The 120,081-nt window shown below is 53.6% G+C and overlaps 5 protein-coding genes and 2 non-coding genes across 20 annotated transcripts; 6 read left to right on the top strand and 1 right to left on the bottom strand.

Moving 5' to 3' along the window:
• Positions 1–731: 731 nt before the first annotated feature.
• On the top strand, positions 732–13,836 carry STAC2 (SH3 and cysteine rich domain 2). Its single transcript, XM_058560843.1, has 12 exons — positions 732–905; positions 1,095–1,212; positions 7,648–7,954; positions 8,328–8,425; positions 8,601–8,691; positions 9,735–9,847; positions 9,938–10,001; positions 10,095–10,156; positions 10,625–10,722; positions 11,108–11,159; positions 11,520–11,657; positions 12,235–13,836. The coding sequence occupies exons 2-12, from the start codon at positions 1,123–1,125 to the stop codon at positions 12,337–12,339; spliced, it is 1,218 nt and encodes a 405-aa protein (XP_058416826.1). The 5' UTR covers positions 732–905; positions 1,095–1,122; the 3' UTR covers positions 12,340–13,836.
• Positions 13,837–18,807: 4,971 nt separating this feature from the next.
• RPL19 (ribosomal protein L19) lies at positions 18,808–23,259 on the bottom strand. The gene is made up of 6 exons (XM_058560842.1): positions 23,159–23,259; positions 22,228–22,334; positions 20,653–20,775; positions 19,880–20,000; positions 19,378–19,488; positions 18,808–19,019 (listed from the first exon to the last, which is right to left on the bottom strand). The coding sequence occupies exons 2-6, from the start codon at positions 22,331–22,333 to the stop codon at positions 18,896–18,898; spliced, it is 585 nt and encodes a 194-aa protein (XP_058416825.1). The 5' UTR covers position 22,334; positions 23,159–23,259; the 3' UTR covers positions 18,808–18,895.
• A 2,552-nt stretch (positions 23,260–25,811) lies between these two features.
• Positions 25,812–45,452, top strand: CACNB1 (calcium voltage-gated channel auxiliary subunit beta 1). Of its 6 annotated transcripts, none has more exons than XM_058560827.1 (14): positions 25,813–26,044; positions 28,478–28,564; positions 31,831–31,950; positions 32,705–32,827; positions 33,411–33,547; positions 33,788–33,864; positions 34,270–34,424; positions 35,530–35,610; positions 36,047–36,105; positions 36,292–36,401; positions 36,561–36,712; positions 40,056–40,151; positions 40,578–40,763; positions 42,516–45,451. In XM_058560827.1, exons 1-14 carry the CDS (start codon positions 25,961–25,963, stop codon positions 42,978–42,980), a joined length of 1,932 nt encoding a protein of 643 aa, XP_058416810.1. In that variant the 5' UTR covers positions 25,813–25,960; the 3' UTR covers positions 42,981–45,451. The 6 variants fall into 6 exon arrangements, with proteins under 6 accessions (XP_058416811.1, XP_058416810.1, XP_058416816.1 ...); XM_058560829.1 differs by lacking the exon at positions 34,270–34,424 and adding an exon at positions 35,248–35,267 and having other exon boundaries at positions 25,814–26,044; positions 42,516–45,450; XM_058560828.1 differs by lacking the exon at positions 32,705–32,827 and having other exon boundaries at positions 25,812–26,044; positions 42,516–45,452.
• Positions 45,453–45,476: 24 nt separating this feature from the next.
• ARL5C (ADP ribosylation factor like GTPase 5C) lies at positions 45,477–56,129 on the top strand. Of its 8 annotated transcripts, none has more exons than XM_058560838.1 (6): positions 45,477–49,502; positions 50,077–50,137; positions 51,319–51,466; positions 52,194–52,277; positions 52,804–52,955; positions 54,578–56,129. In XM_058560838.1, exons 1-6 carry the CDS (start codon positions 49,457–49,459, stop codon positions 54,624–54,626), a joined length of 540 nt encoding a protein of 179 aa, XP_058416821.1. In that variant the 5' UTR covers positions 45,477–49,456; the 3' UTR covers positions 54,627–56,129. The 8 variants fall into 8 exon arrangements, with proteins under 8 accessions (XP_058416821.1, XP_058416818.1, XP_058416819.1 ...); XM_058560835.1 differs by having other exon boundaries at positions 52,804–53,108; XM_058560836.1 differs by having other exon boundaries at positions 52,804–53,101; positions 54,578–54,641.
• TRNAC-GCA (transfer RNA cysteine (anticodon GCA)) lies at positions 56,032–56,103 on the top strand. Its single transcript has one exon. It is a non-coding gene; the product is annotated as a tRNA-Cys (tRNA).
• Positions 56,130–56,808: 679 nt separating the features above from the next.
• Positions 56,809–56,880, top strand: TRNAC-GCA (transfer RNA cysteine (anticodon GCA)). Its single transcript has one exon. It is a non-coding gene; the product is annotated as a tRNA-Cys (tRNA).
• Positions 56,881–58,892: 2,012 nt separating this feature from the next.
• Positions 58,893–119,548, top strand: PLXDC1 (plexin domain containing 1). 2 transcript variants are annotated; one of them, XM_058560825.1, is made up of 14 exons: positions 58,893–59,118; positions 67,127–67,293; positions 86,302–86,445; positions 86,715–86,784; positions 87,404–87,526; positions 88,161–88,279; positions 89,190–89,289; positions 99,764–99,859; positions 104,322–104,403; positions 107,739–107,799; positions 108,780–108,915; positions 113,580–113,615; positions 115,766–115,926; positions 117,182–119,548. In XM_058560825.1, exons 1-14 carry the CDS (start codon positions 59,043–59,045, stop codon positions 117,299–117,301), a joined length of 1,491 nt encoding a protein of 496 aa, XP_058416808.1. In that variant the 5' UTR covers positions 58,893–59,042; the 3' UTR covers positions 117,302–119,548. The 2 variants fall into 2 exon arrangements, with proteins under 2 accessions (XP_058416808.1, XP_058416809.1); XM_058560826.1 differs by lacking the exon at positions 86,302–86,445.
• Positions 119,549–120,081: the final 533 nt, after the last annotated feature.

Here is a 120,081-nt window from a genome sequence, read left to right as displayed (position 1 = left end):
ACTCCATTTGTGGTAGGATCTTTAGGGGGGAGGCATGTCTTGAGGTGGTTTGGGGACTTCAGGTGTGGGGATTGAGGCTCTTTCTCTGCTGAAGTCCAGACACCAAGACTGGAAAGGAATACAGTTGTCCCACTTTCCGTCCACAAAGTAGGGTTTGTCAGGCCTGGTCTTTGACACATGATAAGTTGTCCTTTCTCTCCTTAAGGAAACCCCTACCTCATAGTCCAGGGGTGTGTATATCTGGAGAGAGCCTCTCCAGGGCAGAGAGACATCCAGTTAACGGGGCACAAGTGTCCCCATTCTTCCTCCACTTCGCTTTCAGGAAGTCCTAACTTTGATTTCATTCTCAGCTATCCTTCTGCAGATCCAACCTATTTCTATTTCCCCCGACCCCATCCACACTCAAATACGATCTCCGGAGCGTTCCTTCAACCTTGTCACGCCCCCCACTCCCCCTCTTCCGAGGTTTTTCCGTGTAAAACTGTCCCCTCCACTTCTTTACCCTCCAAGCCCCTCCCCATCTTGTCGAGCCCCCACAGGCTCCGCCCAGCTCGCCCTCCTGGCCACGGCAGCAGCCAATAACTGAGAACCTGATTTGCATAGCGGCGCCGTGGGGGAGCAGCGGAGGCAAGGGGGAGGGACCAGGCGACCTCCTAAATCAAAGTTGGGAGGCGAGAACTGGGCGGAGGGCCCGCGGGTGCCGGGTTGGGCCCGGCGGGGGGAGGGGCAGGGGGATGGGGGGCGGGCGCAGAGGACCGCGGAGCCGGCCGGACACGGACAGCTCCGTCGCTCCCTCCCTCGGCTCATCCCTGCGTCCCCACTTCCCTCCTCCCCTCGCTCTGAGCAGCATCCTCTGCACACCCTCGGTCCTCACTCCCGCGTTCGTCCGGCTCCCGCGGCTCCGTGTAATTGCCTCCTCTCACCGGCCAACCCCGGAACTTTCTCCACCCGGGCCCAGGAGTCGGGGGTGGCTTCGCCAGGGCGGGTTTCAACTAGGGTTCATTGGGGGGCAATCTCTGGAGAAGGGCTTCAAGGTCCCAGAGAGACGCCCACCACCCGCAACCTGCCCCCATCGGGCCTGCCGTCGGGCCTAGGCACCCTCTCGCCCCTTCTACCCCAACCATGACCGAAATGAGCGAGAAGGAGAACGAACCGGATGACGCGGCCACCCACACACCCCCGGGGACCGGCTCTGCCCTCCAGGAAACCAAGGTAACTCGGGAGTCACAAGGCCTGGGCCCCTTGCCCGGTGCGCCCCTGGCCCCCGCGCCCTCTTCCAGACGCGGTCGCCACTGTGGGCTCAGGTGCCCTGGGTCACGGTAGCGGGGCCCCTGTGATCCCTAAGGCTCCGCGTGGCCACTTGGGGGGAGTGGGTTCGCGACGAGGGGCCACAAGGAGCCCCCATCACACAAGCACGACACGCCCTTGCGCGCGTGATGAGCGGACGCGCTACCGTGACCCTCCAGGGAGGTGGGAACTGGTCTTTGTTGGAGGGAATCGGCGCAGCGAAGGCGGAGGGAGTGTGTAGCGGTGTGTAGCGGGTTTGGGACGGTGTACGCGCTGTGTGTGCGTGCGAGGCGCACCCCTCCCGTGTCCGCCAGGTCTCTGTCTGTAGCTCAGTCTGTCCCTCTCCCTTTGCCTGTGTCTCTCTGAAAATGTCTCTACAACCTGTTTGTCTCTGTCTTGGTGTCTCTCTCTGTGCGTCTCTCCCGGGTTCTCTCGGCGTCTCTATGTGTTTATCGGAGTCTCTCTGGACGTCTCTCTCTGACCCGCCGCAGTCCTGCGTTTCCCCGCTCCCAACCGGGCTATGCTCGGGGACGTGAGGCCGCGGCCCAGGGGTACGCAGCTCCGAGTCCGCGCTGGGGGCTGCGGCAGCGCGGCCCATCGCGGGCGGGGACCGGGGGACTGTTGCGGCTCTAGAGCAGAGATAGGCAGCCCCACCCCCCACCCCGGGAGCGGGACGGGGGGGGGGGTTGAAGCAAAAAGAGAAGTCATCATAATTAACGAATGTCATAATTAACCCTAATTATGTATGATTGTTACTCCTGCGGGAGTCACAATGAATAAATTATTCCCCAGTGAAGTCAGGCAGAGCCCAGACTCCTGGCGCTGAAGGGGGTGGGGGGAGAACGCCGCTCACATTCAACGCCTCCCCCCATCTCTAATCTGTCCGCTCCCTCCCCAAGTTCCAGGTTTTCGCTACTGACCCGCAAGAAGTTCTGCGGGAGCAACCTGAGCGGGCTGGGGATGAGGAGAGAAGCGGCTGTGTCAAGGGTGCTCCCTGTCCCCTCCCCAGACTTCAGGCTGAGACCTCATTCCCTGTCCCTTCCACCAGGAGTTTTGTTCTCACTCTGCTCCTGTCCTCCAGATGAGGAGGGGGACAGGGAAAACCAGAAATGGGTGGGGTCTTTGGCTCCCCCTGGTATCACTTGCTCATCTACAGCTCTTTCCATGTCCATCTTCCTCCTCATTCTGTCTTGACCATCCCCCAAGATATGAGGTTAATTCAAGGTCAAGGTCATCAATGGGGAGATAAGTAGGACCAGGGTGGGGTCTGGCTGAGACACTCCAGCTACCTCCCCATCCCTAAACCAGAGGGACCCAGCGGGTCTCCATGTACAGGTCTCCAGATCCGCACTTGACCTTCTCCTGGCCCCTTCAGAGAACGAGCCCCTGGGGTCTCAGACAACAGAGTCAACTCCCCCTCAGAGAGCCAAGTCTCTACTGGGAAAGAGTTGTTGGGATGGGAGGTTATTGCTTGGCAGTCGTGACAGCTTCTTTCAAGCAGAGGGTCCCAAGAGCTGAGCCCCATCCTAATTTCCAATGCCCCTAACCTTCTCAGTTGCTCTCTAGTTGCCCTAGACAGACATACACAATCCCCCTGCTTGCTTCCCAGAGGCTTGGGGGCATCCCAGGCCCTGCTCTGCTTCCCACGCCAAGGCCTGACCTCTCTGCCCCCTCCTTAAGAGCTCTCTGAAAGCAGGCAGGAGCTGGGCAGTGCTGCCTTAGCAATCAGCAGGCTGCAAGCTCAGCTGCGTGGGGAGGGCGCGGTCAGAGCCTGGCAGTTCTGTACCTCTCTCCCCCCAGCCCAAGGGCCCTGCAGTGCCATTACCTCTGGGTCTGAGCCCTGGAGATCCAAGGAGCAGGGGAGGAGGGGGATGCACACCTGACCTGGCCCCTCTGTGCCAGGCCAGTTGGAGCCCTGCCCCTTTGCCGCCCTCCCCCCAGCCTTGTGAAGGACTCAGTAATAACAATACAGGCCGACCTGGGGTCTGGGAGGGTGGTACTCGGGATGGCAGAGGAGGGGAGAGAGAGAATTCAGGGCCCTTGCCAGCCTCCTTTCATGCCCCCACCTCAACCTGTTCCCAAAGAAGTCTCTGTCTCCAGACTGTAGGGGTGAGGGAGAGGGAAGGAAGTGGGTTGGTTGCTGCCCACCCAGCTCAGTTTGAGGCAGGTACAACAGAGGGGGCTGGTGCCCATCAGGCAATGAAGCCAATATTCTAGGCTTATTCATCAGCGTTTGGGGCCCCGTGCGCATTTCTTGCCTGCCCATGTCCAGCCTCCTGCCCACCTTAAGGTTAGGGCTCACGCCTATAACCAAGCTACTCAGCGACCCTGCTAGTGTCGACATCGCCTTCTCTGCGTCCCCATCCCATCCTACCACATAGGGCCTGCCACCACCTGCTTTGGTGCCATCCTTGGGAAGACCCTGCCCTGCCAGCTCTGCCATCTGAGCTTGTGCCAGGTCTGCCACCACCCACCACCTGCTGCCTAGTGCCCTTTCCGGAGCTGGTGGGAAGTGAGGAGATGCTGTGGGGAACTGAGCAAAGAAGGGACTGTCCAGGAGAGATGGGGGGAGGCAGGCAGGCCAGGTCATGCCTCTGGGAGGGGATTCAGAAGAACAGGCCTGGTGGTCCAGGCTCTAAGCCAGACAAGCTCCTGGTGCATTGAAAGTGAATAGGATCCAGCTGGGCCAGCCTGCCAGGGTACATGGCAACTTCTCCTCATGCTAGGAAATGAGTCCTGGGACAGTGAGGGCACCAACAAATGGCTGGTGGGGATATGGGGAAAGATCCTCTCTGGGAACTAGGAATTCCAGGAGTGGGAATACCTGGCTAGGCTGAGCCAAAATGAGGTTTGGGTAGCTAAGCCAGATGTTGGAGGGGGCAGGCTTCAAGCCATTTGGCAGAGGTGCCCCCATCCTGCCCTCCAGCCACAGCCCTTGACATCTGCCAGCCACCCCAGGTGGCATGTTGTTCCTTCCTGCTTCTCTGCTCTCCTGGGATCTGGGGCCCACGCTGAGCCAGGAAGTTGGTGGGCAGAGTCGGGGCTGCCCTGGTGCTGGGGAACATTCTGTTCCAGAGGCCTCTGGTAGCCTGCAGAGGTGGCTCTTGGCACTGAGGCCGGGCGGGACCAGGAAACGGCACAGGCTGGAGAGTAGGGAGGCTTGAAATCTCATTCTGAGGATTACTATGGAAATAATGGCCTTGGGAGGGGGGGAACATGATTGATGTCTTCAAATATTTAAAGGACTGATGTGTAGAAGAGGGAGTAACCCATTCTGGAGCCAAGAGAGGAAAAAGAGCCGATAGGCAAAGATTGCAGGGAGGCAGGTTTCAGCTCTATATAGGGAAGCACTTTCCAGTGACTGCAGCTGCCCAAAGATGGAATGACTGTCCCAAGAGAGGGTGTGCTTCCTTCGCAAGAGGTGACCAATAGAGTCAGACAACCATTCAGAGGGGATGTGGCCAGGGCAGTGCAAGGTGAGAGGGCGGGCAGGGATTGCTCTAGGTGGCCAGGCTTTCAAGTTCCTTCTAACCCTAAACTTCCTGATTGACCTGGTGGACAAGCCCATGGCACAACTGAGGGGCAGAAGCGAAGGCCAAGGCAGGGCCCAGAGCAGCAGGATGCTTCTGGTCACTTGGGCTCAACAGCCAGAGCCACTGGTTTGAGTCCTGGTTCTGCCACTTACCAGCTGAGGACTCCTGATGAGTAAGTGATTTAACCCATGAGCCTCAGTCCCTCCTCTGACAAGTGAGGCAATAATTGTCACCACCTCGGAGGGTAGTGCCAGGATTAATGAGATGCCCCATATAAAGTGCCAACTCAATTCCAGTGCTCTGACAATGACAGCCCCTCATTATATCTATAAGTTTATGGTTTTGCTTTTTGGACCAGAACCTTGTATTGCTTAGAGAACATCTAGTCCTGACTCATTCCTCTTGGATATGGGGAAACAGAGGCTCAGAGGGAGGACGTGAAGTGACTTGCCTTTAGGCAGCAGGCTTAGTTTTGCCCCCTACCCCCAGCGCATCCTCCCAGAGAACTCATGTGCTCTGTGCCCACAGCCCCTGGGCAGAACGGTAGGTGGTTCATCTGCTCCTCTGAGCCTATCAGAGCCCCCAGAGCCACAATCAGCCCACAGAACACATTTGTGTTCTAATTAATTGTGCCTCTGGCCCTCCACCTCTGCCCCAACACCCAGGCATCTGGGGCCTGGGACCTGGGGCCTTGTTTCTCACAGACACACAAAGCAGCCCACAGTGCTACCCAGGAAGCTAGATTTGGAAGGAGCTGGGCAATTCAGCATGCCAGACACCCCAGGGCTCTGGCCTCTCAGCTGGCACACTGGGGCCTGCCTTGTTCCCAATTTCACTTCCATCTCTGTTTCCCACTCTGTCTTTCCGCCTACTGGCCTCCCCAGGGCTGGAGGGGCCAATATTTTCATCCCCTTGGCACAGTTGCCAGGCTGGCAGCCATGGCACACAGGCTTCCCAGTGTGCCAGCTGGGGACCCTGGCCAAGTCTCCCTGCCTGAAGCCAGGCCTCTGGCTCCCTTTTTCTATTGCTGGTGGAAAGGAGTGGGCAGGGGTAAGGGAGATCTCAACAGGAGGGGAGTGGGGCAAGGATCTGGGTAGAGAGGTTTCCAGACTTTACTCTGGGCAGACTCAAGAAGGGTACATTCGGATGAGCAGTGGAAATAACTCTGGCCTCACTGCAAAATCCACCTGCACCCAAGAACTTGGGATCCCTTTAGGATTCCAGCCCTTGCTCATCATTTATTCAACAAACATTGACTGAGCGCCTGTTATGTGTTGAGGCCCTGTGTGGAGATTTGAAGCAACTGTCTCTGCCCTCAAGGGGCTCACAGACTCGAAGGGAGTGAGAAGTAAATGGCAACATAAACTGATTGGAGCTAAAATGGAAGTAGGTACTGGGTATAGCGGGCCCCAGAGGACGGAGTGGTTCCTCTAAGTGGAATTCCTGCAGAGACAGCTCCTGAAGGAGGACGAGGCATTGGAAACCCTGAAGGATAAAGAGGGTATTAATTGGATGAGGCAGAGAAGAGGACAATTACATCAAAAGCTCAGAGGCACACAACACGGACGAGTTCAAGTCGTCATGTCTGGGCTGCAGGCCGAAGGCATGAGTTGGAAGGGCAGGTTTGGCCAAGTTGCAGAGTCTCATGGCTGGGGCAAGGGCCGTGGCTGGGTCCTGAGGAGCTATGAAAGGTTTTTAGTAGAATCAAGGATCACCTCCCCGGCAGCTGTATGGAGAGCATGTGGGGATGTTCGAGGCAGAAGCAAAGGTCTGTGGCCCTGAACCAAACTGAGGGTGCTGGGTCCTGAACAAGGGCAGGGCTGTGGAGGTGATTGTATGGGATGGGCTGGGGAGGTGTTTTGGAGGGAAAATCAGCCCTCCAATGGACCCATCCTGAGGGTCCAGGATGACCACTCCCCCATTCCCAGCCTGTTCAAGAACACAGGTGGAGGGGCCGGCCCAGTGGCATAGCGGTTAAGTGCGTGCGCTCTGCTTTGGCGGCCCAGAGTTCGCAGGTTTGGATCCCCGGCATGCACTGATGCACCGCTTGTCGCCATGCTGTGGCAGCGTCCCATATAAAGTAGAAGAAGATGGGCACGGATGTTAGCCCAGGGCCAGTCTTCCTCAGCAAACAAGAGGAGGACTGGCATTGGATGTTAGCTCAGGGCTAATCTTCCTCACCAAAAAAAAAAAAAAAAAAGAACACAGGTGGAAAACTGGGGACCTGGTGTGTTTTGTTTGGCCCCCAGAGTATTATTTTTTTTAACTCGAGTAAATGGTACAGCTATACAATGAAATCAGTATAGCCATAAAAAAGAATGATGAAACTCTTTATGTATTGGTATAGAATGATTTCCAAGATTTACTGTTAAGTGAAAAATCAAGGCATAGGAAAAATAATATACCATTTCTGCAAAGAAAAAGGGAAATAAAATCTCTTGAATTTGTTTCTATCCAATTTCATATAAAAGTCTAGATTTCTTTTGAAAAATTGGAAAACCTGGCAACAGTGGGCTGGCCATATGGGCTAGCCTCCATTGGCTAGAGGAAACCAGCAGCTGCTCCCTGGATGTCCAGTTTGCCACAGTCCCCACCACTCCTAATTATATGCCTACCCAGCCAGAACTCCTTTACTCATGGAGGTTACCTGCCTGGCTCCATAGACATCTGGAATTGTGACCTACCTTCTGGAACTTGGCAGCCTCTCTCTTAGTACTACATCTCACCTCTGGCCCTCAGCCTTCAGGCTGCCGCTGACCGAGGAGATGTCCTGGAGGGGAGCCAGCCCCCTCTCGGCTTCTACTCACAGGCCCTCTTCCTCTCTCAGCTCCAGCGGTTCAAGCGCTCCTTTTCCCTCAAGACCATCCTGCGAAGTAAGAGTGTGGAGAACTTCCTCCTCCGCTCGGGCTCTGAGCTCAAGTGCCCCACCGAGGTGCTGCTGACGCCCCCAACCCCGCTGCCCCCCCCTTCCCCACCATCGGCACCCACAGACAGGGACCTATCCACCCCAGCCCCCTCCCCCTGCCCAATCCCACGCCCGCTGGTGCCACTCAAACCAGTGAGGCTGCACAGCTTCCAGGAACACGTCTTCAAGCGAGCCAGCCCCTGTGAGCTGTGCCACCAGCTCATTGTGGGTAGGTGCCTGAGACCCTGAGGTGGCAAGGGGAGGGGCCAATGTGGGTGTGGGGGGTGGGCCCAGGGAACTGCCTGACAGTGGGCTCTGGCTATTCAGGGCCCCCAATCCTAACTGTGCCCCTCACCCTGGGTGGACAAATGAGCACCCTTGGCTGGGTGGGTGCCTAGTGTTGCTGTGTTTACTAACAACTCAGGCTTCAGTGCCAGTTCACACCCTGACTGTATGAGGGGTAGGCGCTGGGCTCCAAGGTTGGCATGAGGATGCCCAGCCCCCTGCCCTATCCCCATGCCCTAACCTGCCTCCTCTGCTCCTTGCTCATGAGTGTATCCCCTCTTGACCAACCCCTCTTGCCGAACCCAAATTCTTCCCAGGAAACTCCAAGCAGGGCTTGCGGTGTAAGACATGCAAAGGCAGCGTCCACCTCTGGTGCTCCGAGGAGATCTCCCACCAGCAATGCCCAGGCAAGACGGTGAGTGGGGACCATGTGGAGACGGCTGGCTGAGTGCTCCCAGGACTGGCATGTGGGGGAATGAGTGCCCCTCAAGGCTGGTTCCTGCTGTGGGCTGGTCCTTAGCCTTGGGCAAGGCAAGCTCTCGGTGGGCTGTGACATCCCCGTGCCCTCTCTCTGCCCCCTCTTGCCACAGTCCTCCTCCTTCCGCCGAAACTTCAGCTCCCCGCTCCTGGTGCATGAGCCGCCACCAGCCTGTGTCACAAGCAGACAGTCCCCACCCACGGGTGAGTGTCCCCCGGTTGCCCCTGATCCCACTGTGGTGCCATGAGAAACCCACGCATTCCTCAGATGGGCACCAGAGTCACATGGCACTGCCAGTTCTTGGCACTGACTGCTACCTGGATGCTCTTGTCCCAAATGTCGGGTTCATCCATTCATTAATCCTTCAACAGACACTTTATACTGAACACCTACTAAGTGCCAGGCACGGTGCTAGACACGAGGACACAGCATTGAAGAAGGTGGAGTTCATGGTCTAGGCAGGGAGTTATCCATCTAGAAATGGATAATCACACAAACATCACTTAGTCACCATTTGGATGAATGCCTGAAGCGAGAAGGATAGGAAATAAAGAGAGGATAAAGCAGGCACTGTCCTCATTCAGAGACACGAAGGATGGGGAGTTACTCCCCCAAGGATCTGGGGAAGACTGGTGTGGGCAGAGGGTGGCCTGAGGCAGGAAGGGGCACAGAGTCAAAGAAAGGACGATGTGGCTGGGGCCGAGGGGGTGAGAGCGAGAGGGTGTAACGAGACCACAGGGGCAGAGCCTTGGGGCCCATTTTAGGATTGTTCTTTTGACTTTATTCTAAGGGCACCTTTTGTGTGTTTACAAGAGTATTCTGGCTGCTCTGTGGATTGGAGGGGCTGGTGCGGAAGCAGGGAGACCAGTTGCGAGGCCGGGACAGTTGCCAAGAGAGAGTTTGGTCACTTGGACCAGGCTGGTAGCAGTGGAGATGGAGAGAAGTGGGCAGATTCTAGAAATGTTTGGGAGGTAGGACTAGGTGATGGAGTGAATATGGACAGTGAGGAGAGCAAAGGGTCAAGGCTGCTCCAGGTTTCTGCATGGGCACCATGGGAGGACGTGGAGCTCTCACTGGGAAGAGGAAGACTTCAGAGAGGCAGGTGGGGGAGGTGGGGAGTTCAGCCTAGGTCATGCTGAGCTGGGGAGCCGGGGGGGTGGAGGGAGCCAGGGCCAGAGATGTGGGGCTTCAGGGCAGAGCAAGGCTGGCAGCTGGCTGCCCGGCCTTGAGGATGGCTCCTCGGCAGGGGCCAGCGGGAAGGTAGACCCCGTCTACGAGACCCTGCGCTATGGCACCTCCTTGGCACTGATGAACCGCTCCAGCTTCAGCAGCACCTCTGAGTCCCCCACGCGGAGCCTGGTATGGTGGGCACCAAAGGAGAGCCTTGGGGGCAGGGGTCTCTGAGGGTGAGGGTCCAGGTGCTGAGCCGTCCCCCCCCTCTGTCCCCAGAGTGAGCTGACCGAGGATGGGGAAGGCAGCATCCGCAGCTCAGAAGAGGGCCCTGGTGACAGTGGTGAGTGGGGGTGGGGACCAAAGGGCAGGAATGGAGCACAATGCAAGCAGCTCCCTGCTGCCTCACACCCTGGCCCCACCCTGGCATCTCTAGTGTTCACAGCCCCGGCCGAGAGCGAAGGGTCAGGAGCAGAGGAGAAGAGCCCTGGACAGCAGGTGAGATGATGCTGGCACTGAGTCCCTGCAGGCCAGGTGGGAAGGGGATGTCGCTTCTCCTTGTCCCTGGTCCATAAGTGGGTGAGAGCATGGTGAGTGGAGGTATCACCACCCCATCATTTATCCTCAGTCTACGGGGACAGGCAATGCCAGGGGGAGTAGGCATGGGGGGGAAGTCCCCTCCCACCACTGACCTAATGCCTATTTTGCCCACTCCTGCTCCCTCAAGGGTGGGCAGTTCTAGGGTACAGCAGGCAAAGGAGTATCCCCCTTCTGCATCTCTGGTCCGGTGCCCCCAGGGGTGTGTGAGCACAGCAGGTAGGAGAGTCTGACCTCTCCCTGTCACTGACCCCGGAGCACTGTGTCCCACCTCCTAGCCCCCCACAGTAGGCAAGGTCAGGGCAAGTGGATAGTAGTGGAATGAGGAGGATGTCGCCCTCCCATCACTGACCCAGAGCTTTTCCACAGCCCCCCAAACCCCCCCTGCGGAAAGATGTGGGGCCCATGTACTCTTACGTCGCGCTCTACAAGTTTCTGCCCCAGGAAAACAATGACCTGGCTCTACAGTAAGTCCTCTTTGTGGCCCAGCCCCCCTGGGAAGCTGCCTGGCTCCAACCTCAGGACTCTGTGCTCCCAGAGCTCGGAACATGAGTGTGAGGGGGAACTTCAGGAACCTTCTCCTCGCGTGCTTGAGGCTGCTGAGCCCAGAGAGAAGCCGGAGCCCAGAGTCCAAGAGTGATAGGTGCTGATGTCATGTCTCCTGCCCCCTGCCCGGGCTCTGTGCTGGAGAGAGTCTACCATACCTGTGGTCACACAGTATCATCTGAGGGCATCAAGACTCCTCCCTCAGCTGAGGGGGGCATGCAGGAGGTCTGGGGGCCCAGGACTGCTGTGACGCAGAGAGGGCAGGTCCCTCCTGGCCCACGTGCTACCCCAGCTCTCTCCTCCTAGGCCTGGAGACCGGATCATGCTGGTGGATGACTCTAACGAGGACTGGTGGAAGGTGACTTGACAGGGTGGGGAGCAGAGGGACCCTGGTAGGCACCTCAGCAGACCCCCCTCTCAAGGGGTACTGCCCCACCTTCTCTACAGGCCCCAAAGATCTCCCCTTCTCCAGCCAGTGGCTTGGCCAAGCCTAAGACCAACCCTTGGGCCTTGCTCTCAGTTTGACCCTCCCTGCCTCAACCTTGTCCCTTTGCCCACCTCATGCCCTTCCCAGGCCAGAAGCCATCTGACCGGGGGCTTGAACAAAGAGAGCCCAGGGTCTGGAGGACGATGGCATTGGCTCTGAGTGGGCACTGGGTCTAGAGAAAGCGGTGGGGGTGGGGGTGGCACTGGTGCTCATTGCCGACCTCGTCCCCAGGGCAAGACTGGTGACCGGGTCGGCTTCTTCCCAGCCAATTTTGTGCAGCGGGTGAGGCCAGGCGAGAATGTTTGGCGCTGCTGCCAACCATTCTCCGGGAACAAGGAACAGGGCTACATGAGCCTCAAGGAGAATCAGGTGAGTGCCTGGGCCCTGCCCTGGCTGGAGAGGTGGGCATGGGAGAGAGGCAGCAGGGGCACTGGCTGGGCGAGTGCCCTGGAGGAGGATGCTTGCAGCCTGGCAGCAGGAGGGAAGGCAGATTAGAAGCGGTGCGACTGCAGGACCCTCCTGTCATCCCCTGCTGGGGACCTGGGGCTGGCGGCCAACATAGGCAGGGGGCTAGCGGCAGCTTGGAGGGGAGGAGTCTAGATTAGGAGTCTAGAGGCTTGAGTTCGAATGCTGGCTCTGCCTCTGGCTTGTTGTGTAAACTCGGGCAAGTCCTTTTCCCTCTGTACCTGCTCTGTGAAATGGGAGTGGGGCCGGGCAAGACCAGCTGATCCCAAAGGTCAGCCTCAAAGTGCTGCTAAGTATCTGCTGATGTCCTGGTCTTGCTGCTGTGCCCTGATCTGCTCCTATCACCCCAGCTGAGGGCTCCATCCACATCTAATGCTGGTCCCATCATCCCCTGGGGTGGGCCCCCTGGGAACCATCAGCAGGACTTGGGGCCAGGGCTGCGGGCCGTGCCAGGCCTCAGCTCCATGTCTTTCTCCCTCAGATCTGTGTGGGCATGGGAAGGAGCAAGGATGCTGACGGCTTCATCCGCGTCAGCAGCGGCAAGAAGCGGGGCCTGGTGCCAGCCTATGCCCTGACTGAGATCTGAGAGGAGGCAAGAGGACCCAGATGCCACCCCTGCCCATGCCTGGCCCTCGCGTCTGGCCCCGGAGGGGGAGAAGGCATCTGCCTACATTTTTCCTCCCTCCGCCTCTCTCCTAGGGGCCACTCACCATGGCTTGGGAGCCTTCTGCTGTGAGGAAGGTTTTATTTCTTGGGTGGGGTGCCCTGAGGGGGTTGCTCCTCTGGGACTTGGGGGTGGAGGAGGAGGAGAAAGTGAGGGAGAGTGGGGAAGTTCCAGGTAGGTCCACCCAGTGCCAGGCACCCCCAGTCCCATTGCCATGCTGAGTCCAGCCCTGGGGGGTGTTCCTAGGGAACTTCCCTGCTGCTTCTTCCAGAGAGCCTTTCCGTGCCCACACCACCTTTGCATGCCTGACACCTCCCCTCTGCTTAGGTCTATGTGTGTGACCATGCGGCTGCTTCTTTGGAAGTGCGGCCTTGGGAAGGTCCTTCCTGGGTCCCTCAGCCCTTCTGCCCTGGGCTGGGAGGGGTCTCAGGGCTGCAGGAGGGTCCTGAGTCCACCTCTTGGTCTCACCACCTCTGTCACTCCATCAATTCTCAGGAAAGTTCTGCAGGAATCTCTCCCATTACTTGAAACCTGGGCGGACAGAGGGGGGAAGGGCTGAGGTCTGGGGAGGGTGTGGCAAATCAGACTGTCCCCTCAGGTAGAACAGTCACCCCAGAGCAGCCTCACCTTACCCTTGTCCACTGGAAAAGGACACCCAAGAACAGCGCGAACACAGACACCTGTCTGAGAACAAAAAACTGACTCATGCTTGGTTCAAAACAACCCCCATTTCCCTGTCAGGACTCTAAAAGCCCCCAATGACAGGACCACCAGCCAGGGGAGACTGTGCTTCTCAGTTCCTGTCCAGGCCTCCCAGGCTCCCCCAGGAGCCCACCCTCAGGACTGACCTCACAATGGCCCTTCCTCACCCCTCTCACCAGGCTCTGTGGGGGACAGGGCTGCTGTTTCGGGGATCCATTTTCTGGCTGTACCTGCTCCCTTATCTTGGACACAGAGCCCTGGGAGGAAGAGGGAGTGGGAGACAGACAAAGGTGGAACATCCTGTTTGGCCACCAGGAAAGGAAGGGGGTAGACACCCTGGGGGTGGGGTGGGTGCACATAAAGAGGACCCCCCTCCCTTGCAGGTTGCTTTTCTCTGGTGCCAACCTCCCTCTTCCCCCAAGCTCAGAGCCTCCTCTTGTGCCCTTGATCATGCCAGCCAATGCCACCCCCCATCCTGGGCACAGTCACACCTTCCCATGCAAGGGGAGGGACACATCCTCCTCCCCACTGGCCCCTGCCCCACTTCTCCCCCGGCAGAGGGGGGGCTCAAGCCACACTGCCCTGTTTGCTGCCATGAGGCCCCCCCAGCAATGTCCCAGGGGCGGGCCCAATGCCCACTGTACATGAGGCTGCATGACGGGTCTGCTGGAGCACTGCCCAGCCCCCAGACCCCTAATTAAATGTTTCTTGTCCCAACCTCTCTGCTCTGTGTATCTGCTTGGGGTAGAGGAAGGAAAGGGGCGAGGAGTCTGGTGGGGGCTGAAGGTACTGAGAGGGGACAAGCTTGAGGCGGAAGAATCTGTTGATCTCTGAGAGGAGGGGTGTGGGGCTCACATTGCAGTGGTCCCCAAGCCTCCTCACTCACTTCCATCCAAGCAGCCTGAGACCAGGGGGATTTGGGAGGTGTTGGAGAGAAAGGCTGGGGAGAGCCGAACGGGAGAATGACGTGGAAAGGACCTGAGGAAGGAGGGTGGGAAGAGGTTTGGGGGCCGCACGAGGGGGAGAGGGTGGGACTGCGGTCACTTTCTGGGCCGACACCCATCTGAGTCGCGCAGGGGGCGGGCACCACCTCGGGACCACACACACGTTAGGACCCTTCCGCCCAACCAGCCGTGCTCGGGACTGGGGGGGCTCAGTACCCACCCGAGATCAGCCTCGCCCCCGCAGCCCCCCAAGCCCGAGGCAGAAACGCTGGCGGCGGGGACAGTCGCGGACAGTGGGGCCCTGAGATGACTCAATCACGCCCATCATCAGGAGCCTGGCACGAAGGGGGCCGGCGGCAGCACCCCTCCCGCCGCGGTGCCTGCCGCCCACCTGCCGGCAGAGCAGCCTCTTCCCCTCGCCCGCCCGGCCGCGTCACCGCCACAGCAGCCACGTCCTGAGCTATTTATAGGCAGAAGGGAGCGCGGAGGGAGGGAGAGGCGGGCTGCGGGGGTGCCAGGGTACCGCCGGTGCTGCCTGCATGCAGAGGGGGCGAGGGGGCCAGGCCTGACCCTCCTGATACGCAACCGTCCGGTTCCGGCTTCCAGCCTCCCACCCCGGAAGCAAAGTAGGCCAGGTGGGACCAGACCCTGAGCTTTCTTCGAGCTCCTTCACCCAGGGAAGGCCCTAGAGCTTGGGGGGCAGGGGGGCGGGGAGCAGGAGGAGGATGCCTCTCCCCTTCCTAGGGCCCCGATGGTGGGAGTGAAAAAAGCCATCACAAACCCAGTCCAAAGGTTTAAAGAGAGGGGAACTTGCATAAATAGGCACCTACTGTGCCCCAGGAACCATGCCAGGAACTGAATTGGTTTAATCCTCTCAATGACCCAGTGAGGAAAGTGGTGCTATCCGCTTTTCACAGATGAAGAAACTGAGGCAGAGATGTTAGGTGGCTTACCCAAGGTCATACAGATTATCCAGGCCAACCTTGCCCCTTTTATACATGGGGAAACTGAGGCCCAGAGTGAGCTAATAATCTGCCCACAGTCACCCAGCAAATTAGTGGTCCAGCCAGTCTCAGAAATCATGTCTCTTGGCTCCCAGTTTAGCTCTTTCCCCACCCTACCCTGGGTCCCTAGTGCCTTAAACCAACAAGATGGAAACAGAAACACCCTGAGATGCTGCGTGGGGTCTCCAGGGATCAAGACCCCACCCCGTTGGAGACAGTGAGAGCCTTGCAGCCAAGCTTTCTATAGACTCCACTTGTGTCTGCCACCAGCTGGCCTGGACCTCCGCCTCCTCCCCAGCCCATTTGCCGCACTGCTGAGCACAGCAGCTTTTTCTGGTGGCTGAACCACTGACAGCATGCTCACAGCCTGGGGGCTGGGAACAGCTGGTGCCCCCACTGTAGCCTCTGTCCTCCTCTGTGCCCACTCTGGGGACGGCTGGGCCAGCAACACCACTGGCCTGGGGCAGAGGATGCCCAGGAAGCCACTGGTGGTGCCAACCCACCATTTGGCTCTGTTGTCTGACCCACATGTGCCCTCTATCTGCCCCACCTCCGCCTGAGCTTAACCTGTCATGTACTGTGTGAGGGTAAAAGTCACCCAGGCTTAGGGGACATGCAAAAAGAGGAGGAGTCTGGGAGCCAGTGACAGGAGGCCTAAAAGGGCAGAGAGATGGACGCCGGGGGAGGGAGGGGAAGACACAGCAGAGTGATCCCTCTGTGCAACCCCACCTATCTTGCTAGTGCCACTCTCTTTGGCCCCTTCAGCCTTCTTCACCCTCCATCCTTAACCCCCTCCTCCCAGTGCTTGGGGCAAGCTGGGGGCATGAGGTGTACTTCCAGCCACAGCCCTCCCTGTGCTTTGTCTGAGCCAGCCTAGGCGGTCCCTCTCTCAGCCTCAGAGAGAGCACTGGGAAGGAGGCCAAGGACCCTGTAGCCCTCTCCAGCTCACAGCCTCGCAGCAGTAGCTGAGCTCAGTACCTCCACTGCAGCCCACTGAGTCACACCCTCCCACGTATGGAGAAATCAAAGGCGGGTGCTAGTGGTCATGCAACGCTGGGATTCTGGGGAGTCATTGGTCCCTCCTGGCCTCGGTTTCCTCCTCCAGAAAATGAAGAGTTGGACTTGCTCAGGGATTCTTTACCTGGGGGCCATGAACCTCTTTAAAGGGTATGCAGCATTACATGATGGGACCAGTTGAATGCTCTTGAAAAAATGGACACATCTTTTAATCAGAATTTCATAAGGCTCCAGGACCCGGAGGAGATCCAGCAGTTACTTTAGGGGATCTGCCTGCTAAAGGGGCCTCACAAGCACTGCCCTGGGAAGGAGTTGGAGGCCCATGGTGGAAAGAGGTAACCTCCAGGCCTGGGGTGAGCTTTAGAAAGAAGTGACTAAGCCCAAGGCTTCCCAAGAGATAGGGCCCTACAACCCCATACCCTTTCCCTCCTTACTCCAAAAAAAAAAAAAAAAAAAAAAAAGTGAGGCGGTTTCCTACACCTGCAGTGACCTGTGAGAGAACAGCACCATCTCCTGGTCCAGGGTGGAAACTGGTTTCTGCGCTGCAGGCTCAGGACCCTGGTTGAGGGTGCCATGCTCGGGTTACCTTATTCTCCTTCCTGTCGTCCCTCTACTGCCGAGAGGGGCTGGAGGTGGGTGGCTTTCGATGCCCTTCCTCCTCTGGTCCAGATCTGGGAAGGAGGTGTCCCATGCTCCAAGCTGGGAGCTTGGCCAAGGCCCTTCCCCTTCTAGGCCACAGAATCTCCACTTGGGACGACAAAGGATTGGAGCAGGAGCTAAAGGATAAAGTGCACACAGCCTGCTGCAGTGGCAGCAGGGACCCCCAGTCAGTGTCCTCTTACCCCAGGCTCTGGTGCACACGGGTGCTGGTGGAGCCCCTCTGGGCGTTTCTCCATGAGTCCGGGCTTCCCTGCCTTGGGCTACCCCTCTCCTCGACCCTGTCTAGAACTGGACGAGGACACTAGAGGCCTAGCCAGAGAGGGGTCTGCTGCCCCCAAGACCACTTTAGCCTTGCCTTTCCCAGGCGGGTGCACATGGGAACATCTGCCTAGCACATTCCCTAAAGGCCCCCAATTGGCCTACGCATTGCTCACCCCAAAACAAGAGTTCCTCAGGAGAGGAGTGGAGGGCAGGCAGGTAACCAGGACGGGCACGCCAGTGCTACCCAAGCCCAGCACTAAAGGCAGCGGCCCCTTCTGTCCAAGTTTCCTCCCCAACCGAGACCCCTCACCCTCTTGTATTAAGCTAGCTGACAACCCCTTCCACCTGGATATCTCAAACCGCCATCCACTCAGTACATCCAAAACTCAGCTCTTCTAGGTTCCTTCTCCTGATCACCAAAGGCATCTCCTGCCCAGTCCTCCCAAGCTCAAGGCCTAAGGACCAAGCCACACCTTTTCCTCAGCCCCCACAATCAATGTCTACAAAGTCCTGACTAGTTTACTTCCTAAACATCTTGAATCCATTTTCCCACCCCCAACGCTCAACATTAGTTCAGGTCATGTGAACCCAACTCGTCACTTCACCCGTTTTCTCATCTGCAAAATGGAGAAGGTAATAACCCTACTTTACAATGTCGTGAAGACTACAGAATCAATATGTCAATGCAAAGTGCCCAACAGTACTTGGCTCACAGAACAGATACTTTAGTGACAAATTTATTGGTGGTTGTTACTACTAGTCAAGTGGCAAAATAAAACCTACTTCCCATTTGTAAAAAGGGATAGGAATTCACTAAGCAACTCACACTGGCTATGACAGGGTTTTGTATGTTACGTGCCTTTATTCCAATGTCTGCTGAGAAAAGCCTTTTCCTTTGTGCCCTACATGATGGGTATAAGCCCCCAAAACCTCTGATAGGACAGAAAATAAAAAAGGTTTAGAAATTGGGGTGCTCAAAACAGCTTCAGTTACACCACAATAAAGCTGTTTCAAGACAGCTCAGGGCCGGCCTGGTGGCGCAGCACTTAAGTGCTCACACTCCACTTCGGCAGCCTGGGGTTTGCAGGTTGGGATCCCCGGCGCGCACCCACGCACTGCTTGTCAAGCCATGCTTTGGCAGCGTCCCATATAGAGGAAGATGGGCACAGATGTTAGCCCAGGACCAATCTTCCTCAGCAAAAAAGAGGATTGGCATCTGATGTTAGCTCAGGGCTGATCTTCCTCACAGAAAAAAAAAAAAAAAAGAAAAAAAAAGACACTTCAGTTAGTAATCAGCAGTTGAAGTCCAGGTGTCATAGCTTCTGGACTGGTTGGTAGTAGTTGCGACCCCCGCTGTCTCGGAATTCTAGAGCAGTCTATTCAACCTTGGAAGTCAGTGCAGTTGAGAAGTGTAAACATACTATTTTCTGTCGCTTTTTAAACAAAGTGACAACTTGTCACAACCATTGGTTCCCAACCAACATATGAGACCACTTCTGAGGTACCACTCATGCTCTGCTGTACAAGGGCAGTTTTGAAGCACAGTATTTTAGAGGCTTGGGTATAAGCCCTTCCCTCCCTCTCTTCAAAATAGGCCCCATACTCCACTAAAACAAGGTAAAAAACTTCTCTCCCATGGATAGAGGGGGCATGAGCCTCACCAGAGGCCAGGAGCCAAGGGAGAAATGAAACAGGGACCCAGGAGAGGGCCTGCATCCCAGTCCGCAGAGTGTGGTCAGTTCTGGCCCTTTAAATAGTGAAGACCCATCAAGCAGCCAGAAACTTTGGAAGAAGCAGATAGGTAGGCAGATAAAGGCTCGTTTGATTTTATTGAATGATTGATCTATGGCATTGCCGAGGCCACTATATACAGACAAGAGAGGGGAAGCTTTATTTCTTGGTCTCTTCCTCCTTGGATAGAGTCTTGATGATTTCCTCCTTCTTGGCCTGGAGCCGCTCTTCACGGCGCTTGCGTGCTTCCTTGGTCTTAGACCTGCGGGCCTCAGCCTGGTCACTGAGTAATGGAAGAGAAAAGACGAGTCAGTTTGAGAATAGATGAGCTGCTGGGCAGAGAGAAGCACAGGCCCAGACCTCTCCCTTTGAGCCTAGACAGCTGGAGGAATGAGTTGCTGGGGCCACCAAGAGCTCCTACAACTAACCCAGTTTCTACCCCAACAGTGACGGGAGGTGGTGCGTGGGTGTGTACCAGACAGAGAAGCATATACCTCTAACACAACAGCTGAATTCTGGACAGACTGCATGCAAGTCAAGATTAGGAATTAGCACATTTTACATGTCTCAGAAGAACCCTTAAAATAAAGGTCAAAGAACCTGCCTCCATGACACAGAGGCCAATTCCTGAAAAAACTTACGCCAGAAGCTTCTTGCGAGCCTTGTCTGCCTTCAGCTTGTGGATGTGTTCCATGAGAATCCGCTTGTTTTTGAACACGTTACCCTTCACTTTCAGATACAGGCTGTGATACCTGAAGGGTACGAGGAGCAGAGGTTCTGTTCAGCAATGGGATCAGAGGTTGGGATCAGAGGTTGGCCTGTGATGTGCTCCTCTACAAGGTCCCTAAGCGAGTAGGGCTCCTTTCCTCTCTCCTATTGCTGCAGGGACTACTTTCCCCCAAACCAAGACTTTTTGTGCAGTTTCTAGACCGAAGAACTCGCCTAGCAGATAAATTCAATTCTTAGCCTATCCTGAGGGTGTATGGGGGATAAAAAACAGGAGAGACTGGAAGAACTTTCTTAGAAAGGCCTAAGATACACGGCTCCCTCCCCAAGGCCAATGAGACAGAGCTTGTGTCTGTGCAAAGCACAAGTCATCAAAGCGACAAATGGGTCTTGAGGAGCCCAGAAGGGTGTGCTTACATGTGCCGGTCAATCTTCTTAGATTCACGGTATCTTCTAAGCAGCCTGCGCAGAATTCTCATCCTCCTCATCCAGGTTACCTTCTCAGGCATTCGAGCATTGGCAGTACCCTTTCGCTTACCTGTGGGGAAGATGAGTTAGGCCCACTGAAGTGCATCCAGGACTCAAGTCAGTTACTAGAGCCAGTTGACTGGTCACAATGATAGCCATCAATTTCTAAAACACTTTATAAGTCACTGAGTCATGTGCCAAATGCTTTATCTCATTTTAAGAAACATTATTTCCATTTTACACATGATGATCCCAAGTACTTAATATCTTTCATTTACTCAATTTTTAAGGAAGCACAAACAAGGCAATTATCCCCCATTCAGTCCACACAGAATGTGGAGGTGACAGGGTATGTACCTACGCAGTATGGTAAGCTGGAAAGGGCTTTAAAGGTGGTGTGACCTTCATCTCCCGAAATTATCCTGACCCTAGACAGTGGTTTTAGGATTTACTGAACAACATATTCCCAAGTTGCCAGCAGAATCCTTGGCATACTGTAGGTGCTCAATAAATGGGACCTCTTTCTACTGAGACCTTCTACTCCAACTCTAGTGTCAACTTTCTGATTTATTCAGAGAGAAAACACATCAAATACCTACAGAGTAAGAAAAGGGCTCAAGATGAGACAGAATGGGAAGAAAAAGATCTTGAATATTATCTCAGTCTAGACTTAAACATCTATTATTTCTTAAGTCTTAGAGAAAGGGGAAGAAAACACTTACCTATGCCCATATGCCTGCCCTTCCTGCGGGCCAAGGTATTTTTCCGGCATCGAGCCCGGGAATGGACAGTCACAGGCTTCCGGATGATCAGGCCATCTTTGATCAGCTTCCGGATCTGCTGACCTGGGAAACCATAATGCACGTGGTCAGTCAGCTGGGGCCTAGCCCCAAGAACGCTAGTCACAACCCAGAGTCCAAACAGGACAGGCCAGAGACATTGCTCACATCCCTGGCCCAGTGGCCTCAAAAGTGGTGGATATACTGAAACTTATATTTATTTTTTTGTAAACATTTCTACCCTTTTAGATGTTTTATAGCATACTATAAATATATATATTTGGAGATCTGTGATTAAAATAGTGTACAGATGCAGCCTAGTCCTTCAGATTCTATCTTTCTCACCTATTAGCTACAGGCCTATAACAAGATTAGGATTTTTTTTTTTTTTAGATTTTTTCAAGATTTTATTTTCATAGAGCAGTTTTAGGTTCACAGCAATATTAAGAGGAAGGTACAGAGATTTCCCATATATCTCCTGCCCCAACACATGCAAAACTTCCTTCATTATCAACATGCCCCACTACTGTGGTACATTTGTTACAACTGATGAACCTACACTGACACATCACAAAGATTAGGATTTTTGAGCACATTACAATGCCTCAAACCCAAACAGGTCAAGAACTTCTGTGATACTGAAAAAGATTCTTTGCCTGACCAAACTTTCGTCAATCTCCCAAACCTTCTGCTAGGCCCATCTGTGCACTTTCTTGTAAATTCTAGTTTTAGTAAGAACCCTGCTAAGTCACTTTAAGCAGAACCCCCTACCCTTGATGTCAGATCAGGTTTGTCATCACCCACCATTCCCCTGGTCATGTTTGATCACCCTGGCCTGTCATCAGCAAGAAACCTGATAGGTCAGGTTTCTTTTTAGGAATTTTCCATCTACTGACCCCCACACCATGCTCCTTGGCTATAAACTCCTACTTGCCCTTGCTATATTTGGATTTGAGCCCCACTTCTCACTGTAAAATCCCATTGCAGTGGTCCTTGTACCTATCGTAATGGTCCTGAATAAAGCCTGTCTTACCATCTTTAACACGTCACTGAGTACTTTTTTTCTGTAACAATATCATATGGAAGTAATGTGGGTACATTGATGCTATCTGCAGGACTGACATCTGTTTAACTGCCTTGAATAATTATATGCCAACAGGCCTCTACTCAAGTCTGAGGTCCCAAGTCTTTCAAATTCACCACTTCATTTCCTTGGTCATCTCTATACCCCAGTCCCTGTACTGTCTCTTCATAAATCTTTCACATAGCTATAAAACAGAATATCCACTCTAACAATTAATATAACATCAAGAGGTTCCATTAATTTCCATCCTGTCATTCTGGCAAACGACAGGAAGAGAACATCTGGCACCTCTCAACTTCTGTGACTCCTCCACTGTACAAGACCCCCAGACTATGAGCCTTCCTACGTTGAAGAGTCAACACAATTGTGTCATCTTTCATCTCATGATGAGGAAGGGGTAGGGTAAAGAAGGAACACAGATCCTAAGAACTCACGGGAGTTGGCATTGGCGATTTCATTGGTCTCATTGGGGTCCAACCAGACCTTCTTTTTGCCACAGCGGAGGACGCTGGAGGCAAGTCTCTTCTGAAGCCTGAGCATACTGTGATAAACAAAAAACACCATCAGGCCCTGGAAGTCATTCCTGGGCAAGAATGAGCATCCCCAACAAGACCTGCCCTCCAAAGTCTTCTCAAGTTGCGAAACATAACACATTGGAAAGTGGATGTGAATATGCACTTGATATTAACGGCAAACACGTCTCCCCTCACTAAGACTTTTGCCACCAGCACCACATCCTCACATTGAGAATCTTTCCTATATCAAGATCTTTGTTAAAGCCTTGGGCTGTGCGTTCCTGTAGGGGGCAACTGCCCACCCTGGGACGAAAACAAAATCCCAGCTATGCCTTAACCTCTCTGTGCCTCAGTTTTCTCCTCTGGAAAATGAGGCTAACGCATAAAATCGGGATGAACTGGGGGCTTAGGCCTTTTCTGGTATCCAGCTCTAAAAACAAGTGTTTAACACGAAGAATCCGAGGCCAGTGGGCCTGATTTGCTAGTCTAGTCTACTCATTTGCTACCTAGGCTCATTTTCCTTGTCTTATCACAGTAATAAACTACGTTCGGCTAGCCTCAGAATCTCCTTATGAGCGGTCTCCGGGGTGGAAGGCGTCAAAGTGCTAGGGGTCGCCTCACTCTCGGCAGTGGGAGGCCTGTCCTACGTCACACGGAAGCAGAGATCGCTTCGGATCCAGGTGAGCCCAGCAAGTAAAGGGGCCACCGCCTAGGCCCGGCCGCTGCCTCTCCTCTGCCCGCGAGGATCGCCCCCGGCCCGCGCGGGGCCCGCCTTCCCCCCGCCCGGAGTTCTCGGGACGCTCCCCACCCCCACCCTCTCGAGGCCGGGGCCTGGTGTGCTCCGGCCTACCCCAAGCTCCGACACCGGTCGCGTTAGCGCTGCCACCACCTCATCTCTCCCACCCGGAGACGCGGCACCGAGCCCGGCTGTCCTCCGGCAGCCCGGATCAAACAAGATCGGAGACCCGCATGCCCTCACCTCATGGCTGCCGCCGCAGCTCCAAAAGGAAAGAACTCCGTCTCGCCAAGCTCCTCCCATTATCTGTGAGGGGGAGAGCCCATCCCCCACTCCGCTTTCGCCCGTATTCCCCTTTGGTCCTTTCATCTTCCACCACCCCAAACTTACTTATATCCTCTGTAAAGACCCGGGATAATAGAAGCCTAATATCGAGAATAGGCTTTAAACTTAAAAACATAGAAAATATACCCCTTCGGTAAGACAAAGTGGTATAGTCCAACTTCCTACTAGGCACGCGTAGTAAGGGTACCCGATCACGTGGGTGGTGGCAGCCGGAAGTCAGGGTGGATTGCGCAGGCGAGATGAGGAGGTCTTGCTAGAGTGGCCTACTTCAAGCTGGCGTCCTGGATGCTTAGAAGGAAAGTTTTATTAGCGGGAAAAAAATGAGTGAATGAAGCAAGAGAGTATAATGAGGGCAGGTATCAGACAAAAGCAACCTTTTATTCACTCTCCCAGTAGATTGGGAGTCTCTGGAGTGCAGAACAGATCACTGAAGACATGTTTTTTGCACCACTATGATGCTTAATTAGTGCCTCAGTTTCCTCCTCTGTAAAGTGTACCTAATCCTAATTCCGTCGTCCAGTTGTGAAAATCACGTGAGTTAATGTATGCAACTTGCTAAGGAATGCATTAGGACAAGCTCCTCGATGGCGGGAACCAGTCTTTTTGGCTCACAGGGAGCTTTGCCCATAGTAAGCACTTGAAAAATAGTGTATTGGTTGAGTGAATGAATAGTTGTGAAAGTTAAAAGAAGAAATAAATAAATTCGAATAATGGGACCACTCATCATTCTTTCTTCCTGCTCTGGAGCACGCAATGCAAAAACCCAAGGAGAATATTCTGGGGTCCAAGAAACCCAGATCTGAGTTCTGGCTTCAACTCCTTGCTTGGCTCCAGCAGATCATCCCATGTCTATCATGTGAACTTTCCTGGCTGTTAAATAGAGCTGAGAAGGTCAAAAAGAGAGGAAGGGAAGCAAAATTTATGCCACTTCAGCACAACAACACAATTAGGGTCATTCTCATTTTATAGGTGAGTGAGGTAGCAGAAATTGAAAATCCAAATCTTTCTGACCGCAAAACCCATGCCTTCTCTGTCATGCCAGGTTCTCTTGTGTCCAAGGGGCAGATGGGAACCCCGCTCAGGGTTGGATCTGTTCAGGGAACAATGCTAATGTGCTTCATCCTCACTCTCCCTCAAAGTGATATGATCAGTTAGGCTGGCCATCTACTTGTTGCAGAACCCAGGGTGAGGAGGAGGAGTCAGTGTATTCCACAGTCTCTCTTCCAGCTGAACACACCAGGCTGGCCTTATTTTAGGGTCACTGAACCTGGTCAACTTCTCCATTCTACTTCTCTCTGTGAAGCAGGGAAAGAGGTAGAGCCGGGAGGTAAGAGGTCCTGTCTTGACTGACCCCTGCACAGCACCTTACAGCATCTCCAAACACCCCAGCAATCCATCATTTAATTTCATTCTCCCTCATCCTCCTAATAATCTCAGGTGACAAAGACACCACAGAACCTGCAACCCGATTTCACAGGAGAGGTGTAGTGATTTGTCCAGGGCCACATGACCAGAAAGACCATTTGCCAAATTGGCACCGAGGTCTCTTGCCAGAATCCCCTACTCCTTTTCTCTCCAGAGATCATGGTGTATGGGGTCCAGGCCTTGGATATTTGTCCCCAAATCAAGGATAAATGGGGAGCAATTCTAGGACAAAGGTCATTAGATCTGATTGTAACCAGTCTGTCCTCAGCTCTGCATTTCTTCCTCCTCTTTCCTCTCTCTTCCAAGGAACAGAGACCTCACCCAGCCCCACTCCTAGCCTTTTGGAAGGGCCTGGGGGTGTCCAGCGGCTAGGACAGAAGGACTCCCGGGTCCCTGGGATTTCTTGGTGCTGTCTCTGTTGGGACTCCCTTTGGACACCCTCCCCACCCCAGCCTCAGCCTCAGCCTGGCCCGCACCACCATGTTGGAGGCGGAGGGGCCTTCCTGTTTGGTTCAAGGCGGCCTGGACCCACACTGGGGAGAAAGGAGTTAAAGCCGGGTCCCAGGATCACCGGGACCGGGAAGTTCCGGTGACCCAAGCTGGAGTGGAATGGGGAGACCGGCTAGAAAGAGCGGTTTGGGAGCGAAGTGGGGGAGGTGCCAGCCATGCTAATCCGCGCCTCACCCCCATCAGCGCTTGGCAACCACTGGTAAACCGCACCCCTCTTTCCCAGCCCCAAGGCCGGTTTCTACTTCGCCCCCAGAGTGGGCCGCCCTCACCCTAGGCGAGTCGGAGGTCAGCGCTCGGCCCCCTCTAGAGCCAGGAAAGGCGTGCCTCCCTCCGGCTGCCCTCCCATTGTCTGTGCAGAGCTAGCGAAGGGGCTGCGAGGGGCGGGACCGGGGCGGGCGGAGGGAGGGAGGGAGGGGCGGGGGGAGATGCTGAGCCTTCAGGGGAGGAGGAGGCGGCGGCCGCAGAGGAGAGAGCGGGAGGAGGGAGAGAAGGCAGGAAGAGGGCAACCGAAGGCCTGGCCAGGTGGCTGGACCGGGTGCTGGCTGCGCTGCGCGGCTCTCGGTTCCGACGGCCTCTCTCATGCGCTGAGGGCGCCCGGCTGGGCCGGGCCGGCGGCCGGAGGGGAGGCTCCTCTCCATGGTCCAGAAGACCAGCATGTCCCGGGGCCCTTACCCACCGTCCCAGGAGATCCCCATGGAGGTCTTCGACCCCAGCCCACAGGTGAGGCGTGGTGGCCGGGCCTGAGGGGAGGGGACCGCTCCCGCGTTGCTTGTGGGATCGGCTCGGGCGCCAGGGACGAAGGGGTTCTATGCCCGGCGCGAAGGGGAGAGGGGCGCCTGCGCGCCCCCATCCCTGCCGGTTAATGATTGATGGGCGCTTGGCCCGGAGTTGGGCTGCGGTTTTGCGGAGCGGGAAGGGGGCGGTCTGGCTGCCTGTCACCCTCGCCTCCTCGTCTCCCCCGCGTCAGGGTCCCTGCTGTTCGGGTACTGGCTCCAGTGCGTTGAGAGTGGGGGTGTTGGTGGGGGGATCCGGAGGTTGAGGGAGGCTAGAGAGCGAGCTCCGGCAAGGGGGACGACGCAGAGCACGCTCAGGGGCGCCGGGCGGGGGTGGGTGGGGCGGGGGTGGCACTGGGAGATGGCCAAGGCGATGGTCAGAGGGCGGTGCCAGCAGGCCTTTGGAGCCGCAGACACTGGCCCTCGAGGGTGGGGAAGGGGCCAGCCCCGGCCAGGTCCCCATCCCAGCCACCTCAGCTCCACCCCTGTATTGGACCAGCTCCCCTCCCCCAACACCCACGTTATCTCTCCCTCCCCACCCCACCCCCCAGCCCCGGAAAACGCCTCCAAAGTTTGGAAAGTTGGATGGATGCCAACTCAGTGTCCTGGAGAGGAAGCAGCTGTGTTACCTGGGGGAGGGGTCTGCTACCCTACCCCACTCACACTTTTCCTGTGCCCCTGGTTTACCCCCAGGAAGGGGCATTCTTGGATGTGGTTGGTGCCCATGGAGTGACCGGCGGGGGGCTGGGGTCGTGCCAGGGGATTTCTCTGGGATATTATGTCCTTTTCCAATCTGACAACACCCAAGGCTAGGATAGCATTAACTCTTTTCTTGCTGTGGCCAGCCTGGAGCAACTGTAACCACCATGATAATGTGGTTGATGGGCATGTAGCGGGGGGTCAGATCAGACCTAAAAATACCTCCTTTCTCCACCCCAGGCCCCTTGGAGCCTGGGAGGCAGCTGACTGGGGCCTTCGTTTCAGCTGTCCCTTGTCCCTCTGGGTGCCACTCCCTTTTCCTAGCCTGGGGTGGTGGTGGTGTGAAAGAGAGTCTGGGGCTCACTGAGAGATCCTCTTAAGTTCATAGGGATCGTCAATCCTAGAGGTTAGGTATATGTCTAGCTTGAGAGAAGGGAATGGGAGGGAGGATTCTCGAAGGCTTTCCAGGTGCCCTTCACTCCCATCTCTCCATCCTCCTTCTTGTACTCAGGCCCAAGGAACCAGAGCCCCTAGACTGTCGCGGCTTATCTAGCTTCTTTGGCAAAGAAACTCTAGGATGGAGGCTGGGGGCAGGGGCTTGGAGGGCCTGAATCCTCAGTTATTCCCCCCCTACTCTGGACTGGTCTAGGGCCAACATGTGTATGTGAGTTGAGGAGGGCAAAGAAGCAGCCCCCTTTACAGGAGGCCTGGAAATACTTGAATGCGTGGCTGCTTGAGAGGTCAGGCAGTGTCCACTCCACCCCAAGCCAGGAGCCCGGCCAGTGAGACTGAGCCAGCCTACCTTGGGGACCTGTGGGGGCTGTGTCCTAGGCTTGTCTTGGGGCAGGCCCAAGGGTAGCCTGGTGGGTATCATGGGGAACAGGGTATGGGCAGTGGCAGCTGGGGGTTAGAGAGTGGAAGCTTGATCCCTCTTGCCCCCTTGGGGAGAGGTGTGACCACTGTGATGGTGAGGAGGGGGCTGAGAAAAAGTCCTGCCAGGGCGGAGGTGGGGACAGCTAAATCTGCCCCCATGGCACTGAGCCGGAGTTGGGGTTGGGTGTGTACTTTACAAATACACTTCTACACCCCCCACCACTCCCCGGAAATCTAGTTTTGGGTCTCCAAGAGCTGAGAGCTGCCACTCCCCTCCCCATTCTGCGAAAAACGAAAACCCAAGGCAAAGAGTTGGACACAGGGAGAAGCCAAGCTGGGCCCGCTTGGCGATTCCTCTTCTCTGGGGCCACTCAGCCCCACTCTGCTCCGGCTGAGGGGGAGAGGGAAGGGGGACTTGCCCCAGCTCTCTCTGCCTGCCTGTCCCCCCAGCACTGCAGGCAGCTTCTCCCTTCCCCCGAGGCCTCTGCAGCCTGCCCAGCATCTTAATTAGCTTTGCTGCCTAATGAGCCTCCAGCTTGTCAGCGCCTCCCCCTTCCCAGCCTCTCTGATTTGGTTTGGGGGTTTCTGTGTGCTCTTCCCGGGGCTCTCCTGCACTGTCCCCCACCCCATGGCTGTCGTCTGGGCCCTCCCTCCCCCTTGGGCTGTACCATCTTGGGAAGAAGATGGGGGGGCTGTTCCCATCAGGGAATGATCTTCCCCAGGTTTGGCTCTAGCTCTGGGCCCGATGGGATGAGGGTTGGGAAAGGTCCTTTCTGATTCCACTCTTATCCCTTCCTGGCTTCTCCAGGGCAAATACAGCAAGAGGAAAGGGCGATTCAAAAGGTCGGATGGGAGCACCTCCTCAGATACAACATCCAACAGCTTTGTCCGCCAGGTAATGGGGAGGCTGGGCTGAGAGGAGGGAGGTGACTGGTTGGTGGAGACCAGCTTTGGTGAGCTGCATCTGAGGCTTTCTCCAGGCACCCTCCCCCATGTCATTTGTCACCTACCTGGAACCACCCCGTCACCCTGACACCCCATGACCTCTCCTGCATATACTTTCAGCTGCACCCACTCCCTCAGCCCCCGCCTAGCCCCTCCCCCAGCCCCAGGCAACAGCCCTTGCTGCCTGCCTGCGTCATCTCATTCAGGGACAGCCTGGCCTGCCTCCTTCTAGCTTGGTTCGGGCTGTCACCCACTCCCCCTGCCGGCTGTCTGCTTCCATGTCCTCCCCCAGAGTCTGTGACAGCGTGGGGTAGAGGCAGGTCCTAAGAAATGAGGAGCCAGGACATTTGGGTCCCTGGAATTCTGGTTAGGTATGGGTCAGGAAAATGCCCTCCTCACATCCAGATATGACTGTTCTTTATTTTATTTTTATTTTATTTTACTTATTTATTTATTTTCCCCCAAAGCCCCAGTAGATAGTTGTATGTCATAGCTGCACATCCTTCTAGTTGCTGTGTGTGGGACGCGGCCTCAGCATGGCCGGAGAAGCGGTGCGTCTGTGCGTGCCTAGAATCCGAACCCGGGCCGCCAGCAGCGGAGCGCGCGCACTTAACCGCTAAGCCACCAGGCCGGCCCTATGACTGTTCTTTAATATGCAGAGAGAAAGTGTGTTGAGGGAGGTGGGGTAGAGGCAGGAGGGAGTTGGTTTTAGATAGAGAGGACTTTATCCCAGAACCCTTGACTAAGGGGGGGGGGCAGTCACTGAATAGCTTTCTGGGGTCTTCTGTGCTCAGTCAGGAAGATGCCATTCTCATCTCTGTTCTAACTCTCAACCCCAGGCTACCTCAGGCTCAGGGAGAGGCAGCTAGAGAGGTATGTGGTTGCTATGACTACCGAGCATCTCAACAAAGCCTGGTACCCAAAAAGGGGGAGAGGGGCTTGGGAACAGACAAGGAAAAGGAGTACGTTGAAGAGGAAATGGGCAGGGCATATGAGGGCAGAGGACACTAGGGAGGTCAGCTCCCTTTGGGCCAGGAGAGAGGATGGTGCCAGGCTGGTCCACTACAGATTGGAGTGAGGCCCTTGTTTTTGATTCTTCTGTCTCCACAACACTTGGCACATGTCAGCCCAAGCCTGACTTGAGAGGGTCAGGAAAGGGGGCCTTCATCCCAGCGTCTCCTGAGTACACAAAGAGACAGAAAGTACTTTCTTCAGTCTCTCCCTCATCCCTCCTGCTGCAAGACTGGGCCAGGACTGGGCTAGGAAGAATGACGCTGTGCTCAGTGTAACCCCTCTTGACAGAAAAGGGCCTTGGTTCTTTCAGTGTTTGCCAAGCCAGAGGGTCAGACCCCAGCCTCCAATCCCTCCTCCTCTCAGCTCCCCAGCTCTGACCCCCAGTAGGTGGCGGGGAGTGGGGGGGCAGTCCTTGCCACATCTCTGAGCTAAATATACCCTAGCAGTTTGCACATGTAGCAACTCTGCTTGTAACCTGAGCCCCCTGGGGGAACGGGCAGTTTGGGCCACCCCCTAGGCCAGCAGGGCCAGGCACTGAGGGCGCCAGGATGGAGGCGCCCAGCCGGACCCTCGCAGTGGTGAGCTGGGGATGGGGCGGGGGTGGGTGAGTGGGTGGGAGCAGCCCCTCAAGAAAGCTGGTGGGGGCAGCTCTTCACTCCAGCCTCTCTCCTTGCCTTCTCACTGTTTCTCTGCCTCTCGCCATTTCTGCTATGTCTGTGTGCATGCGTGTGTGTGTGCATGTGTGGGTTGGGGTCAGTAAGTGCCTCTCTTATCACTCTGTCTCTGGGTCTCATTCTCTGGCTCTCTGGGCATCTATCCCCCTGGCTCTGAGTGCTCCCGGCAGGAAGAGAGGGGTACATTAGCTGGTTTTCACTCTCCTTCCTTTGGATCTCTTTTCCAGCCTCTATTAGAGACCCCACCCTCCACCTGCCACCTCCAACCTTTCCCTTCACGAGTCTCCCATTTTCATGATTTGGGGAAGGGGATGGACAACTGTGCTAGCTAATGACCCTCTGAGGAAGGTGGAACTTTGTCTTTGCTCTTTCCCAGGTCCCCCCCATACTAAGTCCTGGCCAAGTGACCCTTTCATGCCCTCAGGAAAGAACCTCTACGTCTCTGCAGTCCTGCTCTTTCCTGTATTACCTCCCGCCCCTTGTAGAAACACCACCGATGCACAGTCACACAAATCCACACCTCCTGGCTCCTGCCCTCATGTGCCACACACCTTCAAGGATACAGACAGCTAGGGCCTCCCGTATGCGCTCATGTGTACCTGTGTGCATTTAGTCATGCACATCCAGCACTTACCATAGAACACACCCTCCTAAACACATTCGAAGTTGCACATCCAAGCACACCCATGAAAAAGCATGTTCATTCTCACTCTGGGTCTGGACAGGCTATGTGTGTCTTACACATGTGCCTGCATCCCTGAAGGAGTTCCTTGTGCTCTGGGATGGTCAGTGTGGTCAAGGCCAGCTTCCTGGCACACCCAGACTTCTGAGCCTGCCTTGACCCTGGCAGCCGGCAGCCCTAGTATTGGGAAAAGGCCTGCCCCATGTTCTGCTCTTAGCTTGCCTCTTCTGCCTGTACCACCCCAGGAATCTTGGGTTCTCTTTTGTATCTTATGAGCCTGAGGGTTGGGCTCCCCTGATTCTGGCAGGGGAGGTGGGATTCTGTCTTCTCTCATCCATGAGCAAAAGATAGCAAAATTTTTGGTGGCTGCATCATGCCAAGCAGGCTGCCTACTGCCAACGGTGCAGAGATCTCAGGCCTAAGCTGGTGGCTACAATGGGAGCTGGGAGGACTCACCGGGCCTCTGCTGAGTCTATCTCAGCCCGTGCTGGGGGCAGGGGAGGGAAGGAGGAGCCGGGAGTGGAGACTCGTCCCCTGGCACTCCTCCCCTGCACCATGCCCCTATCAGGTTCCCACCCCTCCCTGGGCCCCAAGCAGCTGTCCTTGGACCTGCCTTAACCCCCTGCTTGCTGCTGTCACCCTTCCTAGGGCCACACTCTTCCCTGGGTCCTGCAAACCTCAGTCTCTGGCTCCTCCCATCCAATACCACCTTCTCCTGGCCCTTGTGGCATCATGTTGGGCTGCCTGGGGCTTGAGACATCTATGATGTGTGGCGTGTCCATACCTTCTGAGGCCCAGGAGCTGGGGAGGCAGCGTTGGCCCTGAGCTGGCCCTGTTTGTTTTCAGGGCTCAGCAGAGTCCTACACCAGCCGTCCGTCGGACTCTGATGTGTCTCTGGAGGAGGACCGGGAAGCCTTAAGGAAGGAGGCAGAGCGCCAGGCATTAGCCCAGCTCGAGAAAGCCAAGGTGAGAGAGACGAGAGGGACTGTGCTGGCATTATTTCCCCCACCCCCAGGCCTTAGAGACATCCTGGCCAGACCCAGGGTCAGGTCTTGGCCCAGCCACTTCCCAGCTGGTGTACCCCTGGGCCGCCATGTACCTCCTTTCACTTGTAAAATCTGGGCCCTAATACCTGCCTCTTTATGCAGTATAATAAGTGCCTAATACTGTTTGCACACATAATAGGAGCTTGAGAAGTGCTAAAAATTTTCATTTCTTTCTGGAATCAAACTTCCTGGGCTGACTATTATTAGTTTTGGGATCCTAGGCAAGTCACTTAACCTTTCTGAACTTTAGTATCCTCATTCATTAAAATGAAGATAATCATAGTACTTAATGCCATAGGGTTTTGGTGGTGAATAAATAAATGAGATAATGCATGTGAGACATGTAACATAGTACCTGGCACACTAAACAGTAGCTGCTATCGTTATTATTACTATTATTATTATTATTACCATTATTATTATTATCACCATTATTATTATTATCATTCCCCAATGCCTGCCTCCACCTTGAGAGGACTGAGTTCTATTTTTTGCTTTTGCTTTTTTTATTGTGAAGTTTAACATACATACAAAAAACTACATAAGCCGTTCAATGTATGTTTTTATGAATAATTTACAAAACAAACCTCCACGTAATCACCCCCCCAGTCAGGAAGTTGTACATTACATTGTGGTTTCACCTGGCTGTCACCCTGCCCGTGCGCCTCCTCTAGACCAAGCCGGTGGCATTTGCCGTGCGGACAAATGTCGGCTACAACCCGACTCCAGGGGATGAGGTGCCTGTGCAGGGAGTGGCCATCACCTTCGAGCCGAAGGACTTCCTGCACATCAAAGAGGTGGGGAGAGCACTTGGCATCTGGAGGGAGGGCAGGGTGCTGGGTGCTAGGAGAGGGGCAGCCAGAGCTCTAGTGGGAAAAGACTTCTGAGCCAAGCAGAGCTGGGCTGAATCTGCTGTGTGACCTCAGACAAATCTCTCCACCTCTCTGAGCTTCTGATTTTTCATTGGTAGAATGGAGTGGTAATGCCTAAGTCACAAGGTTGTTGGGAGGGTTCGTGATGAGGCCTGTAAGTGGAAGGGCAATGTGCCAGGCACATTGTAGGTCACATGTAAGAGTCAGCATTTACTCCTCTCCTCGTCTTTCCAGGGTAGGGCAGGCGCATGGCGGGAGGAAGGACTCTCAGAACAGGGATGTGCTGAGGGCGGGGTGGTCCATGGCCCAAGAGGATGCTGGTCTTGGAGTTGTCCTGAGAATTGGGGGCTGTACTCAGAGGCTGGAGCCAGGGGCTGGGCTCTTTGCGTCTGTCACCCCCTGGGCAGGGTGGGCAAGTCTCGGGGTTGTTTCCTCTGGAGAGTGGCTGTTGGCTTGCACCTCTAATCTCCTTCTGGGTCTCTCCCACCCCACCTGCCGTTGTTTGCAGAAATACAATAATGACTGGTGGATCGGGCGGCTGGTGAAGGAAGGCTGTGAGGTTGGGTTCATCCCGAGCCCTGTCAAACTGGACAGCCTGCGCCTGCTGCAGGAACAGAAGCTACGCCAGAACCGCCTCAGCTCCAGGTGTCTGGCTGGGGGCAGGGCACTCCCAACCCTGGGACAGGCCATCCAGCCAGGACTAGGCCTCAAGGGTGACCCATTGCCCTGAGGGTACAGAGCTGCCTGTGGCATCACCAGTGGGGCTGGAGAATCTCTGTGGGGTGGGGGGTGGGGGTCGCGGGGCAGCATGTGAGAGAACAAGATTCCCCCACCCTCATACCCACCCCTTTGTTCACGGCTCCCTTTGCTTCTCTGCCCACACAGCAAATCGGGTGACAACTCCAGCTCCAGTCTGGGAGACGTGGTGACTGGCACCCGCCGCCCCACGCCCCCTGCCAGTGGTAAGAGCTGCTGCCACCCCAGGGAGTTGGGGGAGCTCCTGGGTGGGGTGGTCTCCCCACTGTCTGTCCCCTCCTTTCCCTGCAGTCAAAGGCACCCCAATCCTGAGTCGTCCAAACACATCCAGTGGTCCCCTCTCCATGAAGAGTAGGGTACCCCACAAGCTGGGCCTGTCAGCGCCCATCCTCTCATGTCTCTCCTCTCCCATTTCTTTGGTAGCTCCATCTCTCTGCCTGACTCCCCCACCCCCGCCCCCATTCATTTCTCCCAGCCCTGTTCCATTCACCTCTTCTTCTTTCTTTTTTCCCCATCCCATCCCTGCGTTCTGTACTTGTGTCTCCATGTCCATCTCACTCCTTCTCCCCACCTCGCCTCCCTCCTCCCTCTCTCCTGACTCTCCGGTCCAGGTAATGAAATGACTAACTTAGCGTTTGAACTAGACCCCCTAGAGTTAGAGGATGAGGAGGCAGAGCTTGGTGAGCACAGTGGCTCTGCCAAGACTAGTGTTAGCAGTGTCACCACCTCGCCACCCCATGGCAAACGCATCCCCTTCTTCAAGAAGGTAATTCTTGCTGGGTTCTTGAAAGAGGGGAGGGGGTCAGGGCCCAGCTCTTCAGAGTGGGAGAGGGCCTGGAATGGACTCAGATGTGGTGTCAGCCTGTGGGGATTCTGTGGGGATCAGTGCTTCCTGCTGAGGAGAAAGGGGATAGAAGGTGCCGAGAACGGGCACGTGCGTCTCCACCTACAAGCGCACCTGGCCCCAGGAAGGGATGGTTCTTGCAATCGAAACACCCCTTCTGCCCCACCCCCTCCCACTCCACCCGGAAGCAAGGTCAGGTTGTAATGAAGCTGACCTTTCCCCTCACTACCAGTGGGATAGTCCATGTTTGCCCACCCCCTGCATGTGAAGGAGAGAGTGGGATGGTGACCCTTCCTTGTCCTTTTCGGACTCTATGGGGCTAGGGTAGGCACATGGGGGTCTACTGGCTGCAGAGCAGGACAGTTAAGGGGACCCTTAAAATGGGCAAGTTGGCCTGCACTGGGAGTAGGAGATGGGCACCACATTAGAGGCTGTCACTCTTCTCAGCTCTTTTCTAAAACCCAGAAAGGGAGTAGGGTCTGTCTGCATATTCCCAAGTCCACTGGACTGACTTGTCAGCCTACTCCCAGCCCTGATCCAGGGCCATCTCTGGCTCCCCCTTGGCATGGGGTCCCGTCCCTTCTCTCTGGCTCTGTCTGTCACTAACACGCATGCCCTGTTATCTCTCCTCGTCTGCCGCTCTCCCTCCCTCTCTTGTCCTGGCTCCTTCCTTGCCCTCTGCCCCTGCCTGGGTACCCTCCCCTCTCTCCTCCCCCTCCCCTCTCTTGGCCATCTCTGGACCCAGCCAAACAGAAGCAGAAGTCGGTGAGTATCACAGCTTTCTGTGTCTCCCTCCCCAACCCCGGGATGAGCTAGGGGGACCTTCTAACACCCATTCCCAATCTGTCCCCCCATTTCCCCCACCCTTCCTTGTTCTCCCTGACCGTCCACCCCTATCCCCACTCCGATCCCCACATCTGGGCTCTGGGACCAGGGGAGGAAAGGATGCATGGGGTATCCTGGAGGCTGGGGGAGAGGAGCTAATGCCATCTCCACTCTGGGGTTTCCCCTCCCTGCTTCCCCCCAGACAGAGCATGTGCCCCCCTATGACGTGGTACCTTCCATGAGGCCCATCATCCTGGTGGGACCGTCGCTCAAGGGCTATGAGGTAGGAGCCCCTAGAGGGAGTGGACACAGAGGGGCCCAGACCTTCAGAGAGACACCACAGAAAGGTCTTCAGACCCCAGAGAGATCCCCCAGCAGGGTCCTCCCGGGGTGTCCTCCCCAGAGGGCTACAGACCTTCAGAGAAACCCCCCAGAGGGGCCCAACCCACAGGGAGACTCATTCAGAAGGATCCATTTTCCCCAAAGCACCCCTAAGAAAAGTCCTCCTAGAGAAACCACCTAGAAGGACTTTTAGAATCAGAGACCCCGTTGGAGGCCCCTCAGATTCAGAAGGAGCCCCACCCCCTACCCACATAGGGGCCCATTCATCTGAGGAATTTAAGAGGAAAATGGAATGTGAGGGTACAAATAGCCAGTGGCCCACCCTTCTTGAATGGTTTTAAATGCCTGACTTCTCACCCCCCAACCCCCAACCTCAGGTTACAGACATGATGCAGAAAGCTTTATTTGACTTCTTGAAGCATCGGTTTGATGGCAGGTAAGACCCTGGAAGCTGGCTCCCCACTTCCACCGTGGTCCTCTGCTGCTGGGGATGGGCAGGATGGCCTGAATGACAATCCTGGGACTCCTAGACTGAGGGATAAGAGGCAGGCCTGGAGCCTGGGGAGTGGGCAGGGCATTCCAGCCCACTGTGACCCCTGGCTCCCCTTACCCCATCCCCCAGGATCTCCATCACTCGTGTGACAGCGGACATTTCCCTGGCTAAGCGCTCAGTCCTCAACAACCCCAGCAAACACATTATCATCGAGCGCTCCAACACACGCTCCAGCCTGGGTGAGCCTACCCCTCAACCCCCCAGCCCTCAACCCCTCACCCCGGGCCAGATGTGGGAGGGGAGAGAGGTGGGGGGGCATCTCCAAAAGTGTTCTATCCACCACTGCCTCCCGGGGACCCCCTTCCATTCCCCCTTCCCCATGACTCCATGTCCCCCAGCTGAGGTTCAGAGCGAGATAGAGCGAATCTTCGAGCTGGCCCGGACCCTTCAGTTGGTCGCTCTGGACGCTGACACCATCAACCACCCAGCCCAGCTCTCCAAGACCTCACTGGCCCCCATCATCGTTTACATCAAGATCACCTCTCCCAAGGTGGGTGCAGCAGGGATAGGAGCACTGCCTGTATTTAAATCCCAGCCACTGCTCACTAATTGTGTGACATAATCTCCCCGAGCCTTAGCTTCCTTCTCTGTAAAACTCCATCATAGGGATATTGTGAAGATTCAACCTGATGTGAATACTTAGCACTTAGCGTAGGGTCTGGTGGAATGTACCTCATCAGGTATTAGCTATTATAAATATTATTATTAGGGTCATGCAGGCCAGTCCCCTGTCTCCACTCTGGTTGACTTCCCATCCTTGGTCCAGAAAACTGAAGGAATTCTGTGCTTTTTGTCCCCATGTCACCCAGCTGCTCGACAGCTGGGAGGTCTTTCCTGTCTTTTGAGTTCAGCCCCTTATGCTGCGCTGTCCTCATTTGGACCTTGACGGAGGTGGAATGGGTAGGAAGGCTGACTGACTCCTTGGCCACGTTGCAGCTCTATTAGTTTCCCCTCCTATACGTTAGCGGGGGCTTGAGAATCATGGAGGGGGAGTCTAGGTGAAGGATTTGAAGTTAGAAAACAACATGGGGTTCAAATCCTAGCTCTGGTTGGCTTATTAATTAATTACATTCTGTCGTTGGTTTTTTGGTGGTTGTTTTTTATGGAGCTTGGGATCTTGGGGGGATTATTTAGCCTCTGAGCCTTAATTTCTTCACCTGTAAAATGGGAATTAAAACCCCTCCCTTGTGTTGTTGTTGAGAGGATAGGATTGGAGGTAATGATGTAAAGAACCCAGTGTTCTCTCTGATCCGTGACAGGGGCAACCCGGGGAGGTAACTGTTATCATCTCCTCATAGCACCCTATGAGCTGAGCACGCTGGGCCAGTTACTTAGCCTTTCTGAGTCCTAAGTTTCTAAAGAGCGTAAAGGAGATGATAGGATTTAAGTGCTTCCTGGAGCGGCTGAAAGGATCAAATGAGATAATGGATGCTAAAACATTTTGTGAACTAGAAAGTAATAGATACTTCCATTTCCCCCGTGGAAGAGCACTGACTGAGGCGAGGGGTGAGGACTCTTGAGAGGCCAGACTGCCTGGGTTTCCGTCCCAGTGCTGCCACCAACCGGCTCTCTGCTCCTCTTTAGGCCTCCCTCATGGGCAAAACAGGGATCCTCAAGTGGTGGTTGTGAAGATTAAATAAATGGATTAACCATGCAAAGTGCCCAGTACCTACTAAGCACTGTATCTATTCATTTTTTTTTTTTTTTTTTTTTTAGATTTTTACTTTGAGGGCCGGCCCCGTGGCTTAGTGGTTAAGTGCGCGCCGTCGGCTGCTGGCGGCCCGGGTTCGGATCCTGGGCGCACACCGACGCACCGCTTGTGAGGCCATGCTGTGGCGGCGTCCCACATAAAGTGGAGGAAGCTGGGCACGGATGTTAGCCCAGGGCCAGTCTTCCTCAGCAAAAAGAGGAGGATTGGCGTGGATGTTAGCTCAGGGTTGATCTTCCTCACAAAAAAAAAAAAAGATTTTTACTTTGAAATAATTTCAAATTGACGGAAGAGTTGCAAGAATAGTACAAAGAACTCGCATTCTTTGAACAGATTCACTCATTTTTTAAACAGCTTGAGATATAATTATTCACATACCACTCAATTCAGCCATTTAAAGTATACAATTCAATTTTATTCGGATTCACTAATTTTGAACATGTTGCCACATTTACTTTAGCCTTCTCTGTCTTTATGTATATATGTATTATGTACATATGTATATGTGTATATATATTTTTTTCCTGAACCATTTGAGAGTAAGTTATAGATGTTGTTTGCCTTTATCCCTAAATACTTCAATATGTATTTTTTAAGAACTAGGACATTAACTTACATAACCACAGTATAATTCTGAGTTCAAGAAATGTTATCTACGGCCGGCCCTGTGGCTTAGTGGTTAAGTGCGCGCGCTTCCCTACTGGCGGCCCGGGTTCGGATCCCGGGTGTGCACCGATGCACCACTTCTCCAGCCATGCTGAGGCTGCGTCCCACATATAGCAACTAGAAGGATGTGCAGCTATGACATACAACTATCTACTGGGGCTTTGGGGAAAAAAAAGGAGGAGGATTGGCAATAGATGTTAGCTCAGAGCCAGTCTTCCTCAGCAAAAAAAGAGGAGGATTAGCATGGATGTTAGCTCAGGGCTGATCTTCCTCACAAAAAAAAAAAAAAAGAAAGAAATGTTATCTAAAATACAGTCCTTCTTCAGTTTTCACCAATCGTCCCAATAATGCCCTTTATAGCAATTTCCCCCTATAGCAATTGGATCCCCTTACAGGATCCAATCGAGGGTCAATCGAGGGTCATCTGTTGCCTTTAGTTGTTATATTTCTTTAGATTCTTTAAGCTGGAACAGTTCCTCAGCCTTTCTTGGATTTTCCTGACATGGATGTTTTTTTTTGGTGAGGAAGATTGGCCCTGAGCTAACATCTGTTGCCAATCTTCCTCTTTTTGCTAAGGAAGACGGACCCCTGAGCCAACATCCGTGCCCATCCTCCTCTATTTTGTATGTGGGATGCTGCCACAGCATCGTTTGATGAGCAGTGCACAGGTCCACTCCTGGGATTCGAACCTGCAAACCCTGGGCTGCCAAAGCAGAGGGCATGAACTTAACCACTATGTCACTGGGCCAGTCCCCTGACACGGACATTTTTGAAGAGTACAGATCACTTATTTTGTAGACTGTTCCTCAGTTTGGGTTTGTCTGGTGTTTCCTCACAACCAGATTTAGGTTTTGCATTTTTGGCAGGATATCCCCAAAGCTGTGATGTGTCCTGAGTACCTCGTATCAGGAGGCTCAGGATGTCCGTTTGTAGCATGATTGGTGATATTAACTTTGATCATTTAGTTAAGGTTGTGGCTTTATGTTTAGCTATTATCATTATTATGATTGAAATGAGAATTATAGTCGTGGCTACCTAATGAGATTATTATCAGGACTAAATGCATTGATCATATAAAAAGCACAGAATAGTGCCAGTACATAGCAAGCGTCCCATAAAGGATGGCTGCTATTGTTAATGTGGAGGGGAAGTTGGCCTGGAGAATAAAGCCTATAAAGAAGGTTAGAGGGGTTGAGAAGGAGAATCACTGCCCTTCATACAGCCACTGCTGCCAGAACTTCCCAGGGGAGGCCAGCATAAGACCCAGGAGAGAGTCTGAGCATTGTGTAGAATGGACAAGGTCTGGTGAGGTCATTTCTGAAGAGGTGGCCAGGGCCGAGAGTCACTGAACATCTCCCAGCGCTGACGCTGGCTCCCCACGCTGATTCCAACCAGAACCTGCTTCTCTGACTTGTTGCGTTACGAGGTCCTCCAGCTCCTCTTCTCCCCCCCAAACCAGGTACTTCAGAGGCTCATCAAGTCTCGAGGGAAGTCTCAGTCCAAACACCTCAATGTCCAAATAGCAGCCTCCGAGAAGCTGGCGCAGTGTCCCCCGGTGAGTGCTCAGACCCAGGGGAAGCGAGGGGGGGACATTTGGGTTCTCCTGGTTTCCTCCGGCCTGCATGGGAGACAGAGTGACCAGGAACACTTGGGCCAAGTTCATAGGTGCAGACTGGTCTCTGGGGAAAGAGTGCTGGACCAGGCAGTCAGAGACTGGGTTCAAGCCCCAGCAGCACCACTTCTCTGTGGGGAGTCCAGCCCTCTCTCAGTGAGGGAGTTGGACTATCTGGGTGCCAAGACCTCTTATAGTTCTACCCATGTATATATCTGAGAGCCCTCCTTCTCTTCCTGGACATCCAGAGGTCTCTTTTTAACTTTGTCCTCCAACCCCTTGACTCTGCCCACTGCACCCAGGCCACACCCTCACTCCCTTGGTCACACCTGGCTCATCCTGGCCTCACCCCTAACCCCGCCTCCACAGGAAATGTTTGACATCATCCTGGATGAGAACCAATTGGAAGATGCCTGCGAGCACTTGGCGGAATACTTGGAAGCCTATTGGAAAGCCACACACCCACCCAGCAGCACCCCGCCCAATCCACTGCTGAACCGCACCATGGCTACTGCAGCCCTGGCTGCCAGCCCTGCCCCTGTCTCCAACCTCCAGGTACAGGTGCTCACCTCGCTCAGGAGAAATCTCAGCTTCTGGGGCGGGCTGGAGGCCTCACAGCGGGCCCGGGCAGTGCCCCAGCAGCAGGAACACGCCATGTAGGGGCCCTGCCCATCTACCATCCCGCCCAGGGCTTGAACTGGAGCGCAGGGAACATGGGGAAGGAAGGAAGAGCTTTATTTTGTAAAAAATGTAGTGAGTGGCAGCTTCTGGTGTCTGTGGTTTTTGATGGGATTGGAGCTGGCTGATGGTGCCTCCCTGGGCCTGATCCCATAGGACTGCATCTGCTGCCTTGGGGGCTTTGGGATATGAGGCCTGATTGGGGACCTTATAAGGCAAGTGACTAGAAAGAAAACATGAGGAAGACTGACATATTCATTTGCTGGACTCCACACTCATTTTAAATCCAACAGAGCAGGGGCTTCTGGATCCAGGAAATCCCACAGAGCAGGACTATTAAACCCAGAGAGAATGCCCCTCCCCCAGAGCCCTAATCCCAGAAGGCCCCTCAGAAGGGACCCAGGATGAAGCATCTTCTATAAGTTGATGCTGTACCTTCCATCCTTCTCCCAGTTAAACAGATTCCAGGAAAGGCCCTCCTGTGGGTGCCCCGCCCTACCTCAAGCTCCTCCTGTCAGAGCCACAGCCAGTCTCTTAGATCACATCATTAAGTATTTGGTTCTAGAGAAAAGCCAGAAGAAACCCATTAAATCATTCTAGACCGTTGTTTTTCAAATTTGTTTTCAGCAACAGAGCCCATCTGTCCACAGAATCTTATGTGGACGCTCAGTATGTAGATAAAGTGTCCATGCTCTGCTTAGAGGGAGCTAGTGGCATGGCGTCCCTTTGCCTCTACTTCACCTCCACGGGGAGCCCTGAAGCCCTTTTGTGCCCTCTCCACTCCACCCCAGATCTCCAGGGAACAGTTTGGAAACTGCTGTTCCAGTCTAATCCCCGTCATACCACCATAGAGAAACTGAGCCACAGAGAAGGGAGTCATCTGCTCGGGTCACACAGCTTGAAGTGGCAGGTGATGGGACTAGAACCCAGGTCTCTTTGCACCCCACCCAGCAGCCTCCGTGGTGGCAGTGGCCATCAGGTCACCTTCATGTGACATTTGGTGATGAGGACATCATCTCCAGTGGGGGATAGAGACCCACCAGCCTTCCCCAGCCTGCAGCTTTGAGACTTTGTTCAGGGCAAGGGAGGAATCCCATCAACCGTGGAGATTCTGTCATCTGACTAGGGAATGGGGGAAAAGTGTGGGGTTCTGGAAGCCTGTGATTAGGGTCTGGTTTGAGCTGAAGGAGCTGTGGTTACTGAGCTTGAGCTGAAATCCCCCCTTGGTATATTTGGAAAACCGGGGCAGTGACTAACCCAATCAACCACTAACAAGTGGCCATACTAATGAGCTGTTAATGATGATTTACCCCGAGACAGCATTAATGACATGCGTTGAGTAAGCCATGACTAACTGTTCATGGGCTCTCTACCATGATTACCAGGAGACTTCACGCCTCCTCATGCCTTATGAAGGTTGAGCGCCCCCTGTCCCAATACAGGAACAAACATCCTGAGGTCTGTCGTCTGGTGGGGCTCTAGAGCCCTTTGCCCAGCTACCCATCCCCTAGAGCATCCTCCTTCAGCCAGGCTGGGTGTCTTGGTGCTGTCACTAACCTGCCTTGCTTTGTTGTGTTTCTCTCACCCCTGCCTGATCTGCATGGTGTGTGCCGTCTGTCTGCTAACCAGGGACCCTACCTTGCTTCCGGGGACCAGTCGCTGGAACGGGCCACCGGGGAGCACGCCAATGTGCACGAGTCCCCGGGGGAGCTGGGCCAGCCCCCAGGCCTTTACCCCAGCAGCCACCCACCAGGCCGGGCAGGCACCCTGCGGGCACTGTCCCGCCAAGACACGTTTGATGCCGACACCCCTGGCAACCGAAACTCTGCCTACATGGAGCTGGGAGACTCGTGTGTGGACATGGAGACTGACCCTTCAGAGGGGCCAGGGCTTGGAGACCCGGCAGGGGGCAGCACCCCACCAGCGCGTCAGGGATCCTGGGAGGATGAGGAAGAAGACTATGAAGAGGAGCTGACCGACAACCGGAACCGCGGCCGGAATAAGGCCCGCTACTGCGCGGAGGGCGGGGGTTCAGTTCTGGGGCGCAATAAGAATGAGCTGGAGGGCTGGGGGCGGGGCGTCTACATCCGCTGAGAGGCAGCGGACACACAGTGGGAGGAGGGGCTCTGAGCCCAGGGGAGGGGAGGGACAGAGGAGCTCACCACTGGGGATGTATCTTGCCTCTGGGGGCGCTCTCTCCCTTCAGATGCCTTTGCTCAATGCTTGGGGTTTCTTTGGTGGAAGCATCCCAGCTCCTGGGAGTCTCTTAAGCCCCAGCTGTAGGTTTTTACCTACCTGCTGTGGGTGGGTGGGGGGTGCCCACCTTTCTGCAGTGCTCCCTTTTCCCCACCTCAGGGGGCTCTCTCCCCTCACTCTCCCAGAGAAAAGGTGCGCTTCCTTATCTCTTCCTACTCGGGGCTCTAAATGAGGGTCTTAAATGGGGTGGCCCTTTGTTTTCCCAACCTGGAGTATTTGGGAAGGGTAGGGAGCTTTTCCTGGAGAGGGAGACCACAGACTTTCCCATGAGGGTTCTCTTCCTCAAACCCCAGATCCAGGGTCCCTCACCATGTCCCCTCTCCCCCCAGCTTCCTGGCAGCATTGTCTGAGCTGAAAGCTACAGCGGAAGCCCCATAGGGAGCTTGTTTTGGGGAGGGGTCTGGGTGGAAGCTGGCAGGCATCAGATGTAGTGCCCTCTGCCTGCCCAGGACCTAGAACCCTGAGGAGTGGGCAACCTGAGATGCTGCTACACACCCCACCTCTTCCATCCTCAGCCTTCACCTGCCCCAGGAATGAGCTTTGCCTACAACATCCCTTGCCTGCTGCCATCAGAAGAGGGGACCCCTCTGCGTCTGAGCCCCCTATCCTTGTGTCACCTTGGTGTGGAGCCCGTAGAACATTCTGGTCCGCCTCATTTTGAAACCAAATAACTGCTCCTTCACTCTCACTCTAAGGCCCCAGGGGAGAGGCCCTGTGGGTTAGTGCCCAAGAGGCAATCACCCCAGAGGTTGCCTTGGATCTCCCCTGGGGGACCTGGCTGCTGCTGCTCTGTATTTGCCTCTTGTGATCCTGTCGTTTACCCATGTCCACTCCCCCCAGGAGAGGCCTTGGTACCCCCTCTGCCCTGGAGCGTCCCTCTGCCTAGCATCCCCATAGCCCAGCAGCCCTGCCCCTCCCCAGCATCCCAGCTGGGCCAGAGAGAGCCGACTGTGCCAACGAGGACTGGGCCCTGCCTGGCTGCCCGCCTCAGGGATGGGCACCTCATGCCTGTCTCGCCACCTCCTGTGCCAATGTTGCCCCACCTCCCCCACCTGGGGGGTGGGGTGCAGCTTCCACTTGTTGGTTAGAAGACACTTCAGCCCAACCTTTCCTCTCCCTGTCTGGTGTCCTCTGCCCCCATCTGTCTGTCTGTCTTGTCTGTACTCCCCTAGGAGAAGTATTTTGCCACATATAAAACCGCCTCCTGTCCTTTGTGGCTGCCTCCCGAGCCTGCTTCTTTGTTCCCACACACGGTTGCCAGCATGTTCTGACATGCAGGGCGAGCAAAGCAGTGGGTGCAGGAATAAGCTGTGCCCCAAGTTGTTGACTCAACAGGAGAGATGGCGCTTTGTTTTGCAGCTCATTGACGCATCACATTCAAGCCTGACAGCTGGGTGGCCAGTCTCACCTCCCCACTCAGCTCCAAGCCCCAAGCCCCACCCATGTCTGTCCTGTCTCCCCATGAGTAAAGCCAGGGAAAACGGGAAACCAAGGTGGGAAACGGGGTGTCGCAAGTGTTGTTCAGTGGATGAGATCCAGACTCACTGGCACAATGGCCTAAAGGCTTGTGCTTGTTTTTCTGCTTCTGTGGCCTCAGCTGCTCCCCAACACCTCAGGAGGGGGAGGGGCTGAGCTTCCAGCTCCCTCCTCCACTGATGCCCCCACAACTACCCCCCAGCCCCTACTAACCAACTTTGGGGGAGGGGCAGAGAATCGGGGACTCCCCCAGTCCCAGCCTGAGAAAAAAATCTAGAGGAAGAAAGTCAGCAGGTGACTTCCAGTTCCTGCCCTCACCAGCTGGCAGGATGTAGGCTCCTGGCGGTTGTTACTGCTATCACCTGTGTCCTGCCTCACACAGCACCCACAAACCGTTTCCGTGCTCTTCTAGTTCTGGTTTCTGGGGTGGTGGACCTGAAGGACTAGAGTTCCTGGGTTCTTCACCTGAATGCTCCTGCCCAAAGTGTGTGTGTGCGTAGAGGGCAACAGACATCCAGAACCCCCTAGATGAGGGGTTAGCAGAACAAGGAAAGAGGAACCTGGCAAGCCCACAGGTCAAGTGGCTGGCCCAGGGTCCCCAGGGAGTTGTCGAAGCTAGCTCTGCTGGGACTGGAGCACAGTCTGCCTCCTAGCATGCTACTCTTCCCACTGCCTTTTTTTTTGTGTGTGTGAGGAGATCAGCCCTGAGCTAACATCTGCCAATCCTCCTCTTTTTTTGCTGAGGAAGACTGGCCCTGGGCTAACATCTATGCCCATCTTCCTCCACTTTATATGGGATGCCACCACAGCATGGCTTGCCAAGCGGTGCGTCGGTGCGCACCGGGATCCGAACCAGCAAACCCCGGGCTGCCCCAGCGGAGCGCGCGCACTTAACCGCTTGCACCACCGGGCCGGCCCCCCCACTGCCTTTCAGTGGAATCAATCCTTCATTCCCATGTTTATTCATTGAACATTTATTGAGCACCTACTGTGTACCAGGCACAAGTCTAAAGGGGAGCCACAGACAACTCAGGACAACACAATGAGCTCTCTGATGTGGGGAGCCCTGGGTACTGGGGGAACCTGGAAGAGGGGTCACTCCCTAAGCTGTGGAGTGCAGGAGAGGCTCCCTGGAGGAGGTGAAGCTTGAGTGGAGTCTAGAAGGTTGATTAAGAGTTAACCTGGGCAGAGAAGTGGGGGAAGTGTTCAAGGCAGGGGAAGTGGGAGACATGCATGACCTGTTCTTGGCGCTTCAATAGCAAAGTATGCTCTTAAGGTGGTGGTCAGAGGGGGTTCAGCAGAAGCAGGTCACAGTGGGCCTTGAGTCGCATTAAGGAGTTTGGGCTTTGTCCTGAAACTGGTGTAGGGAAACTGAAGAATTCTAAGTAGCATTGGCAAGATGGCCTCGGCTGCAGTTTGGAGCATAGATTAGAGGACCTAGCCTAGAAACGGCTGCAATGCTCCAGGTGAGGAGTGAGGAGGGTTTGCATTAGGCCACAGTAGTAGAATGCGAAAGGAGGCAATGGCTTCCAGTGACATCCAGCAGAATTGAGAGCTCTTGGAGAGCAATTGGAGGTGGCCAGTGAGAGAGAGGGACGTGCCTGGGGAGACTGTGGGTGGTGGTATTCCTAGACATGGAGGAAGCAGATAAAAGAAACAGGTTAGAGGCAGAACCAACATCTAGCTTTGGGCAAGGTGGATTTAAGGTGCCTGTAGGGGAATCCAAGAGGAGAAGAGCAGAAGACAGCTGGGTGCTGGGTCTGGAGCTCCACAGAGAGCTCCATCTAGGGTGGAGCCTGGTATTTTGAATCAAGGGCAGGGATTATTAACTTCAGTTCACAGATAAAGCTCAGCGAGATTAAGCAATTTGTCCATAGTTACACACCCATAAAGCAAGGACTTGAACTCAGATCTTTGGATTTCAAGGTCTGTGGTGTCCGTGACCCCCAAGTCTAATGCTAACTCCCCTCCCCCAGGATGCCCCAGCTTTTGCAAGGGGAGGGGGGTTGGGCAGGAGGAAGCAGCTGTCTGAATATGGTTCTATCTCCTCTCCATGTGCCTTCTGCCTGAAATTGCATATGCCCAGAACTTGCAGGCAGAGGCACTTCTAGGTGGCTTGGAGATATGAAGAGATGAGGAGAGAGAAATTCTTGTTTCTTGGTAACCACAAGCCCTCAACCCATGCACAATCAGCACACTGGTGGTTGTCAACATGTGAGAATGTCAACAACCCTGCAGTAGGCTGGGACTAGGTTGAGAGAGGCTCGTGCTACTACCACGGCCACTTCAGGGACTTGAGAACTGAGGTGCTGGGGACCCCTCCTACCTGGTACCGCTCATCTCCTTCCTTGACTAGCTGCTTCTGTCTTTGCAGTAGGTTCTGCCCCAGAGTGAGGAGGTCAGAGAGGCCTCAGTCCTAGGTGTGGCTGAAGCTTTCCACCTTTCGAAAATCAAATGAGCTGAGCTGGGCCCACAGCCTGGGAGCAAGGTGGTGTTGCAGTCCAGTACCTAGAGAAAAATCTTGTCTTAGCCCCAGTAATCACATCCTCAGAGAAGTGTGCCTTGATTCCCTTTTAAATCAGGCCTTTACACCTACTGTCTCTCAGGGTGGTGTTTTTTTTTTTTTTTTTTGGTGTGTGTATTTGTCTCCTCCACTGGACAGTAAGCTCCATAAAACCTGGACTGAGTCTGTTTCATCTGCTTGGCATGTTTCCTAACTCCTGACTCATACTGGTCAAATGAATGAATAAGTGAATGAATGCCCCCTAAGATCCAGGCTCTAGGCCTCACAGCAAAGGCGGCTCTTGTCTGTTTACTGAATGTGCTCCAGCTAGCAGAATGTCACTTTCAATTCTGCAATTGGTGTGGTGGCGGGGGGCAGGATGCATTAAGAGGTTCCTTCCCCCTCAGGAAACAGATGGTAAAAATGCTTAAAACACTGCTGTTTCCCCCAGTGCCCTCTGCACCCCCACCCTACCCCAACCAGCCGCAGACCCAGCTCCTTGTCCCCTAGGGCTGAAATGGAATCCCCTAGATGGGCTCTGGTAGTAGGTTCTCCTTCCTTCTAACTCTGGGTACCAAGCTGGGTGGGATGAAAATTCTGTATTTAGTGAACTATCTTCCGTCTTCTCTCCACAGACTTCCCAGCCTTCCTCAATCCTCTTCAACTGGTGCTCCTGCTCCCTTTTTAATACTCCGAACACCATTTCTCAGGCTGTAGCTTAATTCACTGTACTTCAATCCAGTAGCAACACATTCCTACTATGTGCCAGGCACTGGACCAGGCAGGGAGTGGAGGGAGTACACAGGTGAACAAGACATGAACCCCCCGCCCCCACCCAGGATTCACAGTTGATTGGAAGAAACAGACATGCCAGTTGACAATCTCAGTGTGGAGAGAAACCCATTTGGTTGGAGAACCAGGCCAGGGCTTGGGAAGTAGGTGGCTTTTATGGCAGGCAGCTAAAGGGTCTCAGGAATCCTCCTTTCTGAGATGGTGAAAGGCGTTCAGGTGGAGAAACGCAGAAGCAAAAGCACAGTTGGAAAGGGCTGGGCATGTGTGGGCAAGGACCAGTGGGTGCAGAACATGGAAGATAACCTGCAAAGGCTGGTGGAGGCTGCTCATGGAGGCTCTTGACTGTCAGATAAGGAGACTGATCTGAATGCAGTGGGCAATAGGGAACCATTGAAGGTTTATGAGCTCTGGAGTAACAGACTCTGAGCTATGCTTTAGGAAGGTTAATAGGGCTGTGAGGAGGATTCCCTGGGCAAGGGGGAGGCAGAGGCAGGGAGCTCAGTTACAAGGTTGTTCCCTTAGTGGAGGGGAGCACTAACCGGCTGTGGGAGGGCCGTGGCAGTGGGGTAGAAGGAATCGGCTCTCCCCTGTGATGACTGGCCTCTTCTTCTAACCACCCCCTCAGCCTGAGGATGCTTTGCCTTCCCCACTTCTCTTTTTGTTTTCTGGTTTTTCCCAGTTTAAGCAAAGAAGGAAATTCACAAACAAGAGGCTCCCCCTTCCTCTCCCTCCTCCAGGCTGGGTCTCTCTTGGCTCAGGTTCTCCTCTGCTGGGTCTTGGTATCTGAGGTCCCTCTGTAGGGTCTCTGACTGAGAGTCTCTCTTCTTGCTCCGTCCCTGTCTTCAGATGCCCACTCTCTGGGATCAGGGAGCTGTGCCTGCGCAGTCAGTTTGTCAATGAATCGTAGAAGCAGCACTGATTGTTCCTAGAAGATGCCTATCACCAAGGGACACCCAAAGGGAGGGGGGACCCTGCTCTTCCCCAAGGGAACTGACTTTGAGTGGGCCTACAGGACCCAAGCTAGTGAAACATTTAGAGATCGCTTGAGGGTTGGAATATTCTCCCAGCTCAGAGAGGACCAGGGAGACCTGTCTGCCCCACACAGCTGGTAGGTGCAGAAGGCCAGTGGCCTAGGGTTTTGCTTCAATGTAGTACCCCAGACATGGCACTTGGAGAAGGGAGAGCTGGGATCCAGTTGTGGGCAACTGTGCTGAGTTTCCGATTTGCGGTGGAGGAGCAGTCCACCAGAGAACTCTGGAGTTTTCTCCGGGTGAGGGGGAGGACATGGAGTCTGGGCCCCATTTTCCTTGCACCTCCAGGGCCCTGGACAGGTAGCTGGTTGTCACGGTGAAGTCCATAGTGCCCGCGAGGGGCCAGAGTCCCAGGGGATTCCCAGGCCCAGCAGGTGACTCGCGGGGCTTGCGTGACCTCATTGGCAAAGCTCGTCGCCCGGCCCTCCCCCGAGGGCGGGGCTCCAAGCCGGGGTTCGACCCGGACCCTGGAAGGCCGCCGAGTCCTGCCTCTGCCTGGCCCGGGTCGCGCCATGGGACAACTGATCGCCAAGTTGATGGGCATCTTCGGGAAACAGGGTAAGGGGCGCATGGGGCATCCGAGCGACCGCTTGGATCCGGATCCCACCGGGGGCTCCCTCGATCTGGGGTTGTCGGGGCGGATGCGGTGGAGGACCTGGGACTCGAGGGTCCTGTGGGCGCTCTTCGCCCGCTCCGCAGTCTCCCCTGCTCCCTCCCCGCCGGCTCCTCGAGGTCCCCGGGGCGCAGGGCTGGGGGAGTCTCCTTCCTCCCACCTAAACGCCGGCGCCGGTTTCCTGCCATGGTGACTTCGCGCTCGGTTCTTTCCCCAGACCCCTTCTCTTGGCAAGCCCAGAGCGCCCCGGATCTTATGGACAATCACTTTTCTGGAAATGTGGAGCAAGGGAAGTGGGGCTCAGCTCTCATTTCCACTGTCCGGGAGCGGTGCAAACGTCCGGGGCCCGGTGGGAAAGAAATCTGTCCAGTTGGATTTTTGTGGAGGAGGGGGGAGGGGGAGCAGAAGCGGTAAGGTGAGCAGAGGACCCCCAGCCTGCTGGGAACACTTGTCTCCTTCCTGGGAAGCCTGGTGGGGCACACAGTCCCTTGACTCTGCCCTTCCCTCGGATGCCTTCAGAGCACAAGGTTATCATCGTGGGACTGGACAACGCAGGAAAGACCACCATTCTCTACCAGTTGTAAGTGACTCTCCAGTGGCGGGGTTGGGGTGGGGGGGTCCTGGGCCTTCCCACCAGATTGACAGGCATTTGGACCAATCACCGGAGCCCTTCCCTGGGTTCCCGGGTTCCCCTGTAGCCAAGAGGAGTGATGGGGGGAACGCTGATGTGACCTTCCTGGTATAGTAGCCCCTCACTCAGTTCAGCGGCCCCTCGGCCTGGCATTCGAATTCTGCACGGTACGGGCAACCCCACTCCTCCCCTCCATTTACCCCCGGACCCCGCCAAACCCGGTTGCACTGTCGGAACCTGCCTCTTCTTCCAGCCTCCTTGCTCTTCGCCCCCCCTGGCGGCAGGTCCCTCCTTTTAAACTCCCGCACCCCACCTTTGCCTCTTAATTTTCTCCCCCTTCTGCAAACCCGAAGGAGAGCGCCAGCTCTGGGTCTGGCTGGGCTCTGTAGCTTCTGGTCTAGCAGAGTCTGGCACACGTGCTAAGTAAATAGCCATCGGAGCGTCTCCCCATGTTCACTCTCCGGATGGCATCTCTCCCGATTGGGAGCCTCCAGAGTATTTACTTAGGACATATTTTCCCCTGAAAAAGTAATGTATGTAAATGGTCTTTAAAAGTTAGAAGAAAAGAAAAATCCAAACAGTACAAGAGTATATAGTGAACAGTAAATTCCCCTCTCGCTCCTAACTCCCAGTTTTACTTCACAGACCTTCCAGAAGCATTCCTTACATATAAAAACGGGTGTTTTCTACGTCGCTTTAAACACGGCATCTCTCTGATGGCCCCCACTTGTGTCTGTCTCGTTTTTTCAATCCCTTGCTACTCCAAGTGTGGTCCACAGACCAGCAGCACTGGCATCATCTGGAAGCTTGTTAAAAATGCAAAACGCTGGGCCCCAGCCCACACCCACTGGATCAGAATCTGTATTTTAACAAGACGCTCAGGTGATTCAACTCCCAGGTGATGTTAAAGTTTGGGGAGACAGCTCTAATTAGTCTCCCCTCTCTGGGGGCCACGCCAAGGCAGCCCTTAGCCTTACTCCTGTCTGCGTTCCCCCATGCCCAGCAGAGGCCGGGTAAACTGGGCCTGAGTTGTTCTGAGTTAGATTCAGCCTGACTTGTGAGCAGAGGGTGGGGGCCAGAGCTGGGAGTGGACAGGGCTGAGCTCTTGGTACCCTCTCCTACCTCCCTAGCCTGATGAATGAGGTGGTCCATACGTGTCCCACCATCGGTAGCAACGTGGAGGAGATTGTTCTGCAAAAAACGCACTTCCTCATGTGGGACATAGGGGGACAGGAGGCTCTGCGCTCCACCTGGAACATGTACTACTCCAACACTGAGGTGAGGAGGGCACCGGGGCTGGAGCCGCTGTGTGATTTTAGCCAGTCACTTAACCTCTCTGAGCCTTGGTTCTCCCACTGATGAGATGGAGATCATAATAATGACCTCCCTGAGTTATGAAAATTAAATAATAAAACAATAGCTAATACATATGTGTCAAATACTTAATGCAGAACAATGCCTGTTAAAATTTTTAATACTTCCTGGCAGCTTTGTCTGCTTGCTGGCAGTTTTCTGTTCGATGAGTTGGATGGGGTAGGCCCTTTGTCTCCAGGGGCCTTACCTTCTCACTGTGGCAGTAGCAGAATTCAGTGGTTTAATTCTGGAGTGAGACAGAGCTAAGTTCAAATTCCAGCAGTGCCACTCACCAGCTGTGTGGCTGAGGGCAAGATACGTCACCCCACTGAACCTCAGTCTCCTCGTCTGTAAATGGGGATCATAATAGTTCCAGTTCCGCAGGGGTGTGGTAAGGCCAAAATGCAGTCATGAGTGCCCAGGGCTTCGCGTGGCCTCTGGCACACATCAGAGGTTGTGCTGTGTGCTCCCCATGTCTGGATGGAAAAGGGAATTAAAATGGGACTAGGCCACTGAGATCTTGAGACTGGACAGTTTGTTTTCTGTGGGGCTGGCGTCAGGGCAATGCAGAAGCCAATGGAGGAGCACAATAGCAGGAGACATGTTCACCAAAGAGAAAGCCCACCACTCACGGTTCCCCTCTGCTGGCCAGTTCATCATCCTTGTGATTGACAGCACGGACCGGGACCGGCTGCTGACCACTCGGGAGGAGCTGTACAAGATGCTGGCCCATGAGGTAAGCCCCCTGCAGCTGGGAGAGGGCCCAGTGTACCAGCTGTGTGACATCAGCCTACTCACTGAGCTTCTCTGAGCTTCATTCCTGATGGCCCAGTCTCTGAGAGCCTCTCTCCCAGGAGCTTGGGCGGGGCTCGTTTATCCCAGATGAAGGGCAATGACGCCCTCAGCACAACTAATCACAGAAGTCGGAGTTGCTGGTTCAGGTCCTGACCCCACCTCTCACTCACTGTGGGACACCAGACAACTTACTTCACCTCTCTAGTCCTCACTTTCCCCAAGTGTAAATTGGGGAGGATCCTCAAATTCCTACCTCATGAGATTGTTGTAAGGATTACATGAGCTGGTAGGGGGGCATCCCACGAGCTGTCGGTGTCATTTGATGTGGTTGCTGTGTTGGAGCTGGGCCCCCATCCCCATCCCAGCTGGGCATGGACCTCTCTTGCCGGGACAGCAGGGGAGCCAGGCAGTGGGAAGGGAGGCTGGGCCCTGGCAGGCTGATTGGGGCTGGGCTCCTCTGTCCACAGGCTCTTCGAGATGCTTCCGTCCTGATCTTTGCCAACAAGCAGGACATGAAGGACTCCATGACCACTGTGGAGATCTCCCAACTCCTCACTCTTAGTGCCATCAAAGACCACCCGTGGCACATACAGGGCTGCTGTGCCCTCACCGGGGAAGGGTTAGTGGCTGCCCCACCTGGACCTCCAGGGCCTGGCCCCACCAATGGGCGATTGACCATCAGAACTCTCTCCTGTCAGAATCCGGCTCATAGTTATCTCCTGGGCCAAATCAGTTGAGCACCTGCCTATAGTTAGGATGCTGTGGGTAAGCGGTGAGCAAGACAGAGTCCCTACTCTCAAGGGGCTTGTTCTAGTGGGGAGAGAGATGACGCTCCACCTACACGCAAACGTTTTAGGTTCTGATAAACGCTATGAAGAAAGTGAAATTGGATAACAGTGATAGAGGGGCGGGACGGGTCTGACTTAGCTCTGGTGGTCAGAGACGGCCTCCACTAGGAGGTGACTTTTGAGCTGAGACCTGAACAAAGAGGAGAGAGCCATGGGAAGACCTGGGAGACAAGCCTTCCAGGCAGAGATCACTGACTCTTTCTGACCTTGAGTTTCCCTATCTGTAAAGAAGAGAGTGATTATATCTACTCCCTCCCAAAGCTTCTGTAGAGAGTAAACGATACCATTCAGTCAACATTTATTGAGCACCTGTTTTGTGTCAGGCTCCATTCTAGGCACCCGAGAAACAGTATTGAACAAAACAGACAAAAATCCATGCCTTCAAGGAACTTACTTTCCAGCGGGGGGAAAGAGACAATAAAGAATGAAAATAAGAAAAATATATAGTAAGTTAAAAAGTGCTGAGTGCTAAGTGGAAGAATCGAGTAAGAAAGGGAGATGGATGGATGTGGGGGAGTGTTGCAGTTTTACATAAGGTGTCCAGAGAGGGGCCGCTGAAGAGGTAGCTGCTGAGTAAACACCTGAAGGATGTGAAGGAGCTAGGTCACGGTCACAAGGTCACGGTCACCTAGAGAGGGCCTTGCATCAGGCCTGGAGAGTTCCCTTTCCTCTTCCCTCTCAAGTGGAATTGCAGCAGGCTGATTGAAGCCTGCCTGGTTGAAGAAGGGGAGACTTTAGGCAGGTCAGCCCAAGGAACCACACGTTTCTGGCAGTGTCCTTGCCACCCCCTTGGCCAGGAGGATCCCCCACCAACCCACAGTCAGTTCGATTCAACGGGCATTTCCTAAGTACCTCCGATGTGCCGTGCACTATGCCAGGTGGGACAGACATGACCAAGATCCCACCCTTGCTCTGGAGTTGCTCACAGTCTAACGGAAGAACTTGCTTATGGAGCCTCTTCCCAGGCCTTTGAAGTCACCCTGGCACTGCCCCAAGTGATGGGAAGGGGCAGTGGAGCCTTGCCCAGAGACACTGCAAAGGTGGGTCTCCAGGACACTTCCTCAGAGAAGCCCTCCCTGACTCCCAAACAACCAGAGGTCTCTATACATCCCCTTCCTAACCTTTATCACAGTATGTAGTTATAGAATTATTTGTTCGCTCATTTGTTTAACATCTGTCTCCTCTGCTAGACTGTAAGCCCCAGAGGGTGTGTCTGTTTTTTCACCAGTAACCCCTAGCACAATATCTGATGCATAATAGGTAGTCAGTCTGTTTATGTTTGTTGATTGAATGATTGGATGTAACTTTGGTCGCCCCCTCAGTTGGCTCTGGCAGGGGCTGGGGGCTTGAAGGCCACCATGCTGACCCTTGCCCTGTTCCTCCCTCCCTGCAGGCTGCCCGCCGGGCTCCAGTGGATGCAGTCTCGGGCCACTGCCAACTGATGTCCCAGCCTGAGGCCAACCAGAAACTGGGGGGGTTTTGCAAGAACTACGTGGGTGGAAAACCCAAATGACTATTTATTACTTTTCCGTGATTCTCTGGTGGGACCAGGGGCAGCTGTGGACAGTGAGATTGCCATGGTCCACCCAACCCCTCACCGAGGAGCTAGACTGCACACCCCGAATTGTGGCAGACAGGACAGCAGAGAAGGCTGCCCCTTGCTCCATGGAAGTGGCTGTCCTTCTTGGAGACACCAGGGAAGCTGTTGGACGTGTTTTGGGATTAGGAAGTGGAGTCCCCCTCCCCTCAGCCCTCAACCTCTCTGTAGGAAAAATGGCAGCGGGGGGCCGGGCAGAGTAAGAGACCCCTAGAATTGCTCTTTATTTCCTAGAACCCCATCCCAGGTTTCTGGCCCCTCAGCCGTCTTTGGGCAAAAGAGATTCCAGAAAGGTGAAGAAGATGGGCTCAAGGGAAGGAGGGCAGAGCCAAAAGCTGGGAGGAGGACAGGACATCCCAGACAGAGACAGGCCTTCGTACTGCAGGGAGTCCCACTCCTCCCTGGCCTTCCAGTTCCCTCTGAGATGCCTGCTCTGACCACAGCTTTTGAGCTTTAAGCCACCCCATCCTAGGCCCTTCACTCCCAACGTCCTGCCACTGTGATTCCCACTCCCAAATGTCCCAGATCCCTGTAGCGTCTGCTTATCTTGTCTGTCTTTTTGTAATGATTTTTTTTCACATTATATTAGAATTTTTAGAAAGAAACGCTGCTGAAAACTGCTCACCTCTTATTTCTGCCTGTTTCTTCTGCCTGTGCCTCAAACTGGCTTTTGGTTTTTGTACAAAGCTCTCAGGCAGGGGGAAATCTGCCTTGGCAATGGAGGAGGCGCTGCCTCAATCCATCTGGCTAGGGGCCTGGCTCCTGGGCCCCAGGTTCTATGGCTCTCTGCCAGGGGACTGACACCTGGCTTGCCGGGCTGCGGAGCTCCCGGCTCTGCCCCTGCCTAGGGGAGCGAGTGGTTTGACACTGACTCTTGGAGGAGAGGAGGAGGGGCCCTTGGAGCTGGAAAAGCCCAGGAGTCCTATCTAGGTAGAGATGGAGGCAGAGTGGAAACGCAGGCTGCCCATCTGTATACAGGGAGCAGTGCTATTACCCCAGAAGACCTGGTATGGTTCTGTGGTCAGTGGATCTCTCTCCTTCTCAAGTCAGGCAGTGAACATCTTGGAGAGAGTGTGGACACAGATATAGAGAGCCCAGGAAGAACTCAGGAATTCTAGCCATCCTCACTCAGATTCTGTGTTCTTTCCTTTAGGTTCGCCTGGCACAGTCCTCAGATAAAAACACAATCAAGTTAATATCATTCCCTTATTCCACAGAAATTCATTCTAATAAAAGAGGTACAGCACCTCGGGGGTATAGCTCAGTGGTAGAGCATTTGACTGCAGATCAAGAGGTCCCCGGTTCAAATCCGGGTGCCCCCTCTCATTCCTGGAGTTTTACTGTTTTCTTAGTCCTGCGGTCACCTCTTCAAGTTCTCTTGCAGGCGAGAGGGGATCAGCCTGCAGCCCTGCCAGCATTTTTTGCAGGCGGGTTAGGATGGAGTCTCCGGGCTTGCCAACCCACGTGCTCAGACTGTGTGCTTCTAAGGGTGGAACGCAGTGCGAGTGAGGGCCAGGAGCTCCGGGTCGACCCCTGGACGGTACAGAAGGCCACTCGAGTAATGGCAGGGCGGAGACGGGCGCGCCCCTAGGTCGGCCTGCCCGGTGACCCGACGGCTGTTCTCAGGGAGCGAGGCTGAGTTTCTAAGGGCCGGCTTGGGCTGGGGAAGGAAGGCCCGGAGAAGCCCGCGTGAGCATATGGGACGGAGAGAGGGCCGCCGAGAAGCCGTAAGAGGGCTCTAGCAGAACACGAGAGGGGTACCCCGGCCCAGAGGAACGCCCCCGCAGTGAGGGATCTCGAGGGACTTCCCCTCGCATATTGCCAAATTGCATTTTTCATACACCATCGGTAGAAATCTGTAGCTCAAAGCTTCAGGAAGCAAACCCTGCGTCCAAGAGAGTAATCTCTTGACATTTATAATCTTTCCAACTCTTGTAAACGTGGAACCTCACTTCCGTTGGAGGGCTCCTCACGGCGCCTGCGCAGCAGTAGCGCCAAGAGGCTACCCACGGCAACTCGCCGACAGAGGGGGTATAGCTCAGTGGTAGAGCATTTGACTGCAGATCAAGAGGTCCCCGGTTCAAATCCGGGTGCCCCCTTGGCGCTGTTTTTCCGCAGGCCTCATTCTTTGTATTGAGCTACAACTTACTTTAAAACTTTTTGTTTTTTCTTCCACATTTATGCTGACAATTCCTCCGCCACTTCTCTTTTGGGCAGACGAGAAACGGTGAGACAGTGCAAAAAAGGGGAATTCTCCAGCAGTGGCTCTCAAAATGTGGTCTTGGGACTATTACTTGGGAATGTTAGAAATGCAGATTCTTGGCCTCATCCCAGAACTACTGAATTAGAAACTTGGAGGTGGTACCTAGAAATCTGTGTTTTAATAAGCTCTCCAGGTGAGGCCGATGAACGCTCAAGTTCTAGAGGCTTACATTTTTAAAAATTTACAGGTCATTTGCTTCTAATTAATTTCAAGTTGCTGTTTCAGGCTGAGCCTTATAAGAGATCTTATAAGACAGACTGCGGAGCATCCTGGACAGGGGAATATACGAAGAGACCGGGGCTGGAGCTGGAATTCCGTCCTGGGACCTCTCACTTGACCTCCTGGAAGGTAGGGGTGAAGAGATGTGGATCCGCCGGGCCGGAGCGGGGGGTCGTGGACAGCGCCTGGGCAGGTCTGGAAAAGCGAGGGATACCGCAAAGCACACGCGTTGCGGCTCGTCACGCGGCCACTAGGGGGCAGCAAGAAACCGCAGCTGGACGCGGCACCCTATTTGATCCTATTTAAGAGTCGACAAAATCGGGATTTAAATTAGACAACGCGAAGAACTTACAGACAGTTCTTGCCTTGTCACATTGTAAGGGAATAGAAAGTTTAAGGTTGGAGGAGGTCGTTCCTGGGACCCTGGGTCCTAAAGAAGGAGGAACTGGGATTCTGCGAGATTAGAGTCTTTAGTTCTTGTTTCCTTCTCAGGTCCTCTCTTTGGCCTCAGTGTCAGGGAACTCATCTCTTCCAGCCCGCACTGTTCCTTCTCCTGTCCCCACGCGTATCCCTCTTCCTGGGGAATTCCGCAGTGGCGCTCAGCGTCCATGCCCTTCCTCTCCGCGATTTCCAGTCCGTAGGCCCCAGCCCCGTAGAAGCCAGGTGCCCCCTCACCCCTCACTCTCCCACCCTCCAGCGCTCCAGCTCCTTGCTATCGCACGAAGTAGGTCAAGGGAGGGAAGAGGCACCTCCGTGTCCTGACCTGATTCCCTGCCGTCTATTAAATCTCCTAAATTGCGGGTATTTTTATTCTGTCCTGGAAGAAAAATAATGATCTCTCCCCAGAGCCTGTCATGAGGTGTGGCAGGTCAGGTGAGGCATCTCCTTGCTTAGAAGATTGATTGGGTGGGGCCCTGAGCAGGCCTGGGGTCCCCAGAGAGGAGGGTGGCCTCGGTCATTCTCGGGGGGTGGGGAGAGATCCAGGCTGTTTCAAAGTAGGGGTGAGCCCAGGCCCCCTCCGCCCCCATGTCCGCCGGGCTGGGGCGCAAGATGGTGCTGGAAATGGGGGGCGGCGGGGTAAAGTGGAGAGGAACCGTGGGAGGGGGTGGAATTCAGGCCTCTGCTGGGCAGAGAAGCTGGGGGTCTCTGCGGCAAGGGGAGATTCCGGGGATGGGGATGGGCATCAGAAACCCACAGAACTCTGAGGAACAGCCCAGAAAGTCGAGAAACCTGGTGGAGCTGGATGAGGGGCATGGCAGGAGCCCATGGCAAGAGGAAGGGGCGCCGGTCGCTTCCTGGGGTCTGGCCCCAGGGTCTTCCCTCCGCGGTTTTCGCCAGGGGAGTGGAGGAGGGGAAGGGAGGCAGGAGCAAGGTGCGGTGGGGAGGAGGGGGCAGTGATGCTCTTCTGGGCTTCTCCCAGCCCGAGGGTCCCCTGCTCTGCCCCCCTACTCCGCCCCCCACCCCCCGTCTCGGGAGCGGCTGCGGGCGCTCCCGGGGAGCGCTGGGGCGGGCGGGGCGGGCTGGGGGCAGACTCGGGGGGAGCTCCGGGCGCCGCGCCCCCCCGCCCCGCCCCCGCCCCGTCCGCGCTCCGGGAGCCCGCCGCCGCCCCGCTCGCTCGCGCTCCCGCCGCTCCCGCCGCCGCGCCCAGCCCCGCGCTCCGCCGCCTCCGCGCCGCCCACCCCTCGGCCACCAGCCCCGGGACTGCGCCACCCGAGCCCGGGCCGCCTCCGTCGCCAGGGCCGGGGCAGCAGCGGGCCGGGGGCGGGTCCGCCACCGACCATGCGGGGCAAGCTCTGGCTCCTGGTGCTGGTGCTCAGCGGGGCTGCCCGGGCGCTCAGCCCCCAGCCCGGAGCAGGTAGGACTGGCCGGAGTTGGCCCTGGTGGCCGGGGGGCGGGGAGGGGCAGGCAGGCGTGGGTATGGGCTGGACTGACAGGCGGGCGAGGTCGGGGGAAGGGGTATTGTCCGCGGGAGGGCAGGAGCCCTGTGGGCTGTGGCAGGTGGACAGGGACCCCACTTTGCCAAACACAAAGGGTATGTGAGCGAGCCTGCAGGCATCAGACGCTGATGCCCCAGCCTCTCCTCCCCTCCTGGAAGGACACTGGAGGGACCCCAGTAGAGGGACTCCAAAAGGCAGTGGGCTCTGGCCCCGGAGGAGACAGTGGGAGAGTCATAGAAACCCCTGGTCACCTCGGGCGAGGCTGAGTTCTGATGAGATGCGGAGCCTGGGGCGCCTCCTGCCCCAGCTTTGCCTCGTCTTTCCCCCACCCCAAGCTGACCAGGTTGGATCTGAGTCAGAGTTGGGGGCTGGGTGGGAGCAGCCAGGGGGATGATGGAGACCCAGTATCTCTCTCCCCGCGAGGACGGTAGCCACCTGACGCCTTCCTCACTGTTTGATACCTGGAGAGCAGTCCTGGGCCCAGGAAGACGCAACTTGCTGCTCCCCAACCCCCCAGCCTCCAGGGTCCTCCTGTCACTCCTGCTCTGCTCTGCCGTGGTGAACCTTGGCCTTTAGCTGCTCTGGCTCTAGATGGGGGGCGGGGGGGGGGGCTCCTATCCTGCGCGCTCCTCTTCCCCTACACCAGTTCTCAATCATCTCTCCCACCTGGAAGTCCTTTCTGAGATCTACTTTGAGTCCCTCATGTTATAAAAGGAGAACTATTTTTCAACACATAATTTTACATTCTCTTCCTTTCTCCTCATGCACCCAGACATTCTCTGGGGTTGGGGAGGTGGGTAATTTGCCATCAAGCCTCTTGACAGAGAGAATTGGGGAGACAGCGCTCTATGCCTCGCTAGCACAGATGACCCTCAGATGGGATGGAGTGGGTGGGGGTGTTGGCAAAGGTGATGCTGTGGTTGGGCTGATGTGTCTCAGGGGTGTGCTGGCATCAGGCACAGCACCAGTAACAGCATTCTTGACTTTAATGGTCCCTGTATGTAGCTGAGAGGCCTGGGTCCTTGTTGAGAAGGAGAGTGGGGAAGGGTGCTGATGGTGGGGGTGTGGGCAGAGAGCAGTGGCAGTTATTCTGGCAAGAGGCTGCTGGTGCAGAACCACCAGTTTTCTGGGGGACCACCCAGAGAGAGGCCAGATACTTGGCTTCTAGTCCCAGCATCTCACTTGCTGTGTGACCTTGAGCAAGTTACTTCCCTTCTCTGGGCCTATTTATAAGTGAGGACTTATAGAGTGAGGCCATGGGCAAAATCTTTGACTCTTGGTAGCGGGATCATGAGAGATCTTTTTTCTTTTTTATTATTGTCTTTCCTTTTCAGGTTTGTTATGATGTGTATGGGTAATTGATAATTTTTTAAAAATCACTATAAAAAGGAAGGAGTTGGGGGCCGGCCCGGTGGCACAGGCGGTTAAGTGGGCGTCCTCCACCACGGCGGCCCGGGGTTTGCTGGTTCAGATCCCAGGCACGCACCGACACACCGCTTGGCAAGCCATGCTGTGGCGGCGTCCCGCATAAAGTGGAGGAAGATGCGCATGGATGTTAGCGCACGGCCGGTCCTCCTCGGCAAAAAGAGGAGGATTGGCAGATGTTAGCTCAGGGCCGATCTTCCTCACATACACAGAAAAAAAACAGAAGGGGTTGGACAGGTCTGTTTTTGAGGCCCTCTGCAGCCCCAGCTTGGTGGGATCTTCTGAACTCGAGATGTGACTAGGTTGATGACAGAGGGCTCTGAACCCCTGATTGAGTTGGGAGAACCACGGAGATGGTTGGGGAAGGGGCACTGGGGTGTCACAGGGATGCGCTGAGGGATGGCAGCCAGATCCAGGCCTGGCTGAGGGCTGCCTCTTCAGAGTCAGGCTGGGGTTGTAGACACCTGGGGAGGCCAGGCAGAGGGGCAGCAGAGACTTGAATCACATCTCTAAGTAGAGGGCACCCTGTGTTGGCTTTGACAGAGATTCAGCTGGGAGAAATGGACCTTCTCTGCAGCGGGAAAGATTACTTAGAGCTAAGGAAGCTTCAGGAAGCCAGACGGGGCAGCTGTTGACTCGCAGTCCAGTGGTTTTTTCACAAGGTCAGGCTGGCTGTGAGGGAAGGCCTGTGTGGAGGCAGGGGGGTCTTCTGGGGAGGACAGATGTGGGCATGGGACATTCTGGGGGAGGGTCGCTAAGGAGGGACAGCCTGGCTCTAGTCGGTAGTGGAGCCCTTGTGACCAGTGAAAGGGCAGCAGGAGATGGCCCTGAAGGGGTGCTGCCATCCAGCCCCAAGGCTCCGAGTCCTCTGGGCCGGGGGGCCTCAGGAGGGAGCTGAGATCTCCCCTCCCTCCTGGTGGATCGGCTGGTCTGGTGGAGCTTTGAAACTTCATCCATCGTTAAAATGGGACCAGGAGAGAGAAGATGAGTGACCCAAAGATATAGTCAAGGGGCGGGGAGACCAGGAGAGACTGACAGACAGACAGATGAACAGACAGGAAGATGGCCTTGGGTGCACAGAGCGAGCGGGGGCACCGAGGGTCTGGCCCAGGTGGAACCAGAGGTGCCTAAAACAGACCTAGAAGGAAGAAGCAGCTGGAGGGGGCATCTTGGCCTGGGGGTCAGGAGAGCAGGCCCAGCACCAACCCCTGGTGACCCTGGCACTTCCTCCTTTCTCTGAGCCTTGGTTTCTCCTTCTGTAAAATGGAGTTTGGACCAGATTGTCTTTAGGGCCTCTTGTAGCCATGATTCTGCTTCCAGCCTCCTCCTCGCCCACCAGGAACTTCCAAATAAACCAAGACTAAAACACAAACTTCTTACAGCGGCCATCAGACAGCCTCTCCCCCACCCTCCACACCTGCCCTCCCTCTCCCCATGTCCATCCCTCAACACATTCAGGCTGCTGTCCCCTCAGATCTTCAGGGAACTGGCTTCTCACCCAGGTCTCAATCAGCTCAAGGGCCACCTCCTCAGGGAGGTCCACCCTGATAGCTCTGTCTAGAGCAGCAAGAACTCCCAACACTTTCGTCTGTCTTATACCTTCATAGAGCTTATCACGACCTCACATTGTCTTATTTGTTGCATTATTCATTTTGTCTGTGTCTCTCCCAACTAGAAACTTCATGGGCACAGAGATTGTGTCTGCCTGTTCACTGATGCCCCAGCACCCAGCACAGTGGGTCTCACAGTAGGGTCTCATTAAATGTGTATTGAATGAGTGAATGAATCAGAGGTGGTCTCAGACTCCAGACTCTCCCCTCGAGAGAAACTCAGAGAGCCAAACTCTTCTTCTCTCTTCTCTTCTCCTCTGAGCTACGTGGTGGTCCCCTCCTGCCAGTTCCTCATGCCTCCCTCCCTCTGCCCAGATGAGGGTCCTTGGTGGGAACCTGCATGCCAGCAGGAGGGGAAGAGGTGCAGTTGGGGGCTTTGTAACTAGGAGGCAGGATTTCAGCTCTCAAGCCCCTCGGAAAGTCGGTCCTCATGGGAAACACGGGGAAGACGGGAGGACTTTGCTGGGTGCTTTGTGTACATTATTTTGTTAAAGATTCAAAAGGACCTACCAAGTGTAGGTTTTATCATCCCCATTTTACAGATGAGGAAACTGAGGCTTAGAGACATTATGCAGTTTGTCCAACGTCACCCTCAGTAAGTAGTGGATTCAGGGTTCAGTCTCGAGCTCGTATGACTCCAACCTTCTGCTCTTTTATTGCTGTGATATTACAGTGAGGGTTTCCAGTGGGGCTGTGCCTCAAGGGAAGGGTCTGCTCAGCCCTGTGGATCTCAGGTACTCAGGGCATTTAAAGATGCCCTTCTCCCTCCCTCCCTTCTTCCTCCCTTCCTCCCTCCCTTCCTCCCTTCCTTCCTCCCTTCCTTCTTCCCTCCCTCCCTCTCCCTTCTTTCCTCCCTCCCTCCTTCCTCCCTCCCTTCCTCCCTTCCTTTCTTCCTTCCTTCTTCCCTCCCTCCCTCCCTCACTCTCCCTTCTTTCCTCCCTCCCTCCTCTCTCCCTCCCTTCCTCCCTTCCTTCCTTCCTCCCTTCTTCCCTCCCTCCCTTCCATTATCCACGTGTGCTTACTGAGCATTTGCTCTGTGTCAGGCACCTGGAGCCTGCAGATGCACAGGCAGCAGTAATATGTCAGGATAAGGGCCAGGATAGGTGCATGTAGCATTTGGGACAAGGGGGAGAGATGTCAGGGATGCACTGGGAAGAAGTGACATCTCGTGAGACTTGAAGGATGAGCAAGAGCTCCTCAGAAGAAGGGTTTCTTTCAGGAGCAGAGTAGTCCTGGCTGAGAAAACTGCACATGTGAAGCCCCTTGGCCAGAGAGAACAGGGCTGGGTCCTGGAGAGGGCTTTAGGGAGACAGGAGGCTGGAGGAAAGAGCCGAGAGCCGGTCACGAAGGGCCTCGAATGCCGGGTGGAGGAGCTGGGCCTTCAGCCTGAGGGCTGTGGCAAGCTGGAAACATGGGAGGGGTGGAATCAAGTTTGTCCTCTAGATGGGATGCTCTGGCGGGAGACCAGCTGGAGGGCATTAGGGTGGAGGCTAGAGTAGCTGCTGGACTGAGAGGTGCCCTGGGACTGGAATGGCAAGCTTGGGTGATGGGTGGCATGAGGTGGCTGGGCCCAGGTGCTGGGGTGGCACGATCTGGCGTCCCGAAGTCAGCCCATTGCTTCTTGCCCCAGAGCAGGGCAGTGGCATGTGAAGAGGGTGGGGACACTACTGCTGGGTTGCCCCCCTGCATGCCGGGGGCCCAGCCTCCCAGGGCAGCTCCCAGGGTCAGGCCCACTGGCACCCAGTGAGCCCAGCTCACAGCCACTCCAGTCCTTGGGCTGCCCCTGCTCCTTAGGAAACAGCCTGGAGGGGCTGGTCTCTTGTTGCACTTGCTGTGGTCTGAACAGACGCCGGAGCCAGCCTGTCTGAGTGCAAATCCTGCCACAGACTACTTGAGTGACCTTGAGAGGTTCTTTAACATCTTTGTGCCTCAGTTTCCCAATTTGTACAATAGATCTAAAACTAGCACCTACCTCATGGGGTATTGTGGGGATTAAATGCGTTACTGCATTTAAAGCACTTGGAATAGTGCCGGCACAAGTAAGCATTCTCTCAAAGTGTGCTGTCATTTTTATGATTACTGTCACTATTGTGACATCCCACTAGACTGGATGCTACTTGGGGCTATGGGTGAATGAATGGATGAATGAATGAACAGTGTGTGCTCTGGCAGCTTCTTGCCGTCCCTCACCGGCAGGTACACTCCCATGCAGAGGTGTGGAATGGGTGCTGGGAAGATGGAGCTCTCCCCTGCAAGGCAGAAGGTAGAGCAGAGAGTGGCCGAGGGTTAGATAGGTGTGTAACACGTGCGTGAGCACACAGAGAGGAGGGCCAGGGCCTTCAGGCAAGTCTATGTGTGTATGTGCGTGCACAGGCACGTGAGCAACCAGCTGTATTGGCTCCTTCCATGGCTGAGGGGGTGATGTCCTGTCCTAGCCAACCCGGAGGGGGAGGGGTGGCAGGGAGACAGACGTGGTGTGGGTTGGGAGGGCAAGATTCAGGGCTAGGCTGGGGTAGGGCAGGTGCCTCGGCAGCCTCCCTCTCTATCCCTCGGCCTGCTCTCCTTCATGGACTCGCCTCTGACCCCGGCCCCGAGCCCTCTCGTTATAAAGCTTCTTCTTTTTGTTTCTCACTTGGTGCTCGTGGCAGCCTGTGCCATGGGCGTGATTGTCATCCCCATTTTAGTGATGAGGAAACTGAGGCTCAGAGAGGTAAACTGATGGGTCTGAGGTTGCATAGCTTGTGGGTGCAGGTGCCCCCTCCTTGACCCCTCCTCTGGCTGGCCCCCCTTCCCTGCCCTCTCCCCAGGCCTCGGGCCCCCACCATCCAGGCACCCTCCTGTCTCAGTTGCAGGACTGTGATGCCTGCGGATCTCCAGCATCCCTTTCCAGGCCAGCTAAGATCCTCTACTTGCTCTGCACACGTTCCTTCCTGTTCTGGCTTAAGCCCAGGCCCGAGGGCTGCTTGCAGGAGGACCTGGGAAGCCGGGTAGATCAGCCCGACACAAACAGTTCTGTCTCCAGAGGCAGCTGTGGGCCCCACCTGAGAGGGGGCAAGACGGCCCTGGCTTGGGGTCTGAGCTGGGGGCAGGATGCTTTCCTAGCCCTGGGCTCAGGTCCATCTCAGCCAGTGGGCATCTTGGGGAAGGCGTCTGGGGACTGCCTCTCTCCCTACCTTCTCCAGAGCATCTGGTTGAGATTAGAGGCGGAGAAGTGAGAGGGGGCCGGCAAGGGTCCAGCAGGCACCAGCAGCCAAGAATGACTTAATTGGATAAAATGTCTAATGACAAACCAGGGCCCCACAGCAAAGAGTCCTGGCCCCAGCCCCAGGCCTGGTCCTGGCCAAGCCTTTTCTCAACCTCTGTCCTTGCTGGCTCCCAAGAGTTACCTCCAGTATCGTGTCCTCAATTTTGCAGTGACTGAGCACCTACTGTTTGCTAGACACTGAGGATATACAGTTGCAGAAGATAGGGAGGGTCCTGGGGGAACCCAAGTTTACCAGGGAGACGGGCGGATAATTACAACACCAGGAGAGAGGGCTACATTCAGGAGCTCTGGGGAGTGGGTGGGGGCAGGCAGAGGTTGAGAAGGCATCCGACACAGGGTGGGCCTGAAATTGATGAAGAGCACAGGGCGTATCAGACCCACCTCTCTGGTGGTCTGTGTCCCATATACACGTCCATAGTAGGTGTGACAATATAAGACATGTCTTTGGGGGCACGAATCTTTCTAAAATGGAAAAACATGGTTTCTATGTCATTTAGAATAAATTTAACAACCTAGAGGGAACTAGAGAGAACATCGAGTCTAGGAATGGCTGCTAAGTGGCCTGTGTGTGGCTGCTTTCCAATCCTGTGCCCATGGCAGACCTTGCTAATTGATCTTGACAATCTTTCCTGCTAAACACAAAGGAAGCCTCAGAATTCATCTCAATTAGAGTGCTCCTGGCTGTCACTAATCGATTGGAGATGGCTTTTGAGATGAAACCTGTTTGCCATCCTTGATGGTGTGTAAGCTCTTTGTTTCATGGGGAGAATGACTTGCCCGAGTGTTTAAAGGTAGTGATAAGACTAAACAGTGGTCTCCCCTATGGAGACATCTTGGATTGTCACAACCTGGGGGGAGGTATACTGGCATCTGGTGGGCAGAGGCCAGGGATGCTGCTAGACATCTTACAATGCCCAGGACAGCCCCCAAAACAAAGAGTTATCCAGTCCAAAATGTCAATAGTACCAAGGTTCAGGAGCCCTGAACTAAAAGAACTCAGCTCTCTGACCTCTAGTCCCTGGAGTCCCCTGGAAGGTAAGATTATTTGCCATTTCTGGCGGGGAAATAAGGAACTGATTTGGAATGTTCCAGAGCAATGGCTCTCACCCTTGTCTACAGAGTTAGGTCCAGGGCTTCTCAAAAGCTCCTCTGGGGATCGTTTAAGAATCCTAATGCCCTACCACACCACAGAACAATCGTATCCGAATCTCTGGAGTGGGATCCAGACATCAGGAGTTTTTAAAGCTCCCTGGATGATTGCAGTGTGCAGCTGAGGTTGAAAATAATCACCCCTTTGGAGTTTTGAAACTTATTTGCATCCCTAACCCACCGTGTGACCTTCTTTAACCTCTGTGAGCTGCTGAATCCTGTCTGCAAAGTGGAGAGCATCATATCTTCTGTGGAGGGCCAGGGTGAGGACTAAAAGTGTTACGTGTGCAAAGTGCTTGGTGCGGAGCCAGGCAAATGGCTCTCGGCGCATGTTGTGTGTCACCTGTCCTGGTAGTCAGTGTCCCCAAAGTCAATGATGGCATAGGGTCGGGGCCTCTGCAGAGTAAGTGGACTGGTCCCCCTTCTGGATCTTCACTTTGGACTGCCAGGACTCATCTGTCTGTCCCCTTCTTCCAGGTCAGGATGCAGACCGAGGCTCTGGATGGTTCACGCAGGGCTGGAATCGGAGACCCCGAGAGAGCCCTGGGCAGGTGTCAGAGCCGGACAGGACCCAGCTGAGCCAGGACCTGGGTGGAGGCACCCTGGCCATTGACACACTGCCCGACAACGGGACCAGGGTGGTGGTGAGTGCTGGAGGAATGTGGAGGGGGAGGGAAGTGGCGGTGGGGATATCCCAAGGTGTCCCATGTACGCTCGTCAGACACACAAATCGCATATCCTTTGGGGTTGGCCCTGGAGGTCAGCGTGGAGAGAAGGATCCCAGGGAAGCGGATGGAAGCAGGTCCCAGCCTGGGTCATAAAATCTTAGCATCTCGGAGCTTCATAGGCTGCCTACCTACTTGTGGACCCAGAGAGGTGAAGAGACTTGTTCCAGGATGCACAGCATGTCCACAGGCTTCCTGACACTGGACTTATCCGTTGCCTAGGGCCTCCACTAAAAGCTGGATAAAGGTGGCATTATTAGTCTCATCCAGCTGCCGGCTCTGACCCCTCCCCCACCACATTTCTGCAGAGACTGTGTGGCCCCAAAGGGTTAATGGTTGCAGAGGCTTGGGCTGCTCAGCCTGAGGGCAGGGCACTCGAAGTGGAGAAGGCAATTAGGGTGAAGCTCCGGGAGAGAACCTCCGCTGCCTGGGGCAGTTCTGGGGGTGCGGTGCAGGGAGGCGGGGATCAAGGCCTGGAGGGAGGCAGTGCCCTCCTTGCAGTGTCTGGCCCTGCTCCCCAGCCGCTTCCTGGGAGACTGATGGAGGCCTCTGTGTGTCTATGGGTGAATCTATAATTATGTGTGCGTGTCAGAGAGAGTGCGTTTGTACGTGTGTCTGAGGGTTTTTGTGTATTACGTACATTCGCCTGTGTGTCTGTCACTGTGGGCTGTGTGTGAGTGTCTGTGATGAGTGAGTCGGCATGTGTGTGTGACTGAGTGTGCTCATGGCCGTGTGTGGAGAGGGTGGATTCTCAGGATGCAGAAAAACTATGAAACAAGAAGAAGCAACAAGAGGCTGTGCTTCTTGGCATATATTTCTTTATGTTTTAATAATGATTTTTTTTTTTAAATCAAAGAAGTGCATGCAGGTAGTCAAAAAGGTCAAATAGTGCTAAAAACAGAAAATGAAACACCGCAGTCCCACCTGCCCGGCCCCTCCTGCCCGCCCCTCACTCAGGAGGTGCCACTTTGGCCGTTTCTCCTGGCTGTTGCCTCCATATTTCTAAGTAATTCGCTTATATCGCTGCCTCTTGATTAATCCGTTTAGACCTTATCTGTTGACTGCCTGCTGTGTAGATGAAGATTTACCTTTTATATAGTACTGCCCCGAGCATCCTTTTACACACTCAATGTTTTTGTTAAATCCATGTGTTCTGCTTTGTATCATTATAATAGTGTACACATTTTTCACCAGGAATCCAAGCAGGGTAATAACGTTGTTGACTTTCTTGTATGATTTTTGTTTTTCCTAAATCCTTGCCCCGCACCCTCACACCCCCACCACTTGTGTAGTTCTCTGTACTTACAATGGCTATATTCTTACACATCTTACACAAATTACAATTTTGGGTGTGGTCAAATCTGTCAGTTCTTTTTTTTCCCCCTGGAAACCCCTCTCCTGTCGGCCTGCTGCAACCTGGCCTGGCTCCTGGCTGGCCTGCCCCGCAGCCCTCCCGGGACCCCCCTTTCCTTCTTCCTTGGAACAGGACCACCTGTTCTCCTGATCCTATGTCTTCTCTTTCCTGCCCCACTGCTGGTTTGTTTAGCTTCCTGAGAAGGGTTACACAGGAGGACAGATTCTTCTGAGAGCTTGCACATTTTAAAATGCCTCCATTCTGTCCTCACACTGGATTGATGGTTTGGCTGAATTCCAGATTAAAAATAATTTTCCTTCAGAAGTTGGCAGGCATCTCACCATTGTCTTCTGGCTTCTGATGTCACTGTTGGGAGACTTGATGTCACTCTTATGCCCCATCTTTGTATATACCTACTTTCCCCTACCTCGGGAAGCTTCCGGGCTGCTCTCTGGAACCCCAGCATTCTGAAAGTGCAGTGATGGCCTCTGCTCTGGCTCTGTTTCTTTCACCACACTGGACATTTGAAGGACTGTTTCCATCTGGAAACTTATATTCACCACTTCTGGAAAGTCTTCTTGCTTTATTTCTTCGATAATCTTCTCCCTACCATATTCTCTTCTTTCTACGATTCCCCTCGATTAGACGTCCGTCTCGGCCATTGATCCTTGAACTTGCTTCTCTCTTCTGCTGTCCGTCCCTTTTGCATTTTTTGTTGTTCATTTGTTAGTTTGCTTGTTGTTGGTGTTGGTGTTCCACGTTCTCAACCTTATGTTCTTAATGTTACTGATTGTTTTCTACTATCATAATTTTAATTTCCAAGAGCTCTTTATTATTTTCTGATTATTTATTTTCTTAAAAAAAAAAAAAAGCCTGTTCTTGTGTCGTGGATGTATTATCTTCTCTCTCTAAAGATACTTAAAAATTTTTAATATTTTTGTCCTCTCTGCATCATTTTTTTCTTTTTTCCATGGGAGAGAGTTTAATGCAGAGACAGTTTACACAGGAGTGGGCAGGTGAAGGAAGACAACAAGGGATGGGGAAGCACTTCCAGATCAGCAGCAGCACGGAGCAGCGAAGACCTCAGTGCTTGAGCTGGCAGGGAGGGCGGTTACCCGCAGGAGCTGCTACTTCCTCTGCAGGAGGGACCACTGGACGGGAGCTGTAGCAGCGGGGGGTGTGAGAGGGACCAGTGCCAGCCTGCTGCCTGGGAGGGAGGGAGCAGGGTAATTTTTCTGCATCATTTCTGTGACTGATTTTTCCTTTGACCTCAGCTTCCGACGTGGCTTGGCACCATTACTGATCCTGTCTCTATTTAAAATTTCGATATTTTCTTCATCATGGATTTTTTTGCATTAATTTTGACTTTAAAATATTGCCTTGTGCCGGCCCCGTGGCTTAGCGGTTAAGTGCGGGTGCTCCGCTGCTGGCGGCCTGGGTTCGGGTCCTGGGCGTGCACTGACACACCGCTTCTCTGGCCATGCTGAGGCCGCGTCCCACATACAACAACTAGAAGGATGTGCAACTATGACATACAACTATCTACTGGGGCTTTGGGAAAAAAAAAAAAGGAGGAGGATTGGCAATAGATGTTAGCTCAGAGCAGGTCTTCCTCAGCAAAAAGAGGAGGATTAGCATGGATGTTAGCTCAGGGCTGATCTTCCTCACGAAAAAAAAAAATATATATATATATATATATATTGCCTTAAACTATTCTCTATCTTGATGGCTGAGTCTGTTGGTGCCACCTTACATGTGGCCCTTGAGGCCAGTGCCTCTCTAGCTTCACCCTAATCCCACCCTGAGGTAGAACGTCAGAGGACACAGCCCCACTCACTTCCCATTCTGCCCTGTTTTCTCCATCCGGCAAAACCCAGGAACCATGGTGGGCTGGTAGAGCGGAAGGCCAGGGCAGACGGGGTACCCTGAGTGAGGGGACACGTGCAGGCTCACCGCTTTACATCCCCCGGCTTTGTTGGGCCATCTAAAGAACTGATACTTGCTCTGGGCCAGACACCATGATCAGAGGGCCATGTCCCAGGCTGTGCAGAGAGAACATTGCAGAAGAGAGCCACAGAGATGCAGACTTCTGGAAGCAATTGTCTGTGGGCGTTCAGAAAGGGCAGTGGGGATCATTAAGAGCCAGTATGGATTCAATAACCTCAGAGCTTAAAAAACAACACCAATTCTCAGGCTCCACCCTGGACTGACTGGTTCAGAAACACTGCAGATGGAGCCCGGGTATTTGTTTCTTTAAAAGTACCCCCATGTGATTCTGATGGTTATCCTGGTGTGGAAACTTCTGATCTGTAACGTTTCAAACCAATTTTAAAATCGGTTACTAGATTGATCACCAGAACATGAGACTTTCTCAGGCACCATGTGGCTGTACTTGACCGCAAGACTTTCACCATTCCTGGGGTTTCGTGGCCCCCTCAGCAGCCACACAGCAAGAGTCCACGTGAAAGAGGAAGGCCACCGTGGCAGGAGGCTACCCCCAGCTCTGCCCAGAAGATAGGAGGATCAGACTTCCAGATCAGACTTCCGTCTTAGCTGGAAAAGAGTTCAAATGTCAGATCAGGAACTGGAAGACCTCCTCGGCTGGCTGAATGAGAGTTGGCCTCACGCCAGATGAAATTACCAGAATAAATGTAAATACTGGCACTTAAGTTTAAAGTTAGGTGGGACAGATGTGGCTTAGCAGCAGTTCATGAGGAAAAGACTTGGGGCTCCTCACTGCCTGTGGGCTGATGATGAGTCAGGAGTGTGAAGTGGCTGCCAAGGACGGAGGTGGGAAGCCAGCTGTGTTCATGGAAACCCACGGAAACCCATGAAACCTGGGGGCCAGAGCTGGGGCTCTGGGGTTACTGTGGGGTATTTCTTGGCCTGAGCAGCAGAGGGGCTTGTGCCCCATCTTAGATGGCTATCTAGATACCAGAGGAGTCCAGAATGGTTGAGGGAGTGTGGGGTATTTAGCCTGGTATGGAGAAGGTTCTAGATGTGGCTGTCTTCTAACAGCTGCAGGGCTGAGACTGGGGCAGAGGGAGGAGACTATTTTTCTCCATAGCAATTATCCCTTCCTGCACTGAATTATCTATTTATTTGTTTATGTTGCCTGTCCTCCCCTGGAACTGAAGCACCGTGAGACACGGGACTGTTTTTTACGGTCGCCAGTGCCCAGCACGTGGTAGGAGCTCCTTTTGTGAAGGAACTAGAGAAGTAGGGATTTTCCCATCGCCTCCAAAGACAGGGTTGTGGAAGAGAAGAGGTTGTGCCCGGGGTAGTCGTTGGACTCAGTGGCCTCTAAGGACCTCAGCTCTTCTGAGTCTCAGGCTCCCACACACATAAGAGAACGTCAGTGCTTACATCCGTCAGAACATGTGTGCGTCCGCCACCCGGCGGGTCTCGTGCCCGAATCCTCAGAGGGGCCTGCACTCCATCCTGACTCCGCCTGGAGCCCCTTAGGCCTTGCACTGAGCAGTATTCAACCCGAGACGCTGATGGTCACCCCACTTCAGCTCAGCCAGCCTCAACACCACTCCATGCCTCCCCCCACCAGGCTGTGTGCCCACCCTGACCTGGACAGTGGGCAGCCTCAGCCCCTCAGGAGCCCAGCAAAGGGGCCCAGAGAGGCCTGCTTCTCCCACCTGCATCTGTGGTCAGCGTCTCTGAGAGCTGGGGTCTCCTTGGCTGGAGGAAACCTGATCTAGACAACAGCTTGGCTGCAAAGGGCAGGCCAAGAGGGGAGTGGCAGGAAGGGGACATTTCAGCACGTTTGGATTGGTCTGTTGCAGTTTTCTTGGATCTCAACAGGAAGACATTTCCACTGTTTATCCACATCACAGCCTGGGCGGTGCTAACAGGAACCAGGCTCTTGGTTCCTTTGCTCTGGGGCGATATCAAGGGGCTGAGGCCCTGGCAGGTGGGCTGCCGTTCCCTTTGTCTCCCCCTACACTCACCCAGTCCCCCCTTATCTTCCTTCATTGCTCCCCAGTACTCCTTCCTGGCTGCAGCTTCCCTTCTGCCTCAGTCCCTCTGGCCCAGCTCCCTCAACTGGGCCCCTCTGCCCAGTCCCCATCCCAGGCCTTCTGTGGACCAGCCCTCTCTGACCATCTTCCCTTCTTGCCCCATCAGGCCCAACCCTTTCTTCCCAGTCCCTCAGCCCAGCCCCCCTGCCCAGCACTCCCTGCCCAGACTCCTGCCCAGATCCCCTAACCACCTCTCCTGCCCAGCCCCCCTGCCCAGAACCCCTGCTCAGCCTCCTGCCCACCTCTCCTGCCCAGCCCCTCTGCTCAGCTCCTTCTGCCCAGCACCCCTTGCCTGGACACCTCACCGCAATGCTCCTTCCAGCTCAGATCCTCTTGCTTTGGAGGCCTTGAGGCTTCCAGCCCGCACTCCCAGGGTGAGCTGGCAGCTCCAAGGGCCCTGGTCAGAGCCATCTCCTTGGATTTTATTCTCACACCCACTCTACTACCACATCCCAATGGAAATAGGACTCTTGTCTGGACTCAAGCTTTCCAGAGATTTTCCACCAAGACCCATCCTGAGGCCCTGGGGACTCTGGGAATTTTGAGGCAGAGGGAGGGGTTGGGGAGAGCCACAGTGCTAGGTCAGAGACCCTGGGATGTGCCACGATTTATTCCCCAAGAGGCTGGAAGGGGGAGGCCTTGGACAAAGGTTCTCTTCTAGCTTGGGGATTTCCAAATCCTAGTCCAAGTTTTTCTCGGTTCTGTGGTTCACGTCTTGGCCAGAGTTTGGGAGGAACCAAGTTTAAGAACATTCATATTTGGAGGTTCCCTCCATAATAGAAAAGTTTCACTCCATAATAGAAAAGACTCTCTCCTCCCACCCCAGCCTTCCCCCTGGCCCAGCTTCCCTGAATTCCTCTCCACTCTGGCCCAAGCAGGACTTCCCAGCTCGTCTACCACCATGGCAGGCCCAGGGAGGCTGAGGGGCCCTGCAACGGGCAGGCCCTGCGTTGTCCAAGACAGAGGGACCGTGAGAGGGACAAGTGAGGGAAATGTCTGCCTGGTTTCTACAACCTCCCAAAGGAGGCACCTCCCAAAAGGAGACCCCTAGAAGGCCCCTCCCCAGATCTAAGGGCCTAGGGGAGATGGGACAGTCGGACAGCCTCGTAGCACGGACACGCGAGCAACAAGCAGTGCTCATTGAGGAACCCCAGCATGCCCGTGCGCTTAGGGGAAGGGATGAGGTGACGAGGCCCATAGGGGAAGACTCTGGGAGTAGATTGTGAGGTGACTGGAGGGAGGGGAAAGTTGGGAGCTGAATTTTAAAGAGAGAAAAAAGATTTTGTGAGAAGAAGGAGTGTACAGGGAGGTGGGAGATGGAGTCCAGATGTCCAGTCCCCAGCACTGTGGAAAGAGTCTGGCAGTCCTGGCCCCTGATCTTGGCCCTGGCACATACCAGCTGCATGACCTTGGGCTGGACACTTAACCCCTCATTTAATGAATCTGGTGGCACAAGCCCCTGCTAGCTTCAAATTTCCCAGTGGGGCGGTAGATACTGATCTCATGAGGTTGAGATTCAAGAGCAAAATGTGACAAGGCACATGATGGGTTCTCAGTCCCTGTTGTCTCTGCTCCCCCTTCTGGGCTCAGTAAGTGTCCCTGTTGCCTCTGCTGGCTGCTCTGCCCTAGGTGGTCCATCTCCCACGCAGGTCCCTCCTAGTGACCCTTTTCCTTTTCTTTGGGCAGGTTGGTTGGTTGGGTGGGTGGGTAGTTTCTTTCTTGCTTGCTTGCTTGCTGAGGTGAGATTCATATAACATAAAATTAACCATTTTAAAGTGAGGTGCGTTTAATACATTCACAGTGTTGTGCAACCATCACCTCTATCTAGTTCCAAAACATTTCCATCACCCCAAAAGGAAACCCTGTATCCTTTAAGCAGTTGCTCTCCATTCCTTTCTCCCTTCAGCCCCTGGCAACCACCAATCTGTGTTCTGTTTCTATGGATTTACCTCTTCTGTATATTTCATATATAAATGAAATCATACAATATACGAGCTTTTGTGTCTGGTTTCTTTCACTAGCATAATGTTTTCGAGGCTCACCCATTTTATGGCTGAATAATATTCCTTTGTATGGATATACCATAGTTTGTTTATCCATTAGTTTGTTGATAGACACCAGGCTGTTTCCTTCTTCTGGTATTGTGACTAGTGCTGCTGTGAACATGTATACATGTATGTGTTTGAGTTCCTGTTTTTAACTCTTTAGGGTATATTCCTAGGAGTGGAATTGCTAGGTCTTATGGTAATTCTGTGTTTAACTTTTTGAGGAACTGCCAAACTGTTTTCCACAGTGACTGAACCATTTTACATTCCCATCAGCAATGTATGAGGGTTCCAATTTCTCCACATCCTTGCCAACACTTATTTTCCTTTTTCTTTTTTTTTAAATGATAGTCATCCTAGTGGGTGTGAGGTGGTGTCTCATTGTGGTTTTGCTCTGTGTTTCGCTAATGACTAATGGTGTTGAGCATCTTTTCATGTGCTTGTTGGCCATTTGTATATCTTCTTTGGAGAAATGTCTATTTAAGTCTTTTCCCCATTTTTTTTCTTTTGCCCATTTTTTTAATTTTGTTGTTTGTCTTTTTGTCTTGGGCAACTTTCTTAATCCCTCTGGGCCCATTTCTTCATTGTCAAATGGGGATGCTATTGCCTAAGTGTAATTGCAAAGGTGTTGCCCAGTAATTGACCCAAAGGTCCTGGCGCGGGGTCAGGAATGATAAACATTAGCCGACTCTGATTTAGGCTCTGGTCTAGGGTGACCAAACATCTGGGTTTTCCCAAGATGGTTCTCATTTTAGCACTGAATGTCCAGCATCCCGGGAAATCCCTCAGTCTCAGGAAAACTGGGACAGTTGGCCACCCTACTCTGGTTCCAGGTACGGTAGATGGTGGGTATCCTTGCCACATCATCCCTCTAAACCTCAGTTTCCCCATCTGTAAGGTGGGACTGAGAATGCCTCATAGAGTTGTTATAAAAATCAGTTGAGCTAATTGGTTGAGAAAGTTAACCAGAAAGGTCTGGGAAGAGAGGGTAGTGCTTTTCCCCCAGATCTTACCTGGAAGAACAAAAATAGGATCCCTGCAACAGAAGAGGATTTCCTGGCCTGGAAGCCTCAGGGGCTACTCTTCATATCCTCACTACTCCTCAAAGTGTGGTGGGGGAGCAGCAGCACCTGCAGCACCTGGGGGCTTGTTAGAAATGCAGAAGCTCAAGCCTCTCAGACCTGCAGAGTCAAACTCTGATTCCCAGGTGATCCATATGCACATTACAGTTTGAGAAGCACTGCTTTATGGCAGGGGAAATAATCCAGGATACGGAAAGCACATCAATAAATTCATCACAGTGATATTTATGAGAGCCTAAAAATTGGAAGCTACCTAAATGCCCAACAATAGGGAAATGGCTAAGAAAATGGTGGGTTTTCTTCTGAGTAGATGGGCATAAAGCCATTATAAGTGGTGGTTAAAAGACCACGTCCAACATCAAAAATAGATACCTACTGCTTTAGGTATCATGAAACGTGACAGAGACAGTCCACACAACTGGATGATCAGCAGGATTATAACCATGTGAAATTATACACATATGAAAAAGACCAGAAGGAAGTACAGCATGGGACCAGAGGAGGGATGGGGGAGGCCTGCTTTTGCTTTCCTTTTTCCTGTTGTCCTTGTTCTCTGTGGTATATGATATATATTTATGCTATCAAAATCTCTGGTGGGCTGATACTCCTCCAAAAGCACTGATGTTGAATCAGTGCCAGGATAAGATGATCCTTCCACTTCCGTGAAGTGTTGGGGGCATTAACAAATGCTTCGTCTAGAAAGCCAGTCCACACCCTCTTTCCAAGCCTGCTCCAAAGCCCCACTTCCAGCCCCTTTTTTTGGTGAGCCTCACCCACCAGACCCCTCTTCACCCCGGGCCCTCAGCACTGATGCAGGTGCCCCTTTGTCTAGCCTGGTTAGATCAGGGGACCGGCTTTCTGCACTTCTGAGATGACAGGTATTCTACGTGGGTTTATTTCTACCTGAGGCTCGAATTCCTCTAGAGGGTGGATGGAGGTCACTGTGCAGATACGTGAGGTAAGGGAAAATAATAACAACAGGTAACATCAAAGAGCCCTCCCTGAGGGCTGGCCTCATTCTATGGCCTGATATTTAATCTACTCAACTACCCCAGGAGGCAAGGTATCCTGGAACAGAGAGGTGAAGTGCTTGCCCAAGGTTGCACAGCTAGCGAGTGGCAGAGCCAGGACAAGAACCCAAGTCTTTCTAATTTTGGAGTCCTTGGAGACAGAAATGAGCGACACGTTGGTCCAGACAGAGAGTGCTTCTTGACCAGCGCTTTTCAAACTTTATTGTGCAAAAGAACCTCCCGGGAAGCTTGTTCAAATGTGGATTTTGATCCGTCAGGTTTGGTGATGGGCCCAGGATTCTGCATTTCTAGTGCGCTCCCAGGCGATGCTGATGCTGCTGGTCCCTGGGGTACATTTTGAGTGGCAGGGATCTAAAAAACATTCCTGTTGGTCTTGTAAGACCTCGTGGAATGGTGGAGGCAGGGAATGGGATGTCCCTCCCCCAGTAATCCTGTCAGCGCCTCCTGGCTTGGAGCCAGCTGCCTGGAACACCATCCTGACAAGCCTGGCTGGCTGGCTGGCTAGGCCTCTGCAGCAGGCCCTGCAGGGTGCCCTTGGTTGCTTGCCTCGGCATTTCCACCTGCCAGTTGGCTGGCAGGTGACGGGCCGATGGTGACAGCTTAGCCGGAGTTCCTGTCCAGAAACGTCCTGAGCTCAGCCAAGGTAAATGCTGCCCTGCTGTCAGAAATGAAGTGCCTGGCAGGCTCCGGGCATGAATAATCGAGGTAGAAGAGACACTGTAAGAATAGACATTTCGGATGGAGCTGGGAGTGGTTTTGAGGAGGCAGCCTCCACAATCAAGACCTTTCCTGGAAAGGTGCAACAAAACCATCATCACGGCTGCAATTATCAAACACCTACTGTGGACCAGGCACTGGGCTAAGGGCTCTACATTGATATATTTTGTCTAATCCTTTCAAGAACTCTGTGAGAAAGGTTCCTGATGAGGGAGCTGATGCTCGGAGGGAAGAGTCATATTTGGCACCAACTATTATGTAGTGGAGCCGGTTTTTGAACTTGGGTCTGTTTGACTGCACAGCCCCTTTGCTTGATCCTACAGCAGTGGTTTTCAAATTGCTCTCCATGGAACCCTAAGGGTTCCCAGAGGTGCTTCACGGGCTGCGGTGGGATGGAGGATGGTGGAGAAGGAAGTAGCTACAGGCCGGATTCCAGGCCCTTCTCTTTACTTCCTTCAGAGTGGCTTTACTTTGATGTGATTTATGTATTCAACTTCCATAGTAGATTAATTGGAAGAAAGGATTTCATGGCCAAAAATGTCTGAAATCCACATCATGCTGCCTCCCAAAACGAATGTGGGTTATTGACTAGGGCTTCTTGCACGCATTTCAAGGAAACAGTTTCCTTTGGGGGACTTGCCAAGTGGTCTGGCTCCTGCTATGCTCCCTGACCCTCTTCAGTGTCAGGTCACCCCCATCATAGCTTCTAGCCTCCTGCCCACAGTGCCTGGAGGGCTGCCCTCTGGGGTAAAGGGACTGTCCCACAGACAGCAAGTCAAATGTGGTGACAGGCTGTGAATTGGGTGAATTCCTCAGGCGAGTTCACTGCCAGGCACGGCCGCTAAATCCTTTTTAAGAGACACAGATTACAGGGGCTGGCCCGGGTGCCGTAGCAGTTAAGTTTGCGCACTCCGCTTCGGCAGCCCGGGGTTCGCTGGTTTGGATCCCAGGAGCACACTGACACACTGCTTGTCAAGCCATGCTGAGGCGGCGTCCCATATAAAGTAGAGGAAGATGGGCACGGGTGTTAGCCCAGGGCCAATCTTCCTCTGCAAAAAGAGGAGGATGGCAACAGATGTTAGCTCAGGGCTAATCTTCCTCACAAAAAACCAAGCAAACAAAAACAAACAAACAAACATAAAAGAGACACAGATTACCATGAAGAAGCCCTCAGATTGCCTGGCCTGAGGAGGCTGCTTAGAACCTCGTATTAATTAGGTTACAGATTCAGCCTTTGTAACCAAAGCCCAACTGATGAGGAACTTAGACGCAAGAGAAGTTTATTCTTCTCTCTCATGTAGTATGAGCATAACTAAGCAGGGGTTGATGTAGGGTCTCCATGGTGTTGGGGACCCAGGTTCCCTCTACAACATGTACCTTCCATGATGTGGTCCAAGATGGCTGTTTCAGCTCCCACCATCGCATCTGCATCCCAACCAATGGGAACTAGGCAAGGTGAGGGCCCCCCATTCCTACTGAGGGCAATCATTCTGCTCATCTTCCATTGGCCAGGTGTAGTCATGTAGTCACCCCTAGCTGTAAGGAGGGCTGGGAAATGTAGTCTAACTGGGTAGTCAGGCACCTCACTAAAACTCAGAGGTTCTGCTACTAAAGGAAGAAGGGGAGAATGGTTATTGGGAGACATTTATCAGTCTTTGCCACGGGTGGACTTCCACTATCAAAACTGCCGGTGTCGGTGGCAACATGATCAGGGACCTGCAGTGGCAGATGATAAGCACCCCCAAGGTTGGTAAATTCTCAGCCACATGACTCTTTTCCCCAGTGGTCAGTCAAGAAGCCAACAGCAATTGACTTTGTAGAAGAAAAAACATGATGGCCAGTGTGTTGCCAGGGAAAAGTTCTAGAAATTTGTTTTCTCATTTCTCTCTTCCCATTCAGATTCTCGCTGTCTGTGCTGCTGAGGGACTGTCTGCGGTATCCCTGGAAGTCCTTCCTCTGATCATACCATGAGCAAGACTGTTCTAGTTAATGCTCTTTTGGTTCTGAGGAGCTGTTCGAGCTGTCTCAGGAGGAAGGTTTATAGTGAGGGTGCAGAGACGGATCATGGGATCCAAGAGCTGGAGATGAAGGGCAGCCTGACCTCAGAGACCCTGCAAGCTTTGGGAACCAGGGCTGCTTTCTCTGTCTCTCCAGGCCCATCTCAATTCTTGTCTCTTTGTCACTTGTCCAGCATATATTTATTGAAGCCAAATGCATGTAAGGTCTTCCTTCTTTCTAGGGACCAGCAGTCACACTTAGGACAAGGCCCTGATGACAGCAGTCACCCGTGTTCCACACTTCCTGCCCTGTTGGAGTCTCAGTCACTTGATCTAACACATTTCCTCTGCGTTTAAGCCGGGAGGAGCCACCAGGGTTTCTCTTTTTTGCCCTGAAAGCATCTCCCTGGCTAGTTTCACTTCCTCAGGGAAGAGCCTGAGGAATCAGGAGACGCCTTCTTGTGTGCAGGAGGTCCCGGCTATGGGCATGCTTCCCATGGCCTTAGATTCCCAGAGGAGGTAGCTGGTTCCTTCACGAGTGGCTTTTGTGTCACCTGCCATCGGTGATGGGGGAGGATGCTGTCATTGTCAGAGCCACACTGCACATTCTCAGCACCGCCTCTGGCACCATCAGCTGTGGGATCCTGGTGACTGAATTCATTCAGCAAGCAGATCCCTGATACTCACCGTATGCCAGGTGCCAAGCCCTGCGCTAGGTAGCTGCTAGGGGTGAGGAGATGAACGTGACACGGTCCCTGAGCTCTGTGCTCCATTAGGGACCCACACTGGTTCTTCTGATGTGAGCGATTTTAACCAATGACTGATAAGTGGCCCAAGTCACCTTCCAGTGGGGCAGTTACTTAAAGATTTGAGAAACAGTGGACAGAAGAAAAGTCACTGTCTTTGAGTGAGAGTGACCTGGTTTCAGAGGGTTATGTGGGCCTTACTTTCCCCACTTATATAATGGGACTAATTTTGGTACTCACCTCCCAGCGTTGTCATGCAGTGATGCATTTGAAATGCCCAGCACAACTGTCGCAGCTCTGCAGATGCCGGCTTCCCTGCTCCTTCCTCCCATTCTTTCAACAACACCCCCCCGCCCACCACAGACTTTGTTCTGGGAAGTCGTCCCCTCCTCTGTGGGCTGCAGTTTGGCCTCACCCGTCACCATGGAGCCTCCCAAGGCCAGGGCTCTGAAGAGACGCAGCTCCCAGCTTCACTGTCCTGGGGGTAATCAAAGTCACTCTGTGCTGGGACAGGTGGTCTGTTGGGGCCTGACTGGGACTTGTGGCAGATTCTGCATGGCACTGCCCCTGAGGCAGTCCTCCCCCGGGCACGCCTGCTGCACTTGGCACTTCTGAGGCCTGAAGCAGAGCGTCAGCCTTGCCCTCCTGGCCTGAGCAGGGGATCTGTAGATGTCGAGGCCGTCACTCTCCTGGGGATCTGCTGACTGGCTGGAGAGACTCTCTGCCTGGGAGTTGGAGGCAGCAGCTCCTTTAATTTCTGACTCTCCTTGAGTCAGCATAGGTGACAAATTTGTGTCAGTTAAGAGGTGCCGTTGAGGGCTCCTTGGGAACTCCAAGAATGAAGTGATTCTGTCCAAGGAGCCACCAATGGCTCCTCAGCGGAGCAGCATGGGCTGGGGCTGTGGACTGTTCGTCCTTCATGGGAAGCAGAGGACTCGGAGCAATGGGCCGGGGAGACGCGTCCCCAGTCCCCCCACCCATTGCCTCTTAGGTGAGGCAGCAGGGGACACGTCAGCGTCTGTTTGGGTTTCACAAGTGCAGAGCGTGGCTTCTGTCCAGGGCTCTCATTTCCAACGCTTGGAGGTTTGTGAAAGCTCTCACCAGGCAAGTCCCAGGAAGCAGGTGATGGAAACCAGACCCTTCTCCAAGCCTCTGAGCAGCTGTTTTAAGCACACGCCTGCTCAGGTTCCTAGGTGGGAGCTGTGTTCAGTTGACTCCCACTGTGCCTGAGACACCTGCTCACCGTCTGCCGCTGTCCTGCTGTGTTTGTACTGCCATCCCATCCTGGTCACCGGTGTGCATGGTGGTAGCAATTAAACGGACAAAGGATGAGCAGGCCTTCAACAAACTATGCTTTATGGTCATTCATTCATCAACAAATCCTCAATCCAGTTGAGCACACACTCTGTGCTTAAACACCATAGGTAAAGGCTGACCTCACCTGTGGGGAACTTATGGTCTTCCAGGAAAGGCAGGTGTGGAGATAACGAGTCTAAAAGCCAAGGGAATCATCACAAATGTGCAACACATTGAGAGGGAGAAGCCCAAGGTGTGATGAGAGTGAATGGGGACGTCAGGGAGGCGCTTCTGAGGAAGTGACCACTGAGCTGAGGCTGGAAGGACAAGGGGGAGTTGGCTTCTGAACAGAGTGAGAAAGAGGTTTTGAGGCACAGGAGGTACCAAGGTCCTGAGGCAGACAAGCACTTGGTGATTTCAGGAACTGGGAGAAGCACAGTACAGCTGGAGGGCAGAGACCAGGGGAAGAGGGGGAGGTGGTGGGTGGGGGCCAGACTGCTATGCATTAGGAAGGATTTGTGTTTGCGTGTAACAGAGGGCTGAATCCAGGGACTCAATGAGCATCCCTTCAGCATATCATCAAGGACCCAGGTTCCGTCCAACTCTTCACTCCACCATCCTTAGGGTGTGGCTCTTGTCCTTATCCTCACAAGATGGCTATTGAAGCTCCAGCCATCATATCTGCAGTCCAGGCAGGAATAAGGGAAAGGGGAAAGGCAAGAAGGATCAACAGTCAAATCCGGCCTCTTCAAAAGGCTCCACTAGAACCTTCAGTTTATCTCATTGGCCAGCCTGTGCAGGAGCCCTTAAGACATCCAAGGAATGAGGTTTTTTAGCTGGCTATATTGCTGCTTGCTACAAAATCAATGTTCTGTTAATAAAGAAGAAGGAGAAATGGATATTGGATAGGCAATGTCCAGAGTCTGCCCCACAGGGCCTTGTAGGTTGTGATAAGGAGTGTGGCCTTCATTCTGAGCGCAGCTGGGGAGCCAAAGAATGTTCTATGCAGGGTGGTGACACGGAAAAGGGAGACAACTCAGGGTTGCCTCGTTTGAACCACAGCAGCACACACCTGTGGGCATGTGTACTGGCTTCCTAGGGCTGCCATACACATTACCACAAACTTGGTGGCTTAAAACAACAGAGATTTATTCTCTCACAGTTTTGAGGGCTCGAAGTCTGAATCAGGGTGTCAGCATGGCCATGCTCCCTCTAAAGGCTCTAGAGAAGAATCCTTCCTTGCCTCGTCTAGCTTCTGGTGGCTCCTGGCAATCCTTGGTGTCCCTTGGCTTGTAAACTGCATCACTCAAATGTCTGCCTCTGCCGTGACATGGCCCTCTTCCCTGTGTCCCCTCTGTGTCTCTGTATCCAAATTGCCCTCTCCTTTCTTTCATGAGGACACCCGACATTGGATTTAGGGCCCGGCCTAACCCCATCTTAACTTAATTGCATCTGCAAAGACTCTATTTCCAAAAGCGGTCACATTCAGAGGTGCTGGGGTCAGGACTTGAAGTCACCTTTTTGCGGGACATGATTAAACCTGCTACCGCAGGCAAAGGACTGGGCGGCGGCCTGGACGCTGCTTCACTGAGTTGGGCCGCCGGTTTTCCCCTCACCCATAGAGCATAAGAGACAGCTCAGGACTTAGGGAAGCAGGTGTATTTCCAAAGTTTTGATGCAGTGCCTGGCACCGGTTCCTCCTTCTCTTATAAAAGGGCAGAGGAAGGGTCTGGGCTCTGGGCACAGGCCTCGGCTCACCTCTGCAAACACTTCTCGAGCACCGAGGATGCAAGGACCTTGAGCCAGGGGTGCAGAGGTGATCTCATCCCTCTCTGCATGTCAGGGGCTCATAGTTTGGGGGATGGGGAGGAGTAGACATTTAAATGATGGGCTGAATGACATCTAAACTTGGTTTCCTTTCTTCAGGCAAAATTTTAGGCTAACTGATGTTCTTTAATAAACCACGTTTTTGTTTGAACTGGGTGGGAGTGGGGCGGGAAAGGCGAGCTGTAGCCGTGGCTGTGGCATGTGGTCACAACTGAACCTAAACTGGCTTCAGAGTCAGGGTCCTGCAGACTGTCAGATGTACAGTGTCATTCAGGGCCCCCCATTTTTTTGCACTGATGTGGAATAAAACCCACTCCCTGGGGCCAGCCCAGTGGCGTAGCAGTTAAGTGTGCGTGCTCCGCTTCAGTGGCCCAGGGTTCGCAGGTTTGGATCCCGGGTGTGGACCTATGCACCGCTTGTCAAGCCGTGCTGTGGCAGGTGTCCCACATATAAAAGTAGAGGAAGATGGGCACGGATGTTAGCCCAGGGCCAATCTTCCTCAGCAAAAAGGGGAGGATTGGCATCGGATGTTAGCTCAGGGCTGATCTTCCTCACACACACACAAAAACAACAAACAAACCAAACTATTCACCATGTGAATCCCAGGAGGCAGGCCGGGGACCCTTAGACTCTTTCTGGGCACTTATGTGCACATCTCTTTGCGTGAGTTGCTGTGCACGGAGCTTTGTTCCTTGGTAGGTGATTTTTTTTGGTTTTAGTTTTTTGGTTTTTCTGATCAAGGTGGGGATCCCCAGCAGAGATGGGTGGAGATAGGAGAGATGGACACCCAGGAGGACAAGACGTGGCATCTGATCTCCTAGGAGTGGGGTGGGAAGCAGAGGCTGAAGAAGCCGCTTTCCTGAGGAAGGCTGAGGTCTGGGCATGAGCACAGTGGGCAGAACTGGGGGGCAGGGCTTCCTCCTCTGGGCACCTTCTGGGCCCCAGGGTGAATGACTGTGGCAGCACTGAGAGGCACCATCCGTGGCATGGGCACTTGCCTTCACCCAGGGGTGGTGGTATCAGAATGTCCCCCGCAGGTGGCTTCATGAGTAAAACCAGTAATCCAACAAGGGTAGGCCCATGTGACTCTCACAAATAGTACACATGAGTCACCCTTGAGGGCTCCCATGGATGGTCATTTGCAAGGGGTGGAGGTCCTCATTGGGCAAGTAGGGGGAGAGGGTCAGTAAGAAGGGGCTGTTTAAGCATTGAAGGAGTAGGAATCTGCCTGGGGGAGAAGGCCAGGAAGGTCACTGCAGGCAGGAGGACCAGCATGTGCAAAGGCATAAGTGACCGCTGGTGGCCTGAGACTGTTAGGGGAGCCTGGTCTGGTGAGTGTGTGCACAAAGATGCACGGGGGAATGAGAGAAGGGGAGAGAAGAGGAGGTGCAGCTGGCTCCTGGAGAGACCTTGCATATCAGGCTGCGGTTTGGGTTTTGTCTAGAGGGTGGTGGGAGCCCCAGATGGCTCGTGAGCAGAGTGATGTGGCCTCGCACGTGTTTTAGATTTGTTGATGGCCGTGCTGAGGATGGGTGGAGGGGCGACAGTCTGGAGGCTGGAGGGGAGGAACCAGGCAGTGGCAGTGGGAAATCTCCCCCCAACACTGTGTTTCTTCTGCTCGTCTTCCCCCAGCCCTGCCCTGACCCTGGGTCCCCAGAGTGTGTCACTTGTCAGAAGAACAGAGTCTGCCTCCCTGTGGGTGGGGAGAGCAGGCATCCCCGTCCTGCTCACGCTGGGCCCAGGGCGAGGGCTAGCTGGGCAGCCGGCAGGTTGGCAGGGAGAACGTGGTCTGCTCCGCTGTGTCTGCAGCTCCTGCTGCTGGACAGCCTGATTAATGACCCATGACGCCCAGGGCTCCTCACGGGTCAGCAGCCCCATCTCTGCAGCGGTAGCCAAGTGAACCTGCCTCCTCTGCCTCCTTTCTTCCCACAGCTGGCGCTCCCGGGTGGGCTGAGATGCTGTGACATCACCCCCTCCCCTGGCTCTTCCACCCTTTCTGCCAACATTTCCCGGCCTCTTATAAGTCCTGGCCCTAAATGCTCCTGAGCAGGAGAGGCTTGGCAGAATTAACTCCCAGCCCGCCGTGTTCTGGCTTGTTTTTTATTTTATCCCCATCGGGCACATAGTAGAGATTAGAAAGACGTTTTGAAGGAATCCTGGCTGTTCCTCTCCCCTTTCTCAACCTTCCAGTGACTATAGTATGGGCCCTGCATTCTCTCTCTGCTTGGGGGTCTGTGTCTGCATATTCTGTTTGCATAAGTCCCACCTCCTCCATCAGACTAGCAACTCCCCGAGATCAAGAGTCTGCCTCCATCTTTAGACTGGCGGCTTCTACGATCCAGTTTTTTCTTCTCCCTTAAACAAGGTACTCCCAGGGCAGAGACTGTGTCTCCCTCACAGTCTGGGAGCTCCCTGAAGACAAGGGCTCTGTTTGCGGCCCCCGTCTGTTTCTCCCTGGTGCCCCAATCTGAGCTTTGCCTTAGGTGTGCTCTCCAGAAACTCAGGGGCTGTAGGACAAGCCTCCTGGCCTGTCTGGGAATGGCAGGGCTGAGCGTAGGTACATCAGGTATGGATTTGGCTGGGACCAGAGCTGTTGGGGCTAGGGGCTGGATACTGAGCTGTCTGGGGCCAAGGAGAACCCAGGGGATCCCAGGCCTAAACCAGCCCTCTGGGCCACAGGTCCAGCACCTGGGAGGGCCATGACTTCTTGCATCCAGATGTCTGGGTTGGGGAGGGGCAGAGGGTGGTTCCTGGCATGCCAGACTCCTCATGCCTCCTGTGGGCTCTGTCTTGGGTGGTGGCAGGAGGACAACCACAGCTACTATGTTTCCCGTCTGTACGGCCCCAGCGAGCCCCGAAGCCGGGAGCTGTGGGTGGACGTGGCCGAGGCCAACCGGAGCCAAGTGAAGGTCCACAGAATCCTCTCCAACACCCACCGGCAAGCTTCAGTGAGTGCCCCTGTCCCCAGCAGCACTGCCCTGGGCTGGGAGGCTGGAGGCCAGCCCACCTGGTCAGTGGGCATGGCTGTGGCCTGAGGTCTGTGACCTGGGAGGTGCCTTCCAGGGGATCCTGCGGGGCTTGGCCAGAGGTGGGGTGCTCACTTGTGGTCCTGGGGGCCTGCCCTGGACATGCCTGCCCCCTACCCTGTCCAGACAAGCATGGGGCAGCCCCCTGGCCTGCAGCTCAGTCCATGCTAACTCTCTCCTGTCCCCTGCAGAGAGTGGTCTTGTCTTTTGATTTCCCTTTCTACGGGCATCTTCTGCGGCAGATCACCATAGCAACCGGAGGTAAGGCTGTGTCAGTGGGGGTGGGGGAGGGTTTGGAGATCTCAGCCAGAACTTAGGGGACCTAACTGGGGAGGTTCACCAGAGACGGGGTTGTATAGATGGACTGGGGAGGGACCCACGTTTGGCGCTCTCGGGACCCCACTCTCAGGAAGCAGGTCAGGGAGTGTGTCAGAACACCTCCCTCACATCAGATGACTGGCTTGTGTGTGTTTCCCCCTGGGTCAGCTCAGGCCAGTGTGGGCAGTCCATGTGGTCCCTGTGGTTCTGAGTCTGTGAATGAGAGGGAGGAAGAGACAGCCTTGAAAGCCTGGTTCCTGGGACAGGCTCCATGTTGATATGGGGAGCCCATCTCTGATTCCTGGGCACTCTCCCAGGGAGAGGGAGAGGTGGGAGTTTGTGCCCACCTAGAGGGGCAGGGAGAAACTCCTCTGGTCTGGGACCCTTTTGCTTCATACATGCCAGACCCAGAGCCCACCAGGTGGAAATGGGGGACAGAGGTCCAAAGCTTGCTTCCAGGTCCGTCTGCACTGCTCCTTCCTACCCTTGGGGAAAAAAAGCCCAAGGAAGTAACGCCTCTGGGCCACCTCTGGTGATTCCTCTGCACTTCTCCCCACCTCAGGCTTCATCTTCATGGGTGATGTGATCCATCGGATGCTCACAGCTACTCAGTATGTGGCCCCTCTGATGGCCAACTTCAACCCTGGCTACTCCGACAACTCCACAGTTGCTTACTTTGACAATGGTGAGACCAGATCTCAGAGTTTAAGTCACCCAGCCAGGGCTCCCTTGATCCAGGCCCTTTAGAGGAGCGCAAGGGCCAGAGAGGGCTGGGAGACTTGCCCATAGTCACACAGCAAAGCAGTCACCGTGCTTTTCTGTGTTCAGTTTCCTCATCTGTAAGATGGAGACAAAAATGCCTGCTACCTAGCAGATCAGATGCGATAAGGAAATGAAAGTGCTTGGCTCTTAGTAGAGGTGAAATAAATACCAGGGACCTATGTCGTTTCTTACTCTGACCAAGTTGTCCCTTGGGCACCCACTCTCCTGCCTCAGGAGAACAGACTTTTCTGTTATTTGTCCTCCTTTTCATTTCAAGGGGTCAGGATAGGCAAGAAGGAAGGGTCATGCCTGGGGTAAGAGATCATCAGGCATGGCATCTGGGGGGCTGAAGCAGGGTCTTCTGGTTCCTCTCCAGTTTGGAAGCCAGGCTGGTATTTGTGGGCCACCCAGCTCCTGCCTCCAGGCAAATTTGTAGACTGCCTCCATCACCCCTAATGGACCCAACCTGTGGCCAATCCACACTGGCCACTGTTTCTGCAGGGCCCTGCTCCCTGCACTACTTCCCCATCCAGACAGGTCTCTGCTCTTCTCCCCAGGGACTGTCTTTGTTGTCCAGTGGGACCACGTCTACCTCCAAGGCTGGGAGGACAGGGGCAGCTTCACCTTCCAGGTGGCTCTGCACCGTGATGGCCGCATTGTTTTCGGCTACAAAGAGGTGGGTGGGCCCGGCTGCAGAGACAGCTGGGTCCTGGAGCCTTTCTTTCACTCAGCAAATATCTGTCGAGAACCAGATGTGCCAGGCCCAGGGCTTGGTGCTGGGGTACAGCAGTTAATAAGATGGCTGCGGACCCTGCCCTTGTGGAGCTATAGGTCTGGTTGGGGAGATAGACAGTAATTGCAGGGACAAATGCAGAATCGCCACTGTGACAAGTGCTCCTAAGTAGAGATGCTTGGTTCCAGGAGAGCCTTTGGCGGGGCTCTTTGCGTGAGCAGGGCTCAGGGGAGGCTTTCCTGAGGAAAAGAGTCGAAATCAGCAGGATGCATAGGAATTAAGGAAGCAAAGAGGAGAGAGAAATGTGTTTCGGGAAAGCAGGAGCAAAGGTTCTGAGACAGGACAGAGCATGGCTGGAGAGGAGAGAGTGGAGGCAAGACAGGGCAGGGGAACAAACAGATCTGCCTTTGACTAAGGTCACTCTGGCTTCAGTGTGGAGAACACATTGTTGGGGGCTCAGAGGGAATGCTGGGAGATGATTTACAAGAGGCGATGCCAGCCTGGGGTAGGTGGAGGGCGATGGAGAGAACTGGATAGATCTGAGAGCCAGTTAGCAAGCTAATTGACAGGATTTGGAGATGTATTGCCTGGAGGAGGGGAAATGAAGGAAAGGGAGGGGCCGAGGGTGACGCCCAGGTTTCTGGCCTGCACAGAGGTGCCATTCACAAAGATGAAGAAAAGGAAAAGGAGGTGGTGTGGGGAAGACTTGGAATTTGAGTGGATGCATTGGCTTTGAGACGTCTTTGAGTCCTCCAAGAGGTGGCCCAAGCGGGCAGAGAGTCTGGAGCTCAGAGGGAAGTCTAGGCTGGCCCACGAGTGTCTAGGAGTAACAGAGCTCTTCCTCCTGCCACAGATCCCTATGTCTGTCCGGGAAATCAGCTCCTCCCAGCACCCCGTCAAAGCAGGCCTGTCAGATGCCTTCATGATCCTCAACCCATCCCTGGACGTTCCAGGTGAGTCCCCAGGGATCCAGCGGAGACCTGGACTGGGTTGGACTCAGCTCTAATTGGCCAGGCTGGTAGGGGGATGGCAGTGGCGGGGAGTGGATGGATGGCGGGGAGTTGAGTGGGAACTGAGGGGAGAAGGGGGGCATGGTGAGTTCCAATCTTTCTTTGTTAAAGCGGAGGAACCATTTTTTCCGATAAAATCTCCTGTGGGAGGCACAGCTCTGGTTGTTGAAGGGAAGGGGAACCAGGGCCCTTCCACTCAGCAACCCCTCCATTTAGAAAATCTCCAAAGACACCAAATTAGAGTTTATGAGTCCTCGCAGAACACAAGCATAATTGCCTCCCCACCCTAAGTGATAGGAGTGTCACAGGAGGTTTCAGGAGACAGGGAAATTCGGTTTCTCTCCCATCCTCGAACCCCATCCCCCAACTCCCCTTCCTGGAGGCAACCAGGCCTACTAGGCTACAAGCCTCAGGTAAGTATAGATACGTATATTTAACACAAATTATGGCATATGCTGTCCTCTGTTCTGCTCCTGAACAAAGTGTATCCTGCCCGTCATTCCACATCAGCACGCATCTCACTTTTTTTAATGGCTGTGTGATAGCCCATTGTGTGGATGTACCTTAAATTAACCAGTCGCCTGGCATAGACTTCTCAGTTGTTTCCAACCTTTTGCTATAACAAATAATGCTGCAGTGAATATTCTCGCAAGTAGGTATTTTTATGCCCCGGCGTGAGTATTTCCATAAGATAAACTCCTACCACTTCACCTGCCTCTCCCCTGACCTCCCCCCTGAACTCCGAGGGCTCTAGCAAGTGGCTTAGCAAGGACCTCCAAAACCCTGCTCCATCACTTCAGTCAGCATCTGCTCTAACTGGTTGGTTAACGCCTCTACTGAGCTGGTTGCTAAATAGTCTCAGTATCACCTTAATTGCATTAGTTAGCTACTGCTGCATAACAAATTACCCTGAAACTTAGCAGCTTAAAACAACAAACGCATTATCTCAGAATTTCTGTGGATCAGGAAGCAAAACACAACTTAGCTGTGTCCTCTGGTTCAGGGTCTTTCACAGGCTCTCAAGGTGTTTGCCAGGGTTACAGTCATCTCAACCATTGATGGGGGGGATCCACTTCCAAGAGCTCTCACGTGGTTGTTGGCAGGGATCAGTTCCCCCCTCAGTCCCTGCCCTGTGGACCTCCCCACGGGACAGCTCACAGCGTGGCAGCTGGCTTCCATCAGAGCAGGCAAGGAAGACAGCAGTAGAAGATGAGCAAGATGGAAGCCGGAATCTTTTTGTAACCTAATTTTAGAAGTGCCGTTCCACCACTTTTGCCATATTCTCTTGGTTGGAAGCAAGTCACTAGGTCCAGCCCACACTCAGGACAAGATTACACAGGTGTGAATACCAGGAGGCAGGGATCACTGGGGGCCGTGTTAGAGGCTGCTGACCACACTGATTATAATCCCATCCCCAGGCACCGAGCTTTACAGTGTCTTATTGGATCATCCTCCCAATATTGTAAGAGAAGTCTGTACCTTTGTCCTTTTCTAAATGAGGACACAGAGGCTCAGAGAGGTGGAGTGACTTGCTTGTGGTCACACAGCTATGAAAGAGAGAACTGAAACCCAGATATTCCCTGGGATCCACCATTGAGACTTTCTAATTCTGACCCACCCCTATTCCACTCAAAAGGGTGAATCCTTTCTTCCTCAAACACCCCCAGCCCAATGTGCATGCACCCCAGGCTGTTTCACAGGAAGGACAGTTCCTGGTGTCCATACCCCACCCCCTCCTGTGCATTATTGAACCGTCAGGGGCAATGCTCTGTGCTTCCCTCACACAGCTTTGTGCAGGCGGAGTTTCAGGAAATGTGTTTTAGATCCAGCTGTTGAATGAGGGTGAATTAGAGGAAGTCAGTTCCCTGGGGAGCGTCTGCATCTGAGGCTCCTCTGTGGTTCAGGAAAGGCTGTTTTAGCCGTGGAGATTTGGGGAGAGGGGGTAAAGAGGGACTGGGAGGAAGCACAGCCCACCTGAAATAACAGGGGGGAAGCTGCGCCTGCTCTCTGAGGCCCGGAGGAGACACAAGGGCTCTGCCGTGACTCCAGGTGCTGTTTGCTGAGGTATTGGGTCCACCAGCCAGGTGAAAGCCGCTGCCTGACCCCCAGACACTGCCCAGCAGCTCCAGCCTCCAGTCTCCCTTCCCTCTGTCCCCTGTTCCTTCTTGTCACTTACAGACAGATCAGATCATGTCATTCTCTGGCTCCTTGTTGCCTACAGCATCAAGTCAAAATCCTTAGTGTGGCATTGGAGGTCCTATGCAGCTGGTCACAGCCTACCTTTGTAGGCTCCTCTCCAAACCTTTTCTGTCCGGGCAGCACTGGTCTGCATGCCCTGTCTTCCCCAAACATGTCAAGGGCTGTCCGTGTCTCTGTGACACAGTTCCTCGTATAAAATGGCCCCCACCCCAACCCTTTCACCACTTGGCAAAATTCTACTCATCTATTGGTTCAGCTCAGATGTTGCCTCTGCCATGAAGCAGAATTCATGGTTTCCTCCTCTATCCCCCTAGCACTTTGTCATCACACTGCACTGCTCATCCTCCTTGTCCCCAACTAGCTGTGGGCTCCTTGGGGGCTCACTGTAGCCCCAGCACTTAGTCCAGGGCCTGCGGCAGGGCAGGCGCCCAAGAAACGAGTAACAGTGCGAATGAGTGCCGCCAAAGGGAACGGGTGTGGCGGAGACCTGTCCTCTGCTCCATGGTGACCCTAAGTGAGAACAGAGCTCGATACCACTGGAGTTTGGGGTGAGCGCTTTGGTAATTGCATCTCATTTTGTCAGAGGTTTTCAGCTTGGAGGGTCCAGGCATAGACTTTAGAAGGAATATTGAAATACAAGTGGAGCATATTCATGTGCATATATTTTTCTGGGACTGTATCCACGGCCTTCATTGGGTTTTAAAATGGGCCATGATCTCCACTTTTGGGAGTGATGGCTTTTGTATGGCTAAGTGGTCAGATTCCTGGGGGTCTGATATTCAATCCAGGAAGTAGGGAATTCGTCGGGATTAGAGTGAACTGCAAATAACAGTAAATCCCAAATAATCAGGGCTTAAATGAGACAGAAGTTCAGGGAGAGCCTTCTGGTCTGCAGAGCCTAATGTCACCCGGGATATTCCCATTATCCAAGCCCACCTGGTCCTATGGAATGGGTGGTATCACTATCCTTGTACCCAAGCATGGCTCCTTTCTGTCTGGGGCACTGTGAGGAATGGAGTCTGATTCCCCACTGTTCAAGAATCCCCCAGCCACTGAACACTGTCTAAGGGACTATCCCCTCCCCCAGGCTCCAAATGCTCCCCTCTTACCCCTGCTTGATGCACGGAGGGAATTCTGCACAGTCTCACCCCTGGGGTTGAGGGAAGGAGATGCTGAAAACAGCCAGAGCTTTTCTTACCATTACTTCCTTATATAAACTGCTGCACAGGCTTTGGAGCAGAGAGTCTGCAGAGATGCATTCTCTGCTTTGATGCAGAGAAAAGATTCATGTGCAACTAGAATCATTTTGCAGAGGCACACAAAACATACAGGGTGGCTTAAACACTCTTTGTTTGGTTGGAGGGGCCCCCAGAAATCAATATAATTTCCTCTATTCCTTTGTTTAAGAAACTCTTTCATTCATGGACAGTATAAAAGCAACTTTAGTGTAGCCAACATCAAAACTGACAGAGATTCTGAATTAGTAGAATCAATTAATGAGGATTTCTGTATAAAGGGCTCTAAATTGTAGCCTGCCCCTTGGCTGGCCCCAGAATGGCCTCGAATGACCCCAACACTTGGGCCTTCTCCTTTACCAGAACTTTCCTTTCCTTTCAAAGGAAAACTTGAGTCCAGAAATGTGTCAGAGGACTGTACTTTTGTGTAGGGGAGGTGGGAGGCCCAGGATCTGGCTGCAGAAGGGTGAGAAGGACCAGCCAAGTGAGGACGTGCAGGGCGGGGTGATGTTGTCACCAGCTCTGGCCCATTTTGTCTTCTCGCTTCTCCTGATAAAGGTGCTTCATCAGGGATTTATATCCATCGTGGGCCCTCCTCCCCCTTTGCACTTCTCTCTTCTGTCTTTCTCTCTCCTCTGCTCCCTAAGTCTTCTCATTTCTTGCCTCCTCTTCTTTCTTGGCCCCTTTTCTACTTGGCTTCAGTGCTGAGGAGGAGTCTCCTGCCTCCCCTCCTGGGCTGAAAGACCCTTGGGATACAGGCCCCTTGTTGTGTTTATCTCTGGGGTCCCCTGCTGGGGCTTGATTCATGATTATTGAATGAATAACCAAATGAGTAAAGGAATACATGAATGAGTGAATGAAAACTTTTTCCCGAACCACCATCTTATGTATTTTATTTCATTTCATTTTTTTTTTTTTTTTTGCTGAGGAAGACTGGCCCTGAGCTAACATCTGTGCCCATCTTCCTCTACTTTATATGGGACACCGCCACAGCATGGCTTAACAAGCGGTGCATCGGTGCGCGCCCGGGATCCGAACCGGTGAGCCTAGGGCCGCCCCAGCAGAGCACGCACACTTAACCGCTTGCGCCACCAGGCCGGCCCCCATCTTATGTATTTTATATCATAATCATCTGTTTTGGAGGGAAGTTTGTGGCAGGCTCTGTCAGTCTGATTTCTTGTGATTGATACCCCTCTCGCCCACTGGTGTCTGGGGTTTCTTTTTTTTGGTGAGAAGATTGGCCCTGAGCTAACATCTGTGCCAATCTTCCTCTAGTTTGTACGTGGAATGCCGCCACAGCATGGCTTGATGAGCGGTGTATAGGTCTGCGTCTGGGATCCGAACCTGCGAACCCTGGGCCACTGAAGTGGAGTGCACAAACTTAACCACTACACCACCAAGCCAGCCCCTGGTGTCTGGCACTGAAACAAAATGGGACATGTAAACCTCTCTTTTGAGCCATTAACTTTTCTTAATTGGGTGGCAAGGCTTTCCGTGTCCCAACCTTAGTATTTCTGAATCTTTGATGATTGGAAGCAGAGATAAAACAGAACGTCTCAAACTGCCAGAAATGTGGCTTTGGGGTGGCCTCCGTCTTGGTTCCGGAAGGGATCTGGTGATCATGCAGATGGACGTCATCATTCTTGGGCGAGCCCAGATGTTGGTAAGATAATCCCAAAGCAAATAACTCAGGGGGGGATATTAAGGATTCTGTTTATAGAGAAATAAAAATATTACCAAAGCCATACATCAAACAAGTATACAAGTTGGCAGCTGAAGTGAGTGAATATTTTCAATCAGAGATATATTTCCGCACACCCACCCTCAAGTCGCTCCTACCACACTCATCCCCCCGCCCCGCTGGTAGGGCTGGGCTGGGTTTTGGGGGACATCTTACCATCTCTGGCTGCACCGTTACTTGAGGCACATCCCCAGCTCTGCTCCCCAACCCGGCTGGTGAGGAGACCCGTCCCCAGATTCTGGTGTGAGGTTTGCTGGGAGCCCCACCTTCCCTGGCTGCCATTTGTGTGTCTCTAACCCTGAAATCAGCTCCCTTGACAAGTCTGTGTCTCCATTTGTGCCCCAACCCTGAGTCTCTTTGTTCCTCCCATTTCTCTTCCTTCTGAGAGAGGGCGAGCTCTCCTCTATATCCTTGCAGATGGAGAAGTCCTGAAAGCCGTCTCTCCTCCTACTTTGAGCTCTCACTTAGGAAGGGGCATGTCTGGCTTTCTGTGGCCCTTTGGGGCTGCCCTTTTGTGGTGGGCTGGAGAGGAAGGGCGTTCTTCCTTTGGGCTGCAGGCTGAAGTTATAATAAGTTGCTGAGGTTTTCATGACTATCTGTAACCCATTCACTCGTTTACAGTCGTTTCTTGAGGCCCTGTTGTGTGTAGGGCCTGGTGCTAGGGGCTGGGGTACAGAGACAAACAACTTGCGGGCTCTGCCCTTTGGGGAGCTTGCCAGCCTGGTGGGGCGGGTGAGTGTCCAGCAAAGTAAATATTGCCCCCCTTTTTTTTTTCTCCCCAAAGCCCCAGTAGATAGTTGTATGTCATAGTTGCACATCCCTCTAGTTGCTGTATGTGGGACGCGGCTTCAGCATGGCCGGAGAAGCAGTGCGTGGGTGCGTGCCCGGGATCCAAACCCGGGCTGCCAGTAGCGGAGTGTGCGCACTTAACTGCTAAGCCACGGGGCCGGCCCGCAGCAAAGTGAATATTGACCGAGCAGTGCAACAGGTAACACTGGACATTGCACAGGAAGCTGTGGAGACACTAACTGCACCCAAGGGTGGGGAAGTCTTCAAGGAGGGCGTGTCATTTGAGCTGAACCTTGAAGGATGAGGCAGATAAAGGGAGAATGGTTTACATCGATTCTGGACCCCACGGCCTCAGGCACCTTGGAAAACCTGGAGTTTCACATTTATTTTTTATCCCATTACATTTTGATGCTAAAAGGGATGATTTTCAGAAGAAGAGATGGACCTTGGTGGTAGTGGGTGGGATGGAGCTGTGAAAGTCTGCCTGGATCTTCCCCATCCTCCGCCTAGATGTTCTGCATCTCCCAGGCTCACTCAAAGCCCAGGCCACCTTCACATGCAGTTGGTGTCACACAGGGAGGGCCCTGCAGCACATATGGGCCTTTGTGTGAATTGAAAATTGGTGTCTCCTGTGGGCAGATGAATTACAGAAAGGTGCCCTTCCTCACTCCAGTCTCTTCAGACCCCACGCCTGCTTGGCAAGGGGCCTTTCTTGTATCAAAAAAATCTACGTGTGTGTGTGTGTGTGTGTCTGTGTGTCTGTGTGGATGTACACATGCTCGTAAAGGGCTCCGTGAACCTCGCTCCCTCACCTTTCGATGGAGGGCTCTTTCCTCCCCAAGACCTTGGTAACCCTGTAGACAGGTGGTAGTTACTGCCTAATATTTATGAGGCTTGCCTCCCGGACCTCTTCTTTATCAGGCTTAGGGTTGTTTAGGAGAAAAATAAACACCCAATTACTCAATCTTTGGGATGTTGGCTTAATTATTTATTTTTAAAGAAAACGTGGTAAACGTTTCCCTTTGACTCTTTTAGAAACACAAATCAAGAAACCACATGCAGTGGTGTGCTGGAGACGTGGACACCGATTCACAAGAGCAGGCTGACCGCGTCTCTTCCCAATTCATGTTCAGTCACTCCAGATTGGTAGCTTGGCATCAGCACGGGGAAGTATTTACATGGTAGAAATTGGCAAATGCTCCCCACTCCAGGAGCCAGTTGTTGAACATTCTCTACACACACACCTTTGGTGACTTTCTGGAGCTGCCCCGGCATCATGGCCTGAGTTTTAAGTCTGGTCTCGGCAAAAAAAAAAAAAAAAAAAAAAGGCTATGTGGCTTTGGGCAAATAATGTTCCCTCTTTTTTCTTTTTTTTTTTTTTGTGAGGAAGATCAGCTCTGAGCTAACGTCCATGCCAATCCTCCTCTTTTTTTGCTGAGGAAGACTCGCCCTGAGCTAACATCCGTGCCCATCTTCCTCCACTTTATATGGGATGCCGTCACAGCTGGCCTGACAAGCGGTGCATCAGTATGCACCCACGATCCAAACCTGGGCCGCCAGCAGTGCAGCACGCGCACTTAACTGCTATGCCACGGGGCCAGCCCCCATAGCGTTCCCTCTTTGATCTCACTTTCCTCCTTTATGAAATAGGGGCACCGGTGATGTCCGTCTGTGTCCCTGAGAAAGGTGGGAGAGGAGTCAGATCCAGGTGACCTCCAATGATGTGGGCCCCATGGAGGCAGGGCCAGGTCTCTCTTGCAGGTCACTAGGTGCTCGAGACGTAGCACAGCCCCTGGGGCATAACAGGTGCCCATACCTGTGTGTTGAATGAGTGAATGAATAGGGTGTGTGGTGGGGCTGTGCTTTTGTATGAGTTTTCTCATTTAAATAGACGTTTTCCAGTGAAGGCTGCTGATAGGCTTGGTAAATTGTAAAGTGTTATACAAAGTCTTATCAGTTCGTGGATTAATCTGTCTGGGCCTCGGTTTCCCACTTGTGAAATGAATGGCAGGACAACCTGCCATTGTAGCTCTGAAGCTGATAACGTCTGAGTCTCTGAAACTGTGGCCCATCTTATGGCTCATGAAGCCCACACCTGGGCCGGGCTTACCTGGTGAGCACCTTTCAGGACTACCTGGACCCCTCATCCCAACCACTCTTTCCAGCTGTTTTCCTTAGAAGAAGCAAGTCTCCTGCTCTCCCCATGATGGAAGGAAGATGAAAAAAGCAGGAGGCCTGGATCTCATGACAAACCATCCATCCCCAATTCAGGAGTCCAGGTGGAGGGAGGGTGCCTGGGGGCTGGAGTGGTTATCCTCCCTGGCAGGAAAGGAAGGCCAAGGCCAAAGTCCTCCCACTGCCCCACCCCACAGGAGCCAGTAGGTTGGGGGGTGGGGAGGGCCTCTGATATAAGTACTCTCTGAGGATCCCTCAGAGGTGACAGAGGAGATTCCCTCAGGTCCACCCGCCACCTGAGCATTGACCTTCTCCCACATCTCCTGTTACCTCATTCTCCAGTGGGGCAAAAGCAAGAAACAGCACCCAGTCTAGACCAGGAAGAAACAAGGGGAAGCCAGAGTTGGGGGCGGCACCCACAGGAGGAGAGGCAAGCAGTCTGGATCTTGGGGGTCAGCAGAAGGAAAGGGAGAGGCCCGCAGAGGGCAGTGAGGGGATGACACTTGAGGCTGGGAGGGTGAAGGTGGGGGGACCAGATGTCCAGGTTGCCAGCACAGCGCTGTGGTCAAGCTGCCCTTCCGGGGATCTCTGCTCCATCCACAGCACCTCAGGAGCTGCTGAGGGACTGAGGGACCAACTCGAGATTCACTGATAAGAAAAATGCCATCAGAGAGAGAGACGGGGGGTGGGGGGATGGGGCACAGGAATCCCCTCCTTTCATGGGTGCCCCTAATGAGTTCTGCTGCCCCCTTGGGAAACTTTCCTCCAAACCACCTTCAGCTGAGTGAGAAATTTATCTCCTCACCTACTTTGGGCTTCTAGTGACAAAAACCCAACTCAAACCAGCTTAAACAGAAAAGGGGGTGCACTGAGGAACCTGAAGTAGCCCAAAGAACCAAAGGAAGAGCTAACAACTGGGAAGGCAGGAAACAGGGCAGGGCCTGGGACTCCAGAGCCTGGAATGCCACCAGTACTTCCTGCTTCTATCCACGAGGTGGCTTCATTCTCTGGCCTTCCCCATGAGACAGGAACCATGGCCATTCATGGACTCTGAGATTGCATCTTCTCAGTATCCTTACTAGATAGCAAAAGGGCCTACTGGTTACAGTTGAGAAGTCCCAGGGAAGGTCTCTGATTGGTCCAGCTTCATCAGATGCCCAGCCCTGGGCCAATCACTGTGTGGCCAGGGAGGCAGGGTCATGGAAGAAGATGGAAGCTCTAGTGCAGACCACATGTAGGAAGGGGCTGGGGGCAGTTCCCCCAAACAGAACGATGTTTCCAGAAGGAAGAAGAATTGCTGGGCAGACCAAATACTAAGTGGCCCTTTCTCCTTGTCGGGAAACTCATTCACAAAGCTCAACGGCTGGCTGCCTGCCTTTCAGAGCTGAGGGAAACCAGCCCCAAGTCATGGTTCTCGGGTGGGCATGGGGACGTGGTGGGAAATACCAGAGCATCTCAGATTGCCATTTAAGGAAAAATCTTTTCATCTACAATTACAGTTTTGTCCTCCTAAGGGTGTTGTGGCAGGTGTTTCTGGCAAGTTGGGAGCAGAACTCAAATCAGAACTCAGGTCTCCTGACTCTGAGGTCCTGTAGGAAGTTTCTGCAGGGACTGAGGCAGGGTATAAGCCTGGCTCCAGACCCTGAACCTCGCTCTGACCCCCGTCCGGGAGGGGAGAGGTTCTCCAAAGTCAGCCTGTCCATCTGCAGACATTTGCAGAGTGCTCACTGCGGGTCAAGTTCAGGACCAGATGCTCCCGGTCTAATGCTCTCTGCCCTCCAAATAGACCCTAGTGACCACACAATGTGGGGAGTGCCGAGGGAGGTGGGCACCTGGCCTGGGTGGGGCAGAGGAGGGAGCTGGTCAAGGGGCGCTGCTCAGAGGAAGTGGCTCTTGAGCTAGATCTGGAAGGGTGAGCTAGACAAGGAGAGAAGGGATGGAAGAACATTATGGGTCAAGGGAACAGCAGAGAGGCATGCAGAAGCATGGGATCTCCTATATCCTGACCACAGGAGCAGCCAGGCCTCTGCACTGAGTAGCTTAACCTGCTTATAATATGAAGCTCTCCTCTCAAGGTGAACTCCTGTCCTCCTATCTGCCTGTAGCTGCAACATCGTTATCCCAGGTAGATGAGTTTACTTCCTGCCCTCAGTGGCTGTTTACTAACTCCTTGTTCCACTCACTACAATCTCTTGCCCACGTGTCAGGCTCCAGGTACAGGCCTCGAATCTCTCTGGCCGTGAGATGCTTCTGATGACAGGCTCTGCCTCTGTTTCAGAATCTCGGCGAAGGACCATCTTCGAATACCACCGTGTGGAGCTGGACCCCAGCAAGGTCACCAGCATGTCAGCTGTGGAGTTCACCCCATTGCCAAGTGAGTAGGGGTCATTCTCCGTGAGGGAGGGCATTCCACGATCCTGGAAAGAGCTTTAGAGTCAAACAGACTGGGTTCCATTCCCAGGCCCGCCACTGACCCCTGCGTGGGTATGGCCACCTAACTTCTCTGGGCCTCCATTTCTCACTTCTCACATGGGCCTAATACCACCTCCCTCACAGAGCTGTGGTGAGGGTTAGAACCACAGTAGCTGGAGTTGAGGACATTAAGTGGTAGCTCTGACTCTAACTGGCACACCTCATCGTGGGGCGTGGTTTGTGCTTGATAGATGACAGCTATTGTTATTAACATGGAATTGAAACCCAGGCAAGATGGACCTCTGAGATCTTAGACTGAGCCCCCAGGAAAGGTAATCTAGGAACTGAATGAATTGGTCTTTAAATTTTTCATTGTATTTTCCTTAGAGGAGGGGTAATCCTGGACTCCACAGGCAGAAGGTAATAGAGGGATTTAGCCAGCAGTCCTTCAAGAACCATGGGGCCCCAGCCCTCTCCCCCCGCACCCTACTCACCTACTGTTGAAGGCACACCGTGGCCGAGGCCCCAGCTGCTGCTGTGGACCCCGCAGGGTGGGGTTGGATGCTCTTCAGGATGTGATCAGGGCAGCTGGGGAGAGTGAGGGAAAGGAGGACCACACTCCCATTCTTGTATTTTTAAAAGAGAGTTTTAATTTCCTTTCTTGTCTGATGGTACCTCCCAGCTTCCCTCTAGAGCCATGGCCTTCTCCCTGCCTTCTTGCCTCTCTTTCCCTCCCTTCCTCTTCCCTGTAGGTTCTAGAAGCAGGGGGTGGAGAAAGAAGAGGAGGAGGAAGGTTCTTCTTGAATGCTAGGCCACATCTCAGCTGGGGCTCAGCAGGTGTCCTCCCCTGGGAAGAGGAAGGAGCCAGACACCATGGGGTCACGGGGCTAGGACACCTTGCCGGTCACAGCCCCACCCGCAATCACCCTCCCTCTAGGCAGGAGAGACCAGGGCCTGAGAACCAGGGGTTGCTCAAGGACTGGGGAGAGCAAACCTCAAGTCCTAGGACTTGAATAAGACTGCATTTAGGAGCAAGGACACCCACGGGCAGGGCTAACTGCCCGGGCGGAAGAAGTGAACCGCCCTGGGAACGCGTTTCTGGGACACTGTCTGTACATTGAAGCCACTTCCCAACCCTCCAGTGAATTTTGTGAGCATTTAATAGCATGCAGGACATCTGAAATGCAGATGAGAAGTAAAGGTCAGCGGGTTTTATGAATAACCCATGAGGTGCCCAGGGTTTTTTCTCAGTTTGAACGGAGCCAGTTACGGGGCCTCCAGAGTTGCTAGGAGTGACGAGGCCATGGGCTCCACGTGGGTGCAGCTGGTGGGGGAGGGGGCAGTGCTCCCAAGGTTGTGATTTGAGCCCCTGGGAGGCCGGTTGGCTTTGTCCTCAGAAAATTCTGCATCCCACAGCACCAGGCTTTCTCCTTTACCTTTGGGTAGGGGAGGACTTAGCCAAGATTCTCCTGGAGGTGTGGATGGGCTATCTCCAAGCCATCACACTCTGCACTCCATGGCTGGTCCCTCTTCTAGAAGCAAATCATGAAAAGGTGGCCTGAGGTGAAGGTTGAAGCTGGGGCAGGGGACCCCACAGTGGCACCTCGAGGCTAAGAGCTCAGGCTCTGGGCTCAGACAGACCTCAGTTCAAACCCAGACCTGCCACTCTTAGCTCTGTGACTCTGTCCAAGCCTCAGTTTCCTTCTCTGTAAAATGGGGATAACAAAACCATCTATACCTCGAATCCATAAACGTTTGTTCACTGCCTACCACGTGCCGGGCCCTGTTCTAGGCCGTCTGGATACACCAGAGAATAAGACATCCAAAGAGCTCTCATTCTCGGGCCAGGTCAGTCCCTGCCTATTTCCTGCCGATGGCTTTCCATCCACCCCTCCAGGGCCTGCAAAGCCCTGGTAGACAAAAGGACACAGTGCCACCTACAGCCAGTCCTTCCCACAAAGCCACTGAAGGTGACCACACTATGCCCACAGCAGCTTTTCTCCCACTTGCCAAGGGCTGGTTCCCAGCTACCATCTTGTTGGGGTCCATGGAATGCGTATTGGTTCCTTAACTAACGGACTGTGGTCAAGCCCCAGGAAAACTCACACAGAAAGAAATGCGTGTGACGTTTATTGAATGAGTGGTCGTTTTTCTGTAGTTAGCTGTCACTTCCTGCTGCTATCAATGTGCTCTGCTCAGCTGCTCATCAGATGAGCCCTTATATCGCACACAGTTATTCCGGTGAGGACCTGTCCCTCCTTGTAATAAAATACGTGGGATCTGTGGCAGATGCTTGCCACTCAGAGGTCATTCTGGGTCGCTTCAGTGGGTAGCATTCGATTGCAAGTGAGCAACCCTTAAAATCCAGCCCCATACCTCTTGCTCCCCTGGCCCTCTCTGCTCCTCTGCCTGGCCTATACCAGGGGAGTCCGTGCACCCTCAGCAACCTGCTCCCACTAACTCCTCTGCTCTCCGACCCTGCTCTGCCCACGCTAGGCCCCAGCTGCCACTCTTCCTCATTCCTACTGCCTTCTGCCTCCCCAGCTTGTTAGTGTTCTGGCTGCTGCTGGGAACACTCCTGGGACATGCTTCTCCCGGGCCTCTGCCCACAGGGGCCCTTCTGCTTGGACTTCTCCTCCCCCGGGAGAGCTGCCAGGCTCTCTTCCTCCCTTCTCCCAGTCCCTGCCCAGACGTCCTCTCCCCAACCTCCCTGAATAGAACACACTCCCCACTGTCTTTCTGCTGTACTTCTTTCAAAGCCCTTCTCACTGCCGGGAACCCTAGTGTAGGTGTATTTGTCTGTGTCTTTGTTGGCTGTGTCCTCTGCTAGACTGCAGGCTCCATGCGGGCAGCGCTTCTGTCTTTTCCTGTTTGCCACTGTATCTCCAGCACCCGGGTCAGTGCCTGGCCCGTGGTAGGCGCTCAATAAATATTTGTTGAAAGAGTGAATGCATGGATGAATGAGTGAGTGAATGAATACCTGATAGGTACACTGAGAGGAATGAATAAGACCACAGTCAATAACAAGTAGCATTTACTAGGCTTGCCACGTGGCTGGCACCATTATAAACCCTCTCTAGGTATTAACTTACTTCATCCTCACAGCAGGTCTACCAAGCAGATAGCATTGTGATCCCTCTTTTACAAATAAGGTACTGAGGCATCAACAGGTTAAGTAACTTCCCAAGTAAGATGTAAGCCTAGATGAACTTCCAAGTCAGATGTCAGCACACCCCCTGAGGGTCTCTCATTTCCAAGAGGAGAGGGAGAAGAAAGGATGGAATTATGTAGGCCTGGTTTACCCTCCCAAACTCAGCGCTCAGACTTCCCGGGGAGGAGGTGAGTGAGGTGGTGGAGAGAGGCCAGGAGCAGGGCTCTGACTCAAATCCCTCCACAGGGACTGAACGTCAGGAGTGGGGAATGAGTGCTCCCAGCTAGCACTGATGGGGGTCAAACCAGGACATCTTAAACAATCCTTAATCCATAATCTATGATTACGCACAACTGTATTATAAACATTAAACTTGCTAAAAGACTAGATCTTAATTGTTCCCACCACAAGATTAAATGATAATTACGTGATGCGATAGAGGTGTTAGCTAAGGCTACAGTGGCAATCATATTGTAATATAAATGTATCAAACCAATATGTTTTACACCTTAAACTTACACAATGTTATATGTCAAATATATCTCAATTAAAAAAAATCCTTTTCGGGGCCGCCCGGTAGTGCGAGTGGTTAAGTGCGCACGCTCCGCTGCTGCGGCCTGGGGTTCGCTGGTTAGGATCCCGGGCGCGCACCAACACACTGCTTGTTAAGCCATGCTCTGGCGCCATCCCATATAAAGTAGAGGAAGATGGCTGGCATGGATGTTAGCCCAGGGCCAGTCTTCCTCAGCAAAAAAAAAAAAAGAGGAGGATTGGCATCGGATGTTAGGTCAGGGCTGGTCTTACTCACAAAAAAAAGTCCTTTTCAACCCCGTAATTGTAGGCAATGGCCCAGAAGTATAACTTTCCTGACTAGGTGAGATCCCTTTGTTTTTAGGACCTTGTAATTTTCGTTCATGAACCTCATCACAATGATAACTATGTGGTTATTTTTGTTTGATTATCTGTTTAGTGTCTGTCCCCCCATGTGACTGTAAGGCCCAGGAAGGCAGGGACCAGCTGTTACTGCTGAATCCCCAGCACCAGCTCAGGGCCTGACTCCTGGTGACAGAAAGAAGGAGGAAGGAAGGGAGAGAGGGATGGAGAGATAGAGGAATCATGGCTGGACTCAAGTGAGGGTGGCATTAATGACCTCTAGGGTCCCTGCTAGTCAGAGACTCCACAGTTCTGTAAGGACCCAGCATTCCAGAAAGTTGCACCTTTTGGAGGCCCGTGGAAAGCTGGTGCTGAGGGGCCGCTGGCTTCTCTCTTGCAGCCTGCCTGCAGCATCGGAGCTGTGACGCCTGCGTGTCCTCGGATCTGACCTTCAACTGCAGCTGGTGCCATGTCCTCCAGAGGTTTGTGCCCAGGCTGACCCTCTGGTTCCCGCAGGCAGACTGTGGAGGAGGCACAGAGGGTGGCATGGCCCTGCCCCCTGCCTCCGGCCTCATTGCCAACACGACGGCTTCACTGGCCAGTGACCCTTAGGACAAGAATGTCACAGAAGTGAGCTTCTCCCTGCAGGGCCCCTGTGGTGACACTAGGCTCTTGGAAGACCATTCAGAGATTCCAGCTACTGCAGCTCCCTCCTCACACCTCGGAAGGGTTGGTTCATCCTAGGGGGAGCTTCTCAAAGAGTGGTCCAAAGATGCAAGCATTCCAGAATCAGCTAGGGCTCATGTTCAAATGCAGATTCCTGGGACCCACCCCAGGCCCCCTGCATCAGGATCTCTGGGAGAGAAACTCAAGATCCTGCATGTTAACACAGTACCTCAACTGCAAACAAGCATGAGATCTGCCGGCTCAGAGACATGGATGATCCAAAGACGCACTGCCATTGGGCAAGAGCCCTGTGACCCCAAAACACCACCCCAAGATCTCTCTCAGTCTGTAACAGAGTTTACTGAAAACCGGGAGTGTGGAAATTGCAGGCATCTGTGGAAAGTTGGGGAAGCTACAAAGCTGTGTTTGCTTGGTTTTGGAAACAGAGAAAATTCTGGATGAGATTCAGGTTCAGGGATAAAGTTCTTAAATCCAACTCATCTTCCACTCCTTGTTCTGAAATCATTTCCTTACAGATTAGACTCAGAATTTAAGCCCTGTTTTTCCATCCAAGATAAATACATGGCAGAAAAAAAAAAAAAAAAAAAAGAATTTCTTTGGGGGCTAGGGCTCTCATGAGAGCAAGAAGCCCTATGAACTCCAAGAGCCTTTAAGACAGTCTTGAAAATTGCAAATTACAGAGTCTCCGAGTTCCGTGCAGCTGTCGTGCAGCTGTCAGTGTTTCCTTCACTCCTTTCCAACGTGCTGGTGCAGAAATAGAAGCTGTTGCCTTTACAGGCAGCCTGCCTAGCACACAGGACACAGCTCTAGGGCAGGAGGAAAGAGGGGCCCTCATCAGGCCTCCCAGGGTTTTTTCCAACCAGCTGTGCTCTTAGTCACTCTCCTGGGGCCTCAGTTTGTTTTCCCTGTAAAATGGGCTGGGGTTATGTGGGTGAGGAACATGCCATCATTTTAACTCCTCAAATACCAAATGACATTTTTGCAAGGCGTTCAGGGCCCTTCGCGTGAAAGGCACAGAGCTTCAGGGAGCGTACACAGGGTCAACCCCAGGTGGGTTCTTCCTGGAGCACAGCTTTGCAGCGTGCTCCACCTCGTGCACTTTCAAGCTTGAGAGCCACTGTCTGAGCATGGGGGGATAGTCCAGATGACCTCAGATGAGCCCTGGAGTTCTGGGGCTGGCTGCCACTGTGTGACTCAGCGTCTAACAAGAGCTGAGCCATGAGAACTGCAAAATGGGTGAAAGCAAAACCCTCGCAATGACACACGCCCATTTAAGGCATATGCCCAAAGCCAGAAACTGTGACAGTTTAATGAGGGTTGGTCAGGTTGGGGGAGGGCAGGGCCTCAGGTGGGACACTGCCTTTGCTGCGCTTGTGTCAGCTACAGGACAGAGAAGCTCCATCAGAGAGCGTGCAAGGCCGACTCGGTGCTAGAAATCCTGTCCCCAGATGCCCATGGGCCCGGGCTCACCCCAGCACGGGCCCCTCCTTGCCAGCCCTCTGGAGCCTCAGCTCCAACTGAGAGCTGACTCCAGGTCCCTAAAAAGCCAGAGGGCATGCCTGGTGCAGTGGGGCCAGCCACCATGGTGTCTCCGACCAACAGCTGCTTGCAATCACCACGTGGGTTCTGGGCTTCCCCTTCCGCTGCACCCGCTCTGCCCTCTGCAGCCTCCCAGGGCTTCCCCTGCCTGCGCTGGGGCTGGATCTGGTTTAGACAATTTCACTTACCATGCAGGTCTCTTCCTTTCATCTCACATTGCCCCCCAGTGGCCCTCTCTGAGTCTAAGGGTGACCTTAACTCCAGGCTTTGGCTCAGGAAATGAGGGTCATAATCCGTGCCTTAGTGTCTGTGCGAGGAACCCATGAGCTGGGGTAGGAGCAGTGTGTGACTGGGGCAGCCCTGGCATTCAGGAGGTGCTCCATAAATGGCCATTTTTCGTGCTCTTCTTCTTTGAATCTGGGTTGGTTGGCTGAGGACTTGGAATGTGATGCTCTTAGACCTCTATCGAAGGCTCAGTCCTTGAAAGAATCAGTTAGTTTGGCCTAAAAGAAACTTTAGTTCCCACCCCTCAGTAACGCCCCTGATCTTCCATCCCCCACGGTAGTGGGCACGGAGGACCTGAGAAAGGGGGGTGTGGATGGCTCAGTTCAGCCGTCCCTGCTGCAGAAGGAGCAGCTTGGAGCCCACCGAGGCATCTTCAGAAGGAAAGGCCAACAATGCCTGGAAAGCTGTGGCCCTCGGCCTCACCAGGTCTCGGGCTGATGGGTGGGCGGTTGCTGGTGCAGAAAGTTAACTAGCCATGAATCCCTTCTCAGCACTGGTGGCTTGGGATATTATTCTTCCCACGCAGATGTCCCTGCGCTTGAGGAGGGCTTGGTGGATTCCCTTGGCACTAAAGAGTGAGGAACGGAAATTTGAGTATGATGCCATGGAGAACGTTTTCTGGTTTATCCTCATGCCCCCATCCCTTCCCTAGGGAAGTGCTTGGCACCTTGCAGCCCAGCTGAGCTGCACAAAGTCCTCTACAGTCCCCTCACCAGCCAATTTTAATCCCTCCCAGCCTCTGGCAGGACCATCATTTCTGCCTTTTAATGATCACACGGGGTGTTGGCTAAATCTGCTGATGTCCGTCTTCAGCCTAGCCCCTCCTTGCCAAGTTTAGGCCCCTCCACAAAGAAGGGGGGCTCAGTGAATGAGCAAGACTTTCCCCAGATGAGAACATGTGTGTGAATCCCCTGGATTCTCAGCAATTTCATGGCAGCCCAGAGTCAAGGGGACCTTAAAGGTCATTAGAGGTCATGCAGTCCATCAGCCCCCTACACATACACAATTGGGCAGATGTGGCTTTGGTCCTCAGACCCCGGGTCAGGAGGAGGGTGGGGATGCCACAGACACCTTCCCCTCCTTCCAGAGAAGGAGTAGAGGGGGCAGGAGGGTCTGACTCTTCACCCCAGTGCCACTTGGTACCAAAGACACCTGCCTGCTGGTCTTGGGGAGCTTGACCACTGCAGCCCTGGGAGGTTAGCCCCCTCCTCACTATCATCAAAGAGCGGTTACTGCAAGGGGGGAAGTGCAGGGGAGGGCTTCTCTGCCAATCCCATCACACCTCTGACCTTTGGTTCCCCTGCAGATGCTCCAGTGGCTTTGACCGCTACCGCCAGGAGTGGCTGGCCTACGGCTGTGCCCAGGAGGTGAGAGGCTTAAGTGAGCCAGGCTGTGGGAACGGTAGGGCTGCCAGCAGGCCACTGGTCTGGTAGCTCTTCTCAAGGTGTCTTTGGCTCTTGGTGAAATTCTCCCCTCCACCCGGGACTCGGATCCTCTTGGAGGCTGTGCACCTGGTGACATTCATGAAGGGTCTGCTGTGGCTCCAGGACTCAGGCTTTGAGGGAGGCAGTCATTCTGGGAGTGAGGAGGGCTGTTCCAGTCACCCCCCATTTAGAAGCCCATAGAGGTTCTTTCCCACTGCTGGAATTTTCCAGAATGCTCAACACTTTGGTTCTGGGCGGGGCACGTCCTACTCTCACACCTTATTCCAACACAGACGGATCCATTCATCCATGTGTCCTTTCTCCCCGCCCCCCATCCCTTCTTGCAGTGCGAGCACATTGTGTGTGCCGCCCTTCACTGCATGCTGCTCTACTTGCTCTGATTTAATCCCAGCATGGCCCCAAGAGCTGGGGGCCAGTGCCTCCAGCATTTAACCATAAACCCCCAGACCCCACTGCTGTGCACTCTCCATCATCTCTCTTATCAGGAAGGCTGGGTGAGCTGTCTTTTTCTGGCCTTAAAAAAAAAAAAACTTGTCCAGCAGCCATTTCTGACGTTGGCTGTTGGTGAATGTACAGATTTGCTCTGTTTATTCAAGATTGGCATCTCAGCTCCTTCCTTGAGAAAGGATTCGAGACAGCTGACAGATAAATGGCCCTGTACGATAAGATGCTTTCAGGATACAGTGGAAGGCTTAAATGCATTCAGGGCCCAGCTTTGGTTAGATTACCACGCTTGTACCATGCACTGGAATCCTAAATGTTCCAGCCACTGAGGAATGAAGGTGCCCCCGCTGCTGAGGAATGAAGGTGCCCCCGCCGTCCTCCTGTTTGAGAGCTCTTTGCTATGTGGCATGCCCGCCGGCGAGGCTTCCGTCCAGGGCAGTGCTGGGCCTCTCTTGCAGGCAGAGGGCAGGACATGTGAGGACTTCCAGGATGAGGACCACTACTCATCCTCCCCCGACAGCTCCTTCAGTCCCTTTTATGGAGATCTCACCACCACCTCCTCCTCCCTCTTCATCGACAGCCTCACCACAGAAGGTAAGGTCTGAGCCCAGGTTGGGAGGGGGCCAGAGAAGCCATGGGGAAGAGCTACTGCCCTGGAGCATCACTATCCCTGACAGGTTATCTCCCGGAATAGGAACTGGCCTGTCCTTTCACAGATGAGGGACCTGAGGCTCAGAGAGCTGGGGTCACTTGCTGGTGAGAAGCAGAGCCAGGTTTAGAACGAGTGGACTCCACGCCCAGGCTCCAACCACTGTGCTTGCCCACATCAGGGCTGTGGGACAGAGTTCACTGTGGCCAGGGGAAAAATTAATGTGCCAGCTCAGTGCCAGGTATTTTATATAATAAATCTCAGTTAATCCTAACAGCGGTCCTCACAGAACCTGTGAGGTCTTATCATCCCTGTAGCAGGTATGAACTCAGTCCACACTCTCAGACATGAAAGACAGAGGGCCTATCTTTTCTGTAACTCTGCCCTGGCTCTCAATCCTTACTCGGCTGGAGGGGTGGGGAATTCCACCTCAGCCGTTCCGGGGCTTGGCTTCCTGCTCCTGTGACCTTGTGCAGGCAGACGGTCAGAGTGGGCAGCTGTGTCTATCTTGGGTTGCTGCTGATCCGTCCCTGCTTCTTCAGGGCTGGCTGTCCCCAGGGGCTTCTCTGCCCTCCTGAGGCCTGGGGGTCTTGTTGAAGCTGCCAGAGGTCCAGCCACCCGGCGGCACCACAAAGTGTCTCGGGACGCCTTGCACAGACCCACTGGGATTCTTGGGCTATTTCTGAGAAATTCCTCGCTCTTGTCCTTTTGTCTCTCTATCACGTCTAGGTTTCAGCCCCTAGGCTAAGACTGAGAGACTTGTGGGCTTTTACCACCTCCAGTGAGCCAGATACCTGCTTGAAAGGGGCAAATAGAAAAGAGGAAAGGAGAGAAGAGCCAAAGTTAATATTTTAAAACATTATTCAGCCACAATCCCATTTTGTAGTTACAGAAATGGGCTCACAGGGACAAAGTAGGTTACTCAGGGTTACATGAGGAGTAAGGGGTGGAATGTTCTTTCCCTCGTGCCCCCTGCCTTCTAAATGCAGCCTAGAAACCTAGAGCAGGAAGCCATGGATCTGGCTGGAGGGAAGTCATAGAGGAAAGTGAACTAATGATGGAAAGAGCCAACATTTTGGGGGTATTGACTGTGTGCCAGGTAGGGTGCTAACGCTGTGCACGCATTAATACTCACTAGTCCTCCTAACAATTCTGTACATTGATGCTCTTTTATCGCCATTTCATAGAGGAGACACTAAGGTTCAGAGAGATCAATGACTTGCCCAGGGTCATATAGCCAGGAAGAGGTGGAGTCAGGTCTCATCCAGCTCCAAAAGCAAAGATCTTGACCCTGACCCTGCTGCTTTTCTTGGTGCTGAAAGAAATAGAAAAAGGTCTTTGTGGATTCAGGGGACAGGTAAAAATAGCGAAAGGTGGACAAGCAAGGCAGGTTCAGACAGTTCCCATTACTCTGAAGTTGCCTGGGACTAGCAAGGAGCTGGTTAAGGCGGGGGTATTGAGAGCAGCATTGTGCTGGTGCTGCGGGGGATTAAATGAAACAGGAGCAGGAAGAGACCTTGCCATCAGGGAGTTAAAAATCCAGTCCGGGGTTTAGGGTCTATCCTGCACAGTCTGTCTTAGGGTACAGGGAGATGCTGTGAGTGAAGAGGATATAGCACTCCAACCAAAGGGACCCACCTGGGCAGGGCAGGGTCAGAGAGCAGAGGAGTTAGTGGGAGCAGGTTGCTGGAAGGTGCATGGACCCCTCTGGCATCAGCCAGGCAGAGGAGCAGAGAGGGCCAGGAGAACAGGAGGTATGGGGGCTGGATTTCAAGAGTTGTTCACTTGCAATCAAATGTCACCCACTGGAGTGACCCAGAACGACCTCTGAGTGGCAAGCTTCTGCCACAGAGCCCATGCATTATATTACAAAGAGGGACGGGCCCTCACCCGGAATAACTGTGTGCGATATAAGGGCTCATCTGATGAGCAGCTGAGCAGAGCATGTTGATAGCAGCAGGAAGTGACAGCTAACGACTGAAAAACGACCACTCGTTCAATAAACGTCATACGCATTTCTTTCTGTGTGAGTTTTCCTGGGACTTGACCACAATCCGTTAATTAGGGAACCAATACACATCACATGGACCCCAACAAGACAGCAGCTGGGAACCAGCCCTTGGTGAGTGGGAGAAAAGAGCTGTTGTGGGCACAGCGTGGTCACCTTCAATTGCTTTGTGGGAAGGACTGGCTGTAGGTCCTTTTGTCTGCCGGGGTAGATGTGGACGGGGCTATAATGGATTTTCAATGATCTAGATTCAAAACAAGTTGATTCAAATCAAGTCAGTTTGCCCAATGACGTTTAGGGTTACTTTGGTCAGTTTTAATTAACCAATGCATTATTTTCAACTTGCAGTAACAAAATAGACTCAGAGTTGTATTTAAATCCCTTGTTTATCAAAATTCCTGAAGCAAACATATCTTTCTATTATAGTCTACAACTCTCTGTTTTGTTTTACTCTCAATTCTTAGGGGTGCTTTTTAAATTTAACTTTTTGTAATTATGTAATAATTAAATGATGACTTACATGGTTCCAAAGTCAAATCTGCAAAAGCAGGTATATTCAAAGAAATTTAGTTTCTAGTTCTCTCCCCTCCACCCTATTCCCTCCTTCCCCTATAGGGAACCATTTAAAAATTTTCTTATAGTTTATTCTTCCATTATCTAATGTGATTTTTTTGACATTTTAAGACTTATTGGAAATGTATAGCACAGCAGGATGCCATGTCCAGGTACTGGATGTATAAACAGGTTGGGTGTTGGGAGCTCACAGTCTAGGGAAACAAGGGGACCCAAGACGCTGCAGAAACAGGTAACAAATGCAAGGGGACACAGAGGAGGACATGCCCATCTGTCCTCCGGGAAGTGACAGGGCCAGGGCCAGGACTAGGGTGAGGCAAATGAGGGACTCAGCTCAGGTATAAAATTTAAGGAGGCACCAAAAAAACCCCACAATAATCTAGATAAATAGTATTTTAATACATTATTTATAAAAATCAAAATTAATGCCAAAAATTCCATGACGAATAAAATATCAAAATTTTAAATAAAGACAGGATCAGATCCTGCTTCACTTGTGTCACCCTAATGCCAGCCCTGCAGAGGGCATTTCAGGGGTGGAACTTTTGAAAGAGGGACAGTGAAGGGGAGGAAGGGCACCCTGCAGGAGGAACAGTATATGCAGTGGCTCAGAGGCCTGAGAGATCTCCAAGGTTGAGAGTGCCCTGGGCAGCTTGTTACGGCCACTGCCACAGTCTTGAGTGGTGGCGAGTCACAGGAGGAAAGAAGACGAGAGATAAATTGTGAAGGGCCTTGAACACCTGTGAACAAAAGGGAGCCAGTAAAGCCTTTAAAATGACCTGGACGGTGGAGGTGCCGGAGCGGGGAGAGGAACGAAATGCATGTTGTGGGACATAAATTGTGGAATAGTTCAATTTGTTTAAAGTTTTGGTGCTTAAAGCAGTCATGTCCAGTCATCTAGAGCCTTCTCCTGACATGGGACTCTTGTTCTCCTTTCCCCGTATGACTGTGCGGGGAAGAGCCACAGGAGGGGCCAACCATTGGGACTTATCTAGGAAGCTGCAGGATACACACCTTGAGGTGCAGAGAGAGTGTTGGCATGGAAATCTGTCCTCAACGTTGTACTCCAGGCAAATCTGATCTGGTGACACACTCCCTCCTCAAATCCTTCCTCAGCTTGCTGTTGCCCCTGAGGAGAATGTGAACAGTCTTCAACTCATCTTTCCAGGCATCTGTCCCCCCACCCCCGCCTCACCCTCACCACCCCCTACTCACATCCTCTCCACCCTCCAGCTCCACTGAACTGCTTTCTATTTCTCAACTGGCCAAGTTCTTGCTGCCTCTGAGCCTTTGCCCACACTCTTTCCTCTGTCTGGAACCCTTTTTGCCAGCCCTGTATTTCATCCCTCCTCGACTCCCTTGGTCTGGGTGAGGGCCCCAGTCTTCATTATGCTGGATTTTAATTGTCCCTCCATCCCTCCCACCTGTTAACTCTCTGAAGGCAGAGACCACGTGACCCAGTGCTCAACTCACAGTAGTGAACACTCAATAAATAATTCTTTTGTTTGTGAGGAAGATCAGCCCTGAGCTAACATCCATGCTAATCCTCCTCTTTTTGCTGAGGAAGACTGGCTCTGAGCTAACACCTATTGCCAATCCTCCTCCTTTTTTTTTCCCCAAAACCCCAGTAGATAGTTGTATGTCATAGTTGCACATCCTTCTACTTGCTGTATGTGGGACGTGGCCTCAGCATAGCTGGAGAAGCGGTGCGGCGGTGCGCGCCCGGGATCCGAACCCCGGGCCGCCAGTAGCAGAGCACGCGCACTTAACTGCTAAGCCACAGGGCCGGCCCAATAAATAGTTCTTGAATGAATGAACATGAGACTAGGAAAAGTTGGCTTGTTCATGGCCTTCTAACATTACACTGCTGTGTGACTTTGAGCAAGTCACCCCCTCTCAGGGCTTTAGTTTCCTTGCCTCTAAAATGAAAGGTTGGACTGAACCTCCCTAAAGTCCCATTCAGACCTAGAGTGATGAAGACCATAATGATTCCACTAATCTTGTGCCTTCTCTCCTTTTTCTTTGAAGATGACACCAAGTTGAATCCCTATGCAGGAGAAGATGGTGAGTACAGAGCTGCCTGCCCCTCTTCATCAGACCCACTGCCTCTTGGACCCCCCTCCAGAAGAGGGTACAGCTGTCACCTGGCCTCTTCGCTTTTATTCCGAGTGGGGGAGTGGGGAATGATAGCAGCCTGAGCTTCCCAGACCTCCTGCTGGGTGGGAAGGCAGAGGGGCTTCTGGGCACAGGCCCCCTAGATTGAAGGAACCTGTGTCTACATCTAGACATTTCTCATCTCAGCCAGGAACCTCCTGTAGTTCTTCTCCAGGCCTCTCTGCTCTTGACTATTTGCTGCCCTGAAAAGAGCAAGAGGAAGAGGGAAGGGCTGCACTGGGGCAGGCATGGCAGTGTGGGGCCTGTGGCCGTCGGCCTCTTGTCCCCGTGGGCCTCACAGTCAATGAGAGGTGGAGAGCAGTTTCTTTTGATTCCCAACCTGGGTTGGCAGAGAGTACACAAAAGTTATCCACCACAATTTTTACAGAGGTGCGGCTCCAGAGGTGGGGTCCCCTGCCCCCAGGGTCACCTGGGCAGATAATCTCCTCTCTGATGACGCGAGGGACCCCAACTCCCCTCCCCTTGCCCAGAGCCAGCTCAGGCCCTTGCTGCAACCACTGCAAGAGGGAGACGGAAATGCTTTCCAACTCCAGGGTTGTCATCTGGGGTCCAGCAGGAGAGGAAAGATGATTAGTGCAGCTCAGCTGGATCGGGTCTCCCACCACAGATGGAGCCATTACTCCTCTGTGGGCAGCAGGTGTGAGTGTGTACATGTGTCTGTGTGTGTGTGTGGAGAGGGACTGGGCCACATTCCCCTGCTCTGTGCCACGTGCTCATCAGCCCAAGCCCTCACCGTCAGATCATCAGGGTCACTGCAGGCTGCGGGCTGATTGCCAGGTCAGGGGAGGCTAGCTTGTCCACCTCAACTCCCCCACCTGTTGGCAGATAGAGGCACTAACCATGCACTGGAGTGCCTGGGATTGTTTCTCTCCTGGGTCTCCTCTGCCTGCAGAGAAGAGGGGATGGGAAGGACAATGATTTTGGATGCATGCAACATCCTATTACAAATCCCCACCCCCTGTTGACTCCCATCCCACCCACCAGCTATGTAAAAAGGATTTGATATTTCTGTTGCTTACATGCTCGTCTGTCGTCTCTATTTCATTTTCTCCGCATCTCTACAGGGCAGGGAGAAGAAGCAAATAGCCACCCCAGGTAATGTCAGGAGCTAGGCTTCTTAATGACCGGCACTGACTGTGTCCTTGGGCACATCACTTCACCTCTCTGTATTTCCATTACCTCAGCCACACGAGAAAGGGGTGGACTGGATGAGCTTCCAGCTCCATAGTCTACGGGAATACTCAGTCTCCTCCTTGGGATGTGTTTCAAATACTTGGAATGTTCTCAAAGAGTGCCTGCTGGTTTATTAGCCCTCAGAGGATCTAGTTCACTTCTTTTATTGAGCTCTTACCATGGGTCCGCCATTTTTTCTAAGAGCTGAGGACACAGAGATGAATAAGACACTGTCCCTGCCCTCTAGGAGGTCACAATCTGGTAGTGAACAATGACAGGTAAAAATATGGTCATTTTGCTATTGTGACAGCTGACACTTATTGAGGTCGTCCAAGATACCAGCCGTGGTCCCCAGCAGTTGACATAAATTATGTCATTTTAACCCTCACAATAACCCTCTCAGGTAGTTATTATTATTATCTTTGTTCTGCAGAAATGATAACTGAAACCCAGAGAGGTTAAATAATTTGTCCAAGGTCACACAGCTAGTAAGCAGCAGAGCCTGGATTTGAACCCAGGCAGCCAGACTCCAGATCTCAAACTCTTTACCATCACGTGCCCTTTGTGAATTCCTTAAAAGTGCTTATGTGGCATGGGCATCAGAGAGAACTTCTCTTATGATCCTTATTAGACATTTGGGCAACTTTTAAGTGCTTTTGGAAAACCACCTGAACCGTGCCAAGAACGTTAATGCCACACTCATGATGATTCCAACCACTCCCGTCCCACTTTTTCATGTATTTGATAAGTGGATCCGAAGGTTCTGTTGGCTTTCATCTCTGAGGCTTTGTCAGAACCCAAGACTCCATGGCCCCATCTTCCCTGCTCCCCTGCAGCCACTCCCTCCCCTAATGGTCTCTCCACAGGCCTTCAGAACAACCTGTCCCCCAAGACAAAGGGCCCCCCCGTGCACCTGGGCACCATCGTGGGCATCGTGCTGGCGGTCCTCCTCGTGGCGGCCATCATCCTGGCAGGGATTTACATCAATGGCCACCCCACCTCCAACGCTGCGCTCTTCTTCCTTGAGGTCAGTGTAGAATTTGGTTGCAGCTCTGCCGTCTGCTTCTGCATCAGCATTTCCCCTGCCATTCGGTACCCGCCTCTCCCCGTCTCATCCCTCACCCCCACATGCCTGGCTCCTCTTCCTACCTGAGGAACCTTCATGGACTCTATCCTGGCACACTCTATCACACACTGGCTGGTGTCCTTTTAGTCCCTAACCCCAAGGGCTCTGCCCCTCAGAACTCCTGCAGCCCTCCTGTCCTGTTGAGCAGCCCATCTGCTTTTGCTCTCCCATTTGTGAAATCCCCAGAGGAAAGAAAGAAGTGCCACACATGTCCATTTAGTGGCCATGCAGCCAATCCCTAATGATTTATGGTCTCTCACACCCGAATTCCAGACCTGGTGCTTATTCAAAGCCACAATGGAACTGAGGTCTCTGTCTCTTTGCCTGCTGTGTGGGTTTTTTAGATTAGAAGTGACAAGTCATAATAATTATAAGGGTTGCTCTCTCTGGGAGCTTTCATTGAGGATGCTATGGTTTTGAATGTCTCACAATTCGAAGAGCCAGCAGAGTTGCAGCATGGGAAGTGAGGCCCAGCCCCCTCCACTCTCAGCTTCTCACCGCTCTCCTCGTGGCACAGTGGTGGCGCCTCTGTGACCACAGTCTCCTCCATACGGGTCACATTCCACCAACCTCATTACCCAGAAGCCTAGGTGGTTCCCTCCTCTCTGTTTAGACGGCCCCTGTTCCTTGTGAGTCCTGATCAGTCAGTCTAAGTCTTAGTCCCCCTGAGTATCACCCGGAGGACTGCAGGCCCCCAGCCACAAGGATGCTGGCGGAGAAGGTCTGAGGCGGGCCCAGGAGTCTGCATTTTCATAGGCTCCCCAGCTGACTGATGCAGGAGCTGCACTGTCTGGAGGGTTAGCTCGGCATTTTCAGAGCCTCCCCGAACATTCCATCTCTTACCCTCTCCCTCGCTTTCCACAGTCTCAGGGATCCTCTGGGTGTGTTGCTAAGGCTTTCACCTTGTGTCCTGCAGTCCACGCAGGGAGGGATAAATGACCTCCTTCCAGGCTCCTCGGGCTCCCAGCAGGTTTCCCAGTGGCTGAGGGATCACAGTGGGGAGCCTTCTGAGGAGAGGGGCCCTGACCTTCCCCTGACTCACAGTAGGCCCCCAGCGCCATTGGAAAAGAGTCTTGGTGCCCAGTGCTGTCCCTGCTGGGGGGTGTCCCCAGTAGGTGAGGTCGTGCCCGCTGACTCTGCGTCTGTGCCCCCGCAGCGGAGACCTCACCACTGGCCAGCCATGAAGTTCCGCAACCACCCCAACCACTCCACCTACACAGAGGTCGAGCCCTCAGGCCACGAGAAGGAGGGCTTCGTGGAGGCCGAGCAGTGCTAAGGGCACCAGGTCTCCCCTTGGAAGGGTAGGAAAGAAGACCCAGGGACCCAAAAAAAAAGATGAGTCAAAGCAAAGCAGAGAAGTGACTTTTCTTGGCCTCCTCCGAACATACCCTGGCTGGGAAGATGAGACAATGGTTTGTGGTGCCAGAGCACCCCAGATATTGAAGCAATGGGCAGAAAAGCAACCCTGTTGAGTTTTTAAGGAACGATAACCTAATTTCATCCTGTTTTGATGCAAGAGGTCTCCCCTTCTGGGTCTCTCAATAGTCTACCCTGTAGCTGCCCCAAAGGCCCCTCCCACTGGAGATGGCCAGATGCCTGCTCTGGCCACGTAACGCCCCTGCATACGACACAAGAGAACTAAACTCTATACTGGGGCGCCGCGTTCCAGCGTCCATAGATTCAAGAGCTGGTCCTCACGGCTATGGATTCGGTTACTCAGCCCCAGCTTCTGGCTCCGGGAGTCTAAAGAGGGAGTTCGCTCCATCTGTTAAACACAGGTATGGTTCTCCCAGCCCTCCGTCAAGCCACTGAATGGCTGTTGTCATCAGAGGAAAGCCAAATGAGAGGAGAGAAAAGAACTTGTGGGGAAACTGCATCTTTAGGCTTTGCTTCTCAACTTGCCTTATCTGCTGAGAACCAATACTTCTGCATGGAACATGTGTGCAGCCCGTGTCACGGGCTTCACCCCAGCTCCAGCCCAGCCTCGGCCTGGCCAGCTGTGCTGTGCGCGGCCACACCTACGCTCGGCTCTTTATTCTGATGGCATGTTTGGTGTCCATTGTATTCACTGGCCTGTTCTTCCATCAGTGCCAGTAAGTCCCTCCAAAGGCAGGGCTTGCCTGATTAACATTTTTCTCCTCTGAGCTGGATTTTTATAGCCATTAAAGATGAACAGGGTGATGAGAGGGCTTCTTGAGACTACCCAGCAGGGAACTTCACTTGGATTCTGTTGAGAAGCAAAGCCACCGGAACGGTTGGGACAGAGGAAGCTGGCGCAGGAGGGAGGGACTTTCTAAGGAAAACCTTGACCTGGAAAGTTGCTTCCATCTCCCCAGCTCCGCTGGATGTTTTTGAGGCAGAGAGTTTAGACTCCCAAACTTAACCTGGTTTTAAGGGAATTCTGTCCCAGGGATGAGTCGGGGCTCCTTCTGAAGAGCATTTAAAATAAAAATCGATAGCTCACCCTCATTCAAAGTAAAAAATGTCAGCAGCAAATAAATGTTAAAATCACAGTGTCTACTTAGTCACATCCTTTTATGCCTGTCACGGGGACACTGCAAAAGAAAGAAGTTAGTTTAAGTACAAGGCCTCAGGAGGTGGGGGTAGGGAGTCCACGAATAACCAGACACATCCAAACACCTGACTGATGGTTTTCCAGTTGCTTTATGGTTTATCCTGAGGACGCTAATGACAGTCAGAGGAAAACATGGACCTCGGCTATATGTATGTATGCTTCATAAATCAGACAGGGAGGAGATGGGAAGGGTCTGAATTTGAGAAAGAAAAAAGACAATGCAGCAAAGAGAATAGGGTCCTTTTCAAGCTTCTGAAGGACAGAAAGGTTTGTAACAGAGCTCTCGTAATGGGAGAAGTGCAGCCGGGCGCTGAGATGGTCTGGGCTCCCAGCACCCCTGGCCGGCAGGAGGGTGATTTTTGCTCTTGCCTGACCAACAAAGCATCTATGACCTTTATGTGTTTAAAATGGCCAGTGGGGCAGTTCCTGCTGGGGCCAGTGCACAGCCCCATTGGTCCCACTCCAAACTCCAGCACACTTCCTCCTGATGGGAGCTCTACCAACCGTTCTGGATTCCCAGAGGGCAAGAACACCCAGAGTGAAGCAAGGGGCAGGGATGCGGTGAGGCATCTGCCATAACTACTGCGGGTAGAGAAAGAAAGCACTAGGTGTCTTGGGCCCCAGGCAGAGCAAGCCTGGTTGACCCCTGGGATGACAATGGTTAGGGCAGTGGAGCTGTCTGGCAGCAGGTAGCCTGGTTTGTTTACAGCAAAAAGAACTAAAGTTGTGTCCCTGAGAGAGCCCTCTGGACATTAAGAGCCTCTAGATTTCTTGAGCCATTACACGCAGCCCAGTGCCCAAGAACCAGAGCCAGCATCTCACAGAGTTAAAGCTGGTTCCCAGCTATCCTTAGGATCTCTCACAAGATAAACGTTTCTTAGACAGACCCAGGAATTTTACTCCAATGTTTAGAGCAGGTTAGATGGGTAGCTGTAGAGAGGGTCCCGCTTGGAGAGTGAGTGACTAGAAGGAGACATAGGGGTCTCATGGTCAACCCTCCGAGTTTGGCTGACAATCCAGGAAGGCAAAGTAGCACTTCACATACTGTGCACGATCAACCACAGAGAGCTTGCAGACTTCCAGGCCTCTCTGCCCCATGGGCATGTACAACCTCCACGGAAAGCAGGTGGGTGGCAGGTACCTTCCCCACGTGGTGTCTTTGGGCATGCGATCCCACTGTGATCCTACTTGGGGGTGGGAGGGTAGGGTCCATGAAAGTTCACCACTGCAACAGGAAGCTTCGACCCTGTGAAGTAGGGCTCTGGAAAGCCGTCTCTGTTGTACCCAGAAATCAGAAGATCTCAGGGAGGCTCTGTTTTACACCAGAACTCTTAAGAAAGCCAGTAAGAAAATAAGAATATGAAGAGGAATGCAGAGGCCGAGTGTGAGAGGGGACCCTGGATCAGGCTGTGAGCACAACCTCGTTCTTCTTTAATCAGCGGCCCCTAACTTGTAGACTTGTCCAGTAAAGTCCCGGGGTT

The sequence above is a fragment of the Diceros bicornis genome, chromosome 18, assembly GCF_020826845.1.
Source record: "Diceros bicornis minor isolate mBicDic1 chromosome 18, mDicBic1.mat.cur, whole genome shotgun sequence".
Classification (NCBI taxonomy): domain Eukaryota; kingdom Metazoa; phylum Chordata; class Mammalia; order Perissodactyla; family Rhinocerotidae; genus Diceros; species Diceros bicornis.
This window is presented reverse-complemented; position numbering and strand designations above follow the sequence as displayed.

Bases quoted from the DNA above. Each gene is read 5' to 3' on its own strand.
- STAC2 (XM_058560843.1), top strand. From the start codon at position 1,123: ATGACCGAAATGAGCGAGAAGGAGAACGAACCGGATGACGCGGCCACC. The intron at 7,955-8,327 runs GTAGGTGCCTGA...AATTCTTCCCAG, and splicing joins GTGCCACCAGCTCATTGTGG to GAAACTCCAAGCAGGGCTTG. The intron at 10,157-10,624 runs GTGAGATGATGC...GCTTTTCCACAG, and splicing joins AGAAGAGCCCTGGACAGCAG to CCCCCCAAACCCCCCCTGCG.
- RPL19 (XM_058560842.1), bottom strand. From the start codon at position 22,333: ATGCTCAGGCTTCAGAAGAGACTTGCCTCCAGCGTCCTCCGCTGTGGC. The intron at 19,489-19,879 runs GTAAGCACACCC...CGTACCCTTCAG, and splicing joins AAGAAGATTGACCGGCACAT to GTATCACAGCCTGTATCTGA. The intron at 19,020-19,377 runs GTAAGTTTTTTC...TCCATTACTCAG, and splicing joins GCTCGCAAGAAGCTTCTGGC to TGACCAGGCTGAGGCCCGCA.
- CACNB1 (XM_058560827.1), top strand. From the start codon at position 25,961: ATGGTCCAGAAGACCAGCATGTCCCGGGGCCCTTACCCACCGTCCCAG. The intron at 28,565-31,830 runs GTAATGGGGAGG...GTTTGTTTTCAG, and splicing joins CCAACAGCTTTGTCCGCCAG to GGCTCAGCAGAGTCCTACAC. The intron at 34,425-35,529 runs GTAATTCTTGCT...GCTTCCCCCCAG, and splicing joins GCATCCCCTTCTTCAAGAAG to ACAGAGCATGTGCCCCCCTA.
- ARL5C (XM_058560835.1), top strand. From the start codon at position 49,457: ATGGGACAACTGATCGCCAAGTTGATGGGCATCTTCGGGAAACAGG. The intron at 49,503-50,076 runs GTAAGGGGCGCA...GGATGCCTTCAG, and splicing joins GGGCATCTTCGGGAAACAGG to AGCACAAGGTTATCATCGTG. The intron at 52,278-52,803 runs GTAAGCCCCCTG...CTCTGTCCACAG, and splicing joins ACAAGATGCTGGCCCATGAG to GCTCTTCGAGATGCTTCCGT.
- PLXDC1 (XM_058560825.1), top strand. From the start codon at position 59,043: ATGCGGGGCAAGCTCTGGCTCCTGGTGCTGGTGCTCAGCGGGGCTGCC. The intron at 87,527-88,160 runs GTGAGACCAGAT...TCTTCTCCCCAG, and splicing joins AGTTGCTTACTTTGACAATG to GGACTGTCTTTGTTGTCCAG. The intron at 88,280-89,189 runs GTGGGTGGGCCC...CTCCTGCCACAG, and splicing joins TTGTTTTCGGCTACAAAGAG to ATCCCTATGTCTGTCCGGGA.